This window comes from Lagenorhynchus albirostris, chromosome 13 (genome assembly GCF_949774975.1).
Source record: "Lagenorhynchus albirostris chromosome 13, mLagAlb1.1, whole genome shotgun sequence".
In the NCBI taxonomy this organism is placed as follows: Eukaryota; Metazoa; Chordata; class Mammalia; order Artiodactyla; family Delphinidae; genus Lagenorhynchus; species Lagenorhynchus albirostris.
Genome location: NC_083107.1, coordinates 31,984,892 through 32,129,070, shown reverse-complemented (window position 1 = coordinate 32,129,070; position 144,179 = coordinate 31,984,892). Strand labels below are relative to the sequence as shown.

The window sequence follows — 144,179 nt, the reverse complement described above, 5'->3', positions numbered from 1 at the left end:
TCATACCTTGTCGTCCAGCCACATTGACCTCCTTGTGGATGTCCAGACACTCAGGGCTGGCTCACCTCTGGGTCTTCATCCACAAGGATCTCTTTACTGAGGATGACTGTCCTTCCTTGTTTTCTTCGTAGAACAAATTCGATTGAAGCCTCAGATCCCAGCCCAAAGTATCTTTTCAGGAAGTCATTCTGAGTCTCCCAGTCGGGGTCTGGCATTTTTCTTCTTGGTTCAAGAGCACATTGTGTTTACCTTAATTATGGATAGTAAGTCATTGAAAGCCTGTAGCGATTATGATCCATATACCGCTTAGGTTTTGTGATCACCTTATCCAAAGAGAGACAGCGAGAGGGAGGGATGAGGGAGAGATGGAGGAAGGGAGGAAGGGAGGAAGGAAGGAAGGGAATGCGCCTATTTCATAGGTTATTATTAAGCAGTAAAGAAAATTTTTGTGTAAATAAATTATTTAACCTACATCTTCCATAGATCTCAACCTTTCTTGAGTGTCGATAATTATTAAATTGATAAATATTTAAAAGATGGGTGAGTTAGTGAGATTCTGTTAGTGGCTTTGAGTGGCCCAAAGGAGTATTTACAATGTTCACAGATTATATTCCAAGCCTTGTCTGCTCAGACATCCTTTAAGTAACTTAGTACCATGAAAGCTCCAGGTTGACTGCAGGTAAAGGACAGTCAGCACGGGCTTCCTTGGAGCAAAAGTAGCTCTAGTGCTGACAGAGGGAAGGTTTGACTCATCAGATTTGAGTAGCACAATCTCATTCTTTACTGGTTACTATACTGAAGTTCATCTAAGGATAAGAAAAGGTAGACAGACTTGCATGGAGGCAGATTCTACAATAGCAACACTGACAGGCAACCTGAGGACATTTATCCTTAACATTGTTCAAAAGAGAAGGTTCATTCTTACAAAAACAATCATCGGTACTATCCCTAAGCCTCAGAACTTGAATTCAACTTAAAAAGCAACAGGGCTTTCTTTTCCTTCTTACTTCACTGTTTTTAAACTTTTGATGTTTTAAAAGTTTTAAATAAACTGCTCATTTAAAGTTCACAGAAATTTTTTCTCTGATAGTGAAACTTCAATTCCACCTTTGCAGATTAAAATAACATTACTTGTGTCTGTGATGCCCCCATGGAGAGAGGGTAATAAGCCACATGCACTTGGGGACATTGGAGACTCATTTTGGAAAGTAAGCAAACATTACTCAATGCAAAACTTCCTCAGGCAGACTTATAAGATCTAAAATGAAAAATTAAGTGTTCATGCTCTATAGATTCATCACGACTCTTGGAACAGGAATTAGAAGAGTGTGATGTAGACCAGGGTTTGGCACACATTTCTGTAAAGAATCAGAGAGTCAATATTTTAGGCTTTTCAGGCCATATGATCCCTGTTTCAGCTACTCAGCTCTGCCATTGTAGGCAAAAAGCAGCTACAGACAATATGTAAACAAACGAGTATGGCCGTGCTTTGATGAAACTTTATTTATGGGCACTGAAATTTGAATTTCATGTAATTTTTCCATGTCACAAGATATTCTTCTTTTGATTTTTTTTCTTAATCATTAAAAATCATTCTTAACTCCCAGGACATTCAAAAACAGGCAACGGGCTGGATTTGGGCTGTCAGGCTATATTTTATCCAGCCCTACTCTAGAAAATATAACAAGGCACCTCTGGGCTATTAGGTAGAAACCGAGCTAGGCTGCAGGTAAAGTAAAGGATGAGGATTAGACTGCTCCTTCCCAGGAGTATGGGTACCCTTGGGGAAGCTTACAGGGACTCTCTGGGTAATACTCTGCCAATTCCCAGGAAAGGGATGAGAATACATTCAAATATTTTTACATGCTTGTTATATTTTTCACTTTTCATATCTTGCCTCATTTAAGCCTTAAAATGGCCACATGAGGGCATTTTTATTCCTTTCATCCCCATTTTACAGACATGTAAACTGAGGCCATAAACGGTCGTATAACCTGGCTAAAGTCACACAGCAGCAAGCAGCAGGCATGAGATTCTCACTCAGTCTGCCTAACTGCAGGGTCCGTATGTTCTCTATTCTACTACCCACAGCACAATGTCCCTGAATCCGCCACTACCTTTGGAATTCACCATGTATAACCAGCAAGTGAATGAACGGTGTGGGAGTCACCGACAGTGGCATTCAAGGCCTTCCATACCTGCTTCCTTGACACACATGATCAGGCTTCAATCTTGCTGTCCAACTCCTCTCCCACTCGTCCCTTACATGAACTCTTTGAATCCTGAAGATGTCCTGCCTCTGTGTTTTTGCCAAGGCCATTTCCTATCCAGAAATTCCTGGCCTCCCAGGCCCAGTTCAGATATTACCAGTACCAAGAGCCTTGCCTGGACAGAGCCTGAAAGGGACCCTTTTAACATGTGATTACCTTGTACCTCCCAGCTGCCCTCAAGATTATAGTCATTGATGTTTAGGTCTTATCCACCTGTTATTAGCTCCCTGAGGACAGATAAAGTACCACATGAATCTTTGAACCTTCGTATATATTACATAGGTTGAGTGCTCAGTATTTGCTAAATGAGTGAACAATAAGATTCTTTATCCAAATAAAAAGCTACTGTCATCCTCAGTAAAATAAAGGGTAGATCCTTTAAGATGGACAATGGAGGGATGCTCTCCAACGGGGACGAGTGATTAGGCCACTTGATTTTGTCCCTCACATTGGAAATTCAGCTCTCCCTGGCTATCAGCTCAACACATCAACCCTGGGGCAGAGAAGGAACTTCTGCCTCTTTCACATCCTGTCCCAAGTATGGGCACAACCTTTTCCTGAATTCCCCGTAGTACAGCTGAAATGAGGCAGAAGCATTTAAACAAGAGTTTACTAGAGGCTAGAGGATGACAAAAGGGAAATACACATAAAGAGGGACTAGAAAATGGGATTGTATGAGTAACATATAGTTTACAGTCTGCAGCTGAGTTCAGCCACAGGGAAGCCTGCATGTGGCTGACGCCACCTCACGTCCCCACTCCTGGGAGTGCGTTTAAGTGTCCCTGGATTCTCTGAAATTGAGATTCAGGAAACAGGGTCCCAAAGAGACAAAAGTTTGCTTTGACTCTGGCTATAACTTGCTGTCAAGACTTTCAGGTCTTTTGTTAGAGAAGCTACACTTTATCAGAAAAATAAGTTCCAGGGTGTTAACCTCCTTTAGGTCATAAATCATCTTGATGTGATGCAAAACCTCAAATCTGGGGAGAGGTAAAGGGCAGGAAATCAGAATCTGATACTGGATACAAAAAGAGAAGGGCTGTTTGCTGACTGTGTTGAGAGCAGAAGGTGCAAGTGGTTGAAATTGCAGAGGAAAGGACTTGGGTAGTTATGACAGAGACTTCTTACCAAAAGGATAGTTGGACCAGAGAAAGGCTATGGATATGGGAAAGGCTATGGATATGGGAAAGGTGTTCCAATGGAACTGAGGTCAGTCACCCTCAGAGTGTCCCAGTTTATGATGGTTTGAAAGTAGGGACAGGGCTTCCCTGGTGGCGCAGTGGTTGAGAGTCCGCCTGCCAATGCAGGGGACACGGGTTCATGCCCCAGTCCAGGAAGATCCCACGTGCTGCGGAGCGGCTGGGCCCGTGAGCCATGGCCGTTGAGCCTGTGCGTCCGGAGCCTGTGCTCCACAACGGGAGAGGCCACAACAGTGAGAGGCCTGGGTACCGCAAAAAAAAAAAAAAAAAAAGAAAGTAGGGACAAAGAGGCCAAGGTATAGACTGAGGGACATTTAGATTTCTTTTCAGCACTGGGTGTCTTTAAATCATGGGTTGTGGAATATGGCACTTGAGAACTCAACTTTTAATATAAAATCATGGGCAATTAATATGATTGTATTTTAAGTTTTAAAAATTTTGTACTAAAGTATAGTTGATTTACAATGTTGTGTTAGTTTCAGGTGTACAGCACAGTGATTCAGTTTTATATATGTTATATATATATAATATATATATATTCTTTTTCAGATTCTTTTCCCTTATAGGTTATTACAAAATATTGAGTAGACTTCCCTGTGCTATACAGTAGGTCCTTATTAGTTATCTGTTTTATATATAGCAGTGTGTTTATGTTAATCCCAACCATAAGAAAATACACTGAATGGTGTTAAGTAGAAACATGAAAAAGATGCATAAACTTTAGTGAGTTATTTATAATAGTTCAGAGAAAGAAACATAGAGGGAAGGATAGAGAGAGATACTGGAGAAACTTGTTGTGTGACCATAAGCAAGTCAATTTCTTCTGGGTTTCCCCATCTGTAAAATGGGAAATGTTTCCAGGGCTGAGTAAGGATCAAATGAGATAATAGAGGTGAAAGAGTTTTGAAAAGTAGAAGGCACTCTCCCAAATGGAAGGGATTATGATTAGCTAAATGCATTACAGACCCAGCAGCATCAGGAAGGCTCAACCTCTGGCAAACAGCAGTCCAACAGGTGATTTGAGTAAGGCTGAGGTTACATTTTGATTAACCCATATGAAGCCCTTACATCATCTAATGCAATGTGATACACCCAAACGGAGCGCCTTCAAGCCAAATTGAGCCTCTAGTTTCATGTTGTCATGATTGTGTTTTTCATTAACTTCAGTGACCCTTGCAGTTCCTCATCTAAGGAATGGGGGAGCGGGGGGTGTCTGTAAGGAAGCCCGGGAAAGAAGAGAGAAGTTTGGATGCTAAAGCAAGGCGACATTAACTTTCGCAAAAGAGTAAATTTAAAAAACATAAACAAAACCAATAAGTCAGTTAAGCGAGTGGGTCATTTAGACTTGCCAAAGCATGTAATGAAATAGATAAGAATGAGTTTGGGGGGGTGGTTTTGTTGTTTGTTTTGTCCCCCAAGGGAAGTACCCGGCAGGGTCATGCCTCGTTATTCATTTATCCCAAGGTTGATATCTTTACTCGGTTTTATGTATAAATAAAAGAAATGAAATTCACTTGACCATAGAGAATAAAACTCTTATTAGAAAAGCAAGAGCAGTGGAGAATATTCTTTGAATACTGTTTTTGTAAGTCCATTATTATAGATTTTTTAAAGAAGGAGGGAGACTATTTGCAGAGAAAACACTCACCCAAGACCAAAGCAAAGGAAGAGTCCTGGTTTGGACCTCTTTGGTTGGAAAAGTAGCATTCAGTTCAGCATGACTAACAAGACAGCCAGGCAAATGATTCATCAGGCTCATAACTCAGCAGGTGTATTGCGCGCGCCAGCCAAACAACCATTCGCGGCTCGTCTCAAGCTGTGACCTCCCCTGTGTGGCAAGAACAAGAGAGGAAGATCAGGCCCTCAGGTTTCCTCCTATGGGTGTGTGCACATCATTTCAGTCCATTCCACTCAGAAAATATTTATCAAACACTCCTTCTGTACTCCTAAATGACACTGGTGGTGGCGAGAATGGGAATGGAGGTAAGGAGAGGAGAAGAATATAAAGGAGAAACTATCCCTGCACTCAAGGAATTTATGAACTAATTAGAAAAGTCCATGGAAGCAATTATTGAACTACAAGTTAAGTTATAGTAGTACAAACCCAAAATCCAGGACACAGGATATAGCACTAAATGAAAAGAAACATAAAACTAAGAATACACTCAAAATGAAAATTTGACTCAACGATTTTATATATATGTCTGTGTGTGTACGTGTGTGTACATGTATATATATGCGTATGTGTGTGTGTGTAAGAGTCACATACACACTAACAATAATAATTATAAAATTACATACCCAAATGTAACCCAAACTGGTTATTTCTGCATATGGGTTTATAGGCGATTTTTTTTTCTTATGTATACAATTTTGTACTTTAACTTTCCTGCAGTGAATAGAATTCACTTTTAAAACCAGGAAAATAAATTACTAAAACACACACACACACACACATATATCACATATGGCAAATGTGAACGCTGTGAGAAGAATAAGGAAATGTCCTAGAGGAATTTTGACTGGAAGGGGCAGAAGCCCTGGGAGATGGATGGGTGCTCGTAAGAAGCCCGAGAGGGTCTGATTTTCCACCTGAGACCCACGTGAGGGAAGTGGGCAGTCATCACTGTAAGGCTACATGCAGGAAGAGAGGATACCATGCAGAGTTCTAGATTCAGATGAAAAGGCCAGGACTGCATAAAGTTGAGCTGTTGGTGAGCTTCACCTCAGGACTGTGACTATCGTCAAAATGATTCATTCTGTAGCAGGAGCAAATTGTATGATTTTGACCAGCCTATCAGCCTTCGCTTCACACACCCTCCTAAGGAAGACCCCTGTGGCATGAACCCTGAACCTTCTCTTCGATTGTTTGGGATAAACAGTAGAAAGCACTGAAAAATGGAATGAGCAGAGTCAGGGTAGAGTTTTTGTATTTAGGGGGAAAAATTAGAATTACTAGCTGGAGAGAAGAATTTGATTTAAAAGAGGACAAGTCAGAATGGAGGAGTTAGGAGCTACCTGGGCTGTATTTCAAGGAGTTTTTGATGGAAGTTGAGAGAACAAAAAGGATCATTTTCTTCTTTGAGAGACCTGCTGTCTCCATGGTGATCACAAAGTGTGGCAGAAATAGGAAAAAAAAATGTTTTCCAGTACATTAAGAATGATCTCCCCACTCTGGCGTCTTCTAAGATGGGGGTCAACAAACTTCCTGGAAAGGGACAGATAGTAAATATTTTCAGCTTTTAGAACCACACAGTGTCAGTCACAGCAACTCAACTTTGCCACAAAAAGTGGACATAGATAAAACATAAACAAATATGGCTATGTCTCAATAAAACTTTATTTAAACAAACAAGCAAAAAACTATTTTAAAAAACCCCAGATTTGGCCTGGGAGCCACAGTTTGCCAACCCCTTCTCTTTGAGAGTAGTAACATTTAAACATCTTTCTATTATTTTCCCCTGACATATTGCTCTTTCTTTGACTCTATATTGTGCATAGACAGGGCCATGTGGTATGTTAGTTATATTCAGCAATAAACACAGCAAGTTCTTTCATTGGCAACTTCAGAGGCATTAGAGCTACAGAACAGGACTATCAGAACATTGCATGATTTTGTTTGTTATTTTTGTATGTGATTTCCTACAATCATCAGGAGGGAAAACCTCATGAGGAGAGAGGGCTTATTTTCAGGAGCTGTCTTATTCATTACACCTGCTATAACAGAATACCATAGACCACGTGGCTTATAAACAACAGAAATATATTTCTTCTGGAATCTGGGGAGTTCAAGATCAAGGCACCAGCAGAATGGGTGTCTGGTGAGGGCAGCTTCTTGGTTCATAGACGATCACCTTTTTTCTGTGTCCTCACACGGTGGAGAGGACAAGGGAGCTCTCTGGGGTCTCTCTTTTTTTTTTTTTAATGTGTGCATCTTCATTTATTTTTTTAATAAAGTATAGTTGATTTACAATGTTTCAGGTATACAGAAAAGTGATTCAGTTATAGATAGATGATAGATAGATAGATAGATAGATGATAGATACATAAATAGAATATAGATATCTAGTTATCCCTCCTTGACCCCTTTCTCCTTTGGTAACCATAAATTTGTTTTCTTTGTCTGCAAGTCTGTTTCTGTTTCGTAAATAAGTTCATTTGTATCTTTTTTTAAAAATTCCACATACAAGTGATATGATATTTGTCTTTCTCTGACTTCCTTCACTTAGTAAGATAATCTCTAGGTCCATCCATGTTGCTGCAAATGGCATTATTTCATTCTTTTTTATGGCTGAGTAATAGTTCATTGTGTATATAAATAAATATATATATACACATATATACATCTGGGGTCTCTTTTTATAAGGGTATTAATCTCATTCATGAGGGCTCTGCTCTCATGACCTAATCACCTCCCAAAGTCCCAACCTCCAAATAACATGACATTAGGGATTAGTTTTCAGCATATGAATTCTGAGGGGACACATTCAGTCTATAGCAAGAGCAAAAAGAAAGAGAGGAGCTGGAACACTGTGTCTCCTTAGTCTAACTTGCATGAAGAAGAACCTCAAGGGGCAGAGAAGGCGGTGACAGATAAAAAGAGGAAACTAAAGTGATCTAAAGAAGAAGAGCAAAGGACCTGGAGCAGGCTGGTCTGGCTCAGCATGGAAAAGTCTATGTGGTTTCTTAAAAGAACATCATTCACTCAGTCCATATCTATAAATCACCTCCTATGTGCACAGTACCCAGGCAGTCATGGGAGAACAAGGCAACAGGATATGGATTCTGTCCTTGAGAGGCTAGTCTGAGAGGGAGCAAGGGGAAGAGACTGTCGTGGGTAGGGGGGAAAATTATTCATAGCTGGTGAGGAGTAAGGCTCTATAGAGAAGAAAGTCAATGTCGTTGCTGCTCCTTGACCAGGAAAAGGAGATCTGAATTGCCTGGCATTGCTCTCTTTTGCATCGGCATATATTTCTTGAGCCACTGAACACACGAGAGTTAGGAACGAAAAGCCAGTCTTTGACCAAAGATAGCTTTGCAATTCAAGGGCAAGACGGGCCTGACCTTCCAGACAGCTCATGTGAGATGAGTTTGGATGGGTTGTTCCTACCCATTTACGCACATCTATGGTTGTTCCTACCCATTTACTCAAACATCTATGGTGGCAAGACACCATTATTTCCTCCAAGACAGATGTGCTAACTGGCTAAACAGAAGTTTGCCGTGCATGTTGCTAAGGACCCAGAGAGTTAGAAAAGTCTGCTTGACTAGCTGACATGTTCACTTTTCAGCTTACTTTTGGCATGACTTAGAAACAGGCTGTGATGAGATGACTTCTACACAGGTCAAATCAAGTGTATTATTGGCCAAGGGACTTCCCAAGAAAGTGCTGTTCCCTATCTAAATAAGAGTATCCCCCCTTGTTAACCCTTCAAAGAAAGACACGGCCATGTCTGGCCATTTTGGTTCAGCTTGGTGCCAGGCTCACAGAAGGACCTTTCTGTTTGTGACGAGTGACTATAGCAGAGGACACATGGGCTTTTTCTTCATTTATTTTCCCTCTATTAGGACGCTTTTCCTACACCGTGTGGTCATATTTTGTGCTGCCCAATGTAGACACTGCTGCTGCAGAAAATTCCCAAGGGTCAGAGAATCCTAGAGCTTCTAAAACCAAGGAATATATCTCAGGAGGCTTCTAACATGTGTCCACATAATACTTGTTTCATTTCAAACTTTTCATTTCATACTTGCTGCAGAGTTTAGTGAGATTAGAGAAGAGCAGAACAAAGAACAGCTCTGCACTGGACTGACCTGCTGGGTCATGGCTGAGGCACCATGCTTCCCGACACAGGCACAGATGCCCAGGCAGGGTCTGGCCCAACACTGTGATGTTGCTGTAAACTACGTCTCATTTCCTTCTCTTCCTGGATCCAGTCACCACAAAGACCTATCATTAAGGCAACTTTGTGTTGCCTTGCTTTCTGTGTCCTATCAGCATGGGGATGACGGCCATCTGTAGAACAGAGAAGTTAAGCAGTCGCAATTTCCAGGAGGCTCAGTACTTCCGATTTTAAGGGATGTAGGCTTTAACCTTGTCCTCCTGAAAATATTGGCCTTCACATCCAATTTTTCTTTTCCTCTGTTCTCTGCTTCCCAGTGAGTTCAAACCTCTTGGAGAGAAGAAATGACTTTCAGATCACTCAGCGGGTCAATGGTGGATAGACAACCAATTCATACCCATCATTATACTCCAAGACTCAAGAGCTATTGGGCCAGAACCACTTTTGGTCTCAGATTATGAGCTGCTTTCAATTTTTTATTGAAGTATAGTTGATTTACAATATCATGTTAGTTTCAGGTGTACAGCACAGTGATTCAGTTGTAGATAGACAGATATTCCTTTTCAGATTTTTTTCCCTTATAGGCTATTAAAAAATATTGAGTATAGTTCCCTGTGCTATACAGTAGGTCCTTATTGGTTATTTATTTTATATATAGTAGTGTATATATGTTAATGCCAACCTCCTAATTTATCCCTCCATCCCTTTTCCCCTTTGGTAACTATAAGTTTGTTTTCTAGCTTGTGAGTCTCTCTCTGTTTGGTAAATAAGTTTATTTGTATCTTTTTCTTTAGATTCCACATATAAGCGATATCATATGATATTTGTCTTTCTCTGTTTGACTTACTTCACTTAGTGTGATAATCTCTAGGTCCATCCACGTTGCTGCAAAAAGCATTAATTCATTCTTTTTCTATGGCTGAGTAGTATTCCATTGTATGTATCTATACCACATCTTCTTTATTCATTCAGACTATTAACTCTTATTCCGGTATTTCTCATGCCCCTGACCAGAGCCTCTTTGAAAGAAACAGTGTGGAATTCAATTTTTATACTTTTTGGGTCTTGAGTAGAGAAGCATATGATATCAGCTTCCTCCTGTGTCATGGGTGTCAAGATCTGTTCACAGGAAGCCACAACCATTCAGGTATTTTTATGTTTCTTCCATCCTCCCAACCCCCGTTTCTCTCCCTCCCCATTTGTAAGAGCTCCCCCTACACTTGGTTCAATTATTATTCTCCATTTCCTTGACTCCTCCACCAACCTCCTCAACTCTCTGATGATTTTGTATCCCTTCTCAGTAGGTTTTCTGATTAACCTTCATTCCTCCTCTTTTCTCCAAAGCCTGCTGTCTGGCTGGTAAGGTATTCTCTGTTTTCCATTCAAGGCTAGCTATCTAATGATTCTTCTCTGGCTTTCAGATTGGAATTCTGGGGTCATTTGTCTTTAATAGTAGGGGTAACATGGCGGACCCTTTGTCTGCTGGTGTCCGCAAGGCAAATTGCTTCTGATCCCACTTGGCCTCTCACCTTTCCCCTCTGGCAATGCTAAACTAGCATCTATAGAAATTAAGATTCCTCAGGAAATTAACTCTCCAGTTCATCTTCACCGTAGACAGCCACTATCTCCCTCTTTAACATATAACGTTTATTCATAGAATTATTAAACCTTGAAAAGAAACCATTTAATCTATTCTGCTTGTTTCATAGTAGAGGGAACCAGAGTCCAGATGGTGTAGTGACTTGACCAAAGTCACACGGCCAAGACTATTTAGAGACATTCGAGACGAGAACCTGCTCTCCATCCTCTTCCTGCGTGGTCTTCTCACCCAATTGCCCCCCTCCCCCTTAGTCTTGCCAGTTCCTCTTCCAATAAAATCTCACATCTGGAATATTGACATACTAGTTTTACCCTTTCTAGGACCTTAACATAAAATCAACTAAACTGAATGATCAAATTTTTGATTCAGTAATTAGATAACAGAATAAACCTGACTTCTAGATCTTTCCCTGACATCTGAACACTTCTCACCCTTCCCCTCTTTGACCGACTTACCTTCATCTGAGGCAGTAAATGATGGTGTTTTTGACCAGCATTCTCCCAAGGGTGTTGTCATGAGATGGTTTAGTCAAGAAGGGCCCTGTATCAAACATGTTTGCAAATGCTCATGGCATGTCTGATCCCTGCCTTGGCAATTCGTAATGTGTGTCAAAGCCTCTGGGAATGCTGTAATCAGAAAATTTTCATGACATTGTTTAATTTAATATGTATCAAGCCTCTCTGGTTATGGAACTCTTTAGCTGACAATATACCTACTGAAATCTTGCAGTACACATTTTGGGGAAAAGTAGTTCTAGATTCCATATCTCTGTTTCTGTCTGGATCCCCTACTTTCTCGAACTCTTGGTATCCTTACACTGCCCTACAAAAACATTCCCATCCTGTGGACTATCCTTTTAAGTTCCTACCATGTTAAAGTATTAATAAGGGCTCTCTATGTGCAGGAAATCATTGAGCTTGGAATCTGAAATGGGTTGAATCCCAGCTGAACTGGCCACATGACTTTGAATGAACAGCTTTACTTTCTGTGAGCATTGATTTCTTCACCTGTAACCTCAGCATCGTAATTTCTGTCTTGCTTATATCAGTATTGCTTTAAGGATCGGCAGAAATAATAGACGGGAAAACATGTCATTCACTCTAAAAGGTGGTATAAACGTTAAAAATTATTATGATGGTAATGACAACGATGCTAAACCTCTTTCCTGAAGTTACACATTTACATTAGTGTCAAAAGTTCCCAAAGAGGTTTAAAAACTGGTCATATTGGGTTTAATCTGTCAATTGAGTATAGGGAAATAACAGCTGAAGGATCAAAAGCAGAAATTTGCCAGTTGCAAAAGAGAAGGAGAAGGAAGGTGTAACCCTGGTGGGGAGAAAGGTTAGGGGGAATTTAAAATCATTCTCCGAGGAGGAGACAGAGCTTACATGATTTTCATAAGAGATTTCTCCTGACCTAGGGAAAGGGGTAACTAGTCAGCCAGGAGCTAGTGCCTGGTGGAAACATACATGAAATTGTTGAAGAAGTGGAGGGCTTTGGCTCAAGCAGTAGAGACCCCCTCCTCAGTGACCTGAAGGAAGCCAGAAACCCTAGAAGAACGTGCAAGAAAGTCTTTTCTGAGACATCCCAGAGATTTATCCACTTTGCCCCAGAGGGAAGGAGGCAAATAGGGCTGGATGTCAGTAACGGCAGTTCAACGATTCAGAGCTGAACCAGAGAAATACTAGTTTCTCATAGATAGGTTTATATGAGTGCATCCTTCTCGTCTGCCAGGCCGGTGGCCAGAAAAACATCTGTTACACATTTTAATAGGGGTCTGTGGAACACATCACATGACGCTATAACCCAAAGGAATGATGTAAATGATAGGGAAATTTAGAGATCACAGCTGGCCAGAAACTAAATGTGACATTGGCCCTTTAAGGCTTTGTCCTTCTGACCACTCCAAGTTCCTAATCCTCCTGCCAAGTGGGCTGGAGGCCAAAATATTTCTTAACTTTGCATTTATTTCAGGGTGTTAATCTCATAGGCAACCAACTCCTATTTAATAAACTCAAACTCCTCAGGCCCTCCCCCTCAGGGATGCCTGTGTCTGCTCTCCCAAAGCCTTAGCATACATGTGCCTGCCCCTGTCTTTTCCTGCCTGCCGAGGGTGTTGACACAGCAGTGTCAGGGCATCGTGCAGCTGTCATCAGCCCCATGCCACAGATGGTACCTCAATTATGCATCCTTCCCACAGCGTCTGCCTTGGCCACACGAGCCGCCTACCTGCCTCTGAGTCTCACTTGGGGCTCCAGAGGCCAGGAGGTGAGGCAGAAGAGCTGAACTCCAGATGGACTCAGGAACCTTTAGCTCTAAGACCAATCGCAGAAGGAGTGGGCTTCCCTTGCCCCATCCTCAGCCCTATTTTTAATCACTAACCAAGGAAGGTAATGAGAAAGTACTTGAATTACAAAGATTCCCATTTATTACTCTGGCCGCCCCTCCACAAAGCATCTCTTTTCCCCTTTGGCAAGAACAGATCACTATTGACACTTTTAGAAGGCCCTGGGCCCCTCTCAATTATTGGCCTAATCTCTGCCTGCTCTGAAAGCAGAATTCTTTCCTAACTAGATTTTTTAGAAAGTTAAGAGGCCATTCTTTGCTTTATTCATTGGAATGACTTCGTGAGCTAATGTATTCTCCTGTCAGTACATTTCATGGGTTCAGCAACATCTGCAGGATATGGAAAGAGCAGAAATAAACCAGATGTTTCCAAAAGGTAGCTCCACTAAGCCTTCTTAACATAATTATTGCAATAGCGCATCCACATTTTATGGTACCTCCTCTATCTTTATACGCTGCTAACTTTTCCTGTAGAACTCCAAACCCGTGGACCTGAGTTCCTTCTAAACAGATTTGTAATCTTAAAAAAAAAAAAAAATTGACATATATCCTCCATTAAATCCAAATTTCCTTTATCAAATTTTAGAGGGGAAAAATAGATTAAGGAAATGCAGATATTTATCTCAGCCTTCAACATTTACACTCATTTGGTTAATTACTACTTAATTACACTGTCAAAGGGGAAAATTTTACCACAGACAGACCAGTGCCCACCCTTCAGGGCCTCACTTCTTCCAAGAGGCAGACCTCTGGTCGGAGCCAACTCCTTTCTCCACGAAACATTTGTAATGATTACTTGACAAGAAGTGCAGATACAAAATTGCGCAAAGGAGAGCCATCACTCACCAGAGGCTTTCTCTGAGTTCTCAAGCTAGAGCAACAGTGCCCCCCAAAGCAAGCAGCCAGCAACATCCTGTAAGCTGACACTGGGCTGCCCAAACTTCTATTTTCTGCTTCATAAGCCGAGGAGCTATTTTAAGAGTTGCTGGCCGAAAAGCAGGCTCTATTACAACCAGACGAGCATTCCAACCAAGCTGGGGAGCCTCGGCTGGAAACAGAGAATATTTCCACCTATTTTAACTCAGACGCCAGGAATTCTCTGTGGAGGAGATGGGGTTGGGGAGCAGGAGACACAGTAGAAAATCGGAAAACTTCAGAAGTTTGCCAAACTCGAGGGAACAAAGTATAACTAGATTAATGCATAAATCTTATTAACCGAAATGCAGCTGAATAGAGTCATTTGTCATCAGAGTTTCTCCATCTTTTAACAAATGGCAATATTTTGGGGTCTCATAGTTCTCTGCCAAGTGGAAGACCTCATTAAAGCTGTTGGAAAATAACAGTATTTGAATTAGTTTAATTATGATATGATGAACTATCAACCCAATTTTTTAAAACAATATGCAAGTAGCCTTTTTAAGCCAGAGACTCTGTTTTCCAAAACAGGAAATGAAGCATAACGCCCTTAATTTCTTCATGAGGGCAAAATCCTAGATACCCCGACGCAGTGATACAATGAGCATGAAATGAAACCAACAATCCCCACCCCAGTGACTCCCTTTGTGCATTGACTAGAAGGTCTTTTGGCTCCAAGAATGGAAACTGCATTAAGCCGGAGCCTGACCCAAATTTTCTCTTTCAAGTTCTAAGCCCTGTTTTCTATTTTCCCTTCTATCTTGGAATAGGGTCACTCTATAAAAAATGAAATTTCACATTCCTGAAAGACAATGATGATGTCATATCAGCCTGCTTGGCTTTTATGCTGCTCTTTGGGGGTATTACAAGGGGAAAAAAAAATAATAATGTGGTGTTGGGAAAAGGGAATGAAAGCCAGGAAGCCTGAAAATCGAAGTTTTAAAACCAAACTGTATAATCAACAACACAATCATAAACACCTACAAGAAACAACCCCTTCCACTCCCCTGCAAGAAGCCACAATGAGACCTCCCCCACTATACTCCGACCAAAACAGAATTAAAAGGACTGATAATACCAAGTGTTTGTAAGAATGGGAAGAATTAGAATTCTCATGTATTTTAAGTGGGAACGTAAATTGGTACAACCACTTTGGAAAACAGTTTGATGGTTATCTACTAAATATATAAATCCTAAGATGGAGCAATTCTACTCCCGGGTATATATCCAACCTAAATAAGCATATATGTCTACCAAAAGGCTTGTACAAGTAGGTTCATAGCAGCTTTATTCATAATCACCCCATCCCAAAAGTCCATCATTTGTAAGATAAATTGTGAGATATTCGTTCCATAGAATGTCACATAGAAATATTTTCCAGACCAAAAAAAAAAAAAAAAAAAGAGTGCATACTATGTGATTTCACTTATATTTTGTTCAAAAATAGGCAAAACTAGAAGTGATAGAAGTTATCATAATAGCGGTGGAGGTAATGGCTGGACAGGGCATGAGTGAGCCCTTGGGGTGTGTTGGGATTGTTCTGTATCTTACTATGGGTGTAGTTCCACAGGTATATACATATGTAAAAATTCATGCAGCTGGACAGTTAGTTACTATATATGAACTTTATTTATGGTATACCCCTCAAAATAAAAGCAAAAGGAAAAGCAAGACAAAGAAAAAAAAAGAAAGTAAAGAAAAAAACCCTCCCCGAGTCATCAGTTTCAAACATGTCTCATGTAATGTCACTTCCTACATCAAGCCTTCCTGAGCTTCCTGCTTCTGATGACAATGACTTGCAAACTCTTCACTTGCTTTACCAAGGTCATGCATGTTCTGGGACCAGCCTACCTCGACATCTCTCACCACTTTTGCCCTACTTCCTCTTTCTGACTCCCCTCCAGCCACACTGATATTTTTCTTCTCGAAAACACCAAGCTCTTTTCTGACCTAGGTCCTTGGCATTTACTCTTCATTCTGAGTGGAACATTCTTCTCCCAGAACCCATCCCCAAGACTGCCACCAACTCACCATTCCAATCTCAACGCAAATGCCATCTCCTCTGCTTGACGGCCCTAGTAGCATTCTGCTCTCACCATCCCTCTCTACCCTACTGCCCTACTTATCCTCTTCAGTTTTATATATTGCACTGATTCTCTAAAACTATTCTGTTTGCTTACTTTGTTTATTTCTCTGTCCTCCACAAAAATGCATGCTCTTTGAGACAGTGGTCAAGGTCACTCTCTTAAGGTCACTGCTATATCTCCAAGTGTCTAGGATGGAGCCTGGTATCCAGCGGACGCTCAATGACTATTTACTTAGTGATGCAGAAATGACTCAATAAATGTATAAATCACTGCCCTCGAGAGTTAATGGGCGTGGTAAAATTAATAAGGAGTAGTAGGACTCAGTCAAAAGAGCACTGGATCAAAAGTTTGAAAACTGAGAAGTCTGCAGTAGATGATCACCTGCTTTAACATCTTTACTATTCATCTATCTATATTTAGTTGGGAGACTGGATAGACAGACATGAGAAGGACATAAACAACCCAAAACAGCAAAAAGCCCAAATAGAGACCTCAGAGAGAAAGCCATCAGGTCAGGCTGGTGTGGTCAGGGGGCCCTGCAAAAGCTGTGAGATTTTCACTGGGCCTGGAAAGCTGTTTGGAAGCAATGGAAGTAGATTGAGGGGAACAGAAGGTCCTAAATAGTAAACTTGGGTCAGCAAATATGCAGAGGTGAAAAAACCCAAGGCATCACCAAGGGCTGGAGCAGATGAATATCACTCAAGAAGAGGGTTGGTATTGAAGAGTGGGTCCCCACCAGTGTCCAAATTTCTTCCTCCTCATTTTTGAACACACTCAGCTCTTAGAAGAGGGATTAGCAATTACCAGTGAACCAACCATCTCCCAAAGAGAAGCAGCTTGACTTATATAATGGGTTAGATGAACACTGACCTCCCTTGAAACTGCAGCCTGAAAGGTGATATGAATCAAATATCAGAAATTTGCTTTATTGCCTCTGGAAAGATAGAAATTTAAATGTATTCCCTGTGTGGAAGTGAGAGGTTTGTATACAGAACCACCAACCTGTGGAAATACATTCTTTTATTCATTTGCCCTAATATTTTGCCTGTACTATAGAGCTAATATTATTGTTTATTTTTGAGAGTTAAAATGCTATCTCATTACCTTCAACTGCTATCATCAAGCCAGTCATAAAGTTTTTAAAAATATAATTAATTCTCAAACTATAAACTTTCCAAATAAATACTTTGATAGAGTAGGAATCATTTGATTAAACTGAGCATGTTGTCTAGGAATTGTGAAGTGTGTGTGTGTGTGTGTGTGTGTACAAAGCCAGAATATGATGAATAACACAGTTGCCCAATAATTTATAGGTTAAAAAAAAGTATTTAGAACCTAAATAAGTTCAAACTACTGGAAGTGGGATGCAAGCAGAGATGAAAAGCAAGATCACTGATGCCAACTATTCCTTGTTTGAAAAGAGTCTGGAGTTTGATCTGGAAAAAAGAAAGAAAGACTTGATTCTAGTGTTATTTTTTCAGAACTGATTAATTTCTTCTTACTGCACAGCTGGAAACACATGGAAATAAGTAAGGGTTTCACTGCAGAAGGCTCAGTTGGAAGTAATTTGCCATTGAGCTAGTAAATTGGGAATTTCAGACTCCCAATTCCCGGTCCTCAAGTTGGGGCCCAAGATTGGCAATGGCCACCTTTTGGTTACAGAACCAAACCAAAGAATTCCAGTGGATCATTTCTCTGAGGATTCTCTCCTTGACTCCATATGACTGGCAAAGTTGAGGCTGCTTTCCATAGGACCAATCTATTGGGTTAATCTTTGGTGCCTCCGGAGTCTGGTAGAGATTTTAGAATACTCCCAATGGGTAGGGCTACTGCCATTTACATCTATACATCCTGATAATGCTCAAGGAAGTTGCAACTATCACAGCTCACAGGTGACCACCACAGTACTAGGAAAAACACTAGTATATTCTTATTTAAAGAAGAAGCTCAAGGAAAGGGAAGGGGTAAAGAAATTACTTTTCATTTATATGAAGAGGTAGAAAAACCTCAAACAAACCTCAGACAGATCTGGGTTAAATCCCAGATCCACTACTTACTCGATTCTCCCTTTCAAATTCTGCTTTCACCATTTGTCTCAGACTGTGCCTACATGCTTAGCAATGAAACACTGCTATTCCTAACTTTTACTTAAAGTGATTGTTATGTGCATGTAATGTATGACATCAATTCTCCAATCTTAATCAATAGCTCTGCGATGATGATAAATTGATCTATCCGAAGGTTGCCATTTAAAGGTTTTGCACTACCATTCAATCATTCTGAGCTGTCCAACTCCAGAACTACAGCTACCTATTCAAAGCCAGTTCTCTTTCAGGGTTTTTTGTTTTTTGTTTTTTTGTTTTACTATTAAGCCATCATAGTGTAGCTATCGTTCCCTGAAAACTCTGTGTAAATTCCCAACTCCAGGTCTTTGCTCAGGTCACTCACCCTCACACAATGCTCTCTCCTTCCCTGTGAAAGCAATCTCCTCTGAGTCTGCATTCTTTGATCCATCCTCTTTCTCTTCCATTGGACTTGTTGGTGTCATTTAGGTCCTAGCATATGTTTCTTTTATTGTCAGTTATCTTTGTCCTTAATGGCAGAGACTATGGTTTTATGCTTTTTGATATTTTCATGACTGATGAGATACACCATTCATAACAGGTGTTCAACATATTAATGGCAGCACTGAAAACAAACAAAAAAAATTTGGGACTCAGACAGACCTGGGTCATATCCCAGATTCACTACTTACTAGATTCTCCCTTTCCCTGGCCTCCATATTCAATCATCAAGCCTTTCTCTTCTTCCAAAATGTATATCTAATCTAATTACTTCTCTTGTTACTGCCATTGTCTCTATTCATACCACCATCACCTCTTCCCTCAACCACAGAAATAGGCTCGTGACTAGCCTCCTTGTTTCTATTCTTGCCCCTTACCTTCCATTCTTCATACTATAACAAAATTGCCTTGTTGTTTAAAGGAAACCATACATCCTACTCCCTCGCTGAAACTCTTCAACATTTTCCCACTGTGCTTAGAATCAAGCCCAAATCCCTGACCTTGACCACGGCTTCAAGACCCTGTGTGATCTGACCTCTACCCCAGCATCATCTCACACCTCTCTATCCCTCTCTCACTATATTTCAGTCACACTGGCCCTTGGACAGTTTCAAGAAATGGCTGAGTTCTTACCCACCTTCAGGGCCTTTGCCTGGAAGTTAACTCAACCTGGAATCCTCTTCCTTGATTCTCAACTGGCTGGCTTCTCATCTCCCCGATCTCAGGACAAATGTCCCCTTGTCATTTCAAAACCTTCTTGATCACTCTAACTCATTCCTTATACCTTGTTATCCTCTATTATAGCATCCTATTTATTTCCTGTATGGCACCTACAACTGTCTATAATTCTCCTGTTTATTTGTGTACTTGTCTGTTAACTGCCAACTCACTGAAATGTACAATCCATGAAATCAGGGATCTTTTCTGTTATCCATAGTATCTGTAACCACTAGAATAGTGCCTAATACATAATAGATGCTAAATAAACAGTTTTTCACCCTTATAAACAGTAAATGTTAATTTATGAATGGATTCACAATGCATATACTTCCATTTCTCCTCTCCTTGCCTTTGTCATATGTTTTACTGGTATGTATGTTATACCGTATACTGTGTTATACTGTATTATTATTTTTAAAACAGTCCATTGTCTTTTAAAGAGATTTAGCTAATAAGAAAAAAGAACCTTACATATTTACCTATGTAGCTAATGTTTCTAATGTTTTTCATTATCTTGTATAGATCTATATTCCTGCCTGGTATCATCTCTCTGCTTAAATGATTTTCTTTAACATTTCTTGTAATACAGTTCTCCTGATGATGCATTTTTCCAGTTTTTGTATTTCTGAAAAAGTCTTTATTTTATCTTCATTTTGAAAGCTATTGTCACTGGTTATGCAATTTTTGCTTTTGTTATTTTACAATTTTAAAGACATTGCTCCACTGTCTTCTCTCTTCCATTGTGTCTAATGAGAAATAAGCCATCACCTTGATCTTTGTTCCTCTGTGTGTCTTTTTTTCTGTTTTTAAGATCTTATCTATTGCTAGCTTTGAGCAATTTGATCACAATATGTTTGGTGTGGTTTTCTTTATGTTTCTTATGATTGGAGTTCATTTAATTTCTTGGATCTGTGGATTCACAGCATTCATCAAATTTGGAAACATTTTAGCCATTATTTCTTCAAGGTTTTTTTTTTTTTTTTTGGCTGCATTGGGTCTTCATTGCTGCACGTGGGCTTTCTCTACTTGTGGTGAGCGGGGGCTACTCTTTGTTGCTGTGCGGGGGCTTCTCATTGCGGTGGCTTCTCTTGCTGCGGAGCATGGGCTCTAGGCACGTGGGCTCAGTAGTTGTGGTTCGAGGGCTCTGGAGCGCAGGCTCAGTAGTTGTGCTGCACAGGCTTAGTTGCTCCGCGGCATGTGGGATCTTCTCAGACAAGTGCTTGAACCCATGTCCCCTGAATTGGCAGGTGGATTCTTAACCACTGCTCCACCAGGGAAGTCCCACTTCAAGTATTTTTATGTCTCGTTCCTCTTCCCTTTCAATACCTCCAATAATATGCATGCTAGGCTGATTGCAGTTGTCCCAGAGTTCACTGATGCTCTTTTCATTTTTTCTTGAGCTTTATTTCTCTGTGTTTCCTTTGGGATAGTTTCTATTGCTATGTCTTCAAGTTCACTAATTTTTTCTTTTGTAATATCTAATGTGCTGTTAATCCCATCAAATGTGTTTTTATCTCAGGCATTATATTGTAGTTTTCATCTTTAAAAGTTTGATTTAGGGTTTTTTTTTTCATCTTCCATGTCTCCAGTTAACTTGTTCAATCTTTTTTCTAGCTTCTTGAACATATGAAATATAGTTATAATAACTGCCTTTAATGTCCTGTCTGCTAATTCTACTACTATTGTCAGCTCTAGGTTGATTTTGATTAATCGATTTTCAACCCAGATCAGTTATATATTCCTGTTTCTTTGCATGCCTGGTAATTTTTAATTGGATGCTAAGCATTGTGAATTTTATTTTGTTGGATGTTGGATATTCTTGAATTCCCATAAATATTTTTGAACTTTGTCCTGAGATATTAAGTTATTTGGAAAATTTGGTCTATGGTTGACTTGCTTTTCAGCTTTGCTAGGTAGCCTTAGGTCTAGGGCTATTTGTTTCTCATTACTCTAGCAAAAACCTTCTAAAATTCTACCCAATGACCAAAGAATTGTGAAGTTTTCCAATTTGACTGGTGGAAACAATCACTATTCTTTGCCTTGTATGAATGTCAGGTCCTGTTCTCTCTAATACTTCTGAGTGATTCTTCCAGGGTAATTTCTTCATTCACATGTCCTGATTAGTACTCAACTGAATATTCATTCAGGGAGTCCTCTCTCCTTGAGCCACAGCCTGTAAACTTTCTCAAGACTATAAGCTGTAGCAATTGTAGGGCTCAATTAAGTTTTTCTCATCTCTCAGGGATCTCTGTCCTTTGATGCCTGATGTCCAATGTGTTGATTTTTAATTATTTCAGAGGGAGACCATATCCAGTCTATGTTACTCTATCTTGACTGGAAACAGATGTCCCAGAGTACATGTGAACATTGCCTAATCCTCTCCCTCATAGAGATACTCTCTGGGGAACAGGTCTAAAGTATAATAAAATGGTAACAACAAGTAAAGCATGAAAAAAAATCAGAGAAAGAAGAAAGTACAGTGAAATGCCACACCACAGTTATGCTGGAGTTGGATAGTAGAGAAAAGAGAAGGAAATCGCCTTTACTGATTACTACCTTATTTGGAGTATATGAAACAGGCCATGCTATATGAAATTCTCTTCTCTTTTGGTGGGGAGGAAAAAACCAAGGTAGAGTTAGTAAGGAAAAAGAAAGCCATTCTTCCAACCCATCCCTCCCTCTCACACCACACACACACACACACACACACACAGCCTCTTATCTCATTAAGCGATGTGACCCTCCTCACAAAGGAGGGTCATCAGCAAATACAGTGGCTTGTGAACACATCACGGGATGTGCTCATTATACCACAAAGACAGAGTAGGGACCAAGCAATCACAGGGCAACATAGAAAATTGTTTTATAAGCCGACTTTTACAAATTGATTTCAAAACTGGGGAGCAATTACCATTAAGCAAAATAATTTGCTGCCCCGAAGAGGGTAGGGCAAGGCAGTAGGTCCAAAGATAACCTAAACCATCATTAGAGAAATCCAGTTATTTAGTCAATTTTACTTATTTACAGGACTAAAGATTAATGAGTTCAGATACTCACTCAGACAGTAATTAGGTTTCAAAAACATACTATAACACAATCAATCATGGCTCTTGAACATAATGGCATTAGGGCAGAGCCCTCTTTCAGCTCCAGTTATTAGCAAGTGATTGGTGAACACTGGGTGAAGCTGAGAGGTTACCCCAGGGCCCTGCAATAAAATGAAAGAAGACCCTTAAATAAGAAGAAAGTATATCTTTGATCCTTTGTCCTTCGCTTGGATATTCTGAAATATTGTGCTCAGGATGTGAGGTTTCATAACAGAACTTCAAGGATTGGTGGCATTTAAAAATACAGTTGGTGTTTCACTTGAAATATATCTTTACTTGATAATCTAGCTATTTACAGTCTTTTGAATCTAATCTTTAGGGGTATTAACATTTTCAGATTTTTAAAAAATTTACTTTCTCATGACTTTATGAGTAAAGATAACTCGAGAGTTTTATAAATATACTGGGACCTCATGGCACCAAAGAAAAAGCCAAAAAAATAAAAAAACAAAGAGCTTTAAATGAGGGAGAATTTTTTATTGTCTGCTTCTACTTAGCAAAGAACAGCTTTGCCTTTCATGAGACAGAAATTAGATAAAGGTACAAGTCCTACACTCATGGAATCTAGGATGGAGAATAGACAGGAGAGAAAAGAAAGAGCAGTAATCATTTGGAATAATTTTAGATTTACGGAGAAGTTGCAAAGATAATAGAGAGTTCCTGTATACCTTTCACCTAGCTTCTCCCAGTGTTAACATCTTACATGACCATGATATACTTGCCAAAACTAAGAAATCAACATTCGTACATTACTATTAACTAAACTCCACACTTCATTTGGATTTCACCAGTTTCTCCAATACTGTCCTTTTTTCCGTTCCAGAATTCAATCCAGGATACCATTGTGTATTTAGTCACACCTCCACAATCTTCTGGCTGGTGACACCCACTCAGTCTTTCCTTGTTTCCCATGACCTTGACCATTTTGAGGAATATGTATGTTGTAGAACATTCCTCAGTTTGTCTCATGTTTTCTCATGACCAGACTGGGGTTGTGGATTTTTGGAAAGAATACCACAGAGTTCAAGTACCCTTCTCATTGCATCATATAAGAGGCTCTGTGGACATCAACATGATTTATTACTGCTGATATACACCTTGCTCACTCTGTGAAGATGGGATATGCCAGGTTTCTCCTCTGTAAAGTTACTATTTTTTCCTTCCCATACTCTATTCTTTGGAAGCATGTCATTACATCCAACACCCACTTGAGAAGGAGGGGAATTAAGCTTTATCTCCTAGAGAGCGGGTATCTACTTACAGTATTTGGATTTCTTCTTTACGGAAGATTTGTGCATTCTCTCCCACTTATTTATTTATTCAATCTCTTTCCTCACTTATTTTAAATAAACATGTCCTCCTAGCTGCTTCTCTCTATATATTGGATTTTATGTCAAAATATAACAAGCACATTAGTTCATGCTGTATTGCAAAGACTCACCAGACCTCTTTGGAAGACACATGCTTGTCCTTCAAGAAGCCACTGTGCAGTTTATTAAATTTGTAATTTTATTCTTCAAATGCTTTTCTTGATTTTTTGAATGTAACGTTTATTTTTCTGTGGTTGTTTGTGCAGACTCCATGCATTTCCTTTTAGAATGTTAGGTCTATCTCTGAGGCAGTTAATGTTTTACACAGGTTATGGAATTAATCTAAGACTGTGTAAACTTCTGCTATGTCTCCACAAGTTTCTAAGAACAGCTGAAAAAGAAAAAATATAACATTAGGATCATTCAATTCAGCAGTTGTTTTGTTTCCATAACAGCAAACAAAGGATTTGACTGACTTTCTCTAAACTAATCGTGGTTCTCTGTTTCAATTTGGATCTACAATTCTTTTTACCTTGTGAATGCCCTCCGAAAAAAAATGAAGAACTGACTTCTTTTCCTTTACATAGCTTCTTCTCCACTTAACTCTTCCCCAAGGGGAAAAATCCCTTTAAACCTTTAAATTTAGTCCTGAAATAGACAACCTCAGAAGAGCATAGGGATTTGCATTTTATGTTTGGTTTATCTGAGTCCCAATCAATTGGTTTCCTGAGTGAGCCACACCAAATTCCTTGTGTCCTATGCCAGGCTCCTGTGAGTTACAAGTCCAACCCTGGTTTCTTACCAGCTTTTCCAGGGGAGAGCAACATGAGACCCATGGGTCCTCCTGCATTCCAGCTCCAAGAAAAAGTTCTGTCAACAAGGCATTGATTTCAAATATGGGTAAAGGCACCCCCTTGGTGTGTCATCCTGCAGGAATATTACCAATGCTAACATGTGCTGTAAGCCAGCCTTTCCCTCATTCTGTCAACAATAAGAGCTTAAAGGAGGAACAGGAAAGGGTGCCTCCCTGTAGGATGCCCATCCAGTCCTTGGCCCCCAACTAGATCCGCTGAATATAAAGAGGATGCAGACCCCTTTATTCTCATCCCTGCCCACTGATGCTCCTCCTGTCAAGAACCCCTTCCCTCTTCCCTTCTCAACCTCATTCATCTTTCAAGGCCAAAAATACTGGATCTCCTTTCAAAGTCTTCCATAGCTCATGGATTTCTATTCTTCAGAAGTTCTGAAGTGTTCAAACATATGCCCTTTTTATGATATACTATCTCGCCTTTGCTCTTTCAAATGTGTTTCTTTTCAATCCAATCCAGCTTGTAAGCAATTTGAGGCTTAGGAAAAAAAAAAAAAAAAACTCTTCATGTTTTATCAGTTCTTTCTGCTAGAATGTAAACACCATGAAGAATCTTAAGATGTGTTTACTGCTGCGTTGGTTGCACTTTCCAAAGGACCTAGAAGATAATACAAACTCCATAAATATTTTTGCAGGAGAAAAAAAAAAGAAAGAAAGAATCTTCACAGTGCCTAGTGTATCTCCTGGACCCTATAGCCTATTGATTGTCTGATTATCTCATGCCTATTCTCAAGAGGCTTAAGATCTAGAGTAGCAATAAGAGGACCATCTCATACATTTCCAGTAACCGGTAACTGAAAATATTTTATTTTATGTTTATAGAGCCATTGAAAGCCCTCTCTCTCTCAAAATGCTTTCTTTTTTTTAACATCTTTATTGGGGTATAATTGCTTTACAATGGTGTGTTAGTTTCTGCTTTATAACAAAGTGAATCAGATATACATATACATATGTTCCCATATCTCTTCCCTCTTGCGTCTCCCTCCCTCCCACCCTCCCTATCTCACCCCTCCAGGCGGTCACAAAGCACTGAGCTGATCTCCCTGTGCTATGAGGCTGCTTCCCACTAGCTATCTACCTTACGTTTGGTAGTGTATATATGTCCATGCCTCTCTCTCACTTTGTCACAGCTCACCCTTCCCCCTCCCCATATCCTCAAGTCTGTTCTCTAGTAGGCCTGTGTCTTTACTCCTGTCTCAAAATGCTTTTCTATCTCATTCTCTGAGCAGTTCTGTGATATAGGTTTAGTGACTGATTTCTTAGCATTCTACCCTGGGAGAATAAATTGAACGGCCCTCAATATTTTTGATCCATTGGCACTGACAACACCAAGCATTAGCCACAAAAGGGCTGGTTGAATAAGGAAAGTTAATTTCTGTATATTTTCTTTTTTATTCTCGAAATGTGAAATCATAACAACAACAAAATCAGGAGTCTTTCTCAAGTGAATTTTTGGTTTAAAACACAAACATTTTCTCTACATAAATTTTGTGTCTCTTACCACACACCTTGACTTGTTACCTGTCGGTAAGCAAGTTTTTGTTGAGCATACTTTGTTTGCTGGGTTTTTTTGTTGGAGCCTTGTTCAAGCCTTCACATCTCCAGATGGTCCAAGCATGGTCATTTTGTGAGCATTCAAAATTCTTCATATATTTAAATACGTTTATATATTTATTCTTTTAACGTGACAAAATGATTTTAAAGTGTAATGAAACTTCAAAGATGTGTATTATACATTGCTACAGATACACATGGTTTCTTCTCAAAATGTGTTTCCCTCAGTTAAAAAATGATTACAAAATCTCTCACTCAACCCTTCTATGCAAGTGGAATTTCTGTGGATAAAGAAAACCAAAAAAATTTTTTAATAGTTTATATAAGATTTGATCTGGTTAAAAGTTACATTAAAATTTAGACTCTCAAAGGTAATTTGGTGACAGTTAATTAACCTGTTAGGGTTTTGGCTGTGTGTTTGTACATATATATTTATAAAAATATATACCCATATATATACCATAAATGCTTTACTGCATTTCCTTATTCAAGATTGTGGTTTATCACTTGACTTTCTTGTTTGTCCTTTCTCATTTCTATTTTTAGCTTTCCTTTTTATCCCCCTTACCTCTCTTGTTCCCTTATCCCCCAACCTTACCCCACTCCTATATTCCTGGGATCTAGGACTTGTACCTTTACTGATTTACCTAAACCGCCACTTTAAATACATGTGTATTACATGGGGAGGATCTCCCAACCCTATCCCATCACCACAAACTTATCAGAACAGCCAGCTGAATCTGGGAAGACCAGAGTCAGAGTATGAATATTTCAATGGATAATAGTGGTCAGGTCACCAGGATCAACCTCCTTCCAAAGTTAAGAGGACCAGCTGGCAGGCATGACAAGGGCAGAGGTACAGATCCCTGAACGGAAGCAGAAACTTAACTACGAATCTTCCATGCTCTCATGGTTCTATCTGGGTAGTCCCTGATTCAAAATTCCTCCCTGCTCCCCTTTCCATGCACAAAAAACTCAGATTCCATGGCCAACTATGTTTCCCTTTTTTGTGAAAAAGATTAACCCCTCCACCACACCGGTGGATGCAAAGCCCGTTGACAAAGACAAATTAGTCAGGTGAGAATCCCAGCATTTGGATTTCTCTCTGCTGAGGCCATTGGAAAGCCTTTCCAGACACAGCACTGACCCTTGGGCTGAAACTTATGGTCAGTCCTTCAGGTCATCTATTTGGTGACAACTAAGCCTGGGGCGGGGGGTAGGGGGAGCAGAGGAAGGAGTGTGAGGAGGCGAAGGCCGAACTTTCATCTTCAAGGCGTAAGAGATGAACTTCAGGCCGCCAAATCCAAATCCACAACCTAACTGAGGCTGTGTCCTGGTTTGAGCTATTACTCAATGTTCTATGCTTTCATACTTTAAGAAAAGTTTATTATGACAAGTCAATGACAGCACTTTTAGTAAGTCAATAAATCACAGAAGTATCATATCACAGAGATGACAGCTATGTAAAGCATCGCAGGGAACCTGATATTATTTCAACAAAATAGCAACTAAAGCCTCTTGGCACTTACTGTAATTTGAAGTCAAGGTTTAAAAATATATTATTATTAATATTACTGAATGGGAAATTTTCTTGGATGGGGTACTGAGAAACAAAACAACTCATTGCAAAGTTTTGTGTGAGAGGGAATAAATTATTAAGTGGGGAAGGTTTCCAAAATGCTGCTTCTCATATTGATGTCCTGGTTATATTTTATAATTTGCTAATATTGGGGTGGGGGAGGGGAGAAACCCAAACCAGATGAAAAACAGGATAAAAAGATTGTCGAGAGCTTTCCTTCATGGCCTCTTTCCAAGCATATGGAAAAAAGAGATGTTAATTTTTTAATAAGGTTTGGATCACGGCAGAGTAGAGACTGGGGGCTGACCCAACCCTGTTTTGTTACTTTCAGAGTGGAAACTTCGAAGCAGCTGTCAGAGCTGGGGTGACAGATGTTAGCATGAAGGGTGCAAAGGCAACAACTTACTTCTCCTTCCAAACTGTGAACATTATCCTGTGCCAACATTTTTTCTGTTCTTTGAGAGGAGAGGGCAGTGGAATGGCAGGATTAAGAAAGAATAATAAACCCTGATATTTGGATAGGACTTTCCCATTTCCAAAATTCTTTCATGTATTTTATTTCATTAGTTCCTCAAATCAACTCTCTATAGGAAGCAGTTTGGGCTTGGCCCTAATTCTTTTCACAGAAGGCACAGGGAAATTAAGTAACTTTCCCCAAACTACACAACTGCCCATGGAAAAGGGACAATGCCCAGTCTCCCCACCATCAATTCACTGCTTTTCCCACTGTGCATGTTTATCTTATTTTCCATCTGGTTTGTGTTTCTCTCCCTCCCTTACCCCGATATTAGTAAACAATGAACCATAACCAGAACATCAATAAGAGAAGCCGCATTTGCAACCCCTTCCCTACTTAATACTTCATTCCCTCTTACATTCAACTTTATGACAAGTTGTTTGTTTCCAAGCCTATGCTGGTCTCAGGTCACTATTTCTTTTAACCTCTGTTAACCTGGTAACACTGGGATTCAGTGATGCGGTGGCCATGGTGCCATGAATGCCTAGAGCGAGGGGTGGCCCCTCACATTCCTCCCCAATCCCGGCCTCAGGGTTGGCTCTTTCGCTCCAGTTTTGACCACAGAGGAGGGTGTTTCACATCAGGGAGGGCGTGGTGTCCAGAATGACATCCCAGCAAAGGAGGGCCTGCCTGCCCTTGGCTCCTGGGAGGTACTAAGAAAGTTTTCAGGGAGAGCCCAAGTTCATCTAACAGCCATCAAATTCAGGGAAGCCGCTGGTTTCCCCAACTTTGAAGCAGAGATGCAGAAGGAGGTATAAACGGAACGAGATTTAGCCTATCGGTACACGCTTAGACAAAAACCCCCAATAATCAAAGTAAAGTAAGTCAAGCTGCTGTTCGCCCAAGTTATTCCTCCCTCAAGTTGCTTTTTGTGGCTTCTTTTCCCCTCCACAACTACTCTAGAAAATCATTTCGTGAACATATATAAATCTATTTTAAACACACATCAGTCCAGAGCTGTCATCATCCCAGCCCCAGGAGGTGCTGGCCCTTGAAGCACGGCATTCTCTGTTCTCTAGAGTGTGCCTCCTAAAAACAGTCAGAGTATCCTTTGCTTGATTCCATTTTGTGGACCAGGCTTGGGGAACAACCTGAAATAATTCGGCATATAACTGTCAACAGCCCTGCCAGACAAATCCGTGTCTGAACAGAAATAAACCCAAATTGGCAGAGAGGTGGGAAGCATAGTGATGTGATTTCATCACAGCGTCATCCTCCCAAGAGATCTATAAAGAAGCAGCTCTATCTAGGTGAGGACTAAAGAACCCAGAGAGAAAGAGGCAGCAGGAAGAAGGGACAGAACACCAACGGACACAAGGGGTTAAAAAATAAATGAATCCCAGCAGTCAGTCTGAGGCCAGCACTGAAGCCACCAAGGGACTGGGTCTAGGACACGACGATTCTGGTGCTAGCACCACCCCTGTGCACCAGGATCCATTTTCCTTGTCTGTTTCTCTTTTTGCAGATCCGTGAAATGAAAATGATAACATCGACGTCATAGCTTGTTGATTTCATATGATGGGAGGGCAGGACGTAGCACAGCAGATATGAGAAAATGCTTTGAAGCCACCCGGTGAGTTTTTGCTTCTCCTTCTTAATAGCTCTGTGACTTTGGTTAAGTCTCATCAGCTCTCTCAGGCTCAGACTTCTCAAAAGTGGATAATAATGCCATATTCGTGGGAACAGGGAACAGATTAAATAAGATAATGAACATACAACTACTTAGCATAATGCCTAGCTTAGAGTCAGTGCTCGATAAATGGTTAAAAATACAAGCGCACTCACATATATCCTACATTTGGTCTGAGACCCCAAATAAGATTGAATATGGAGGAGCTTGGAATAATAGAAAATATTCTATTATTTTATAATTTACCATAAAAATTAATGTATGCTATTCTTATTAATATTTACCCTTTAAAAGTCCAGGCACTTTTTTAAGTGTCTTAGTCTTTGAGGATGTCCAATAGTTTTAATGTTATTTGATCAGAGCCGGCGGTATATTTAACAATCGGCCCCGATCTCCTACAGTAGTATTAAATAGTCACACCCTCAACATGGCCTCCTGGTCAACAAAATTCTCTTTCCCACCCCTTGACTTTGGGTTTTGTCATGTGACTTGCCTTGGCTTCTTGGAGTTTTCTAGAACAACTGGAAATTGGCTTGCTAAGCAGGCTTGCTCTCTTTATGTATGGCCGTAAGAAGAGCTTCCTGGAGCTGCAGGTCCCAGGATGACAGGAGACGCATGAAGCAGACCTGAACCCAGATACAAATTAAGCCACACCCAGCCGAGCCTGGACCAGCCAACCAACACACATGTAGGCAAGAAATATTTTTTGTGTGCCACCAGGTTTTGCGGTAGTTTTTTATGGATGGTATTGAGGTGATAGCTGACTAATAAAAACAGCTCATCTTTAGAGGTAAGAAGGGAGATTGCTAGCCCTTCAAGGTGTGTTGGCCCCATCTGAAACTTCTGTGCTGAGTGGCAGGAACAGAAGCCACTGGAGAAACAGGGTCCTCCGACCCCTTCCTGGCTGAGGGGGTGGGGAAAGCTCGGTTATTTTCTAATGATTCTCCCACAACACTCGACCCATCTTCACCAGTCTGCTCTGTGGATCTTGTCTCCACCTTATTCAAAAAGTATAATATCATGGAATCTGAAGAATCAAGGGCTCTGCAAAGCAAATTAAGGCTTCTTAAAAGTAGCTTAGATCCCGTAAAATCTTTAAAAATTGTGAAGCACTATGTTGTACACCTGAAACTTATATAATACTGTAAATCAACTAAATCTCAATTTTTTAAAAAAGTAGCTGGGATATAGTGATAAGAGGGACTGAGAAAATGCAAAAGGCAAAATTGTGAGGATGACAGAATCTGTTTTCAGGTCTCACTCCTACATTTCAGGAACTTAGGATGTCTCCAGATTAGCCAGATCTGCCCAGAAAAGAGTCCAGTATCACGTGTTTAAACCTTGGTTTAAATGTAAATCTGTATTACTCCTCTTAGGGCTATTTTGACACCATCCTATATTTAATTGTGGAATAAAGTGTTTTTCTTGTAAAAAAAAATATCAGGAACTACAATAAGGATGGGAACGTTGTTTACTGGTTTTCCTAGGGAAGGAAAGGGAAAATTTCCACACTATATGTGTGCTACATATAGTCACCTTTGAGAACATGATCCAAGAATTAACAGTAAGAACATAGCATTGCATATACCCAAGGTATACTTTCAAGGTTAATAAATGATTCAGCATCATATTTCAGAGGTGATCATTTTGAGTGTGTAACTGGGACACAGAAAAAAGTGGAAGGGATGGCCATCAAATAAATTTTAAAGTCCCTGTCTTCTAGAACACTCTCTAAGATGTTAGGACAGGTAAATCTATAATCTCTGCATCATATGTTGGGAATTCCAGAAGACTTCAGAGAGTAGAGCTTTCAAAGGAGCGGTGATTCGAAATCTACCAGGCAAGGCTGTTAAATCTAACATCGTAAGTGCAAATCTACTTAACCAGTACTCGGCTCTTCCTTTCAATTGCTTCCTAGGGCCATGTCCTATCACTCTCAAGGCATCACTGGGAGCCAGAGAGAATGAAAAGCACTGCTCTTAAGACATATAAACTGAAAAAGAGACATCAACAGTTAAGTCATTTACCCCACGGTGACCTAGGCGTGGAGCCCAGAGAATAACCCATGTCTGCTGATTTCTTTCCAAAAGCAATGGATGCTCTAATGACTACATAGGAAATCACAACTCAGGAAACCTCTCAGTCAACAATAATCAAGTCAAGACCTAATAACCAGGTATGGACCACAGCCTTGGAGAAATTAGTTCTACCAAACTGTGTGAACATGGACTGGATCAAAGTGATGATATGGCCAGCGTTGTTCCTATCCTCAGAAAGTCTTTGGAATGAAGAACGAATCAATGAATGAGTCAATCACTTCAATCAGCCAATTAATTACAGAAGTTATCTCCATAATATACACCACACCAAAGTATATTTAGTGCCGATTTTTAATTCCAAAGCTGTTCTATAACATCTCTGGAGAAGGATCAGGTCCTAAGGGACCCCACGCGGCTGCCACCAACTGCTTACAATGCCCTGGCTTTGCACATGAGTGGCTGAGTTTGAGGCAATGTTACAGTATTACCACTGTGAGCACTGTAGAAAGTAGCCCTGCATCCACTCACACAAGACCCCAGAAACAGAATCCACTTAAATGAAATACGCCTTTTTGTTTTAATATGAGCTTTGATTCATAAGTTAGAGTGAAAAAGAGCTTAAAGCCTATATTTATACTAGGATAACTCCTCTAGCCCATGAATTGAGGAAAACAAACTAGGTCAACCACTCAAAATTGCCTTCCTTAAAAAAGAAGCACAGGCAGAGGTGGGCGTCAGGCTAGAAAAGTTGTGACACTCTCTATAATGCTGTTGAAAAGTCAAGTCTCTGTGAGTAGAAGAAATATTCTAGAAGTAGAAAGTGAATTTTCATGAAAATATGCACTCCGTAGGGATTTTAACATCTTGGACTTCCCAAGCTGTGCTGGGGAAGTGAAAACTTGTGAGGAGCAAAACATTGGGGAATTTTTATTTGCAGCCATAAGTTAGGCCATATGGTTGGAGAGTGATTTCTTATACGATGGGTAGGCACTTGAAATAACGTGGCTCTTCATTGCAAGAAGAAAGAAGAGACAGGTGGGCTGGATTTCTGTGTCACACTGCGCCTGCGGCAGAGGCAGCAGCAAGTCATCTCAACTCAGAAGAGTCGTAGGTGGCTGAAAAATTAATGCAAGAGTGACAGTGGGATAAAGCAATAGGGTGCAAGGGAGAAGAAAAAAATGGAAAAGCAATGTAAGTGATTCCCGGCCAATAGGCAGTGCCTGGTAATAAATAAACAGGCAGTACATGCAAGGGAGAGGGAGGAGATGAGGGGAGAGGAAGCTGGGGTCCGGAAGATCATTCAAAGGCAAAGAAGGGGCATTTAGGCAAGATATAAAATACAGGTGGAGGAGCTCCTTGACTATTACAGAGGAAAACCAAGGCAGTGGAAAAAATGATAAGACGCGCAAAGGTGCAGAATGAACGCAAGATAAATTATAAAAGAGGGTGAAACAAACAAGACATTTTTAAGTACGTAAGGAACAAGGGGTCAGGGAAATGGCAAGGGAAATTTACTGCCAGAAGAGGCAAAAAAAAAAAAAAATTAAATGAATTCTCTGCCTGAGTGTTCATAGAGAACGGGGCAGATGCCAGAAACGGGCATAAATTTCCAGAAGAAAGAAGAAGAAATAGTTAGGGAAATCAAGATCAATAGTAGAACCAGCCACCAAGAAGTTGCCATGGTCCCAAGCCCCAAAAAACTCCAGGGACAGAAATGGCCTCTAGCCCAGGGCCTGAAGGGAATGGTGGAAGAGAGCTCTGGAAACTTCTCACAGGGCTTTTGCAAAACTAGAAAGGGAATGGCAAGTGCAGTCCGGCGGAGGCGACTTGATAGCAACTGGGGGTGACCCACGATCCATTCTTGGGTGACCATGTGATGAGGCCTAGATGCAGATTGGGAGGTGACACCCAACTCTTTCATGACTGGCATTTTCCCTTTGAAAAGCAGTTGTCAGTAAGTTCTGGTGTCAGTAATAAAATGGCTGGTATTTGGACACTCTCCAAAGGCCAGCTGTTGTCACCCCAGCTTTTAGCTATGGCACCAACAAACTGTTGACTAAGTGATCACAGTGCCTTTTGACCCTTGAGCTCCGGGAAGTCTTCTCTGACGTGCTTCCAGGGAGAAAGATCACCAGAGAAAAGCAAGAGGAAAAAGCAAGGAGTCCCCAGGGAATTCGACTACGGCTGAGGTTGTGTACTAACCTCACTTCTCATTCACATCACATTTTCTATCCCAACTCTCTTCATGTCTCGCTCTTAAATTTCTTTCTTTAATTCACTCTATTGAAAACATCTTTGCAAGCTGCTTTAAATGCTTTTTGAAAATAGCTGAGAATATAAGAAGGCTCAAAGAAAGAAGAGGAGGAAAGAGGAAAGAGACAAAATGGGGGCAGAGAGAGATGAGGGGAAATTGTGAGTTCAATTCTCAGGAGAGACGATGCAGTGAAGAAAAAAAGCATTTTTCTGAATGGGGAAGAAAAATGGGTTGGAAGCAAGAAAAAGATCTAAGAATTCAAGAAATTAGGTAACAAGGTGGGGCTGAAAGAAGAGTATACTAAACTGTAAGGAATGAAGAAACAGTTTGAAGTATAGGGCTAAGTAGGAAACATTCAGGGGAAGGAAGAAAAAGAAATATGATGGGAAGATGGCCTCTGATGGTTCAGAAGGAAAATTTGGAAGCGTAAAACTGGAGAAAAAGAAGTCAATCATTAGAAGATTTACACTTGGCTTTGAAGAGAGTCCTAGGAGACAGTCACTAAGCTGGTGAGAGGGAAAATGAGGTAGGCACAAAACGAAAACAGCGAGCAAGGAGGAAGACAGAAATTAGGGATAATCCATTAGGGATAATTGCAAGAACTATATGCATCCCTGAAGGTGGGTGTCCTGTAATGAACTTTGGCCACAGCATTGAGTCTGTAAATATCAAAAGCTGCTCTCTGGGAAGACACACACACACACACACACACACACACACACACCACACCACGCCACACCATAAGCACATATGCATGCACAACCCACACAATGTGCACACACACACACACACACACACACACACCACACCACGCCACACCATAAGCACATATGCATGCACAACCCACACAATGTGCACACACACACACACACACACACACATTTCCATCAAAATAAACCAATTTTGGCTCGCTTTCAGAAATAAAGATGGGTAATCTAAGAAAGCTGCTAGTGGGAGACACAGATTATTCTAATATTCTAGTTATTTGATTCCATAAAATTTAACATCCACAGTTATAAATTGTACACAGGAATGATTATAATTCTATATACAAATAAATGATAATGGCTTTATTTACTAACTTGATCAAAAATACTTAGCTTAGACTAAGAGCTCACCAGTAAGGAAAATAGTTCATAAATCCTAAGAAGTCAATTATTTGATTTCATAAAATTTCAAGGTGAAGAATGATGGGGTCACTTAGGTCATTTCCCCATTAAAATATGCTCAGTTCCATTATATATGTCAGAATGGTATGCAGAGCTTTTATGTTGATTAAGTCAAATAATAGCCAGACAGTTATGTTTTTCCCCTCTTCTCCATGTGGTCCTGTTCTTTGCACACTGCTCAGTCAGAAATGTCTGTACCTACTGCTTTCTTTTCTAATCTTCAATGTGAAGTAAAGACCAGGAGGTTTTCACTCCTATTTTGTAATTAGGCAACTGGAGTCCACGAATAAGGAACCATGTGAAATTCGAACAAGAAAAGGGTTGCCCCATAACCTAATGAAAAAGGCATCTGTTTACTCTAGCTGATGAAAACAAATTGAGTCTGGAAACAAGGTCCCTAAGATGTCTTCCTTGCCCTCTACTCTTATCCACGCCCCAGGCCACACAAAAGAACACAGGATACTGGCTGAAGATGGGTAACCCATGGCAACATGTAGCCATAGATGCTTGTTTGCTTTTTGGACAGTGAAATTTAAAAATTTTTTATTCACAAGCCAACATTCCAAATCTCTCGGTGAAGACGACCTACACTTTGTGAAAAATCAGAACTTCTGACAATGCTATTCCCTCCGGTCAACTGTATAGGGCTGGCCACTTGAGACTGGACATGGGTCTCCAATTCATCCCAGTCCCCTCACAGGCACACACCCATTTTGTTTGCCCATGTGGCCCCTTGTAGTTTCTTGAGTTTTTGACGTCTGAAGAAAGCATAAAGACCCCCAAACACATCACTCAGTCTTTCAAAATGAGGGTCAGCCTTCCGATCTGCTTCTCTGCGAAGGCAGAGAGCAGAAGACAGGTCAAAACTACCCAGCCATGCCTAGCGCTCCATATATATTTACAAACAACAGTAGAGCTACAGAACTAGATGACAGGGCTTAATTGGCCCCTGCCTCACTCTAAATTACAGAATAAAGTAGACTTCTGGTTTTTGACATTCCTTGACAAATGAGATTAAGAATTACATTATCCTTTTTTATAACTTAACTACTTATGTTCTTCCCGTATTTTATTGTTATTTTTCTTCATTGTAGTATCTTAAACCTGATGTTGATAATCTTGCTAATAATTATAATCGTATTATGAAATATTTACTAATGTCTTCTTTCAAATACTCAATATATATTTTATTATGACTTTACTGAGGATTAAATGGATAAACTAATTTGTTACGATGTTGGCATTTTTCAACATTTACCTTGAAAAATAACACTGGGTCTTTTGAATGTAATGACCTGAAATTTCTAGAAGTAATTTGATGATTTATTTTAATTATTATCAAGTAGAAAGATGATAAACAAGTCTGAAACTCCTTACTTTATTAGGAAGTCTCATTCTGTACCCACAGGGAAAACAACAGATGAAGCATCTGGGCCCTGACCCATGGTAACTTCACTGCCAGCAAGGCAAGCACTGGTTAGAAAAGGTCATACTTTGGAGTCTCGGGATCTATAAGCCAAAAATAGCACAAGGCACTGAGAAATGGCTAGTCTTTTAACTCACAAAGGTGAGATACTGAATTCAGTGTAACCACATGCTTCTCATATAGTACAGATTCTTTTACTCAGAATTAAACACATATTCTTATGCTAGAACGAGTTTTTATAAAAAAAAAAAAAAAGGCTGCAAACCAGAATGGGTCATAACTCCCTTACAAATACAACTTTTCTATCCTACGCTCACCACAAACACACATATCCCAAACTGGGCTGTAGATGAGACAGGCAACGTGATTTACAGGGCTTGGCGCAAAATGAAAATGCCAGACTCCATGTTAAAAAATCATTAAGAATTCAAGATGGTGAATGCAGAGCATTAACTCAAGGGAGGACCCCCTCTGAGCTCAGTGCCTTATACAATTGCCCAAGTCACCTGCCCCTGACACAAGCCCTGGTTGCAAGGAAGAAGTTTTGAAAGTTTTGAAAAAAAGAGTAATTCTTCCTTTCAAAGATATAAAACCATTTAGCCTTTCCTTCTGGATCCGAGGATCCAGGCTTAGGGAAGACCGCATCCATATCTGGGAACAGAGCATGGGGCTACAAAAGAGAATCAACCAACAGTTGGTGAACCTACATGGACCCGTCATCATTGCCCAAACTCTGTTGTTTACATTAGGATTCACTCTTGTCGTTGTACATGCTATGTATCCACCAGTATAATACCATACAGAGTAGTTTCACTGCCCTAAAGAACTACTGTGCTCTACCTAGTCACTCCTCCCTGCCCCCCAACCCTTGTCAACCGCTGATCTTTTTACCATCTCCATAGTTTTACCTTTTCCAGAATATCATACAGTTGGAATCATATAGTATGTGGCCTTTCTGGATTGGCTTCTTTTACTTAGTAATACACATTTTAGGTTTCTCCATGTCTCTTCATGAGTTGATAGCTCATTTCTTTTTAGTGCTGAGTAAATTTCCATGTTTGGATATACCACAGGTTAATTATCCATTCACCCACTGAGGGACATCTTCTTTGCTTCCAAATTTTGGCAATTCTGAATGGAGCTGCTATAAACATCAAAAAAAAAAAAAAAAAAGAGAGAGAGAGAGAGAATCAACCATCCCCCTCCCCAGGTAACTTTCCAGGTGTTGCCTCCACCCTCTCTATCCAAAGGGACACTTTCACTCCCTCCCCAGACCAGGGAAGATTTGCTCAGGCATGAAGACTTTGGACACCCATAGTGGGCAGTGGAATAAGTAACTAAGACTAAATTTCAGTAGGACTGCCTGCACCTTTTTAACCTCAGGGCAGATTTAAGTCCTTTGAGGGAGTTTGAATTAAAAATGTCAAGTTCCTTTCTTTGAGAAGGAGGAAGTCCACTAAAAGGAGGAAGACAGGGGCAGTGAATTCCCCTTTAAAAAAAGTGTGGAATAGCTCTTCTAGAAGGGCTGTTAGCACAGCAAAGCAAAAGAAAGCAGACTCCAAAGTGTCAGCAGGGCAGGGAGGACACGTTAGCTTAGACCCTGAAGGACGCTGCCTTGGTAACAACCAAAACCGTGTGAGAAATTCTAAGAATAAATCCTCGGGCATTTGGTGGGCATAATTTTGGGAAATCAGGCTTTGGCCTAAACAGCTGTGGCATCAGCTGTTGGCAGGGACGTGGAAGGGTTGGTGCCACTTCCCAGTTGTGTCAAAACTGTGTGTTTCGTAGAACATTCTAGTTATTCTTTGGGCTTACTCTGTCACTTTTTAGCTCTGAGAAAATTGTACAACAGGATTTCAGGTGCAGTCAGGTGTCTTCGTGTTGCTGTTTGGGGGTTTGGAGTTGGCAGTGGCCTGGGAATCAAGATGGCTGGACTCTGGTATCAGTGGGCTATGTGACCCTGGGGCAAGGCCCAGCACCTTCAAACACAGCTTCTCAGCCTCATCAGCCAGGAACATGAGGGAACTTCACAAGATCAGGAGGTTGGCTCCCCTTAAGGGCCCTTGGGTGAGGGGGTGAGAGGTGTGGGGTCAGGTCTGGGCTGCACCTCACCCCAGTTCCAATCAGAGCAGTTCCCTTATTTTCTGTTCATTTTATTCCCCCACTAGGGCACAGAGGTGACATGTAGGACATCCCCACCATGTCCAGTTTGGGTCCCACCAGCTCTGACGCCAGTTGCCAGGGTCCCATCCCAGCTGCACCTCTTCCTAACTCTGTGACCTCACGTGTGTTCTTGAACGTCTGTGTCTTGGTTCCTTTGCTTGGAAAATAAAGACAATCACACTACCTACCATTGGAGATTTTGTGAAGACTGAATGAGGTCATACGTGTGAAACCTTTAGTTCACTCCTCAGTTTCTAGTAGGAGCTCAACAAATGTTAACAATTCTGTTTGAACAAAGGATTCCACGTCCAAAGAAAGGCTAAAAAAAACACTGAACCTGATTATCTTTAAAAGTCCCTCTAGGACTAAAGTTCTACGATTTTCCTACCATTTTGCCTCTCATTGCCTTTATCCTTTCACTCCCTTCCTACCAAAACCCTCAGGATGAACCGAAGTCAAACAGGAATCTTCCCCTTGGCCGTGGGCGGTGGTGATGGTGGGGTGAGCAGGAGAAGTGGGCAAGTCCACCAGTTTTCAAGTGTTCCTGGAAATGCTGTTGGAAAGCCCGGGATCATGGAATTTCCCCTGGCCTGTTTTAATGGGTGTAACTGAACCCTCCCTCCTATGAGAGGAATTGTGATGGCCTCTGTCTCTGTACGGGCAAGGCCTAAATCTCTAATTACCTCTGCAGACAATAATACTAACACCAATGGCAAAACCATCACAAAGAAAAAATCTAGGACAAGGCAGAAGCAATGGCTAAGGCCTTGCGGAATCCGTATAATTTATGTCCACTTCATGGCGCCAATTCACAAATGACCTCTCAGCTGGCAGTCACCTTCCCGGGCTTTTGTCTTCCACTTGCTTAGTGAGAAAACAGCCATAGATGACAGGAGTCCAGGATAAATCTGTCAACGCGACTTACAGGACAAAATCTCCCGAGAAAGGCTTGAGGAATCCAGAAAATAAATCTTTGTGTCCCAAACAGTAGCAAGGTTACCCAAGTTTATAACGTCTCCTTTTAACCCCTCAGGTATGGGCCTTATTGACCATAATTATCACCAACCTCAGATGACACCCAGCAGTAACACAAGGGCTGCCCCACACAGGCCTGCTTTCCAGGCAATGGCCTCAAACATGCAGGTTTTAGACAAGGGGTTACGGTTATCTTCTACCTGACAGGTAAGTTGGATGCTTCACATCTTTCAGGACGGGACTGGACATTGAAAATGGAAGTCAGGCATTTAGCACAAGCTGGAAAAGGATTTCAAGAGACTTAGAAGACAAGAGGGCAGCAGGGTCTCGGGCTACAAGATCATAGCAGTTCCTTAGCTGTCACCCAAGCATGCAGACTTGACCAGATACCCACCCCCCAGTGATTCTAAAAGAGGTTTGAGGACACCCAGAAAGGTTCAACCCAGTCTCTTAGAATCCCCTTCAATTTCTTCCTGTGGACATCAAGGATGCTTCCAACAATACCCAAGCTTCAAGAACAGTGAAAGTCAGCAGGAAGACAAGAGCCCCTCAAAAGGCTACAGCAGTTAGACAAGCACAGGAAAGGGTGGACGAGTGTAGGATATTTAAGATTTCTCACTGCCTAGGAAATAAAGTCCCAACTCCTACGCCTGACATTCAAGGCTCTACCCAACATAGCCAGTTTTCTCTTGCCAACTGTGCCGTCATGGCTACCCAGATGCAGCTCCAAAGTTACAGTTGCAGACACCAAGAGGACCTCAGAGTCAGTCCAAGGGGCCACAGATTCTGATACACTAAGGTTGTCTTACCCATATCTGTCCATATATGTATATATATATATATATGAAACTGCTAGAGTTTGTATGAAACCCATATAGTAATGGTTCATTTAGAAATATTACTGAACTTTTGCTTGCCTTTAGTACTGAATGAGCGATTACTTTCCTAGAAGCTTTTTTTTTTTAACACAAAAAAGTCCGCCTTGAGAAGTCGGGTCCTGTGGTCTGCACAGACCCATTTCTTCAGCTAGGCCGTCTCTTCCCTGACATCTTTCTTTCTCCCAGTGCTGTCTGATAAAAATTTAATGCAAGCCACACATGGAATTTTTAACTTTCTAGTAGCCACTTTTTAAAACATGAAACAGGAAAATTGATTTTCATAATATAAGTTAATATATCCAAAATGTTATCATTTCAACATGTGATTAGTATTTTCAAAATTATTAATGAGATATTTTACTTTTTTCATGTTTTTTAATTGAGGTATAGTTCATTTACAACGTTGCGTTAGTTTCAAGTGGACAGCAAAGTGATTCAGTTATACATATACATATATATATTCTTTTTCAGACTCTTTTCCATTATAGGTTATTACAAGATATTGAGTATAGTTCCCTGTGCTACAGAGTAGGTCCTTGTTGTTTACCTTTGCTTCATATTAAGACTTAATCTCGTATGTATTAATCGCGTATGTATTTTATAGTGACAGGATATCTCAGTTTGAGCTAGCCATATTTTTTTTCCAATGTATTTATTTTATTGATAATATACCTAGGTACTACAGTTATAAAATACTGTGCATATTATACAGTATACATTTGTAATAGAAATTTTTAAATGGATAATCTATGATAAAACATTTTAAAATTGTATCTTTTTATTATTAAAGGGACATCATGACGTCCTCAAAAAATACACGCACACTTCTAAGAAGATGTGGCAATCTGCACTGATATGAGCTGCAAGGTAATTATTCCAGGAATACTGTGATATGAGCTAGCCATGTTTTAAGCGCTCTGTAAGCACATACGGCTAGTGGCTACCATATGGATGTGAAATTCTATGCAGTTATACTTCAAGGTCTTGGTTTTTGCTGCTCCCATACCTTCCTACCGTCCACACTCTCCCTTCTACCCTCTCCCTTCCATGCCTCTCTGCCTGTCTGCAACACGGCCATCCGTAATACGTAGCGTATGAACCATTGTATCCTGAGGTCTCCAAGCCGATGGGGTTTTCCCAATCCTCATTTATTCTAGCATTCAAGGTCTATGCCACACACTTACCCCAACAATTCTATCCAACCTGGTCTCATAAATCAACTGCTTCCTAAGTGTGGGTCATGTCTCCCCAAGAAGTTTGAAGCCTATTTGTGGATAGTAAATGTGCCTTTTATCTTTTATCTTCTCCACAGCACTAAGCAGAATGTGGGACACACAGTCCCAATTGGCTCAACTGAATCAATTTCATTTTCTTAGACACTCTGCTCTATGTTACAGGAGAAGTGAGGTTTTTCTTTGCCAATGAAGAAAATATGGCAACAAAAAAAACCCAAAGAGATGTGATACTCTTCCTTCAGGGGCCAATTTTCTCACTTTTGGATGGATGCACTTTGTCATCAAGAATATCTTAAGGGGACTTCCCTGGTGGCGCAGTGGTTAAGAATCCGCCGGCCAATGCAGGGGACACGGGTTCAATTCCTTGTCCGGGAAGAGCCCACATGCTGCAGAGCAACTAAGCCCGTGCGCCACAACTACTGAGCCTGCGCTCTAGAGCCCTCAAGCCACAGCTACTGAAGCCCGTGTGCCTAGAGCCCGTGCTCCGCAACAAGAGAAGCCACCACAGTGAGAAGCCGGCGCACCGCAGCAAAGACCCAACGCAGCTATAAAGAAAAAAAGGGAAAAAAAAAAGAGTATCTTGAGACTTCCCCTGGCCTTCTTTTACACTACCTTGGGCCTCTCATCAGCATTCTCTGACTCCAAATATGTATCACCAGTCTACTTTCAAAATACTTTCCAATGTGTGTTTCCATATGCCTTGTACTGCTTCTCCATTTTAGCCCCATTGAAATAGAGAAGACAGGGGCCACTTTGAGAAAAATGAGCAAATGACAAGAAAAAAAAAAACTCTTTCCCCTTGGAGGTCTGAAGAAGAAAGGGCATGGGGATGGAGAAGTAGGCAGTTATATGTGCCTGTGTCATAGACTTTGAATGTACAGCCATGGAGACCTTGCAGGAGTTAGGGTCTGTGGTGGATGGCCTGGTCCAGGAACGCTTTGAGGACTTGACAGAGACTCACAGTGAACTACAGAAGCGGAAAGAATCAGGACCATGAGCTATGAAACATACCACAAATTCATCAGCTGCAGAATGCCTGGAGGAAGCAGCCAGCTAAACTAGATCTCAGCAGACACGAGTCAGCACTCACCCAAGGAGAATCATGGGGCAACCCCTTCTTCCTGAACCTATGAAGATCTTTCTCCTTTACTCTGACGTTTTAAGAGAGGATGAGGTGTAGGGAGGAATCTGAATAATAACTCAAAGAGATCATTTACCCTAGTGGGCTAAGTTTTGAACCAGCCTACAAATTTGGAAACTATACTTTTTCTGCACATCTCAGCGTAGGCTGAGTCATTCTGTGACCCGGATATGGACGAAGTCATAGAATAGATGAACCTAAGATAACAAAGTATGGAGAGCAGATGATGTGGCTGTGTAGGAGGTGAATGACTTTCAGACAATGTTCATATTCTCTAAAGACTTTGTGGTCACAACATTTACTTTAATGAAACAGCACTGGCCTCGAGCAAAATTCATTTTGGACATCACATTCAAAACAGCGTTCACTGAGGACTCATGCTAATAAAACATGCTTCCAAGGCACCTACAGAAATCTGCTCTCAAGAAGGTTCTAGTGTTTGTCATGCAAACCTTAGTGTAAATTAAATTAATGTGGTACCTCTCCATCATTTGTGGTTTGTTTGTGGCGGTGGTGACTGTTTACATTTCTAAGTCATTCTCGACTATAAAAGCAAACCTTTGATTTCTGCTAGAGCAACTTGCAAGCAATAGTAAACACCTAAGGAGCTATCTAGCTTTTCCTACCAGGTCTTCTTGCCTGAAATTAATTCAACAGATCCTAATGGTACTGATTCTGTTCTAGATCCAGAATTAAATGCTGGAAAGACAGAGATGCCTTTCTGACATCTCTACTTGGAAGCCCCACAAGCATCTCAAATTGAATACATCCTAAGTAGAATCCACCCACCCAAACCAGAGACTAGCAGAGCTGGGTACCCAATGTGCTCAAATTGGAAACCCTGGCGTAATCTAACTCCTCCCTTTTACCGACACCACCCCACAGAAGAACAGAATAGTGCACACACACTGACACACATATCCACATGTGTCCTGTGGAATTAATTTAACAAGGAGGCTATTAGACTCAGGTGGTTAATAATAATAATGCAGGTGCCGCCTATGCAGAATCTAAGCCTGTAAATACCTCAAGGTTACGAAATCAAAACCTATGGATAACCGATCACGAACAACCAAGTAGGCTTTAAGCTGTAGTCAGTCAATCATTTTCTTGTTTTGCATCCACCTTCTCTATAAAAGTCTCTCCCCAGCTCCTGTCAGTGAAGCGCTGCTGTTCACTTCCAGTTTGGTACTGCCTGATTCAAATCAATTTTTGCTCAAATAAACTCCTAAAAAAATGTAATATGCTTCAGTTTATCTTTTGGCAGTACACACACACACACATACAAACACACACACGCGCGTGTCCAAGGAACCATTCCTTTTGGTCCTGTCTCCAAATCAGATCTTGTGTCTGCAGGAGAGTAAAAATAAGTTTCCCTCCACCCTTCTGAGTTCTTGGCCGAGATGCCCAGTAATAAAAGTTTAACAAGATGCAAAGCAATAGAAGTTTGTTAACATGTATACATCACGGATACATGGAAGATACCCAGGAACAATGAATAAACTCCCCAAGATGGTCCAAGCCACCAGCTTAAATATCATCTTGAGCTCAAGACAGACAAAAGAAAGATGTTGTGGCAGAGGGGAAGCCAATTACATGAGAGGCGACCAGGAAAACACAGTAAACAAGGGTGTGGTTGTTATGCAGATTTAAGTGGGATGTGGCCTTCCCCAGGGATGTGTTTCTAGTGCTTTAAAGTCGTTCTCTTCTTGGGACAGAGAGGGAGAGGGCCTTATAAGTGGAGATTTCCTTTATAAGCGGAGATTTTCCTTACAGAAGGGTAACTTCTACTCTGTTTCCCGAGCTTCTCCTGTGACTGCTGGCTCTCAAAAACAATCAGCTCAAAATAATTTGTATGTCAAGAGGCATATTTGGGGTGGCATATTCTGCTCCCCTTCAGATCTGTGCTCTCCTCTCTGTGCCATCTCTCAACTGGACCGCTCAGATAGACTCTCGATGGCTTCTTGGACATCTGCTGCTTCCATGCTAGCTTCCTTCAGTGCATGCCCATCTCAGCACTCAAATGGGCAGTCAGATCATCTCACTTTCCTGCTTAAACCCTTACTGGTTTCCCAGGTCACCTGGAATACTATCCCAACTCCGTCCCTGTCCTCCAAAGCCCTGCATCACCTACCCTGCTTACCTCCCCAGGGACTCTACTCTTTCCACCTCCCCAGCCCTCACCTCTATTGTCTTTCTTCACTACCCTCATGTTCCAGTCATGATGGTTTCAGGAGGTTCTCAGAACAGACCACATCCTTTCTACTTCCGGTCTTTTCCCTTGTTATCCCTTTTGCTTCAAAGGCGCTCCTCCTGTTGCATGACTCGGTCCTTCCCTTCCCACAGGTCTCAGGTTAAATATCATCTCCTCACAAACATCTTCTCTGACCTGCCTAGCTAAGTTTTAAACCATCACTAGCATTCTGTTTATTAAAAGCAAAATCACAGGTTGTAAAGAGTGGATTGAGTTACTGCTGGCATAACATCATAGTTAAGAGCCTGGACTCTGCAGCCAGACTCTCTAGATTCAAATTCTGGCTCTGCCACTTCCAAGCTGTGTGGCCTTGGAAAAGTTACTTAACCTCTCTGTGCTTCCATTCCCTTACCTCTAAAATGTAAAAAATGATAGTACCTGCCTCACAGAGTTGTTAGAGGATCAATGGGTCAATATACATGAAGTACTTCAGAGAATGATGGTCTGTAAGATGCATACTATGTCTATTTTTTTCAAGAAATTTAAAAAATAAAATATGATGATGGCAAGAATCCTGTCTTTCTTTAAGACCTGTTAGCCCAGGGCTTAGCCTCATGCCGAGCACAAAGTAGACATTCAATGAATCCTCGTTAAATACATAAATAAATAAAAGAATGACGAGATGACATGATTTCTATCCCCGAAGCATTTGCAGGAGAGCCCAAGAGGTTGCAAACTTGAACGTGCATATAAATCACCTGAGTATCTTGTTAAAATGTAGACTCTGACGCAGTAGGTCTGGGGGAAGCCTGAGAGTCTGTCTGCATCTCTAAAGCGCCAAGTGGTGCAGATCACAAACCACACTTTGAACATCAAGGTTCTAGCTGACTGTCGGCTGACGTAGGTCTAGAAACTGGCTTCTGAAAACTGGCCTCCAGAAACGCCTTCCTACTGCGATCCGTGTATACCTACCTTAGAGTCACTTCCTCATAAGTCCATCCCAGAGTTAGCACCTTCTGGAAGCATTGATGGAGTCTCAGTGGACACGGCTCGTGATCTCACTCAGGTGCGGGGTCAATGGTCATCTTACCTTTACTTCTGATCACCTGGGAAGGTCTGGAAAAGGTCTCCTTATATATTTTCCCTTTATCATCCACAGGCCATCGATATATTTCATCTGAAAAGACTCTTTTCTCTTTAAGGCTCTCTTTGGGGTCTTACAAGGTGTCGTAAATGTGTTCCCTTTACACCAGCATTTTCTGTAATTTATTCCAGATACTGGTCTTGTGTTATTTAACTCTTAAATGCTTTCAGATTTCAAATATGCTTTATATCAGAACATACAAACTATGTATGGTGGCACTGGCATTTTAAGAACAAGAAGGTTAAAATTTCAAAAGCAACACCCTGATTTCTCGGACACGATGATGGTGTGATTTTTTTTTTTCCGGGGCAGGGAGGTATGGGGCTAGAATGTCTCAGAACTGCTCAATGGTTGCTTCTCAAGGACTGCTTGAGTTTTAAATATTGCCATTGCCTCTACTGTAGTGTGTGCTCCAGAAAGGCAGTCTTGCCCTTTTCCCAACTCCCAAGTGAAATAATCCCGGACGCACTTTTGAAAGTAAGCCTGATCTTCAGGCGACAAGACATTTCACAGAGCCACGGCTGAAGACTGCAACCTCATCGTATATCTTCTTTAAACAATCGCAGCCTGCAATGCCTAATTATCTGCTTCCAAAAGCATTTGGTTAGGCGCACGACACATCTCAGTAATGGAAATGGACTTGAGTCTCCTAGAGCCAGTTCATAAAAGCAATGGAGTCGTTTTAATACTGTCGATTCCCTCTCGGCAGTGCAGTCGAGTAATGTAGCAGAACTGTCTGATGGCCAAGGTAATAATCAGAAGAGATATAACAGACAGACCCATCTACTGGTTGATAGCATAGAATTAGCCCATTTATTCAGCTGGAAGAGTTTGGCTTGAGGGGCCCCTGGTACTGGTTTCGCGTGCCGCTCTCCCCTCCACAGCAACGGTTGGGCTATGCAGGATCAACGTCCAAATCCTTACCTGCTTCCTGGGACCATGACTCCATCTGTCATTCCAGCGAAATCTCGTTCTCTTGCCCACATGTACTCACAGCCTTTATTACTGAGCACCAATTATTTTCATATTTGAGGATGCTAACTCTAGCTAAAAAAGAAAAAAAAGAAGCTGTTAGAATTTCCTTCCTTAGAGATGCTTCAGAACTGACAACCAAGAGTCCAGCTCAGCTAAGCAAGATAATGAGTTTTCCATTGTCAAGTCCTAAAGTCCTATCATGCCACCCTGCACTTTTGGAAGTTAGAAAACTCTGACGTACTGAAGCATCTCTCACTCACTGACCTCTCACGGTCCTTGTTTTATCCCAAACAAACTTCCCTCCGAAACACGATGATTCATCATTGTTCTTACGGCTACTGGTTAATATCCATGTTAATTATTCATAATTCCCTGTCAATAATCATGCCCCCAGGGAACCCACTTCTCCTTGCTTCTATTCCTCTCCCTTAATCTAGAATTGGAAGAGATCAGCTACAACAGGAGGACTATACTGAAGTTTAATGTTTGTCCTGCCCCAGACTGTTAGGCATTAAAGGATAAATAGTGGTACCCTCCCCCTGTGCTCCTGAGTCTCGGGCAGGCTTTAACAACTACACAGGAAGAATCACGATGTCCATACTTCTCTAAAGCAAGCCATCAGATCACCCCCCATGAGGGGAGTTTTAGGTGATTTTTTTCCTCAACAAACATATTTTAAAATGGAGGTCACTGATTTTACAAGGAGAATGAGGACATAGCACACTCATCAGAGAGCCCCAGTTACAGCCCCAGCTCAGCATTTGCAAAGTATATTAGATATTGGTTGACAAAGATCCAAGCTTAAAGCCTGTGCTTTTTGCAAAAGAATGAGCAAATATTCAGACTCAGTATTTGCTATCAATATTGCTTGGAAGTAAGAGGGAGACATCCTTGTTCAGAAGGTACTGGGCTCAGAGAAGGTTCTAGACAAGGTGTCAGGTCATTAATGCTCAACTTCTTATAGCATCACTAGATAGCAGTGCATGGGACAGTCCCTAAAATAAAGAATTACCCTACCCAAAATGTCAGTAGGTTGAGGAATCCTATCCTCTGGGATTATGGGAAGGAAAGAAAAGGATATTCTCACCCCATTCTCCACCTGGGACCGCATTATCAGCTGTTTTACTGGGACCTGGGTCCAAGTGGGACTGGGTGTAGCAACAAAGCCCCGCCTTGGGATTAGAAGATGGGCACTCACCCTGGCCTCTTTGCAATGGTGTGACTTCTGAAAAATCAAAATTCCCAAGTCCTAATATCAAGTATTCTGTCTCTGTTGTCAAATATATCCTAGGCTGGGACTCACAGACACGTTTACCATAACTCAAGCAATACCATAATGCATCTTCCATGTTTGTGAGTGAAAGAGGTGCTATTAATAACTATACTGGGTCAATAGGCATAAATCTGGATTGTCCTGGGCAAACTAGGACATCTGGCCATCCCACCAATAAGAAGAGAGCAGCAGAAACTAGCAAAGGGAAACAACTTTCTCTTGTGTTTATCTGGTATTCTGTCCATTTCAGGAGACTTGCACGGTTCACTAGCTTGTCTGATTATTACATCCACTCCTTTATACAGAAAGTACGAGGATTATTTTTACTCTAATTGAAGGGCAAACAAACTGAAAAACAGACTGGGAAGCTGGGTGCCCACGTGTCCCTGGTCTCCGGATTTCTAGCCCAGTGTCCTACCTTCCGCAGAAGGGTCTGCCCTCCCCCAGCAGCGTGGCGATCTAAAGCAAGGAGTCAGGACGCCATGGTGGCAGATTTGTGGTCCATGCCTATTTCCTTAACGGCTTAACAAGCCTGTTATATGCAACAAGTATTGGCCGCATAAGAGAGCCTGTGACACCATCTTAATACTAACCAGGAGAGAAGCTGGTTAGCATTAAGCACCAAGAGAGCCCTGAGCCAGGACAGACAGCCATATTTTCTTCATTAATGCTCAACTTCCTATAGCATCACTAGATAGCAAACCACATCCATCTTTACGAGCAGTTTAGGGAGAATAAAGGAAGAAAGACACGCATGGGTAATACAGAACATCCTCACGCAGAAAACTGACAAATCGGGTCACCTGATTTAGATCTGCTTTTCTTTCTTTTTTTCTCTGTATTTCATTTTATTTGATTTCATTTTTCCCATGTGGACAATACATTTTTATTTTATTTATTTTTTTAATGTGACTGTTCTTTTCTTTTTTTTCCCCTGGTCTCACTTTATACTTGTTGCAAAGCCTGATCTCTTTGACTCTGATCTAGAGCCATAGATGAGATTTTCCCCCTGCAGTTCAAAGGAACCTAAACCGATTATTCTCTTGATACACCCTCCTGGTACAGAAGTCTCAGTGCTGGACCATATTCTCACTACAGTGGCCACATAAAATGGTCTCACTCCTTTGTTTTAATATAGGGTTACCAGATAAAATACAGGATGGTCAGTTACATTTGAATTTCAGATACATAACAAATAATATTTTAGTATAAGTATGTCCCAAATATTGCAGGGGACAATGTTTTGAAGTATGGTAATTTTCTCCCAATGTAAAGGTGCACTGACTTCCTCCACAAAACTACTGTCCTCTGGCCTGGCATCATTTGAAATATACTATAGTGCAGATGACCACAGACCCACTTAAAATTAGAGACCCTGAATTATGCAGGGCCATTAAAAAGAGGTTTTTCGAAAATATGGAGACCAAAGCTGGTGGTCTTTGGTGTGAAATGGGGAATTTCTACTTTCCACTTGAAGTTGTTAACCAAGTAATCATTAGCACTCTCAGGCTGACCTGAGGCTCAGGATTTCACCTAAGAGAAAAAAATGAGCTGAATGAAGAGACACCATTTGCTGATTTGTGGTTAATGACCAAAGGCACCTCCCAGGGCTGGCCAGAGAGTTTGAAAAAAAATCTAGAAATAAAAAGAGAACAGTCCTGGTTCTGGCTTGGGTGGAAAAAAAAAGAAAAATATCTATCAACAGAGAAATCGTTGGTGATGTATTTGGGTGGGGAGTTAATGTCTGTGGCAAAGGGCAAGCTTCAGGGGAGAGCCCCGTCTCCGCTTGTAGGTGAAGGATGCAGTGAAATAGAGCGGTGGGAGAGGTACCCGGGATGCTTTTTAAATTCTGGGTTACAGGGTTTGCAGGCAAACTGAAGTCTTTTGAAGTTTCCCCTCCTATACCTTGAGCAAATAACTATCTCTCATGTCTAAGGAGAAATATGTATTTGTAAAAGCCTGTAAATGGCTCATCTGGCTTTTCATACTTTTAAGAACACAAACAATATTTTAAATGTTTTAGTAGAATTGAATAAAAACCAGATGGGGCCTTTTTTTTTTTTTTTAAAAAGGTCTGAGCTTTTTACATAGATAACATGTAGCAGTCACCACACCCCTGCAGTGGAGGAGTAGCATGATTTCCAAACAGGGAAAGGGGAGGGCTGACAAATGAGACAAAATTCCATCCTCCTTGTAATTAAATCACCCACAACTCTAACAACGGACTCTTGATCCAGCTCCGTTGTAGAACAACACGGGACCCGTGCTTCACTGATTTTCAAGGAAGTCCCTCCCCTGGCGGCCCCGGCCTCTCCAGGGTGGAGGGGCAGCCGATGGCCAGCCCTGGTCCCACACCACACTGCGCTCCTAGAGGTCTCCCATCTGCCACCACCAGGCCCAGGCCAGCTGAGGCAGTAGGACAGCCTGCTGCGGGTCCAGGGATGTGCTCCTTGCTCACCTGTGTACGTTGGAAACCATCTCTGGCCACAGTCTTTGCTAACTGAAATCAACTCGGAATTGATCAGCCACTTACCTGATCCTGTTTGGAATCAAACTAGCTCCTCTTCTGTCAAATACAACCTGAATTAAAATCAACCCTACCACATGAAACATGACATTTAAACAGAAACGAATCACCGCCCACTCTCTCTCTCCTGCCTGGTTGAAGAACCCAGCTTCTTCAACACCGGTGGACAGCTGTCCCAAAGCAGCACTTCACTACCATTATTTTATGATTCAGCCCCTTCTCTCATTCTGCCAGGGAAGGTTTACCAGCCTGTATGTATGACGGACACTCACATCATGGCAAGGCCCTCATCACCACCTGTGATTAAAGCTGAGAAGCCCCAACGGTACGTCTTTTAACGATGCTCTCCGAATTGTGATATCTGATCTTGGTTGTATGACATGTCAAAGGCGCTTTAATCTGCCCTGGGTTAAGGGCTCACACATCTATGCTGGTGTCTTTCCAGACAAACAGTTGGTGATTTTTCACTCCCTGCTCCAAATATTCATTCTTCTTTCTATTTGCCTCATAACACAGAAATGAAAGAAGCAAAGAGAGTGTGTCCTCTGGAATCAGTTGTAACTATTGCTATTACACAGGTCATTTGGCCCAAATTGAGGCATCCTGCCTAGTTTCTCTATGGCTTGACTTTAAGGCAACAGAAAATGGAAAGAGGAGCTCACAAGAAAACAAAGTGCTCTAGAGACACTTCCCCGGAGAGGTCACCAGTACACCCTCACTACGTCAGGGCCAATTTTTAGCCTATTGTTAACAGGACCAGAGACAGAAACCTCCAATGCCACTTGCTTATTCAAAATGTCCTCCTGTTTTTAGTGTGGGGATGCTTCTCACAGCAGGAGTTGGGGACCAGAAGGTTAAGTGGCAGTTCTCGGCTGCATACCTGCTTGTGTTTTTTAAATAAAATGCATTCAATTGCAGGACTGGCGGTCAGCACACATCCCAATGTTCTATTTAGCAAAGGGAGACGCTATCACCAAGTTCTCCTCTCATCTGATTCCCACAAGCCATGTCACCCCGGGCAGAACAATGAAATCTTCTGACCCTCAATTTCCCCATCTGTCCAATGAGGAGGTTAAACTCCCATGATCTGATTGTTAAAACGTCAAGTTCTGATTTGCGGGGACTCCTGACCCACAATATTGCCTGAAGAACACAGAGTATGCCTCAAGAGTATGTCTCAAGCATGTCCTTTTTTTTCTCAAAGACAGATATTTTTTAAACTATTAACCCCAGTCTATTTGCACTTCAGTTAGGTCCTATGGACATATCATAGTACAGGAATTACTCCAACAAGGAAGAGTGAAATCACCAAGCTAACGATAGTGACTCAACTAATCAGACTGGACACCTGAGCTCCACAGAGAGAAACGTTCGTTGGTATCGTGTGTGTATTGCCCAAGTTCATCTAATAATTCAGACAGAAGGGGGAAAGTGTGAATAATCTGAAATGATATCACTAAGAGTCTGCACTCTCGAGTTGGACTCATGAGAAGCGGTGATAGCAGAAATGGGGGTAACACAAGTGAGAGAATTTGGATGTAAGTACTGCAGGAATTTAGTTTGGGGGAACAGACATAGAAATGTAGGATGACATTAATTCACTTAAAGCCCTCTACTTTCTCTAGATATACAATGTCCAGTAGGGACCTACGTATTCTGAGAAAAAAGAGCAAGGATAATTAAAATCCAAAGCACTATTTTTGCTTTTGCTCTGTTTGAAGTTCTTTTCCACAAGTTGCCCCTGAATCTTAAATTGCATAGACTCATTTTCTGATACTGTGATTTCAAAAGGTGACTTACACAGTCTGAAAATTAGCAGATCTTTTAGAATAAACTGGCTTTCCAGATAAAATGCAAAATAACTATTGTAGTCAAATTATTTGTACGGACTAGAGTTTAGTCTCTGAAATTACAATAGGGTAATTGTACTAAAAGTTGGGGAAGAATAAATTATTTAAATGAGTGAATACCTTAAGCTAATGTTATCAAATTTTACAGTATGCAGTGGACTGAATGTTGGTGTCCCCAAGAATTCATATGCTGGAATTGTGAGGGTATTTGGAGATGGGGCCTTTAAGAGGTATTTAGGTCATGAGAGTGGAGCCTTCATGAATGGGATTAGCGCCCTTATAAGAAGAGGCCAGGCAGCTTGCTAGCTCTCTTTCCACCACGTGAGGATACAACAGATACAATGAGAAGTGGGCAGTCGGTAACCTGGAAGAGACCCTCACCAGAACCCAACCACACTGGCACCCCGATCTCAGATTCCCAGCCTCCAAATCTGAGAAATAAACCTCTGTTGTTTATAAGCCACCCAATCTATGGTATTCTGTGATAGCAGCCTGCACTAAGATAGGGTGTATTTGAGTCTCTTGGCGATCTTTTCAAAATGCAGCTTCTGATTCAGCAGGTCAGGGATAGGCCAGAGGAGGCTGATGTCACTGCTTGTACCCAGAGGAGGCTCATTTCTAGTGAGCTCCCAGAGGAGGCTGATGTCACTGTTTGTACCCAGACCACACTTTAAGTGACCCTAAGTGACCAATTTTCGAAGAATTTCACTGCAGCCATCTACACTCAGATTATTCTAAGGACAATTTGATATTTGAGGATTGGGAAGGGACTCAACTGAATGCTGGGCTTCAGTTTCATCAATAATTATTACAAGAAAACACTGCTATTCTTTCAGCTTTCTTGTTTGGAATCAGGTCCTTAAAGTCTATGGTTGATGGAGATGAGTAAAAGGCAAGGCACATACGTGAAGAAGAGTTTTTATTTCCCTTACCCTTCTTCTTTCCCTCTAGCTTAACTGCACACATAAATTATGACTTGAGGAATCTGCCAGCATTGGACTGGGGACAGCAATGAAACATCAGGCTGCTCTCCTGAGAAATGTGTCTTAGGACCCCTCCCATCAGCCCCTGTGAGAAAAGAACTGAGACAGTCCTATTGGTGAGGACCACAGCCAAATCCCACCTGTGTACTCAGCTTTTTTTTTTTTAATGTTGAGCCTTCTTTTAATTTATTTATTTTTATTTTTGGCTGTGTTGCATCTTCGTTTCTGTACGAGGGCTTTCTCTAGTTGTGGTAAGCGGGGGGCCACTCTTCTCTCGTTGCGGAGCACAGGCTCCAGAGGTGCAGGCTCAGTAGTTGTGGCTCACGGGCCTAGTTGCTCCGTGGCATGTGGGATTCTCCCAGACCAGGGCTCAAACCTGTGTTCCCTGCATTAGCAGGCAGATTCTCAACCACTGTGCCACCAGGGAAGCCCTGTGCACTCAGTTTTTAAAGTCATTGTCTGATTGAAGAAAGGGACCTTGGTTCGTAGGTGACCTGAAGATAAGTGAGATAATATAACTCTTATATTTAAAGACCATTTAATACCACCTTGGTTAATTTCAGGTGTACAGCAAAGCAATTCATTTATATATATATATATTTATATATGTTCTTTTTCAGAGTCTTTTCCATTATATGTTATTATAAGATATTGAATATAGTTCCCTGTGCTATACAGTAGGTTTTTGTTGGTTATCTGTTTTATATATAGTAGTGTGTATCTATTAATCCCAAACTCTTAATTTATCCCTCCCCCACCCCTTTCCCCGTTGGTAACCATAAATTTGTTTTCTTTGTCTGTGAGTCTGTTTCTGTTTTGTAAATAAGTTCATTTGTATCATTTTTAAAGATTCCACATATAGGTGATGTCATATGATATTTGTCATCCTCTGTCTGACTTACTTCACTTAGTATGATAATCTTTTAGGTCCATCCATGTTTCAGCAAAAAGTTTTGAGTACCTACTATGTTCCAGGTGCTTTTCTAGGAGCTGGGAACATAGCAGGAATCAAAAAAGACAGAAATTTTTGACCTGATATTCTAATGAGAGATACGAACCAAAAAACGAGTAAGTACTTAATTTAGAATAAAAGTGAAAAATACTATGGAGACAAATTATTAACAATAGCCAAAGGATAGAAGCAACCTAAGTATCCACTGATGGATGAATGGATGAACAAAATGTGGTATATACGTGAAGTGGAATATTATTCAGCCTCACAAAGGAAGGAAATCCTGGCACATGGTACAACATGGATGAACCTTGAGGCCATTACATTAAGTGAAATAAACCAGTCACAAAAAGACAAATACTGTATGATTCCACACATATGAGGTACCTAGAGTAATCAAATTCATAGAGACAGAAAATAGAAGGGTAGCTGCCAGGGGCTGCTGGGAAGGGGAGAGGGGAGTTATTGTTAAATGGGTATAGAGTTTCAGTTTTGCAAGACAAAGAAGTTGTGGATATTGGCTGCACAACGATATGAATATACTTAACACTACTGAACGGTACACTTAGAAGTTCAGTTAAGTGGCTAAGTGATAAATTCTTTGTTACATGTGTTTTATGTTATGTCTATTTTTTTAATGCTATGGAGAACAATTAAACAGAGAGGTGGGTTAGTTAGGCCCAGGGTGGTTTTAAATAGGGTGGTTAAGAAAGGTCTCATTTAAGGCGATCTTGGTGCAAAGACCTGAAGGAGGTAAGAGATTCGATTCCGTGAGAGAAGAGCCTTCTGGCAGAGAGATGGCAGGAATGACAAGGAGCCCAGGGCTCCCACCCTTTTGTCCCATCACCTTCACCAACTAGATGACTGACTTAGAGCCGCAATCTGCTCCCATCTAGATTGCAGGGCCACTCACTGGTCCTGCTGGGAGACCTGCCAGCGAAGACCTCTCAGGAGCAAGCAAGGATGCCATGAGGAACACCTACACTTTTCTGTTGCTCAGGTAACTCATCATTCCTCTTCAAGCTGTTTAATATTTAAGAGCTGAAGAGGGAGGGCCAGCAGAGTGCTATGCACTCTGTGTACCTAAGTCAGACTTTGATTAACTGGTGGACCAGAGACAAGGAGAGGACAACGGAAGAGACTGAGATCTGCACACAGCTTGGGCCCTGGGCAGAGAGAAGGTTCTAAGAAAAATCTGTTAGTCTAAGACTTAGGGAGTACCTGGGAGACAGGAGGGTCTCGGGGAGAAGGACTGTCCCATTCTGGATGGATCACAGCCCTGCTCCAGCACAGTACAGCCAACAGGGTACAGGGTGACAGGCCTGGCACTGGAGCTTCTAGACGTTCTCAGCAAGGAAAGGTACTCATACATAAGGCAAGGGTGAGGCGCATGGCTTCAGACATCTAAAGGGAAGCGGAGAATCAGAAAGCCATTTGTGACTATACCTGATACATGCCTAGGGACTATTAGAAAGACTACAAGGAGGGCTAAAATCCCATAAAAGGTGGGAGCTACTTATGCTGGGACCTCTTTTATTGGTAAAGGCTGGGAAATTCGGTTTCTTGAAGGAATTCATTTCAGGGTGTTTTGTGTGTGTGCTCAAAGACTAAGATTCCATGATCTGTCTTCAAGTTCTTATCTTCACATACGGCTCAGCCTTATTTTCAGTCCATTTCCTTATCTTGTGTGTGCTTCAATTTCTTCATAAGTAAAATGGGGGCAATGATACCTGTTCTCTTGGCATAGCTACAAGTGTCAAATAAAATAACAGAGAGGGGGACTTCCCTGGTGGCACAGTGGTTAAGAATCTGCCTGCCAATGCAGGGGACACGGGTTCAAGCCCTGGTCCGGGAAGATCTCACATGCCGCGGAGCAACTAAGCCCATGCGCCACAACTACTGAGCCTGCTCTCTAGAGCCTGTGAGCCACAGCTACTGAAGCCCAGGTGCCTAGAGTCCGTGCTCTGCAACAAGAGAAGCCACTGCAATGCAAAGCCCACACACTGCAACAAAGACGTTCGCGGCAACTAGGGAAAGCTCGCGCACAGCAATGAAGACCCAACGCAGCCCAAAATAAGTAAATTTATTTTAAAAAACTAATAATAACAGAGGGAAAACTACTTGGGGTAACTAAACGTCCTAGCTCGATAAACAGTCATGATTATTATTATATTCTTTTCATTGTCATTTTGTTACAGAATTCTTCTTCCCCCTCTCCACCCTGGTGGGGGGGAAAATCTGCCAAGAGTCTGAGCAAAGGAAGGCTGTAAAGTTATGTGTGCAGTTTACTTGTCAGGGACCCGCATGAGGAATTTAAAGCCTTTTGAAACATCTGTTGCATTTCAACACAGTAAGTGCAAATAACAGAGAAATAGTAGCATCTGGGTTAGAAATGAAAGATATCTGCTCCTATTTTAGAAGAGAGAGAGGGAGAAGAGAGAGAGAGGAGAGAAGAAGTAAGATTGTTCTATTTCTTAAGCTACAGACTGAGCACGGGATCCCTAGGAATCTCGCTCACCTGCCGCTCAGGAAGCTGCATGATGAATGGGCCCTGCACATCGCCAGCTGCTCCGGAGTCAGCTCTGGTCCCAGTGCCCCTCGCTGGCTGGGTCAGCACTTTGCTCTGTGGGTGCTGAGAAGTTGACTTTCTCCGTTTTCCGCTCCCTCCCTTGTGCCAGCCTTTGCTCTGGGAAAGAAGGAAGAAATGCTCCATGAAGTTTCATTTGCCTTGAAACAAACAGAAACATCTTGGGAGATACTACAGGCCGTGGTGCCCGCAGAGGGTAAGGGCCTGTGGCCCGCAGAGGGAAAGGGCCTGTGGCCAGGCCAACCCACTGCCTTGAAGAAGCAGAGAAGGCTGATGGGCACACAGAGGAACTGGACCATTCGTGGGGAAGCAAATGCCTTAAAGAAAGAGGATATCTCCTAAGTTTCATAGGTTTTGTGTTCTTCCCCGCTTGAGAATGAGTTTCCTGGAGTTGTTTGGGGCCTGGCCTACAGGAGGTGGGCCCACAAGCAGAGGGCAGGTGGCCAACTCCCCACTTCTGTCCCTAGCCAGCCGTCAGCCCCAAGAACAAGACGTCAGGACAGGCAGCCGTCGTCGCAGGCAGAACTGAGCCTACGGCAGCGAGGCCAGAGACAGATGCTGGTGTTGGTCTGGGAGCTCAACAGCAGGCACTGAGGTCTATCCTGGCCAGTCACAAACTCAGCTCACCCCAGAGTCCTTTTATCAGGCCCCTGTGAGACCTGACGCATCCCTTCCCAACAGGCACAAGGACACCTTAATCATGGTTTTTGCTTCACAAGTTCTGCTTTGAAGCCATGCACTGTGCTGAACTTTTATGGTGGCTCTGGGAGTGGTTTCTGGTTATACTGGGGATGGTTTCTTTATTTTCTAAAGTTATCACTGAATTTCCTTTCGTTTCCTCAAAATAATTATTGACAAATGTGTATAAATGTAAAACTGGGCAAGTGACGGCACTGCCCCTTGAGTCTTCTCTCTCAAATGAAGTCCTCTGCTTTCCTATTCTCTTATTTATGAAATAAGAGAGAAAGAAAGAAAGAGGAAGGAATGAAGGAAGGGAGGAAGGAAGGGAGGAAGGGAAGAAAGGAAGAGAGAAAGAAGGGAGGGAGGGAGGAAAGAAGGAAGGAAGGCAGAGGGAGAGAAAGAGAGAGGAAAAGTGAAGGGGCAGTGAGAATACCTTTTTAAAAAGTCAGTCAACTAAATTCTTCCAATATTTAATGATGCTTTTTCTTCTGTGTAGGGATTGAAGGCTGAATTATGCCAAGGTGTGACAATTAGAAAAATTCTGAGTCAGGGAAAGTTTACCTTAGCCTGATTTTATGCCTCTAATACATGCTTATTCTAAGATCTAAATTTAGAAAGGGGTTGTGAGATATTAGAGAAGAAGTTAGGGAAGCCACAAGACACATTTTTCTTTAAATCATATAAATGGCACTTTTTTTTTTTTTTTTTTTTTGCGGTACGTGGGCCTCTCACTGTTGTGGCCTCTCCCGTTGCAGAGCACAGGCTCCGGACGCGCAGGCTCAGCGGCCATGGCTCACGGGCCCAGCTGCTCCGCGGCATGTGGGATCTTCCCAGACCGGGGCACGAACCCGTGTCCCCTGCATCGGCAGGTGGACTCTCAACCACTGTGCCACCAGGGAAGCCCAACGGCACTTCTTTAACTCACGAAGATGTCCATGTGAAATTCATGGAGGACTTACTAAGTACTACAGCATGGCAGCCACAGGGGTAGGTTTCATGGACTAGAAGAGAGAAGGGTCCACCTGAAAGACTTTGCAGGCCCCCAATCCACCTTCACCATCTTCCTCCTCACCTTCATCCCTCCCCTGGACAAAGGGCAGGAGCCTCCCCCAACCACCCATGTCTCTGTTTCCTCACTTGCTTCCCTACAATCCACTCCCCCTCAAAAGTCAGTGATCTTTGAAACTACGCATCAGAGGACATAACTCTCTTGCTCAAAACCCTCTGATACTGCTGCTGCTCAAGCTAGAAATAAAACCTGCACTCCTGGCCCAGGACCTGGCCAGCTCCCACCTGAGTTCCCACCTCAGCTGCTCCCAGGCTCTCTCCCCTCTCCCCAGGAAGAAAGGTGACCATGGTGCTTTTGGTTTCCTGTTCCCTCAGCAAACCTACCTTCTTCTGTCTTAGAGCAGTACCCTTCAAATGCCTTGGAGATTCTTCTTGTAACTAAAAGTGGGAAAATGATGCTGCTAGCTCCAGGTTTTGTCCACAGGATGAGGATGAATAGTGCAAGAGTCAGTTTCCAAGGAACAATGGTAAGAAAAACTACGAAGTCATATTCTGTTTGCCACCTTCTGAGTTCAGCTCATTGAAAGCACTAAGCATGCACTTGCTGCTTGTGTCTCCCCTTTGCCAGAAAGAAAGCCCCAGGGAGCAGCAAGCTCACCTGTCTCGTATTCTCCCCACCTAGAACCATACCGGGGACATAGTGGATACACCATAAATAGTTGAGTGAGTAAGTGATAGAAAAAAGAAGGACACTCGCCCATTACAACTTTACATACTTATTCACAGCTATTCCACAATTAGGTACAAGAATGAAGGATATAAATTCTAAGTTGGAAACACATTTTCTCTCGCTTAAAAGATGCAGAAACAAAAATGGTGACCTTGTCAAGCCCTCATGAATCTACCAAGACAAGCCCAGCTTCTGGAACATCCTCTGGCTGAGGCATTTGGCGCACCCTAACTGACTACTCAAGGAAATCCTCACTTCAAAAGAAAATGCTTGGGCTTCCCTGGTGGCACAGTGGTTGAGAATCTGCCTGCTAATGCAGGGGACATGGGTTCGAGCCCTGGTCTGGAAGGATCCCACATGCTGTGGAGCAACTAGGCCGGTGAGCCACAACTACTGAGCCTGCGCATCTGGAGCCTGTGCTCCGCAACAAGAGAGGCCGCGATAGTAAGAGGCCGGCGCACCGCGATGAAGAGTGGCCTCCGCTTGCCACAACTAGAGAAAGCCCACGCACAGAAACGAAGACCCAACACAGCAAAAATAAATTAATTAATAAACTGCTGTTGTCATAAATACACAATCCGCCTATGTCATGAGACTCAAAATATTTAGAAAAAAAAAAAAAGAAAATGCTTGACCAATGGCCTTGTCCTCGTTCGAGGTAGTGATTTAGCTTTCTGAGAGGCATCCATTTGCAGGAAGGCCATGTGGCCGAGTGGAAAGAGTTTTTCAGCAGTATCTGCAGTGGTGACTGTTGCTTGGTGACTCAGGAAAAAGCCTTTGGGTCTCAGGATCCATATCTGTCAAACACAGTATGATCTGCCTCAACTTCCCTCTCTAGCATTTCTGGAGACGTTAGATGCCTATCAAACTCTGTGAGCTTGCCTGGGAGAAAAAGAAATGTAGCATAGGTACAAAATGTACATAGCTTTTTTCATGTTCTTATCTGTGTGATTCAGTGAATAGGTGATAGACTCTTATTGCAGCAAGATGTCATCTTCCTCTAGGAACATGATTTGATTATTATTCCCAGCCCACAGAAATCTGAGGTCTGAAAGTCAGTAAATCTGGGAGAGAGACAGAGAGGAGCTTAGTTGAGACTCTGGCCTTGTAGAAACCTAGGAGATAATTCTAGCCAAGAACCAGGTTGAAAATGTGGATTCAGTTTCCTGTCCTTGCTGAGTCAGCTCTCCCTGGTATAGCCTTGTGGTTTTGCTTGATTTGATACAAATTCCCGAAACATCTAATTCATTCCTATTAAAAAGACCATGTAAAGAGAGACTAGAGTGGTGTCCCCGTGGCCCCCACTGGTGACATCATTTGAACCACCTATTCCCTGTGATTATGTGAGATAGCACAGTTGTCTAACACTTAGTCTCCTTCCACAATAAATCTTAAGTAGATGGTTGTGGCATCCCCTGCTCATTGCCCAACTGATAAGTATTCTTTTTTCCTTCATTGTTCACAAAACTCTGATTGTTTTTGAGCAGCAATACGCCCAGCCGCTAGTGAGATGCTCACTTGTGCAGCTTCTTGGAAGTTCAAGATATTGATGCGACGCCGTTCTGGCTAATGGGATGAAAGTCAAAGTCTATTGGGAGCCTCTGGAGCAGGTTTGCTTCTCCTGATGCGAAGGGGCAAATGCTGATGACTCAGTCCTTTTCTTCCCGTCTTGCACAGGAGGATATAGATGTGGTGGCCACCTGGTGACCACCAGAAACAAGCATCAAGACAAGAACCCTGGTATGGAGGGCATAGCACAAAGGTAGAAAGAGTTTGAGTCCCTGATGACGTCCCCGGGCAGCCAGGTCCACACCAGAAAGTACCTGCATCTGATCTTCTTGATATGTGAGAACAAGGAACATCTATTTGTTTATCATTAAAATTAATTCACTCAACAATCATCATCAAAATCACTACTAAGTGATACTATGACCATATTATTTGAGAGTAGAGAAATTGTTCTGTAAATAGAAATAGCATCTTGGATCAGTACAAAGGAAGAGCCCTGAAACATCCCCTGCTTCCAGGGAAAAACATCCCTAAATCATCTCCACCATTTAGTCTCTAGTCTTCTTGGTCTAAATACAGAGATCAGAATTATTCCTTAGAGCCTGAATCCTTGACCCCTACGGCCTCACTTTTTCCCACCAGCCAATTCCCTCAGCTGTCCCACATCCACCCTTTATTATCTTTCCAACCATAAATCACTTTCCAACCATAAATCACAGGTTTACAATTTTCCAAACTCTGCCCATTTCAATTAGTTGCCAGGGTCGCAGACATAACCCGGCAGCCGCGCCCTGTGGGCCGCTAACATCAGAGGCAGCTGGATTCCTGCAGGCTCTATTCCCATGTATGCCATCTTGAGTCCAGGACTAGATAATTTCACTCATCTAGAAAATTAAGGTGAATAAGAGAATAGAAAACTGGAATGGCATATGGTCTAGCTTCCTGAATTTGTGTGATTATCCATTATCAAATAGCAGGCACTGAGTTATTAAGTCTATTGACAGATGCAATGTAATTTTCTTCAAACAGATAACTGATCCTGGAGCTGATAAGGTCTGAATGTGCAGTGCACGCTCCCTCATATCTGGATCATTCCTCACTTTCTTCATTCAGTGCCCTATGTTATCAAATTACCAGTACCAATATATACACAGAAGTAAAGCAACATAGAATGCCTTAAATTTACACTCAGGGCTCTCATTTTCTTACTTAAAATTTTCTGACTCTGAACAGCATTGCTTTCTAGTCTTAGGAGCAACAAAGATAAAAATAAGTAGGAAAATACAACACGAAACATTCAAAATTCTGGGTCTGGGAAAGGTTTGAAATAAATTGCACAGAAATGGGAGAGAAAGGGCTCTGAGCTTAGACCATTTTGAAGATTTCAAAGTTTAGAGTCAACACTGTTGTGATACTGCTAAACGTGCGAAGGGTTTGCCTTTTCCTTTTATAACCACTGGCAAGGATTTTCATGTTCCAGTAATAAATCAGCACTGAAATGTAGCTCAAATTACAAGAGCAAAATAAAATCATTGGGACAATACCTGATACAAACCGACTGGAGAAGATATTTTGGAAACATCTGAAAAACACTGCTCTGCGTACACACAGTAGGCACTTGGAGGACCTGCCGTTTTCAGCATTTGGGAAAAACTTTCTAAGCTTGTGAAACAAATAAACAAAATCCTTCTTGTCTCACAATTTAGCCTCAGGCTGTAATTCAAAACTGTTCTATTTCTGGGCTTCTCTGGTGGCGCAGTGGTTGAGAGTCCGCCTGCCGATGCAGGGGACACAGGTTCGTGCCCTGGTCCGGAAAGATCCCACATGCCGCGGAGTGGCTGGGCCACTGAGCCATGGCCGCTGAGCCTGCACGTCCGGAGCCTGTGCTCCGCAACGGGAGAGGCCACAACAGGGAGAGGCCCGCGTACCGCAAAAAAAACCCCCAAAAAAACCCCCCAAAAAACTGTTCTATTCTTTTTCTGATAGTTCTTCCTGACTAACATGACTTTGTCAATGCTCTGGGTTCCAGAGAGTTAACAACAACAAAAAGAGAGTATCTAGGTGTTTGCTTAACAGATACACACTACTGTGTATAAAATAGATAAACAAGGATGTACTGTATAGCACAGGGAACTATGTTCAATATCTTGTAATAACCTATAATGTAAAAGAATATGAAAAATAATATATATATATATAACTGAATCACTTTGCTGTACACCTGAAACTAATACAACACTGTAAATTAACTGTACTTCAATTTTTAAAAAATGGGTGTATATAGTATACACATTATGATTAAGAACAAATACCGGAGATTACGTGACCCCTTTGTGAGGAAATACGTGTTTTGGGGAGAGGGGGAGTCTAGTTCTTCTTCGTTTGTGAAGATGTAGGTGAGACCCCATGCCTTCACTGTAGACACTGTAGATTGGGGTTCAGTTCTTACTGGAAACCAAAATATTTTAGCAATTCAAACATGTTCCCATTTGTTTGACAATAATTCACTGTGTTCTGAACTCCAAAATAAATCATCAGTTATATCTGACTGTAAGAATATACTCAGATATAAGATCAGATTAGAACCTTATTTAATAAACATAGTGATCGTGATCTTGGGATTTCAGATGTTCAGATTTCATTGCACCTTCAGAAGACACTCCCCAGGTATCCTCTTTGTTTTCCTAGCTACAAGCCTTTGATATTTGTTTGAGGATTTAGTTGAGTTAAGATTTCCCCTTTTCTAAACCTACTAGGGAAACATTCTATTTCTTCCTGGCTGGTCATTTTCAAAGATGAAAGCAGTTAGGCTATTCGTTTTCCCCAATGAGTTGAGTCTTTATTCTGTAGGAGTGGCGTTCCAGAGCACACTTCAGTTCTCAGACTTCTTCGTGAAGTGTTGTTAGTGTAAAATAGCTTTTGAAATGACTTTGCTTGTTTCAGAATTCCTCTTCCCTCTTGAAGGGCCACATTCAGATGTGAGTTCAATGGAAGGAGAAAATAAAAATATTAATTACCCCGAGCTGCCTGAATCCTAACAGCCATGCTGAATGTGTGGGACACTGGTGGAGGCTTCCAAGGAACATCAATATTTATTATGAAGATGTGTGTATTGATTGAGCTGTAAAATGATTCAAAGTAATATATGCCATCCCAATAATTGAACTCCATTCAAAAGAACACCAATGTAGCCACTATGAAAATTGAAAGAGATGATTTTGATTTATTAAATTACTCTATGCAGCCAGAAGATATTGAACAAAGAGGGGAAAAGTTAATATAAAACTATGGTCCTGCTGCCTTGCTGTTAGAAAGAAGGACCAGAGGCATATTGGGCATCATGAGTAAGAGGACTGAAACTGAACAGGGGGACTTCCCTGGTGGCGCAGTGGATAAGAATCTGCCTGCCAATGCAGAGGACATGGGTTCCAGCCCTGGTCCCAGAAGATCCCACATGCAGTGGAGCAACTAAGCCCACGCGCCACAACTACTGAGCCTGCACTCTAGAGCCCGTGAGCCACAACTACTGAGCCCATGTGCTGCAACTACTGAAGCCTGCGCACCTAGAGCCCGTGCTCCGCAACAAGATAAGCCACCGCAATGAGAAGCCCCCCGCTCGCTGCAAGTAGAGAAAGCCCACGTGCAGCCATGAAGACCCAATGCAGCCAAAAATAAAAATTAAATTGAAAGAAAGAAACTGAGCAAGACCCTGTGGGGGTCCAGGGCATGGAAGCCCTTCTGTCCCCCTCCAGCCTCCAGGACCTTCCCTGAGCTCCAAAGGGCAGATTTGAACAGCTGCTAAACAGGGAAGGGAGGGGATACAGAGACAAGAGAGGAGCAGTCAAGAAACAATAGTGCAGCCTTGGGGCAGGTTGTATATGTATCCAGCTCAAGGGATACACATAACAATGCCTTGAAGCCCTTTATAGAATTAAAGCCCAACAAATGGAGGATGCCACCATTCTTCACACCAGGGAAGACCACCTGAGGCCAGACTAAAGGAACCAGAGGAGCTCATCAAGAAGATTACCTGAGACCAGATTAGAGGAGTGCAGGCCCTGCACACACCCTAATCTCACCAGCGAGCCCACCCTTGAACTGTTGCCATAAAACTCCTCAACAAACTCCCCTGGGTTGGGACACATAGTTTTCAAAGGCATGAGTCTGCTCTGTCCACTTTTGCCTGGCAAAGCAATAAAGCTATTCTTTTCTATTTCACCCAAAGCTCTGTCTCGGAGATTCAATTTGGCACCGGTGTACAGAGGCTGATGTTTTGGCATCAGGATCTGGCCACACATTTTTAGAGAATGAGTGTTCTTTTGAGTGAGCATTTGGTGGCCCTGAAGCTGACTGCAAGGCCACACCTTCTCTCTTGAATAGCCTGTCCCCTTCTCATGTCACCTCTCTCACAAGGGAGAGGTCACTCCAAATTTGTTTCTCTCCTCTCTGTAGGTGGATATGGGCATAAGGGTAGGTAACAGGGATGAAATTCACATTTAGGGAAACTTTACATACTCAAAATTATCAATTAGCCAGAATCCCTCCATACACTCTGTTTAAACACAGGACAAAGCCCGTGTATCTCACACACATTCAGGGAGGACATGAGGTCAGTTGGCATGTTTTAAAGGACTTTAACAGTCTATATTGTAGTCAATAAACGCATCTCAGCTTTTTCCATTCTATCTTCAGTTAATAGTGCAAATTCATATTCAGATGAGGAAAGCTGCCTGTGATATTACAGAGATAACTATTATTAAGGAAACATATAATCAACTTCATAATACTATCATTACTAAGATGTGAAAGTAAACAGAAAAGGTTTTCAACACAGATCAAAACAAAGAGATTTTATGAAACGGTCAACCCAAAATGTTAACCTCCCTAACATACCCCCATCTTATTATTTTTGTTAATTGGGGTATATGGGTTGAATGGTGGCCCCCCAAAATATAGATCCACCAGGAACCTGTAAATACAACCTTATTTGGAAAAAAGCGTAGTTGCAGATGTAAATAAGTTAAGGATTTTGAGATGAAATCATCCATCTCGAGGTTACCCAAGTGGACTCAAGGATGCTTATGAGAAGGGAAGAAGAATTTGTAGAGACATGGATGGATCTAGAGACTGTCACAGGGAGTGAAGTAAGTCAGAAAGAGAAAAACAAGTATCGATATTAACGTATATGTGTAGAATCTAGAAAAATGGTACAGGTGAACCTGTTTGCAAGGCAGAAATAGAGACACAGATGTAGAGAACAAATGTATAGATGCTAAGAGGGGAAAGCAGGAGGGGGGTGGGAGGGGTGAATTGGGAGATTGGGATTGACAATATATACACTAATATGTATAAAATAGATAACTAATAGGAATCTGCTGTATAAAAAATAAATAAAATATTTTTTTTAATGAAAAAAAAAAAAAGAAGAGAAGAAGACACAGAGACAGAGAAAAAGGCCACGTGAAGACAGAAGTGGAGCTTGGAAGTATGAGGCCACAAGCTAAGGAGCTCTGGAGCCACCAAAAGCTGGAAGAAGCAAAGAAGCACCTGCCCCTAAAGCCTTCAGAGGGAGCTTGGTCTTGCTGACACCTTGATTTCACATTTCAGTCCCCCAGAACTATGAGAGAATAAAGCCACCACGTTTGTAGTAATTTGCTGTGGCAGCGCTAAGAAACTCATACATGGTGCTTTACTCTATCTGATTAATTGCCGCTCAATAAATGCAAATAAAGTATAATTAAAGATAAAGACTCTTCAATAAGTCATTTAACAAACACATATTAAGTGTTACCATGTGCCAGGCACTGTGTGAGACTCTGCAGATACAGTAAACATTTTAAAAGATATTCCACTACAAGACCCTCATGGACCTTAGAGTGAAATCTGAAAAGGTGTTTTTTCCCCAGTCTTTGGAGAACGAGGGAAAGAAATATCAGAGATTTTAAAGAGAATATTAACTGGGGTGGCTGGATGGAGTTCTTTTGATATAAAAGTTCTGAAGGCAATTTTAATGTACAGAAAAGATAGTGTCACTGAAGAACCGTACAAAGACTTAGAGACATTCAGTTCAAACTCGGAGTTTATCAGTCCCCAAAGATGCAATTGTTTTCTACATTCCCTGTTAATTACGAAGGAAAGAGCAGCAAACCCAGACAAGACCTGAATCCTTTCCCAGGTGACTATCCTAATGAAGCAGATCTTTTCCACCATCACATTCAAAGAATTTGAAAGTAAAAGTGGCTTCGAGTCTTCTGTTGTTTTTCTACATTTTCCAGATGATATTTTGCATTATGATGTGTCATCCCATGTTGTATCAATCACATTACAATGTGTCACTTAATGTAACATGAGGCAATATGATTGACACAATCTACTAGGGCTTGTCACAACATTGCACGTCAACCAGGACATTTTTATGGGTTTTGTAAAGAAAAAAAAATTCAACATATTTCACAGAACATTGCATCCAAGGTACAGGGAGGAGGGGAGAAAAGTCTTCTTTGAAGATTTTTGCAACATTCCCATGGCGGGAACTGATAAACATCTGCTAAGTAAATGGAGTCAAATGTCGTCCTTATACCCATATCAAATGGGTGCGATAAACTATTGCCAGCCTGTCTCAGGTTCATGGTCAGCTCTTACTGCTCCCTGTTCCTGCTTGCTGCATTCAATCCAAGACACCTTATAAGATCACCTTTAAAAGAGGGAACAGGGGCTTCCCTGATGGCGCAGTGGTTGAGAGTCCGCCTGCCGATGCAGGGGACACGGGTTCGTGCCCCGGTCCGGGAAGATCCCACATGCCGCAGAGCGGCTGGGCCCGTGAGCCATGGCCGCTGAGCCTGCACGTCCGGAGCCTGTGCTCCGCAACGGGAGAGGCCACAACAGTTAGTGGCCCGCGTACCGCAAAAAAAAAATAAAAATAAAAGAGGTAACAGAACTATCAAATGGAAGGCTCACGTCTGAGCCAAAGGTAGGCAGGACTTGGGAATGTTCTAGAAGCCATTACCGGTGCACATGTGGCTGCAGGTAACAACACAAAATGACTTAATCAAAAAGGGGGGCGGTTATTATAAGGACATGGGGAATTCTCAAGGAACAGAGGGTAGGATAGAACTAGACCTTGAAAGCACTAGAAGAAATAAATACAAATTCATCAGTATTCTCTTCTCACTCCTGTTTCTGCTTCTCTGTCCCACCTGCTTTCTTTTTGTCATTCTACTGCTGCTCCACCCGTTTGGTAGAATTCACCCCCCATGACAACCAGTTTTACAAATTAGAGTCCCAACCACAAGGGAGATGTTAGTGCATATTTGTTGATTTCCTCTGTGGGATGTAGCTCCCCGCTCCTGACATTATTCCAATTCCCCAGCAGTGCAGTGGGTGAAGGATGGACCTTACCTCCACTCTAGAGGGAAACTCAAATTGGCTTCAGTCAACCAGTGGCTTCCATTTCCATGGCTAGTGATTGGTTCAGGGAAAGACACAGGCCTAAGTAGCTGCAGTTAGAGTGAATCCAGGGAAGATTTGTCTAGAAAGCTAGGACACAGTGTCACTCTTCTCCGTGTCTGAGTGAGAATGTGAGTTTGGGGCTGCTGTAACCTGCGACCGTGAGGGAAGCCAGCTAGAGGGTTGAGCCAACTCGAAGGAAAGGAAGCCAAGACTTGGATGACATCATTTTTGAGTCCTCCATCAAATCACTCCAAGAGTCCAAGTCTCTCCTCGAACAGTTTGGGCAGGTGAGTCAACAAAATACCTTTATGCCTCAGATGGTGTAAGTCAGGTTTTCTATTCCTCAAAACCAAAGGGATACCAGCTTATGTGAAAGACCAACTTACTATCTTCAGGAAAATCTCTAGCCAACCTAGCTTGAGCCAGCCAGTCTAATCAGCACAGCAGGGGTACAGCCATAGTTGCTAGGTGCCAACGCTCATGGGCCAGGTGGGAGAGCAGTTCTCAGAAAAGGCGGTGGGGTGGCATCTTGAACAAAATCTATTACCAGTGAAGATATCCATTTACTGGGTGAGTGAGTCTGGATACGCAGCCCTCTGTGCTTTGGTTCTTTTCATTTTTTAAGCTGGTTCATCGCATCTCTGCACTTTAAATCCTTCCTGATATGCCGATGAGGGATGAATTGGCTACTCGCTCTGAATAGGTTTCATACCTCGCAGATAGGTTCTCATAAGAACAATACATTCAGATGGCCTTTGCCATTTTTCACAACTCTTTTCCTTCTCTCCCTCTGCTGCCGCTGTTTGTGCATGGAGGAAAACAATTTAGATTCTTCAATTTTATGACTCTACATTCCCTCCCCCACCCTCACCCCAAGTTTCTATGGAAATACTCCTCTAAGAACATCCTTTTTCAGGGCTGGTCATGTGGCTCATCCGTGCTGGTGGGAGTGCAAGTGGCTTAGCTTCTCTGGCCTTTCTGGATGAATCTTTGATATGAGGTAACAAGAGAATTAAAACTGCTCATACCCTTTATTGAAAGAACTCCTCTTGGAAGTTAATAGGAAGCAAAAATCAGAGCCATGCATACAGATTTATGTTCACTGTACATACAGAGTTATGTTCATTCAAATGTTTTGCTTTTCTGTTTTATTTTTTAATTGAAATATAGTTGATGTACAATATTATATAAATTACAGGTGAACAATATAGTGATTCACAATTTTTAAAGATTATACTTCATTTATAGTTATTATAAAGTATTGACAATACTCCCTGAGTGTTTTGCTTTCTTCAAATAATGTTTAAAGCCTGGCTCTGTTGCACATTGGATAGCTCATTGGTTTTCTAAAATAATGATTAAAAATTGGAAACAATTGAATGCTAAAAAACACTGACCTTGTTAAATAAAGTATCATTTATCCACGTGACAGGTTTCTATTAAAATGGAAAAATGCATGTGAAACGTAAGTGAAAGAGGCAGTTACCAGAGTGTATATATAACATGACAACCATCAACCCACACACACACACACACACACACTCTAACTGGAAGAAAACTAGTCTTGACTGTGGTTACCTCAAGATTCTCAAAACAGTAGAATTATGAATGGATTTTTTTTTACACACTTTTCCACATTTTCCAAATGAATCCACAGTGAATAGTATCACTTTTATAATTTGGGGGGGTATTAAGAGCTCATCCTATTTTTGTAGATGTGAAATATAGTTTATTCTCTGAATTTCAGTTTTAGAGACAGTAAAACGTGTCGACATAAAACAGTTTTGAGACAATGTCAAGGCTTTGTACCTCAATCATATTGAAGAAAATGTAAGAAAATAACCTGAAAAAAGACAACAAAAACAGACGTTACCCACATAACTAAGGAAAGGTATTTTGTTGTTGGTTTTGTATTTCCTAGTTGAAGAATTTTATTTCTAGCAGAAGAACAAAGTGTTCACTTTAATTTCTACCTTTCAAACGCCTCCAAATCAAAGGTCAGAACAACTTCCTTTCTGCATCACCGTATTGTGGCAGCTATATGATTTATAACTCTGATTATATTTTTGTCTCCTCCAATATGCTAAAGTGAGTGAGGTCAGAGATTCTGCTTTCACTCAGTTTCCTTGTTTTGGTGGCTTGAAGTCAAATTAGTCATATTACTTTAATGCAGTTTTGTTTAGCTTAATTATATACTGAAAGTCTGGCACGCATAATTAATCAATGTATTGCTAGTGACTGTTGAACAACCCGTATCTGTTGGAAATTTTATTATGAAATACCGGATGTTAGGGGAAGGAAGACAGGAACAGATGAGAGAGAAAAACCATGCCATCTCTTCCTCAGACCAGCGCTATCAAAGTGGTCATGTGTGTTGAGAGAAATCAATTTAGTTTTACAGATTTGTCCTCACTTCTGGAAAATCCAAAATATATCTTCCGTTGTTCGTTTTTTTTACATCTTTATTGGAGTATAATTGCTTTACAATGTTGTTAGTTTCTGCTGTATAACAAAGTGAATAAGCTCTATGTATACATATATCCCCATATCCCATCCTACTTGTGTCTCCCTCCCACCCTCCCTATCCCACCCCTCTAGGTCGTTACAAAGCATCAAGCTGATCTCCCTGTGCTATGCGGCTGCTTCCCGCTAGCTGTCTATTTTACATTTGGTAGTGTGTATATGTCCATGCCACTCTCTCACTTCGTCCCAGCTTACCCTTCCCCCTCCCCGTGTTCTCAAGTCCGGTCTCTACACCTGTGTCTTTATTCCTGCCATGCCACTAGCTTCATCAGTACCGTTTTTTTAGATTCCATATATATTCATTAGCATATGGTATTTGTTTTTCTCTTTCTGACTTACTTCACTCTGTATGACAGACTCTACATCCATCCACCTCATTACAAATAACTCAACTTCGCTCCTTTTTATGGCTGAGTAATATTCCATTGTATATATGTGCCACATCTTCTTTATCCATTCATCTGTCAATGGACACTTAGGTTGCTTCCATGTCCAGGCTATTGTAAACAGTGCTGCAATGAACATTGTGGTACATGTATCTTTGTTCTTTCACCTGCCAGGCAAACACATCAAAAAGACCTGCCTCAAATACTTTTACATCACTTTATACGGCTAAAAAGATGCTTTGTTTTGCAGGTCACACAGGAATACTGGGTATAACTGGTGATTATATAATCCAGGGTCTGCCCAAAGCCTTTATCTTTGCCCCAGTATTCAATCATTACTCTTATACCTTCTCCATCATTTCATATGAGAAAGCAGGGGGGAGAAATGGCACCCCAAATTTTTTTCCCAGTAAAGGTCTTTTATTTTTTGTTTCCTTAGACTTCATGGACTTTTTTTTGGTTTTACTTTATTTATTTATTTATTTTTAACATCTTTATTGGAGTATAATTGCTTTACAATTGTCTGTTAGTTTCTGCTTTATAACAAAGTGAATCAGCTATATGTCTACATATATCTCCATATCTCCTCCCTCTTGCATCTCCCTCCCATCCATGGACTTTTAGGAAACTCTATTTTAAGAATGTGTGAAAATTGATTTAAAATTTGTTTCACCATACATTGCCATGAGGAGCTGATAGACATTAGCTTCTAGTGCCTTTTTGAGCACCGCTTTTAATGATAGAGTTCAATTCATCCATCATTTGACTGCCTTTACTGGGAGCCAGCCACTGCGCTGGGCTCTAAGTTTCATTTGATACAAGATGAGGATCGTTGTTTCTATCCTAAAGGAACTTACAGGCAAGTGGTGGAATAGCCAAATAAACCCAGGGCTACATGTAGTGAGATAAGTGCTCTCACCAAGGAGGGGAGGGGGCCATTCAGCCCCCAAGTGGTCCAGGAAGGCTTCCCTGAGGAGGTGGCACGACAGCATTTCAAAAGATAGATACCAGGCAAACGCGAAGTAAATTGCATTAGTGAAAGTGCAGTCCTTTCATCTCCTGGTTCCTCAGTTATTCTAACAACATTATTAACTCCATTCCAGAAATGAGAATCCTAAGTTGCAGAGAGGTTAAATGATGAACAGTGTCGCACACCCAGAGAGTAAAAAGTCTGGCTGCAAAACAGTGTCCTGCAGACCAACTTTTGCCCTTCCCACAGAGGCAAAACAAAGAACCCATCGTTTTGCTAGGGTGTGCAATGCCCACACAAAGGCACTTCCCAGAAAGTGCATTATTTGTAAATAAAGATCTTTATTACCTCCCAGACACAACAAGTAAACTTAAAGAACTGCTTCCTCCAAGCACTTTCCTCAGCCATAACCAATGCAGCACATGTTAAATACCTGGCCCAAGACGATGATAACAGAGAAATTGGGAATCCCAACGTACATGTTCTTTTCATTCCCCTGAAATGCTCATCATTGTATGATGGGCTCCTGGGCACTGACCTGGTTATTTCTCCATTTTGCATAACCCCAACCTTGCACCTACGACGAAGTCCCTTTTCTCTTCTGTTTTCATTGTTATGATCATGGCCACCGTTGAGTGAAAAATAAAATAGCTCTATGCTTACATGTCACTTTATTTTGTTCTGTTCATTAAACAGGAAAGGGAGAAAGAGAGAGAGCAGAACTGAAGGCAGCAAAAAATAATTCTGTTAGGCAAAAGGCAACAAAATTACAGAAATGGTCAGATTCCACAGAAGCCAACCCCAAAACGAAGAAACTGGGATCCGAATATGCTTCTAATAGAACCATTGGCTTTAAGCATTGGCTGTGGCCAGAATGATTCACTGTCCCAAGTCCCGGACACATTTCAGCAACTTCAAGAAATAGAGACAGGAGCCTTAAGTAGGATGCCTGGATTTGGTCACCAGGGAGGTGGTGATTCCCTGTCATTATTGAGCTGGGTTTTGAAGGTGAAAAACCCATCAAAAATGGAGAGCACACAGCAGAATGGGAGGTCCTGATGCTCTCAGCAGCACATAGAGGATGTCTGGAGTCTACTTCTGGGCTCCCCATAAGTCAGAAATAATCCAGTCTCAACCTCATCTGGTCCCACCTTCAAAAAGACTATAGGAAAAAGTAGCAGCATATTAAAACTTTTTAAAAAAAAAATAAAAATTGTGATAGCTGGCAAAGAAAAAAGAGTTTCCAGAGACCAAGAATAACATCTATATTGAGGCAATCGGCTTCCATTCTCTCCCCAATACAAATTTCATCTCATAGCTGTTGTTTGTATCAACTTTACCGTCAAAAAATTTTAAGCAAATATAATTGAGTCGAACTGCACTTTGAACACAATCAGTTAGAAATGAATATGGACAAGATCTCTCAAATATTTGTCTTATTAAACAATTTGTGTTTGGAAAAAAAAAACAAAACAGGAGAGGATTATTTACCAGAAAAGCATTCCCTGTATGTTGGAGAACCACAACGCTGCCATCCAACACTGTTAAACATGAATACACTGCCATGTAAACCAATGAAGAGACACTCTGCCCTATCTTTGTGGTGTCATTCATAGTTCTTGCCCAGTACCCAGACACTGTTTACTTCACTGGATGATGCTGTGTCTTTAGCCAAGACATTTTTACCCTTAACTGATTGGGCATCATTTATAATATGTTGATGTTTTATAATCCCTCTCGTAAGAGTTGAAATGCAATTGAAGATTAGAAAAATGGAATATCATTCACTAGCTCTATCCATCCCAGAATAAACCCACACCTGAATAAAGAAGGAAGTGATCTTACTTACAAAACAGAAGTAGACTCAGACATAGAGGACAAACTTATGGTTACCAAAGGGGAAACGTGCAGGGGAGGGATAAATTAGGAGTTTGGGATTAACATATACACAGTACTATATTTAAAATAGATAAGCTAAACAACAAGGTCCTACTGCATAGCACAGGGAACTATATTCAATATCCTGTGATAAACTATAATGGAAAATAATATTTTAAAAGTATATATGTATGTAAAACTGAATCACTTTGCTGTATAACAGAAATTAATGCAAACTTTTAAATCAACTATACTTCAATAAAATAAATTTTTTAAAAAACTAGATAACCAACAAGGACCTAATGTATAGCTCAGGAAACTATACTCAATATTTTGTAATAATCCATAATGGAAAAGAATCTGAAAAAGAATAAGTTTTTATATATATATATATATTTATATTTATATTTATATATATATATATCTGATTCACTTTGCTGTACACCTGAAACTAACACAACATTGTAAATCAACTCTATTTCAATTAAGAAAGGAAAGAAGGAAGGAGGGAGGGAGGAAGGGAGGGAAGAAAGGAAGGAAGGAAAGAAGGAAGGAAGGAAGGAAGGAAGGAAGGAAGAAAGAAAGAAAAAGAAAGAAAGAAAGAAAGAAAGAGAAAGAAAGAAAGAGAAAGAAAGAAAGAAAGAGACAGAAAGGACAATAGCAGAAAGATATTTGGGGCCATAATGGGAACGGGGGAGGGGCGTGCACACGCATGCCCACGCGTACAAACGCTCCCTCCTTCGTGCATGTGTTAATCCTGACCCCTGGTCCTGGGGAAAGATAAAACACGATCCTCACTCATTTACAGTTAATCTCAAAGGTTAATTTTGTTGCCTCTATGCTGTAAACAAAGAAGAGATTTCTTTCCTGTCACAGGGCCTTTTGCCATCAGCGAAACAGAGAAGAAAGTCAGTGCGTCCTGAGGATTAAGGAGAGGTCGGAAGATCCGAAGGACCTGGTGCTGACAGATCTGCTTATTAAAAAGAGAGCTCTGGTGGCCGGGCTGCCGCTGACGGCCTGACACGGCCGGACTTCAGAGGACCAGCACACAATCAGCGGACTGTGCTGCTCTGAGGACAGCGGGCACGGGGGAGCCTTTTCTAATTTGTCAAAGTTGTATCTAATTCCATAGAACAAAGTTGGCAAAGAGAGATGAGCAGAATCCACAAATTATTGTTCATTCACGGAGCCCGAGATGGAGAGATAGAAGCCCCGCACAGCTAGGGTTTTGTCAAGTAACTCGACCCCTGCCAGGAGGCTTTGGGTAATTCCGCCTTGTGGGCATAACAGTTTCCCTTGTTTTTTGTTTAATAGGATTATTTCTCAGAATATTAAAAAGATAGCATCAACATCTTTCAGTGGCCCCATAAACTATTTCTGGAAATATAAAAAGAATGATTCAGGTGGTTTCGTTACTCCTGATAGGACTTTTGTTCTCTCATAAACTCAGAGGTGAAGAATGTGGTTTGGGGAGGGGTGTGCCTGGAGCAAACAAAACAAAATGTGAAGTTTTCTAGAAAGGTAACATTGTGCAACTTACGTTGCCCGTTGAAACTCTTGCTTGCAAGTTTGGAAAAGGAGGACCTAGAAGTTCAAACTCTGAAAATTTAGGGGCTGTTCAGGGGGAAAACAGAGACGTCTTAGTGTCCTTCTAAGTTTCCGCCATTTTCTGGAATGGTGACCAAAAGAAAACACAGTCTCCTGAAGAAAATATATTGAACAATCAGGAAGTCTCTAAGAAAATACGGCCTTCTTGCCGTAAGGAGCAGTGCATCTGAATAAGAGCAGACACAGATCTGCCAGGAGCTCTGTTGACCCAAGTCTGCCCAGGAACCAGGGTGGTGAAGGCAAATGGTGGCCAGGTCCACCCAAGTCACTGGCTTTTCCATAGCAATACCTGAAGGGCTCTTATAACTCAGTGTTTTATAAGGATAACAAAAGGAAGGGGTGGGAAGAACTAAACTCACACGATGGAATACACCACATACCACCACTAAACAGTTCACCTACACATAAAATACAATTCACAGATGGGTAGAACCAGAGTCTAAGTCAGGTTTAGATACTCATCCCTCCCCAGCAGGTGTTTGATGAAACTCTGCCTGGAGGCTGTCTTGGTCTCCATGAAGCCCCATCTTCATTTGTTGGGCGAGTCTTCATCCCACACCCAGTCTCACTCACACTGGTCACATTTATTTTTACCCAATAGCCAAGACTCTCAGGTCAGACATTTAAAATTCATGAAAATTCACTGCTTGCCTTTTTTGAACTCACTACTGAGGCTTTATGGCTCTAGATAGGTTCTCGCTGCATAGACCCATGAAAGTACAGCCATGTCAGCAAAGGTGACTCTCTTCCAACACTGTGGGCCCAGCTGACTGCTGTTGCAGAATTTTTTCAGCCAAACCCCTTTCCCAACTACGAAGAGACTGACATTCAGGTTCATCCTAGTTTTAGACAAGAAAAAGACAAACCTCTAGATGAAACATACCTGAAAGACAGCTCTTACTTAGAAACCCTTGGCTTTCTCCTGCCTTCCTCCATCAAGCGATCCTTCGGATGCAGAGCCAGAGGTTAAAGGAGAACCTTGCTTATTGCACTCGAGAGGTTAGGCCTTGGGAAAGCAGCCTGGAATAGTGGACAGAACGTGGGATTTTTAATCAAAATCTATTCTAAATCCTGACTAGGGCATTTTCTTCCTATGAGACCTGGAGCATGACTCCAACCCTACCTGAGCCTGTTTCCTCATATAAAATGGAGCTGAAAATAATGCTTCTTCATTTTCAGGGCTGATGTGGAAAATAAATGAGCTAGGATATATGAGGATACCTTGTAGAATATTCTATACATGTTAGCTGCCGTGTTTGCTTGGTTGTTCGGCTTTGTTCTATCATTATTATTAACTGTTTGGGTTCATTAGCAAGTTATGTCCCTAAGAGGTCAGCTTACATCACAGCAAGACCCCTTCCCCATTGCAATTAAATAGCATGTGAAGGTGGGACTTTCACATCCCATTCTTGGAAAACATAAAATAAATGTTTATATAAAAATCAACTTTGCCATTTTGACTGGACTTTTGGTCAAATAAAAAAATGTTTCAAATCAGGTGTGGTGTAGAACTGGTCGTAAGACTTGTTTATAAGAAAAACCACCTGCGTGGTAGTGTTTTGTGGTATTTACTTAGCTCTCTCTCCTCCAGCTTATAAAAGTGTTTTGAGAAAGCTTAAAATATAAGACAAATATCATAAAACTGAAAAATCATTAAAATGAGTAAAAAGACATAAGGAAAATAAAAAGCCAGTCTATGTTAAAGCAAATTTCTGCAGCTAAGCACAAAACTTAGCAGCGGGGTTACTGACAGTCAAAATAAAATGGGAGTGAAGTGGCTTTCCTTTCCGTTAGAAAGCCTCAGAGGGAGAGAGGCATTTCCTAACTCTAATTCCAGAGGAGATTTTTCACAGGAACCTTCCCATGACTGATTTCAAACAACATAATAGTCTCCATAAAAGGTTTTCCAAACATGGTTATCTGCCCTACTGAGAGGGACCCTGAGTTTGGAAACCCAACTTGGAAAAGGAAGTTTGCTATTTGCAATAAACAAACACTATTAACTCTTGATTCATTATATATCTTACTGTAATTTATATTTTCAATAATGATGAACTTATACAAGTTTTACAATGAATTTATTTTGTTCGTTAAAATTAGCTAAGATACATTGAGTTCTCATTATGAGCCAGGCAAATGCTAAGCCCTTTATCTGCAATGTCTCATTTAATGCTCCCCAAAATCCTATGATACAGGGATTATTATTTCACTGATTTTACACAGGAGAAAACTGATACGTACGGAGGTCAAGAATCTTGCCCAAGGTTACACAACATGCAAGTCATCGTGGAGTCTGAACTTGAAGCCATCTCACGGTAATCTGCCAGACCCCTCACCACTGTGCAAACCTACCTCACACACATTCAGATCGTCCTTATGAGGACTTTAACTAACGATCAAATGAATGCAAAAGTGTATTGGATTTGATCGGAAAAGCGAGTTGCCAGTCAACACAGATTCTATATTGTACATTAAGAATTTATTGGAGGTAAGTTTATGGAGAAAGAAAGGGATGTTATTTCTGGTCTGCCAGTGGCTAAGACTGAACAGCTAATCAGGGCACCTTAGGAGAAATGTAAGCACTTCATCTGAAAGTTGGTTCAGAAGTCCCCTGGAGGTCCACTTTGCTTCCCTAGAAAGTCAAGTAGACCTTCTCCCTCATGCTACAAGGTTTCCTTCCAGAGTTAGAGCCCTGTGTTAAATAAGATGTGTGATCTTTGCTTCCTGGTCCTTGCCCACAGTGGGGTCATAGCAGCAAGCTGGCGGGCGTCATTCTGCCTCTCTCCGTGTACGTTGATCACCTCTAGCAAACAAATATGTGATGATTTTAACTGACTCTTAGTCTCAGTTCCCTCACCTAAAAAAATAAAAAATTATTATGGGGCTTCCCTGGGGGCGCAGTGGTTGAGAGTCCACCTGCTGATGCAGGGGACGCGCGTTCGTGCCCCGGTCCGGGAAGATCCCACATGCCGCGGAGCGGCTGGGCCCCTGAGCCATGGCCGCTGAGCCTGCACGCCCAGAGCCTGTGCTCCGCAACGGGAGAGGCCACAACAGTGAGAGGCCCACATACCGAAAAAAAAAAATTATTATGAATGAGAACTAGATCACGGCTCTTTAAAATTCTAAAATTGTATGATTCTATGACCCAGTCTTTTCTCCCCGGCGAATTTAACACAGTTTTACAAATTCCCTTTCCTCAAATCTAAACAAAATACTATTTTTTACAGGAACACTCTAAGGTGGAATACCTCTTTTCTTTTACCTTCTCTCATCGAGACTGATTTTGGCAAAGAGATTAAGTGCAAAGGCTCTGGGTACCACTCACTTACAACTGTGTGTCTTGGCAAGTTATTTACGTGTAATGCCTCAGTTTATTCATCTGTAAAAGGAATATAATAATAAGATCTACTTAATAAGGTTGTTATTAACTTCAGATGAGTTCGTAGCTATAATGTGCTTACAGCCATGTGGATTTGCAACGTAGTAAATGCTCAGTAAATGACAGTCCTTAGCCATCTGACTGGAATTCAACCCTTCCCCCTCTCCTCCCAAGACGTTATGCTTATTGTACACATTTTCCCATCTCCCATTCTCTCGGAGCTGTGACTTAGCCCAACCTGACGCACAGATCATTCCCACCACATCCGCAGCCCACCAAGCCATCTTGGAAGAAAAAAATGTTCTATGAGATTTTTCCAGATATTAGCATTTCAGATGTTTAACTCCTCCGGATTTTTAATTCACCACGTCTCCTCCACACCCTTCACTCGCTACAAATACATTCACTCTTCATATGTCGCATGCACAGCACTTATTTTAGAAGGCACCTACTTGCGGACAGGGCTTGAGGCCAGTAGATTGTTATCCTTTGGGGTAGCCTTTAGTTTTTCTATTCATTTATGAGGACATTAGATAAATCAATATCCCAAAGTGTGAACAAAACCAGAGTATGTTGTCTAGAATGAGAGGGGAAAAATTATAAATTTTATCTGAACAAGGAGCAAAATGTGTGTCTATTATTCCATCATTCAAAGGTACTGTCTTTAAAATGCAAAAGTCATCTTTGACTTTTCTAACTGTCTAACTCCCTGGATCTAATCATGCTAAGTCCTAAGAAACTCTTCCTTCCTAAATCTCTCTCTCAGATGCACTCAGAGCCTGTGCGTCCTCTGACTCTCCCCAGCATCTCTCGCAGTCTGTTTCATATTAAAGTTACTTATGCACGTGCCTGTCTTCCATACTAGATCTTTGGGGCTGGGACGCCCTGGAGCCTGACTTGTCTTTGTATCTCCAGCAGCATCTAGCACACAGTGTCTATACTACCCTGCACTTCCCCCTCCGCACGCACACACACACACACACACACACACACGTGCAAGTGCACACACAGAGCTGGTTCCCTCATCCAAGCATTTTTATTCCTGTTCCTTTCACCCCCAATGCCCTTACCTCCTACCTCCTCTACATGGTGAAACCCTTCTTATCCTTCCGGCCCACTCCTGCTCACACTTTTCCTGCAGGATTCCATTGTCTGTATGACAGCACAGTGAGTATCTCACGCTACCAGACTTTTTCCAGACCCTACTGTCCTCCCTACCCGATTGTAAAGTCCTTGAGGGAGAGAACCATATCTTCTTTGTCCTTCTAGTCCAAACAGCACCTGCTATAGTGCTGTGGACCCTCCAAACTACTTGTGAAATTGAACTAACTTGAATCGTAAGGACCAACTTCAAGAGTAAATGCTCCCTTTAAGCAATTATCCTGAATTTCTCAGGTCTATTGCCAGAAGAGTAGTTAGGACCGTTTGCCTATTTGTATATGTCACCCAATGGCTTGGACACATGAACGCTGAGCTGAGGACAAAGCACGGGCATGAATCAACAGGAAACTCGTTCCAAGAAATCTGACTCCGGTCTGGGTTGCACAGCCCAGTGGCAACATGAGAGAAGAAGGAAAAAGACCAAGCCTAATGCTCATAGAAATTCAAAATCAGAAACGTAAGAAATACCACAAGATGAGCCACAGGTTGGTTTCCAGTAAATCGTCGGCAACTCTGCTGGGAGGAGCCCAAGATGCTGCTCCACGGCAGGACATCAGAGGGGCTCAGATACCCTAAAGAATATGTTCTGTGTCCTCATTAATGACATGGAACCTCCTGGAACACTGGCTTCTCTGCCCCTCAGGTAGCTTCAACCCTCATTTCTGAAACGCCTTCAGGAAGAAGGGCATGACTCATCCCCCAAGAACAGAAGCTGTTCCCCTGGTCTCCAAAACATGATATTCATCTTCCATTTCTCTGTGCACTACAATTTAAAAAATCTGCCCCAGAGACATCTGACAGCTGGACAGCTGATTCTGTAATTCTTTACTCAGATGAAAAGAAAAGGTTGTGTGAAGTCTTCGGGTGGAATTTCCACCCCTTCCCTTTTTATTTTATCGGATTAAAATGGTTTCAGTGTTTTTAGAGAGGGTTCCTCCTAAGAAGATGCAAATTTATACTATCTTTCTGTATTCTTAGGATCACATGCTCTGCTAAAAATCCACACTCCACTTGAGTTACACACACGTTAATTCTTCTTGACCTAGATGGAGCGGAATACTCGCAGCAAATTGAGAATTCAGATCGGCTTGAAAGCCAAGCAAAGAAAGCTAATGGCCTGCATGTCATTCCCACGTACAGAATTCTTGGGGACTTTTTTTTTTTTAATTGTGCCTTCTTTTCAAAAGAAAATATGCTGCTCTTTCATTTCTTATTAGAGTCTAGGAAAGATCAGCTCCTAAAGGGAGAGACACATGTGGAAATCGCTTCCATGATGGCCATTTCCTGAACTGTTTTCAAAAGCCCTTTTTTGGCTTAAAGGGTCCATGGAGCCCTTTTAAGATTTTATACAAAGAAACTGATCAGTTCCATCATGTCATGATGAAGTTAGAGCCCATATTGCTTAGCGGGACAGACCTTACACACAGTAGCTCTCCTTCTCTTAGAGATGGGGTGTAACTGTCTTGGGGGGAAATCGCCTCCCCAAGAGGATTTAAAACGAGGCAGGAAGGGCATGGAGTGAGGACAGAGACCTGAACCTCCCTTACAGTAATTCAAAGATTCGAACAGAATATTGACTCTCTTACTGTGAGCCCTGCTTTGATTCCCACATTCAGGGAAGTCTTTTCGATGAGGGAATGTCTGGTTTTCTCTCCTCTTGTTTAATAAGAGCGAAATACACTTGTATTCCCTGAGGCTGAGGGGCTGAGGACTCAATGCATGGTGGGTCCTGGATTACCAATGTAACTCTCCATTTGACAAAACCCCTCAGACTTTACCCAATCCCAAGACTTTTTTGACCTGATGGCAAATAAATCCCAGATCACTTCTCTGGTAACAGGATATCAAGGACAAACAGAAGTAGCTAAGAGACTTTCCTGCATTCAGAGGCTGGGTCTCCTTACCTACACCTGCCTCCCTGACATGAAGACATTTTATTTTGGTGACTGTCACCAGGTCCCCTTGCTCAGAAGTCAACAGGTTTCAGCGGTTCTGCTTATCTGTAGGGAATTTCCTTCCTGGTTCATGAAAGAAGATGGGAACTTCTGTTTAAAATGGTGATACGGGGGCTTCCCTGGTGGTCCAGTGGTCAAGACTCCGCATTCCCAATGCAGGGGGCATAGGTTTGATCCCTGGTCGGGGAACTAAGATCCTGCATGTCGCACAGTGCGGCCAATAGATAGATAGTAAGTAAATAAATAAATAAAGTGTAAATGGTGAGATGTGCATTAGCCGCTGAAATTTTCAAGACCACGGTCATGAGGTCATGGCCAATTATAACCTTCATGGGTCATACAAGCACTTTTGTCTTCATGGTCCCTTTCTCCATGGACAAAAATATTAAAAATTATATTTTGTAACTGCATTGTTATAAAAATGCATGTATTGCTATTAGATATTAAAACATTTTCTTCTATCTTCAACTTTTTTCTTCTAATTTAATAAAAAGAAAGTAAGATATTTTCAGGGGCCCTTAAAAATATCGTGAAATCTAGGCCCTGTACCTACTGGGTAAGTCGGCTCTGATAGCAAATACTTTTCACCAATTGGATGCTTCTGATTCTCAGATGCCACACCTGGAGGTGGCTGAGTGGGGCCTCAATTTCTTTCAGTGTCAGATGACAGGACTTGGACCTCCTAACCTATGTTATCTCCTTGACTGTCCCCCTATCCCAGTGGAGTAAGTATTATTATTACTATTTTCCACAGACTCAGAGATTTTTAAGTGATTTTCCCAAGTTGCCTCATCTGGTCATTGACAGTGTTTCTTGGGAAAGTGAAGGGAATGAGCGCCAACGATTCCCTGTTACCCTGTATTAGGTGTTTCACACACAATCCACCATTCGATTCCCAAGAGCCGGGAGGTGATCTCTGAATGGCTCATCCGAGCCGGCCAGCTGATGGAGAGCCTGGCCAGGGGTGAGGACATAGGTGTCACTAGGAAATGTTGGGAAAACCTAAGTCCAAAGGATAGAAGCAGGGCTCCAAGCAAGAGACTGAGTCAAGGGCCTCAAGACAGAAATGGAGGGAAATAGGAGCCTGGGGGAAATGGGAAGACTGGTGACCTATAGCTGCAAACAGGCCAGCATGTCCAAGGACCCACTTGTCAGAAATATATGAAGGGGAGGCAAGATCATATCCCTCCCATTTTGCAGCTGTAAAAACTGAAGCACAAGGGGCTTTAGTTGTCTCAGGTCACACAGCTAAGTGGCAGATCTGCATTTGACTCCTGATGCCACGTTCGCTCACAGAGCAGACATCTATAGGGACTCCAAGTCTCCATTCTGAGCGTTGCCAGTGGCCTCCTAAGAAGATATCCCATCTAGCAATCTCACCCCTGGGCATATATCCAGAAAAGACGAAAACTTAAATTCGAAAAGATAACATGCACCCCAATGTTCATAGCAGCACTATTTACAATAGCCAAGACATGGAAGCAACTTAAATGTCCATGGACAGAGGAACGGATAAAGAAGATCTGGTATATATATACTATGGAATACTACTCAGCCATAAAAAAGAATGAAATAATGCCATTTGCAGCAACATGGATGGACCTGGAGATTATCATACTAAGTGAAGTAAGTCAGAGACAGAAAAACAAATATGATATCACTTGCATGTGGAATCTAAAAAAGTGATACAGGGCTTCCCTGGTGGCGCAGTGGTTGAGAGTCCGCCTGCCGATGCAGGGGACACATGTTCGTGCCCCGGTCTGGGAAGATGCCACATGCCGCGGAGCGGCTGGGCCCGTGAGCCATGGCCGCTGAGCCTGCGCATCCGGAGCCTGTGCTCTGCAATGGGAGAGGCCACAACAGTGAGAGGCCCGCGTACCGCAAAAAAAAAAAAAAAAAAAGTGATACAAATGAACTTATTTACAAACAGACCAACAGACATAGAAAACAGACTTCCGATTACTAACAGGGAAAGGTGTGGGGAAGGATAAATTAGGAGTTTGGGATTAACCGATACACACTACTATATATAAAACAGATAAACAAGGACCTCCTGTATAGCACAGGGAACTGTATTCAATATCTTGTAATAACCTATAATGGAAAAAATCAGAAAAAATACATATATCTGAATCACTTTGCTGTACACCTAAAACTAACACAACATTGTAAATACTTCAATTAAAAAAAAACCAGCTGTCCCATTCTTGGGCATTTCCAGCAGGAGTAAAGCCATTGCCTGAAAATGTGCCAGACTGGTCTCCACTAACTTGAATAATTGCGCATATATTCCCAAGACAATACTTGTGAATCAAACTTGTAAAGAAACCCATAACCCTTGCCAGCATTCTATGCTCAATGGATACACAGAAACAATGGAGAAAGGTGTAATTTCCCCTTTACATCTTTTCAAAGAAACACTTGGGAGAAAGTGGAGAGAAAGAGGCAGAGAAACCTGACCATCCAGTCTGCAGTAAAAAGAGAAAAAGGGGCCCTGGGCCCTTTTAGTTATCTATATTTTAGTTATCTATATATTATGTGTTTGATATTTCCCAATCACTGGAAGCCCTCAGGATCCCTGTTTCTGTGGAAGGAGCTAGCTCTAATACTGTCTGGAGGGAAGCTGTCTGAACGAGAGTCCATTTCACCTGCCTCCCTCCAACCAGCTTTTCCGAATCTGAGTGGCCCGCCGCCTGCCTGCAGCCCAAAGGACAAAGCGCTACAGGAGTCGTCATTAGGATGGGCCAGCCAGACATGATGGCCACACAGAGCTGCACCTCAAAAATTAACCCCATAAGGTCTCTTCCACTCCTGCCAACAACCGATTTTAGAAATGAAATACAGTTCACTAGGTTTGTTTCTGAAAACTCTGAATTTCTGTTATAAAATTTAAAATATGCATTTCCCCAAATGCTCTGTGTGCGTGTGTACTTATTCTTTCATACGGTTTTCCTAAGGGTCACTCACATATCTGGCACGACGTTCATTCTAGTTTCGTAAGCACCCAGAATGCATCACCTGATTAATTCAGTCATTTAACTGCAAACCCAAGCAGGGAGAGGCCTTTCATCAATTGTCTACCCACTCTAACTCAGCTTACATGCTAAGTGATCTAGCTTAATCACTCGAGAGCTATGTCACATCTGGAAATACACAAATGCATTTTTCACAAGTCAGCCAAGTCCCTGGAGCCTGGTAAGAACTTTTTAATAGCCAAGAGGAGACACACAGCCGCATTCTCAACTGCTTTCAGGAGAAGAGGTGGGTTCTAGCCTGTGTCAGAGCACTTTTCCTTGCATGATTGCCTGTTGAATACGGTTCGGTTCCCGGAGAAAGCTAGCAGGAGGACAGTGCATGGCCATTACAATGCTAATTATGAGAGCTTGAGAGCACCCTCCTGGTAGACCCCACAAGACTTTGCAAAGTTAATCCTGGCCCAGTCCCTGTTTCCATGCCAAAGAGAACCTAAGTGGTCCTGCAAACCAGACTTTTCAGCTCCCCTGAAATCTGATGTTCATTTACTTAAGTATTTATTATACATCTGCTAGCATATGTAAATCTCAGCTTTGGCACTGAATCACGAATACAGGCTGGGAACACTTAATGCACTAACATCCACGTAAAATAGGAAGGCGTCCACCACCAAGACGATCTCCACAGAATCTTCTCAAGGCAGTTGGCCCACAGATGCTCAGCCTGCTCTGACACTGTGTTTACTTGATGTTCTAGTTGGGATCCAAATTCTAACAGGCCATCCAAAGCTACATTAACTTTTCATAAGGAAAGCTTGTGTGTGTGTGTGTGTGTGTGTGTGTGTGTGTGTGTGTGTGTATGTCTGCACTCGTGAAATTTTGGAGAAGGAGAAGGAACTGAAGTCATAGTTGACAACATCTGAAACCTTGGGTTGTGTCACAGCTGTTCCAACTGGCACTCATTCCCTCAGCAATGAATTCTAGAACATCACATTTTTAAGGAGTCCATTTTCACCGTGCACTCCAGCGTCTTAGCATGCTCTCTTGGAAAGCAAAGTCAATCCTAGGTCACCATTTCAATGTAGTTTCCTTTGTACTAAATCCTACTTTCAAGAAAATTCTTGCCATGGTTCACTGGTGTTTAACCTATCATATAATATCCAGGTTTACTGTGTTAGAAGAAGCAGAACAGTATTAAGCTTTTTCCCACAAGCCTGTGATTGCATTTGACCTAGTAACCTGTATTAGATTAACATTTATTCTACAACCGCACAGCAAGCCCTGCACCTTGGTGAGCTACAGTTTATAGAGGACACTTACCATTTTTACAAGTGGAGCAGGAAAAGGGAATTGAATCTGAGGGAGTAATTCCAGGCAAGTATGTTGCTGCAGCAGTTAAATTGTTTATACGAGGAGTAGGGGAATTACTTCTGACTGACCTCTCTTTTTATCTGCTTAAAAGACAAAGTGCAGGTCTCCATCACTGGGGCAAACTCTGGGGAATGTAGCTTTAAAATGTATAGGAGCCATAGGGCCCCACCAATCCACCAATGAGAAGCAGCTTCAAAGGCAAAACAGATCAGGAATGTAAACAAAATAGAGTCTCTGGGATGAGGATGTTTTAACAGTAGCCAGGGTTCAAATGGTCTCCCATCCCCCCCTCGCAGGCCCTCCAGGTCAGGTGGGACACAAGCGAAACACAAGTTCGGAATGGGAACAGGCTTTCCCATCACAGATATTTTGATGGAATGGCCTCTTGATTTGCCTTGGCCCCAGCTCAGTGTGTGGCAGATTCATTAAGGAACAAGTCAGGCTGAGGGAGGCTGAGAATGGCAACGAGGGATCGGTGGAGGCATCTGTTTGGGACCAAAAAAAAAAAAAAAAAAAGGGCTGAATCCATGAGGAAGCAATTACCAGGAAATAAAAATCAGAACTGTCTAAGCATCCACCCAACATAACAATGGGAGGAGGTCACCCCACATTATACAGTATCGTGTAATGAAATCCAATTTAGTCTTTCAGTGAATGCTGGATTCGCCAACATATCTGAGATGATGGCTGGGGAGTGTCCCTTCTCACGGAGTCCGAGGGAAGCTGTATCTACGTGATGGGCTCCTCCAAGAAAGTCCAGGTGTTCGTTGAAATGAAGCAAGCCACACAGCAATAAAAAAAAAAGAGCAATGTCCTTACACTTGAAAATGACACAGAGTGCTAACGCATCCCTCATTGCATATCCCCTCCTGTGGAAAAAGAGGCGCCGGGAGTACTTCACAATTCCAGCATCTCTTGGTCCACTTAACTTGGTAACTTCATCTCTCAGTTTGCAATGGAACCCTCTAGAAGTTTCTGGGTATTCGTGTATGCTCATTAGAAGTGCCTAACAAAAGAGTTTATTAAACATTGCCTGGCCTCCTCTCCAGACACTGAAACAGAGTCGGCCAGAATGATGCGCCACCTTCTGTACCTTTAACCTCTCCCACAGGGGAGTCTGATGAATGCTCTCAGCTGAGGACCAAAGTTCTAGAACCCAGCGAATGTGAAAAATCTACCAAATGAGGGTCTGTTGAAGAGGCGTCAGTCAGAGCTCGGTCACAACTACTTAGGCCCAGCGGCACAGCCAAAGCTGACCCTGTTCTATTTAGGAATCAGCTCAATTAAAGGCTGATGAAACATTGGCTTCTACACCGCAATCAATAAGTGCAATTCCGCAGCCGTCAATGTCCTGTGGTAACTTGGTTCCGGGGCTGCCCGCCCTCCAAGATTTCCCTTCCCATCATCTGTGAAGGGAGGTGGGTCCTGGAGTCTTCATGCGTAAAGCTGTCACTCCTTGGGCCCCTCTCACCCAGCAATTTGGGGTTTGGCAGGCCTTTTTAAGCTATTTCATTCAGAACAACAGGAAAGTCTTTCTTGAATTCTCAACCAGAAGCATGGATGACTTCCATAACCAGACACCCCAGAAGGGCTTGCTTTGTTGTTTTGTTTTCTTTTCTTTTCTGAGGGGCTAGGAAAGAATAAGGACAGGTAAGGGGGGCTTCGAGGCAGGTGAGAAGGGAGAAATAAACAAGGTGCACCTGGGAATTTTAAAAAGCAGCAATGAATTCTGAGGCTGGGATAAGAATGGAATCTGCCCTCGGGATGCCACCTACAAACAGGCCTGAACACAGAGCGAAAATGGTTCCGCTGAAGCAATGCCTGTCAATAAGATGAGTACTGGAGTGAAAAATCCGTGTGTGCAAGTGCCCTACTTTTAAGCCCCTCTTCTCCCATAGATGAACGGGGAAGATTCCAGACAGCCAAAGGAGACGGCTAAATGTACAGGATGGAATGTGATCCCCATTCCATCCCTCACCTGCCGCTACAAGATCCTTAGCCTTATTCTTCCGCCTGGGGTGTTCAGAGCAAGAGAATGACACAAAAGAAGGTGCTTTTAGGGACAGATAATCCTGCAGCCAATGTGCTAAAGGAGCTTTTACCGAAGTTCACCTTAATCCCAGGTGTTTTAATTCAATAGGTAACCTCACTCCTACTAGTTTACCCTTTGGGGAAAAAATGGGAGAAGGATTGAAAACCCTGAGCATTGCTAGTAGAAATAGAAACTTCCTTGAGCAGACATCTCTATGGTTGTGTCATTTCAAAGTCACCACACAATTGCCTCCTAAGTACACATATGTGCCACAAACAGGCAAAGGTAGGTAAATGTTCACCCCCTTCTGTATTTATACCTGCAAACTCCCACCCAGATATACCCACATTTACACAATTACAGGGTAGATAAGTGATAACGGTAGTAGGGCAAAGAAGTGCAGGGAATCTCAGAATTCAAACCAGAAAAGAAATATCCAGTTCAGAAAAAATGGTCCCAATTCAACCCCTTCATTTTACAGATGAGGAAATTAAACCGAGGAGAAGCAGAAAGTAACTTGCCCAAGGTCACACATCACCTCCTAGTAACTGAGTCTGGGCTGTAACCCCTTCTCCTTTCTCCCTGCCTGGTGTTCTTCCTGCAATACCACACCAACTCCATGAGGAAAAGGGATGGAGAACGTGACTTCAGACGTCTCCCTGTCAGTATCAGGGCAGGTCATAAAGCATCCGGAGCAGCCTCTCTGTATGGTGTGCAGAATGTCAAGTTGTCGGCTGTGTGTAATGTGTCCATTTACCCAGAGTCTCTAGTCTTAATTACCTCTGCAAGATACAATATGGCATCACGCAGTTTTGGAATCTGTATCCTTCATTAACCATTTCCCCATTAACCTTGACTGGAATCACATTCCCCCTCTAGCCGGTAAGATGTGTTCTATTTGTAAGCGTTCCCATTTTCTCTTTGAAACCATTCTCATATTCTTATTTCATTGTAAATGGTCCTTGCAATAAAGTGCCATTGAATGTATTTACTGTTTGCTGCTTAATTTTGTCCTCTTGGAAGGAGATCCATGTCAGCTCCGACATTAGTTAATATACCTTTGAGCACACACTGTGACCTTTCTCCTGATCGTGCCCGACTTCATTCTCAGATCTCATTAGACAGCAGAAATTATCTTTGGAAAGAGCAAAACCAGAAATCGTGCAGGTTTTGCGCTCAGCTATAGAGAAGAATTTGATTTAAATAGCCCCACGATGGCATGCATATAGAAAATAAAAGAGGATGAAACTTCCAGCTAAAATGGCCTGTTCTCTCCACCAGCAGGGCAGTATTACATGCAGTGACCTGGATGTGGAGAGGATTTGAATAATTTTGTGTACCTGACTGTCTTACCTTGTATAGTACAATATGCGAAGCCTTCCATCAATACACACACAAGTTTGTTAGTTGTGAAGCTTGCCTGACCACATCCCAAACCAGGTTTCCATCAGTCAAGGACTTATCAAGAAAGTGATGAAACAAAGTAATGATGCTTTAGGATTTATCAACCCCCTAAAGAGCCCTGAGAAAGTGGGGCAGAGGGAAGGAATTTTTTTTTTTTTTTAATGATTAGAAGAAGAAGGTTAAAGTTTGGAATGGTTGAAGGATAGAGTCAGCTCTTAAGTAAAGGAGATCTGGGTAAGAGCAGAGGTCCTGAGTTATGTGGTTCCCCAAACCCCAGCAGTGGAGACAGGTAACCCTAAAAACAAATAATGAAAACCAAAGACAGAGACATGTTGGGAGAGGAGGGTAAACCAAAGAGAAGTTGACGGAGAGACAGCCTAGCCCCTGGACAGTGACCCTGTGCTAAGGGGAGAGAATAGGGCCAGAGATTTGGCCCAGAGGAAGTAAAATACCCAAGCTCTTCCAAGCTCTATCAACCTTCCAGGTTTCCGCTCTGACTCACTCAGTTCCTCCCACCACAGACTCTGCTACCGTTCTATAGTGACTTTGATGTAGGTGATTCTTCTAAGACTCTGGCCTCTTGGTCCCTTGACCTCTGGTTGCTAAGGACAATTTTCCTCTTTCCACCCCAGCCAACCACTCCCGCGCTCACACCCTGAACTGGTGATTCTCAACACTGCCACACATCTGAATTATTGGAGACAATTTTTTAAAATTACAATTCCTAGGTCCCACAGCTGTAGTCAGAATCTCTGGAGGGGAAGCCAGTCATTAGTATTTTTACTAGCTCCCCTGGCAATGTTGATATAGAGCCAGGGCTGAGAACCAATGACACGGCTATTGTTATTATCAATAACTGCATCAATTACAAATTTTCTATTTTAAGCACTCACTCTACTCTCTGAGACTGGTCCCCAATTTTCAGCTCCCTTATGCCACCTCCAAAATCCTTTGACCCCACTGGGACTTCCCAACAACAGACTCCACCATCTTTGCAGTATATCCACCCTGCTTATGCCCACATTTCTCTCTTTCCTCAGCTTAGAGTCCTTTTTCCATCATCATCTCTCTCTCTTTTTTTTTTTTTTTTTTTTTTGCTGTACGCAGGCCTCTCACTGTTGTGGCCTCTCCCGTTTTGGAGCACAGGCTCTGGACGCGCAGGCTCAGCGGCTATGGCTCACGGGCCCAGCCGCTCCGCGGCACATGGGATCTTCCCGGACCGGGGCACGAACCCGTGTCCCCTGCATCGGCAGGCGGACTCTCAACCACTGCGTCACCAGGGAAGCCCATCATCTCTCTCTTGCTCATACTCACGAATACCCTGCTCTTTCTCCTCTGTGAAGCCTGCCTGACCACACTGCAAACCAGGTTTGCATCAGTCAGGGACTTACCAAGAAAGTAATAAAAGAGGGAGCGTATGAAGAGAGTTTAGTAAACGTATTGTTTCTAAAGATGTAGGCAGATAAAGGGAAAACAATAAAGAGTGAGGAAGCATGACAAATCTAACATCAGTGGGAAGCAGTTACCAACCCTACCCTTGAAAGAATAAGAAGAGGGAGTGATTTCCAGGACCTGAAAAGAACCCCAGCCATGAGAGGGCTGCCCCAGAGGAGCTGGGGCCTTCATAGAGGGATGTAGCCAGGCCTACCACGGGCCACTGGGGAGAGAGTAGAGAAGTGACACAAGCACCTCACTGCCTCCTGCCAGCCAGTCTCATTTTGTGCCTGCTGCCATTGGCCAAACCCAATCCGGAGACCAAGGAATCCAGTGAGTTCTTCCTGAACAGCAGCCTCCCAGAACACCAAGCCAAATGAAAAAGGATGGAGAATGGGTCCAAACAGCCAAATGGACAATGCCCAGCACATGGCTAAGTTCACCTTTCTGCTTACATCTCCCTGGCATCCAGGCATAGCTGGAAAAATTACACAGTCACATTGACCAGTCTCACCTAAGACTAAGATGGCAGATGTCAAGCAGGCCCACAGCACTGCCCAGTAGCCCTTCTATGTTAGCTAGTAAGTTCACGTTCTTACCACCCTGGAGGACATGAGTCCCTTCCCCTCCTTATACCCACCTCACTGTCTTCACCTGATGTTTTACTAACAAAACAGAACCAACCAGAAAAGAAATAATTCATTTTCCCACCAAATCTACCACCCCTTCCACATCTGTTCTCATCTTCTCTACCTTCCCTCCCGTCCCAATGATGACCTGTCCCTCCTCCTGGCCGAGGCCAACCTCCCCACTTATATGCAGAATCCATCCTCTTGACTACTCAGAAATTTTGCTTCTGGAAATTAGCTACCTTCTCTCTCTCCTGCATCATAAAACAAAACAAAATAATCCTTAAAAAAGCCCTTGCGTACACCCCCAGCCCCACTAGTCACCTTGTAATCCCATGACTGTGCTGAGCACACTAATTATGTATCTACTCTCCCATCATCTTGGGGAGCTCTTTCTCAAGATACCTGCATGGCTCACCCCTTCCCCTCATTCAGGTCTCTACTCATATGTAACTCAACCGCCCGACCACCCAACTAACACAGACTCTCTGCTCCCACCCTGCCCTTCTCATCCTGTTAGCCTGATTAAGTTCTCTTTATAGCAATTATCACTATGTGAAAATACTCCGTGTGTTTAGTTATGTTTTCATTTTTCGTAGCTCCCACTAGAATCTATTTTTTAATGTTTTTTTTTGAAGTATAGTTGATTTACAATGTTGTGTTAGTTTCAGGTGTACAGCAAAATGATTCAGATATAGATAGATATAGATATATAGATGTAGAGACTTCCCTGGTGGTCCAGCGGTAAAGAATCCGCCTTCCAACGCAGGGGGATGCAGGTTCGATTCCTGGTTGGGGAACTAAGATCCCACATGCCACAGGACAACTAAGCCACGACTACTGAGCCCACAACTACTGAGCGTGCCACAGCTACAGAGCCCGCACTCCTCAACTAGAGAGCCCAAGTGCCACAAACGGAGAGCCCATGCTCTCTGGAGCCTGCTCCACAACTAGAGAGAGAAAAAACCCGCATGCCACAACTAGAAAGAAGCCCATGCGCCACAACGAAAGATCCCAGATGCCACAACAATGCTGCCACATGCGGCAACTAAGACCCGATGCAGCCAAAAACAAATAAATATTTTTAAAAATATAGATCTAGATATAGATATATAGATTCATACATATATATTCTATTTCAGATTATTTTCCATTATAGGTTATTATAAGATATTGAATAGAATTCCCCGTGCTATACAGTGGGAGCATGTTATTTACCTATTTTATATATAGTAGGGTGCATCTGTCAATCCCAAATTCCTAATTTATACCTCCCTGCTTCCCCTTTGGTAACCAGAAGTTTGTTTTCTATGTCTGTGAGTCTATTTATTTCTGTTTTGTAAATAAGTTCATTTGTATCACTTTTTTAGATTCCACATGCAAGTGATATCATATGATATTTGTCTTTCTCTGTCTGACTTACTTCACTTAGTATGATAAATCTCTGGGTTCATCCATGTTGTTGCAAATGGGACTATTTCATTCTTTTTTACGGCTGAGTATTATTCCATTGTACACATGTACCACATCTTCTTTATCCACTCATCTGTTGATGGACATTTAGGTTGCTTCCATGTCTTGGCTTTTGTAAATAGTGCTGCTATGAACACTGGGGTGCATGTATCTTTTCGAATTAGAGTTTTCGTCTTTTCCAGATATATGCCTAGGAGTGGGATTGCTGGATCATATGATATCTCTATTTTTAGTTTTTCAATGAACCACCATACTGTTCTTCACAGTGGCTGCACCAATTTACATTCCCACCAACAGTGTAGGAGGGTTCATTTTTATCCACACCCTCTCCAGCATTTATTATTCATAGACTTTTTGATGATGGCCATTCTGACTGGTGTGAGGTGATACCTCATTATAGTTTTGAATCTCATGTCTCTAATAATTAGCCATGTTAATTAAGCATCTTTTCATGTGCCTGTTGTCCATCTATATGTCTTCTTTGGAGAAATATCTATTTAGGTCTTCTGCCCATTTTTTGACTGAGTTTTCTCTTTTTTTGATACTGAGTTATATGAGCTATTTGTATATTTTGGAAATTAATCCCATGTCAATCAATAAATAAGTTCCATGAAGATCTTGTAGGTCTTGGTTACTACTATATCTCTAGTACCTGAGATAGTATCTGATATATGATAGACTTTTGATGGGAGCTGAGAAGGAAAAAGGAAAGGAGGGAGGAAAGATAAGAGGACTCAAGCACAGAGGCGAGTTGGTGAGACTATCTGCTTGCTGCTCCTGCAGAAACCAGGCTCCCAAGGTGAAATGGCTCAGGTCTCAGTAGCTTAGGGATGGGTCTTTTTACCCTAGTGATGGGTGTAAGAAAATATAGGGAAATGGATGTGTATAGTGAAGATTCCAAAGTCCTATGTTTGATCCTGTTTATAGCACTTCTTTTTTAAATCTATTTTTATTTTATTTTATATGTATTTTTTATTGAAATATAGTTGATTCACAATATTGTGTTAGTTTCAGGTGTATGGCACAGTGATTCAGATATATGTGTATATATTCTTTTTCAGATTCTTTTCCCTTATAGGTTATTACAAAATATTGAGTAGAGTTCCCTGTGCTATACTGTATGTCCTTGTTGGTTATCTGTTTTATATATAGTAGCTGCTACTAGCACTTCTTAACTGTATCACTTTGGACAAGGTCACTTTACCTCTCTGTGCTTCTATTTCTTTATCTGTAAATGAAGAAGGATCAAGGGAGGGAATAAATGCTGCAATGTTTCTGTGAATTTTAAAGCATTATGTAATTGCTTCTTCCAAACTATAGGATCCCGTTGACAGTTTAAATTTTTCAACTCTGGCATTTTCCTCGTATTTTCAAATTAAACTGTTTCCTTGAAAACTATATGGCCAAGGCCACCACCCATCATATAGGAAAATCACCCAGTAGAGTCTCAGTATTTAACATATTATTTAATCTCTTCTTTCTGAATTATGAGCATTTTGATTCTGATGGTCTAGCAGAAGTGTAAAAACTATATTTTTTAGCCCCAAATCTTATACAGATAAACAAAGAGATAAAAACATACATAGAGTAAGGCACTATGGTGGGACTGCCTAGTGGGGCATGGAGTTTAGGTTACAGAATCCTTGTTTTCCAACAGCTCCCAGAACTCTAAGGAATCCTGGGGCTCTCAGGACATGGTTTGAAATCCTCTGGTCTACACATTATCCATTCGGGTGCTTTGAACTCTAGGTCAGCCCTTTACAACCTGGTATTTTCAAGGAGATGCAGAGGTCAGTGGAAACTGGAATTTCCCATATCTTAGAAAAATAAATACTAATAAAGGGAGTATCAAAGTGCCAACCATTAGACCGGGGGCTGCCAGGCTTTCGCCTCTGGACACTATGCTGCTCAGGCTCAGCCATTTACCCCTGTAATAGAAATGTGTTTGCTGAACCCCAACTAGTAGCATATGATTTCATAGTTCATTAAACACCTTACAGTTAGTTGTACTCCAATATTCATTCTTCCATTATTTTTCAAAACAATAGAACCCAATATTTTTATCTAGATACATGACATAAAAGAGAGACTGTATTTCCAGCCTCCCTTGCAGCTATGCATGGCCATATAACCAAATTCTGGACCAGAGAACGTGAGTGGAAGTGATTTAATGTCCAGGCTGCGGTCTTCAATGATGATCACCCTCTTCCCTCTTTCTTCCACCTGCTTACCTGGATCATGGAGGTAGGGAGACATTTGGGATCATTCATATAAGGGCAACACCCTAAAGATGGAGGAAAACAAATAGGAGTTAGGTCTTTGGACAACCTTGTAGAACAGAGCTCTACAACAGCCCTGGACCTCCTGCTTCCAGACTATTATATAAAAGAAAAATAAAGTCTGTCTTATGTAAGTCCCTTTTGTTTAGGATCTCTATTTTATGTAGGTGAATGTTTATCCTAATTAATACAATAACCAAGGTCAGAATCGGGAGAGCATCACCTCAATCCAATGAGTCCTCCAGCCAAAAAAAATTCAGTCCTGAGATCAGTCACCCAGTGGGTAATTGTAGGCCTGAGGCAACCCCTGGGAGCTACCACCCTCTAGCATTCAAAATCTAACCCCTGCTTCTCACAATGCAGGTGCAGACAAATGTGCAACCCAGCTCCCCTCTGTTCTATCTCTGCATGTTCTGCAGGGCCTGTGGAGGCTGTCCACTTCCAGAGCCAGTGGTCATGGCCAGGTCACAGTGCCCTACACTTGGGGAGGACCTTGGAATATGCTAAGCTCTGGTGAGAGAGACTTCTAAAGGTAGCAGCTGAAACAAACCAGGGTCCCTGTTTCTAACTATGCACAGCCCCTCTGCCAGCAAAAGGAGGGCTGTATCACTCCCCATTGCCGAGCTTACCCACCCACCCCCAGCCCCAGCTCCGGGTCCCACTCCTCCAATACATCCTATCAGATCCTGCCTCCAGAAGAGATTTGTTTCAGACAGGAGGTGACCAGGGTAATACAATACATTTTCATGAAATTTTAGCAAGTTTCAAAATAATTATGGCCTGTGAAAAGAATAGTTTTAAAAATCTTTGTAGCATTCTTTGTTAACTTCTTATGTACCACGTGGTTTCCCAGGATTGTCCATTTGTACGTCTGAAATCTCAACCAGATGCCATACCTTAGAAGGATGGAAGGTGGAATGAAGCCCCCAAGCTGAACACAGAGACTGGTGACCAGCCACCTTTCACTGCCTTGACTCACCCCTCTCTGCATCCTGCTCACTCCTACCTATACCTTGTTCACCTTGGAAGATTACAGGGTGTTAGAACTACAGGGAATCTTGGAGGTCATCTGATCTAGTGGTTTTCCTTGCAGGAAAGTTACTCTTGATACAAATTTAATCTCGTGTGGAATATTAACGTTTAAGACAAAAGCAGAAATTCACTAGAATATATTTATTTCATGAGTTCAAATATGGTATACATATATGGTATATACACCTTTTATATATATAATGTAAAGTATATCTCTGACAACTCTGATGATTGATTTGATGAATGTAAAAATTTAGAATAACCACAATCATATTGTCCTTAGCATCTGATTTTTATTTTATTTTGGTTCAGTTGCACAACACTTAGAGAATACTGATTCATCTGGCTAAGTAGTTGCAAGTGGTAATAGGTTTTGTACTGTTTTGTTTTAAATCAACTTGCCTTACAGCTTGGGTTTCTGCTCAACTAAATTCATCCAGAAGCTTACAGGAAAAGTAGTAGGAAATATCTGTTTCAAAGTTGAATTGTTAGTAACACCTAATAAATTCTTGAGTTTCTAATGGTAAAGTCAGAAAGGAAGCATTCATTGTAGTTCTAATGTGATGTCTTCAAGATGCGAGAGAGTCAGTAGTGAGTGCACAAACAAGGCTTAAGCCATGGGGAGAACCAATGCAAATAAGCTTGAGCTGGCCCTTAACAGAGCAGGTGCAAATGTACTGTGGTCATGAATGCACTTGTGCAATTTTATGTCAGTGGAGACATGCAGCGGTCATGTCAGAATTTAAGAGAGACAAACAGACAGACCAGTGCAGAATATCAACATCCCTCACCAAATATGTACATCCACAGGCAAGGTTTTATTCTGATGTTCATTCCAGATAAGTTAACCTAGCAGCGTATTTTTATATGCTGATGTTCTTAGATAAATTAAAATGTGAAATAAAACACATCTGAATGTGTGTTATTTTACTGCAGTGTTTTAAAACAGTTAAAATGTATTCTACAGGGGAAGTTCAAACGAAAAGTTTGCAGAGCTACTAAAACCCTTCCATGGAACCCTGGTCTGAAAACCACTTATGAGGCCCACATAAGTATTCTAAGTCCAAACAGGTAAATTTCGTTCCCTGAGTCATTGTGGCAGGTTCAAGACTAAGGCCTGGGTCTCTGACTCCCATTCTAGTGCTCTTTCCACTAGACTGCTCTATGCCCATCACATCTCCCATCCAAGGGCATGTTCCAGACATGAGATCTAAATCCTGGTGGCCCAATGCAGGAAACCCATTTAGATGGGTGTGTGCCCAGGAATGCCTAACTACGACTATGAACTCTAAGGCTTTTACATTCTCTAAAATTGGGGAAATTATAAACCCAAAATGTATGGCTTGGAATTGGGCCTTCTCTTCATTCATGAGGTGCTGGACATGAGATGAGTAGGGTGAGACCACATAGCTCAGGGCACGTGTTTTTTAGTCCATGGTTTCCTATGTTAGAATTTGATTTCCAAGCCAGTTGGTGAAGGTTATGGTACTTTCCGTAAGGCACTGTATTCGTTTCCTAGGCCTGCCATAACAAAGTATTGAATACCACAGACTGGATGGCTTAAACGATAGAAATTTACTTTCTCACAGTTCTGGAGGCTGGAAGTCCCAGATCAAGGTGTGTGCAGGCGTGGTTTCTTCTGAGGCCTCTCTCATTGTCTTGCAGATGGCCGCCTTCTCCCTCTGTCCTCACATGGTCTTTCCTCTTTGCATGTCTATCTCCTAATCTCTTCCTATAAGGACACCAATTATATTGAACTAGGACCTACCCATATGGCCTCAGTTTTCCTTAATTACATCTTTAAAAGTCCCATCTCCAAATACAGTCACATTCTGCGGTATGGGGACTTAGGGCTTCAACACGTGAATTTGAGGGGATACAATTCAGCCCATAACAGCCATAATGGTCAGTTGGGGTTGTCAAGTTCCATTAAGGGGATCAGAGTATGAGGACCAAGAGGGAAAAATCTGCCAGAGATCTGATCTCTCAATATTCCTCCTTTACCTCAATCTGGGCACGATCTTAGATGCTCCAAAGGAAAGGCTGAAACTGCATTCAAACACCTCCTTAGTTTCTATTTCCGTGCAGATTCAGAGACACACAGATTTGAAAATCTCGGGATATATTTTTGGTACTTTTACTTTCCTAATTTAGCACTCTAGACTAAAATATTAAAAAAAAAGAAAGGGTTGAAGATTAAGAAGGGGAGATTTCGGAGATTTCTAAACATGCAGAATACCTGCAGCTTGGGGAGTGTGGTAATCCATATAAGCTTTACAATCTATGAAAATTTAGTCTTCTAAACTCAGTTTGGATGAACAAAACCTAATTTTGTCATTAAACAAAGGGCTTTTATAAGTGAATAAAAAGGACAAAGGATCCCATTATTAAAATAGACAGAGGGCAATAACAGGTGTATATATAAAAAGAAATATGAATGGCTAATTTATACATAAATGGTGTTCAAGATCACTCGTTAATGAAATGCAAATGAGATTAAAATAAGATTCCATTTTCTACCCATCACTGACAGAAAAATTAAAATGTTTGATAATATGCAGGATTGGAGAAGGTATGAGAAAGTACACACTGTTGATAGATACATAATTTGGTAGGGAAATTTTGCAGCATTTTTAATCCAGAATCAGCAGAAAAACTTCTGACATTTTCTGCATCAAAGAAAAGGTTTGTGTCCGAACTGCTAAGATGTGCCTGGCCAGGGCTCCAGAATCATCTATCATTCAAAACCTGTCTCCCCTCACAAGTTTGGTCTTGACAGTTGACCATAAAAGAGAACTGTTGTGGCTGAGTATATTTATTTATAACATACTTCCTCCAACTTTTAGATGCTTTTAGTGCCAAGTCAATAAAAAGAATCTTAGCTCTCCTGCACTCATCCATAACCAAGTCTGGCATTTCTTCCTTTAAAATTCCTCCAGGACGAACCATCCCCATGCCCACTGCCCCATTCCCACTGATTCACAGTGGTCCATTTTACACCAAGCTCTACTCTCCACCAATGTAGCTGCCACTAACTCCCCTCTCTACCTGCTGAACCTCAGGTTATTTCCTGCTTAAGAACTTTCAATGGTTACCCATTACCTATTTCATCTCTTTCAGAAATTCTCAAGGGATTCGATTCAGTGATATGAGCCCTCCAAATATTATTTCCTATCATTTCTTTCAATAAATCTTCCAATCTAATTAGTCATATCTCCTCTTTATCCAAAACTCATGCTCCTCTTCATTTCTATGCCTTTGATCCCATGGTTACCCCCACCTGTAATTTCTTCTCTCCTGCCTTCCTAAATGCTATTTCTCTTCCAATGCCTAAAAATGAGTTGTTTGATTTTACTGAGTATTATTTAGTGTTTTTATGATCCATGATTTCCCATGGCAAAGACCACAAAGTCTTCCATTCAATCAAACATTCACTAAATTTTTCTCTCACTTGGACACCTGTGATATACTAAACGTTCTGATAGAAACTTGTGATACAGAGATCAACTCAGTGCAACCCAGCCAGACAAAGTGGAAGGAAGGCCCTCCAGGCAGGAGGAACAACACAAAGGCACGCAGCTATGGGTGTGGCTTATGCAGAAAATAACATCTGATGAAGGTTCATGGTCGAGTGGGTCAGAGGGAGATGACTCCATTTTTACTTGGAGTCTGTACATGTTCTTCAAGTTGCTACAACAGGCATAATGGCACACGTCAGAGGAAAAGGCTTTAATTAAAGTGTGAGGTCCCAGGATTAGGCACTCAGAAGATTGCTCCAGCTCCATCTTTCTGTGGTTTCAGTTGAGAAGGGTACTTAACATTTCCTTCAATCATTAATGTGGCTCTAAGATTTAATTTTTTTTTTTTTTTTTTTTTTTTTGCGGAACGCGGGCCTCTCACTGTTGTGGCCTCTCCTGTTGCGGAGCACAGGCTCCGGACGCGCAGGCTCAGCGGCCATGGCTCACGGGCCCAGCCGCTCCACGGCATGTGGGATCTTCCCGGACCGGGACACGAACCCGTGTCCCCTGCATCAGCAGGCGGACTCTCGACCACTGCGCCACCAGGGAAGCCCTGAGATTTAATTTTTTTTAAAAAAAAATCAGGAGTTATTTATATGAAGGGTAAGACTCTAGCGAGGCAGGACCAATCACGAGCTGGGACTGAGGATGGGGAAGGCAGGGGAGGTCTGGGAGGCAGAGTCAGCAGTGACCCAAGCACCAGCTGAGGTGTGCTCTCACCTTGGGAAAGAAGCCAGGCAGATGTGGGACAGAGGTTTTATTCTGTGTGGTGCCTTCCTTCAGGAGGTTTCAAAGCTTTATGCAGGCACTATTGACTGTGTAATTTGCTAATTCCTATGCCCCTGCCCTGAAGCAGGCCCCCAAAGTGTCAGTCCAACCTGCTGTGGCCTCTGGTCCAGGGCTTAAAAGATGCAGAAAGGGATAAGATTAAGTGTCACGGGGTCTGATCCATTCCACCCAGATGTGTAGAAATGTAATTTACATTTCTACATACATCTTTGCCCTCCAGGGCCAAGAAAATTCCAACTCTGCCTTCCCAAAAGCTAGGCCTTCAATGCCCCAAATATGACAGTTTATAAAGTAATCACCATGCTTCTTTTTTTTTTCTCATTCTATCTGTTTTGCCTTTAAATTTAGGCTCTATGACCTCAAAACTATCAGTTCCATCTTCCTCTCCTTTTAGCTGGTCTTGATCATTTTTTCCTGTCTTAACTGTTAAAAATCATATTTTCAGGGTCACTGAAAGGCTCGGTAATATATTTCAACCAAATAATTCATAGAAATATCTGTCAAGCAGCTCGAATTTTCAACAACCCAAACTAACTCAAATTTACATTTTAGGAGAACATTAAACTACTAGAGAAAATGTCCTCTCTACACTGAGTTTTTCAGATGTTTTCTAAGGCCATGCATCCAAGGCGATCTGCAAATCTAGACTAGTCCCTTCTTTCATTGGAGATCTTCTCCTCAACAGCGAACGCCATTAATAACGCTTCTCACTGGGATAAAAATGAACATCTTTTCCACTATGACACAAATCTCTGAAACTAGAAATATTCAAACCTCAATAACAACAAAAGATTTCCCAACTTCGTATTTCCTTTTTTTTCTATTGTTGTTCCCGGTAGTAAAACAAAACCACCACACAAACAAAAAACACTGGGATCATTTGACTACATTTGTTTTCTTCCTGAAACCATTCTTCCAGAGACATATGTGTTCCCGTTGTCACTGTCCTTTTTCCTGACTGCAGCCTGGTGTCTGGATAAATAATGACAAAACAGGAGCTAGAGAAATGGCAGAGCATCTGCTCAACATGGTCTAAGCCCTCGTCAGCTCTGCCTGATTGGCCTTGGATGGAGTGGGGGACTCAATCCCTACCTCATTTCAGTTTTTAGTGAAATTCTTTGGATAAGGACAAAAAAATCAAGTGAAACAGCAGACTGGAGACAGGCTACAGCAGGAATGGAGCATTCCCATACTAGAGCATATTTACGTTCTAGGGAGAAAAGAGACCCAAGACAACATAAATTCAGAAATCCATGAGCCCTGGGAATAAATCTCACGGTCCTTGGCCTCTTCGCTGTCTTTGAGTCAGTAGTAGCTGCAACCTGCAAAACGTCTCTTAAAGCTGCACCGAATCCAGCTCTCCTGAGGTTTGGGGCTCACAGTTTACTCTTGGAGGAATCAAAGACCTTTAGATGGTTAAGGTGAAATAGATGATCGCCGCCCTCCAGCTCTGTGGGGTAGCCAAGCACCCTGCTCTGAACTTTATTAAAGCATTCATCACACCATTGTAATTAATGTTTACATCTCTCTCTCCCACTGGACTGTGAGCTCCCCAAGGGCAGGAATCATTTCTCATCCATCTGTCTATTCACAGTGCCTAGCTCTGTTCCTGACACAAAGAAGACTCCCTACAAATGTTTGCTGGTGGATGGATGGATGGATGGACGGATGGAAGGAAGGATACATGGATAGTTGAAGGAAGTGGTCCTGGAGTTAAAAAAAAAAAAAAAAAACCCTGAAACAAACATACAAGAACAACAAACAGACAAAAAATCCTATCCCCTATCTTTGCTTGTAAAAGGAAATCCTTGCACTATGCTAAAATCTGTATTGAAGGACATTTTCTTGGGTAGCTTTTTCAAATACTATTCAAATAATGTCACTCCAAATCTTTCTGCTTTCTCTTTGGAGGAAAATTACTTTGATTAATTGTCCAACATGTTCCAAATATTTCCAAACAAGATTCTGGGTGATCAGCGATGATTGGAAAGGCAGAAATCATTTTCCCCTTCAGTGTCAGGATGGACAACTGCATCCAGCAAACATGACCCCATAACAGGAAGAAGGAGGCAGCAAAGTGAATGGGGGAGAGGACAATCTTGGGGGTTTAGCTGGTTAGTCTCTGTGCCAGTTACCACCATCCCACCCCTGGCATCTTGACTCAAGGGAGTTCCCCAGGCTCTATCAACTCTGATCTGCCTCCCCCACCCAGTAATTTATACAAACAACTCTTTACCCAATGAGAATAAAGCTGTAGGAAAGTCTAAGCACCTTTAAAAATCATATGGCAATCCTGCTTTAAACCAAGGATAATGATTTAACCTAAAGTAGAGCCAGAAGTTATTGCTGGTTACTACTAGTTTCATCCCTAGTGGACACTTTTTCCTGTATCCCCTTTTCTTTCCTAAGTATCTACCTCTTCGTTTCCCTTCAACCCATCTACTTCGTTCCTTCCCCCATGACCTATACTTCAGCCCCGTCATTGGAACCTACAATCCCCATAGACCTTATTTAACCCCACTAATGGCCCTGAGAACTAAAAAGAGTTCTGACCTTTGGTCTAGGCACATAAATATTCATTGCTATTTATTTCCACTGCACTTTTCTAAAGGGTTTCTCATGTTTCACTGTAGCCAGATATATTCCATGAATCCCAAAAAACCCAAGAGACATGAACCCAGATGGGCCCAAATATCAATACAGCTCCCCAAACCCTCCCAAAGCCTACGTTCATCACCTCCCAACCCTTGCACAGGGACCCTCAGGTACCATAATTTAGAGGGAAAATGTGGTTCCTATTAAAGAGAACTGTTGTCTCATATTGTGGAAAGTTGTTTTTCCTTCTTCTTTTTTTCCCAATTTCTAATTAAATATGCACTTTTGTGGGGAAAAAAAAAAAGGCCCTTTCCATGTGAGGAGAGAAGAAGAACACGGTGGCATTATTAGCCTACCTGTGAGCTCACCCATCATCTGCATGGCCTCATGGCTAATGGGAAGGGGACAGGGGACATGGGAGGTCTCATTGTGCTTTATTAGAAACACATCTGTGCAAACGGCAAGTTGGGAACATGTCTTCTATCTCCTCCGCTGGGAAAATAGAAAAGGAACTCCCCATGCTCTCATTTAAGTTTCATGTATAGCTTAGAATATTATGGATCTTTTGATAACTAAAGTATAGAAAATGGAATCTGAAGAGACAGCCTGGACTTATAGGAGGCTGTTATTTTTATGATTGCTGAGTGTTATCTATTCAAATTTCCAGTGAATAAGGTTTCCATCACAGCATCAAGGGTGACAGTCAGCTTCTGTCTCGGGCCATTTTGTGTTTCCCCTCTGGAGTCTGATTTGTAATGAAACAACCAATAATACAGGCAGATAGAAGGGAAAAAATTGAGAGGGGAGGGAAGGGGAATATCTTAATGTATTCTAACGTTTCTAAACTAAATAAAGTTCCAAACTACCCAGGAAACCTTTTCAACCGCTCCATGAAATCAGACTCCTTCTGCACTAAAGCCAGTTCAACACCACTTAGCATTTAATTGTTCTCTAAGTGCTTGGCATCTGGGTGCCTTATCTTCCCAACCACACGGAAGGCTCACTCAGGATGGAGACCATGTTTACATTTCCAGCAGAGAGCTTGTGCGACCCAGCACAAGGTCAAGGCATGTCTGTTGATTGATGGCAAAGTGTGCCTCTTTTGACTTCACTTAGTAAAACAAGATTGGCCAGAAATGATCACAGCAATGTATCTTATATTCAAGATCAAATTCCAGTGCTCATACTAAATAAGAAGTTTAATGAGAAAGTGCATATTGGAAGACCACAAGGGAATATGACCATCAGAAAACTAGGTTTTTGAATAGATGGTATAGTCCCTTCGAGTTCTTATATTTTTGTGCGTACTGTCAACATTTGAGAATTTAATATTGTTCAGAGTTGTCATGTTATTTCATTTATGTTTTGCCAGATTATAACTTGATCCCCAACTTTAAAGCCATACTTTGGAATAAATGCATTTGGGATGATTTTGGAACAGGACCAAGAATGCTGGAATTATATGCAAACAAATCAGAAGAATAACCAGAGGAGTTTTGAGTCACTGGCCTTTCCTTCTGATTCAGCTTTAACCGTTAGTGAGAACACGGTGGGGCATTTAGACCCCAAGACCCATAGGCGGCCGCATAGAGTGGATGTAAAAGGACAGCTCAGTGGCTAGAAAAGCTGCCCATTTATAGCACCTTTACCTCCTCACACCACACCTAGCAGAGACTTAGTGGAGACCTACATGCAAATTTAGGGACAGACCCAAGGAAGAGCCAGGTAGGAAGCAGAGTCTAAGTTTTACAGCACAAAGACTAATACCTCTGGAGAGACTGAGAAGAAATCAAGTTGAAATCAAAAAATTAATGATTGCTAGTGGTTACAGCAAGCCAAGGGTCTGAAACCAAAGGAGCAGGAAGATACTGTATTAGCTTGCTAGGGCTGCTGTAACAAAGCACTACAAACTGTGTGGCTAATACAACAGAAATGTATTGCCTCACAGTTCTGGAGGCTGAAGGTCAAGGGGAAGTCTGAGACCAGGGTTGGCTCCTTCTGAGGGCTGAGAGACAGAATCCGGTTTGTGCCCCTTTCCTAGCTTCTGGTGGTTTGCCGGCGAGCTTTGATGTTCCTCGGCTTATAGAAACATCATTCTGATCTCTGCATCCATCTGTGCATGACGGTCTTCCTAGGCATCTGTCATCCCTGTGTCCAGATTTCCCCCTTTTATAAGGATATCAGTTGGATTGAGTTACGGCTCACCTGAGGACGTCATTTTAATTTGATTATGTCAGTAAAGATCTCATCTCTAAATAAGGTCACATTCGGAGGTCCTGGAGTTAGGACTACAACTTATATTTTGGCGGGGAATGGGGAATGAAGATACAGTTCAACTCATAACCGACAGAAATTAAAAAGCAAGGATCAGTGGTCAGGAGGACATTGGTCTAGAGCCCAGGAGCTCTGGTAGAAAAACGTCAGAACCAATAATAATTGAAACGCTGGTCTGGAACTACGCAAGAGTTCCTTAAATGTTCTTCCTGTCTTCAGTCTCTCCCCCTTTCCATCTACCTTCAGTAATGCTGCCAGGTTTCTTACTGCACATAGAGATGATCGTGGCCACCCCTACACTCAGAGCCACCCATGGCTATCCACCGTTGCTCTTAAAGTATAGAATGTAAGTCGATTTGAAGGGCGAACTCTCCTCATTTGGCACCTTAGGAAGTTCAGGCCCAGAAAGAACAAAAGACTTGGCCAGTCTCTCATTTGCCAAACGAGGGATCACTCAAATCTCAACTCCTGCCCCTAGGCTGCCCTGCTCCTTGAGCCCTAATTAAAATGAAACTCTAACTCAGATTGGTCAAACTCACACAGCGAAATCAAGTAATCACAGAGCAGACTATGTCTCCTCTTTAGTCCAGAAATATTCCCTAAACTGGAGCTAGGCAATGTGGAACAAGCAAAGCCGCAGCAGCCAGAAATCCTGTTCCTGGCCTCAGGAAGAACTATACCAACTCTACGTTGGTAGTTACATTTCCCTCTGGGCAACTGCCTCCAGCGGGGGCTTCCCAGGATGGACAAGAGCAGGTGAGACACAGATGGGCAGGAGGGGGGAATGACACAGTCATGTCAACAGGACATCCCTGTTGGGCCCTAAGTGAAAATCCTCACCAAGAGAATCACCACCCTTTGGATGGGGCCAAATGGTACACATCTTACACCAAGAACCAAGGCAAGGCTAATGCCATTCATGTTTCTGCCCTGGCCTCCCCAGAGCATTTATCTCAGTGTCCCACACTCAGGGAGGAGGGTCTTGATCAAATGCTGCTTGGTTTTCTTCCTTGGCCCCCTCACCTCTCCTTTCACACTTACTTTCTTTCTCTGTCTTTGCCTCCACCTGCCATAGTTCTTGAACCAAATATCAGGACACTCAGTCTGCTTAGCATTATTTCTGATGAGTTGATTCATTCCCACCAAAAGTCTCACTCAAGTGGAGGTTTTCATCACACTTAATTAACATAATTAGTGGCTTGACCTTGATGACCAGAAAAGAGAAAAACAGTCAGAAGCTGAGGAGAAGTCTGGTTTCAAGGATGGATGCCATTTTCCTGTATGTACAAGAAGTCTCCTGAACCCGAAGTACAGCCTTAAAATGTAGACAATGCCCTAGCTGGACCAGTCAAGAGTAAACTCCAGGACAGCTGCCAGCGCCTACCCTGCTTTAGGGTGAAATCCAGCCAAAGGTCCATAAATGCATCTGTTTTCAATTCACATGCACCATGAAGGGGAAGGCATCACGGAAGACAAAGCCGACTCCGTCCCGCTGGCTGCACTCCGACGCGGTCCCCATTCGGAGGCCGATAATTAGGCTGGCTAAATCTTTTAATCTCAAAATTGGAAAACATGACTTTGCATGGCTCTGTAAATGTTAATGACCAATAAAACCAGCTGTAGCACCACATTTGGTTCAGTTTATTAATGTGCTATTTTAGATGAGCTGAAGTAAAAAGAGATTCCATTATCCAACTCGAGACGCCTCCCCTGTGTGCAGCCCCTTAGACAGTGCTTTCACCCTCCCAGAAACCCAGATTCTCAAGCTGCCCTTTGCCTTTTAGGGCTAAGTTTTGTTGTTGTTTCATTTTGGTTTGGTTCGGTTTGGTTTGGCTGGTTGGTTTTGGGCTGTGTGCGTGTGTGTGCATGTGTGTGTGTGTGTGTGTGTGTGTGTGTGTGTGTGTGTGTGTGTGTGTGTGTGTGTGTGTGTGTGTGTGTGTGTGTGTGTGTGTGTGTGTGTGTGTGTGTGTGTGGCATCATTTTGGCCAAGAAGCAATTAAGTAAAGATGAACAGTCCTTAGGGGCCAAGATAACTGCAACTCATCTCCAACGCCCGCAATCATCGCTTCCCAGAACTCAGACAGACATCTTCCTCTACTGCTCGCTCAAAGAGCTACATTTTTCAATCATGAAGATCAATCCTGTACTAGTGGGCTTGACCCACGGCAGAAACAAACAACTGTCCCACTAACAGACATCCAGGGACTGCACATTTAAAAACCCAGTCAATGGTTGCCTCAGCAAACGCTTAGGAAGCACTTACTCTGTCAAGCACGGGGTACAGAGCAATTCAATGAAGTAAGAACAATCCATTTGTGCTTTCATTCAGCAACTACCTGAAGCCCTAGTATATGCCAAGCACGGCTCCAGATGCTGGAGATACGGAGCAGAACAAGTCAGACCGCCTTCTGCCCCCACGGAGCTTATTTTGAGTCAGTGAGACAGACAGACCACAGATAAACACTTAATAGAATGTTAGGTAGCAGGAGGTGCCGTGGAAAACATAATAAAGCCAGATGAGAAGGCAGACAGCAAAGGGATTGCTACCGTAGATGGGAAAACTGAGAAACAGACTAGAGTAAGCCATGTTCTTGCAGAGGGAAAACGTACAAGAGGCAAGGGGGGTGAGCGTTGTCAGCAAATGACAACAGGGCCATATTGATAAGAGTTTGAGAGAGAAGAGTTTTATGATCTGATTTATACTATAAAAGAACCACTTGGCTGCTGGCTGGAAAAAGGACCACTGGAATTCAAGAGGGGAGTGGGAGAAGGGACAGGATAGAAGCAGGCAGACCGATTAAGAAGCTACCACGATCATCTCTAGACAAGAGACACGACGGCGGCTTAGCCAAGGTTGGAAGTGAGGGAGGGGGTCCTAAATGGCTGGATTCAGGATACCTTCTCATCAATGGGATCTGATGGTGGCTTTGAAGTAGGAATTTTTTAAAAAAAGAGATGAGGGTGATTTCAGGTTTAGCAATGATAGAGGGACTTTTAGTTCATAAGACACTTACTTTCACATATATTATCTCATTTAAGATTCACAAGGACCTTGCTTCTCAAAGTGTGACAAGCAGACGAGCATCATCAACATCGCCTGGGAGCCTGTTAGAAATACAGAACCTCAGGCTCACTTCAGATGTAGAGTAATCCAAACACACGTTAAAATTTGAAAAGCACTGATCTGAGTGGCGGAAATGATGGTGATGATGGAGGCGTTGAGGAGGCAGACGATGAAGCAGGCTCCTAGAGATCAAATAATTTACTAAAGACACACAGGATTGTAGGATTATGACTGCAAGCCCTGTGCTCTTCCCATCACTCCATGTTTTTGAGAAGTAATTCCTTCCCTCGGAGGAATTCACATGCACTGGGAATGGGGGTGTGAACGTGGCAGGGCTTACAGCCTATCAGGGAACCAGAACCCACAGTAGGTAACAATTATTGTCTGAAACATCATAGTTTCATTGGAGGTCACAGTTTAGGGATCACAGGACAGGCTTCAGAGAGGAGACTGAATCATCTTGGTCGTAAAAGTGAGTAGAATTTAGATAAGGAAGAGAGCAGAGATTGTGTGTGTGTGTGTGTGTGTGTGTGTGTGTGTGTGTGTAGGGGGGAGTCACCGTGAAGAGGAGAGCCACTTGAACACAGAGCAGAGCTCCTCCTGACACTGAAAAATCACCCTCCGCATCACATTCTGCCTACCAGACATATTGATCCTGAACTAATCAAGCAGAAAGAGTCACTGGAGAAAAAATAACAGGCTTACAAAAATAACTCCCCCTCACATGATTACTGCTCCAGGAAGAGTGAGCTCTGCCCAGCTGATGGCAAATTTGCCAAAGGGCACGGTGGCCACGCAGGGCAGGAGGGAGGGGCGAGGGTGTAGGAGGGCGAGCACCCACCGGAGAGAACCGGGTGCCTGCGCTGTTTGGTTTTAACCTGTATCCACTGTGCGTCTCCAGTGTAACATCTGGGCTCAGTGCAGACCTGATTTAATAATGTATTGGGAGTTGGCATTTGTTGCAATCCCGCAGCAGCAGTACATAGTGTCAGGGAAGATGTGTACCAGACCTATGCTGCCCCCTTTTTCTACTTAGAAAGGCACATTAATATTTAATAGAAGAAAAATAATTCTTGTAGATTTGAAAGCAAAATCCGTGAAAAGGCACATTTAAAAAGCTGGGGGAAATGGGTCTGTTTCAGGAACGCTGGATTCTCCGCCTAAATGAAAGAAAGCTGGTGATTTATGCCCACAGAGGCAACCTAGGCAAATTTCGCCCACCTGCTTCCTCCTGCATTTTGGTTCTATGGCTATAAACATCCCCTAACTTCCCACCCAGGCCTTGTGTTTCTGCCTCCTTAGTCTAGTGCTGGAAATTCACCAGCAAAGGCAGGACCTGATGATCAGAGTATCGGACGGGGAGTTGGGGTGGAGCTGAGACTTCCTGTGTCATAAACATTTCTTAGGACAATTTTGGAGCCTGGGCTTAGGGGCTCCATTTCTGTTAACTACAGAACAGGTGTAAGAAAGCAGTTTTCTTGGGGTCCCTTAAGAAAGAACTGTATACAGTGGTACTGATCTGGGTAGGAAACAACATAACTCCATCCAGGGCAGCTGAGAGAGAGAGAAGACAAGGCTCAGACCATTCTCATCCTCCTTTGGGTAGCTTTCTTCCTGAGGATTCCTGGTGGCCAGTGCCCTCTTGCTGTGCTTTCAACCTGCCCTTGACATTGTGACAGCCCTTAGAAAGCAGATCTATGCCTAGGGCTTTCCCATCCTCCCTGCTCTTGTCAAAACTTACCAGTTTTATATCTTCTCACTGCAAGAGCCTGCTCTTGGCATCTCAGACTGACAGTTGTCAACCGATCCATCCTGTGTGTTCATCAGCTTATTGGTGTCACATCCAAGGAAGCACATTGGTACTTTACCAAGAGTCCTTTAGAAGTCAGGCCTTACTTTTAAAGACTGGCCCTACGTATATCTGGACAAAAATATAATTCAAAAAGATACATGCACCCCTATGTTCATAGCAACACCATTCACAATAGCCAGGACATGGAAACAACCTAAATGTCCACCAACAGATGAATGGATAAAGAAGATGTGGTACATATACAGTGGAATATTACTCAGCAATAAAGAAAGAACAAAATAATGCCATTTGCAGCAACATGGATGGACCTAGAGATTATCGTACTAAGTGAAGTCAGAAAGAGAAAGACAAATACCATATGATATCACTTACATGTGGAATCTAGAAAAATGATACAAATGAACTCACCTATGAAACAGAAACAGACTCACAGACATAGAGAACAGACATGTGGTTGCCAAGGGGGAGGGGGGTGGGAGAGGGAAGGATTGGGAGTTTGGGATTAGCAGACGCAAACTATTCTATATAGAATGGATAAACAACGAGTTCCCACTGTATAGTACAGGGAACTATTATGCAATATCCTGTGATAAACCATAATGGAAAAGAATATAAAAAAAAGAATATATATATATATATATATATATATATATGGATTGGAATCACTCTGCTGTACAGCAGAAATTAACACAACATTATAAATCAACTATAAGTCAATTAAAAAATATTAAAAAAAAAAAAAAGACTGGCCCTAAAAGGGTGACTTGCGGGTGCAGTAGCACGTTGGCAGGGGCACGTGTCAGAGCTTTTGTGTCCCTTAAATTACACCATGTAGAGGGGCCTGGCCCTGCTTCCTTGAAGCATGCCCTATAATACGCTGAGGTGAATTTCAACCAAGGACCCCCCACCCAATCACTTCTCATTTCACATTAGCCAGCAGGGTGGGTTCTGGTCCCTCTGCCACACCAGTGTCTCTTCTCTCTGCATCCTATAAATTACTTCCAACAGAACTTCCACTTCTACATCTTGGGCCTTAACACCCCTCAGCCCATGACATGTGCCAACTTGATTTGATGATGAGAGGACAAGGGAATTTTGGAAGCAGACAGGTGGGCCTGTCCTGTCCCTTTGAGACAGCGAGGAAATCCCCCAAGCAGAGGGCAAAAACAGCCCCATGGGCACGGGCAATGTAATGGTTAGTCCTTTCCCAAGCCCATAGGGGTAATTCCCAAGCCACATCGCAGGTTTTCGTTTAGCCCAAATTTGCCTCATTTCTTCTAAAATCATTACCACCATGATTTAATGTTCAGGGCTGAGACCAACACATCTTCTCCTCTCTCCCTTTCTTACCACGGGCTGCCCTCCCCTGAGGATGTAATGGAGACTGGCAGGCCAGTGCCATTTAATAAATGCAAAGCATTTACAGGGCAAATATGTGATGACATTTTTTCCATGTTAAAGTAATTTTTGTGAGGAAGGGACCTTGGACTTTTTTTTCCTATGAATAGTCCCATTATAAGCTGCACCTGACCAAGAATCATTTTAGAATTGTTCTTCCCTGAGCTTTCTACTTAGCAAATATTTCCTGTTGCTAAATCACCCTAAGCTACATTTTATGTCACTGTGAATTTGCTCAGAATAACTTCTATCCACTTCCTTGGATTCTACTTGGAGAGGTCCCTCAGCAAAGATTTTGGCTGTTGAAGAGATTTTTGTTGTTTGTTGATGTTGATGTTGTTGTTTTAAATCTAGCATGACTTGGGGAGGTAGGGTAGGGTTTAGAAAAAGAAGGAAAAGTCAGAATCCCTAGGAGGTTTGGCCACTGAAGCAAAACTTATTTAAAATTTGCTTATTTTCTTAAAACCAACAGGAAAGAAAGAACTGTGCTCAGAGGGTGGGCTGTTCTCCAGCTAGAGGCTCAGTGGAACAATTAGCAGAGAGACTGGGTCAGCTCAGCCTGTCTCTGCCTCCAAGAAAAATACTCAGGAGAAAGCTCCTCCTTCTCTAGGGGGTTATATCAGCAGGTAACCACGGACAGAAACAGAGTATTAATTATCCCTTCCTGTGTTTTATATCTTCCTATTTAACAACCATTGGAAAGCCAGACATTGATAAAAATGACAGGGAATATTCTTAGTCAATTAAATCGCCACAATGTCAGGCCTAATATCTGTTCTATGAACCCCGCAGAAATATGTGGCATTAATATTTAATAAAAAAAAATAGCCCTGGTTTGGACTCAACAGCCATTTCACGCTGTCCTCCCAGGACAATCACTTCAGATCTTATAACCTTACAGAATTTAAATACATATGGCTCTCCCCAGCCGTCCTTCTCCTCAGCATTCAGAGGGATGCTCAGAGGAAGCTTTGCTTCTTCTCTTACTGGACCACACACCTTCCGATCCTACTGCGTTCCCCATCAGTTTCTGCTCAATGAAGGCAGCTGTCACAGGACTGACCTTGGACCACACTCACCTAAATGGAAATACATCACACGAGGAGATAGCAAGCTCTGTATTCTAGAGCTCAGCCCCACCAGCTGCCCCTTGTCCCCGTGGGCCCCAGTGCTCAGTTGTCTCCCTCTATGAAAGGCTGAGTTCACCAGGGTATCTCTTCAGCTGCCATTTTCTTCTCTATCCAAGCCAACAGGAAGTGGCCTCCAAATGGTTCCAATGTACCTGGGCACCTGTCACCAATGTGCTTTCCCTGTTCTAGGGAATCTCCATTGCCATTTCCCTTCAGTATCTATAGTACCTTAAGTGGGATCCTAAGAAAATCCCATTGTGTAGACTCTTACCCCTCTCCTTCAACACTGCTATCACCTTTTCCTTTTTTCTTTCTTACCTGGAATTTTATATACAGTGGGTGACCATAGTGTCAGCCCCATGTTACTCATGGCAGCCCTAGGATTTTCAGATGAAAAACCCCACTTCCCAGAATGAGTACAAGTATCCACCTTTTTCCCAACAGGCCTGTAGGGAAATCACTTTCTCCAGAAACTGTAGTTTTTTTCTCCCTTTCCAGTCAATCCTGTTTCCTAGAAGCTCCTCCATAGACTCAACCCAAGTTTAGGAGAGTGGGATGGAAATCGTCAAGGCCATCCTTTTGGAACAAAAACAAAGCTTCTTTACACAAAGCCTGCCTGGGCATTGAGAAGGAGGGGCACGGTCCACACCTGGCTGGAGGTTAGAGCAGCTGAGGAGGTGGAAACAACGCTACCCTAGGTTCAGATCTCGCGAGAGGATTTGTGGTCATGGCCTAAGTCTCGCTCCTCCTCCCTCCGGGGTTCTCAGCAACTGAGCCAATCTACTCAAGGATCGTAAGTGAAAGGGGATGCCAAGGCATTCGTTTTATTAATATCCAAACAAATGCTGAATCAGCCCCAAAGACTGAGTTGCCTGATAAAGCTTGTGGGGAGAGCCAGCTTCCTTCTCCAACTTCAAATCTAGTCCTTGGGACCTGTCTGTAAGAACAGTCTAGAGAACCTATCTTAACACATGGCCCAGTAGTAGGCAGAGATGCCAAAGTCTAGAGTGAACATCTTGTTTAGTCTGATGATCACGTGGAGACAGGAAGTTCGTGTACCCACCGGCTCTGGACACAGGCAGAGGCACCAGGCCACACTGAGCAATGACCTTTCATATAGCCCCGTGGATGGCAGCCTCTCAGCAACCCAATTAACGACCTCAACCCTCGGGGAGGAGAAAATGGAGTGGGGGAAATCCAAAGTGTTCACTCAAACTCCCTGTTTATACACAATGGGGAAGAAGTCTCTTTATGAGGAATGTGAGGGGGAGAAGAGCCCTACTTGGATATGATTTAAAGAAAGACAGATAGCTGGTGGGAAGCAGCCGCATAGCACAGGGAGATCAGCTCGGTGCTTTGTGACCACCTAGAGGGGTGGGATAGGGAGGGTGGGAGGGAGACGCAAGAGGGAGGAGATATGGGGATATATGTATATGTATAGCTGATTCACTTTGTTATACAGCAGAAACTAACACACCATCGTAAAGCAATTATACTCCAATAAAGATGTTAAATAAATAATAAAAATAAAAGAATACTGTAAACAAACAAAAAAAAAAGAAAGACAGGCCCCAGAATTCCCGGGGTCGATTAAGCCTTGGTTAGAAGGAGAGAGGCTCTCCAAGTCTTGGTATGACACTGGGGGAACAGTCCCAAGGAGAAGGAACCAGTTTCTGTACAATCTAAGAAAATTCTGGATCCATAATCCACTTTACTTGAAAGAGAGCGGGGGTGCTGAGAGAAGCCACACCCTAGAATGGACCTGCCCCCAACCCTGCCTCCTTCTGCTAGCCCTCTGCTAGTGAGGAAGCATCAGGCAAAGGAGAGGATCACGGGAATCCTTCATCTTCATTCCAAGAGTGGTGACAACACTTGGGAAGTACGATGAAAGCCTAATTCTAGCCACAGTTCAGGAAGATTCTAAGGATGGAGATAGCACCCCAGAAAACAGAATAAACTCTTTCCTTTCACACAAAAATCAAAAAACAGGCCCTGGGATAAAAGGATAAAATGTATTCTGAGCTTATATAGTACATGTGATTACAACTCACTTTATTATACTGTACAGATAAATGAAAATTAGCCAAACAAATGTCAAGTGCAGAAGAGCGTTTGCTTCAGTTACTTGAATTTTGACAAATAACTTTTCAGAGTCATCATTTATAAGTGGCATCTTTCTGCAGTGATAGCACGGTACTATATGGAAAACAAAGCATCAGTGGAAATAAAGATTATTTGAGAGTCTTAAACCCCTGACAGTCGACTACTCCAATGTTGACATCTCATGCATCCTTTTGTCTTGTCCCATAAAATGGGGAGTAACTAGATTTAAGAGGATTTTGCTCTCTCCCTCATATTTCAACACAACAATAGAAAATCCATCCCAAATTATCCCAGAAAGTCAAGTAGGTACAGAGCTGCCAACACAAGGGCTTGGCATCTTAATGTAGGTCTGGCACCATTTTGTAGCAGATGAGTTTCTGAAGTTAATATCAGAATCAGCTTTGTCAAGTTCCATTTTCCCATTGTCGTAAAGTATTTAACACCAATAATGCTTTACGTTAGTTTCAGTTTTTATTTTCCATAGGGTCCTAAATCCCCAGCCTCAACTTCTCCAGCCACAGCCTCTCCCAACCAAGGAGTTAAGGATCCTTAGACACTCATAATAGCTGACAGCATTGAGTATTCACTGGGTCTGAGTCATTTCACCTCATTCATTTAATACCCTGTCTGATGAAGGCACAGGTATTGTTCCCATTTTGCAGATGAGGAAAGACAAGTAGCAGGAAAAGATGCCTGCCTGATATCACAACAGCAAGCAATACTAGAGTCAGGAATAGAACGCAGAGGCCCCCCTCCATCACAGGACATGTGCTCCAGCCTAAAGCATCACACGATCCTGTGTCCATCAACACCTGCAGAGGAGTCATGCTGCTGTGCCCCAGGTAATCCTCAGCTCAGCCTACAGAGGCTTTCAAGTCTCAACAATCAGGTTTGATTTGCTCGGAAAGTATACTCAGGGCTCAGCAGGACCTGGGAGAAACTTGAAAGGGACTCAAAAGGTATCCCTTTTACAAAGGATAAAAAAAATCAAAGGGAAAAACGTTAGCAGCGACTCAGCTCTATTTTTTCACTCCTTGAAGAGAAACTAACGGCTGTCCATAAAAAGGTTCCACGTCACAGGTGAAGACAAGACTGAACAGGAAGAAAGCAGTTTCTCCTGCAGTCATGCCAATGCAATATGCACCTCCCAGAACTCCTTGCTAGTGACAAAAGAGAATGAGCTAGTTTCCATGTGGTTGGTTGTCTACCCCAGCATCAATATGGTAACTCCTCACATTTGCATAGCATTTTGCCCTTTCAAAGCAGCTTCACGTTTCATCTCTACAGCCTTCCTTTTAAATGTACAGCAGGAACATTCAACCCATCTTACAGATGAGAGAATGCAAAGTTAAGATGTTGATTTGCTCAAGGTCCCCTCTCAGGGAAGATTATGACAGGATGTAAGAAGTCTCTGGGGCTTCCCTGGTGGCACAGTGGTTGAGAGTCCGCCTGCTGATGCAGGGGACACGGGTTCGTGCCCCGCTCCGGGAAGATCCCACATGCCGTGGAGCGGCTGCGCCCGTGAGCCATGGCCGCTGAGCCTGCGCGTCCGGAGCCTGCGCGTCCGGAGCCTGTGCTCCACAACGGGAGAGGCCACAACAGTGAGAGGCCCGTGTACCGCGAAAAAAAAGAAAAAAAAAAGAAGTCTCTGAAAAAAAGGTAAAAGAATTTTCTCTTTCCTAACTTTTCCCATGACTCCTTTCTTGGTATCAAGGACTACTTTAGGCAAATGTTAAAAGAGAGTTTATTGTTGATAAAAAGTTTCTTTCTGACATCTTCCATTTCTTTATACCTTTACTAGTGTCCCTCTCCTCTGGCCTCAAGATGCCCTCAGCCGCCATGCAGGAATCTGCCCAGGTCTGTTTGACTCTGACAGTGTTCCACGATCCAAAGTTCTCTCGCTGCCTTCCCATCAATCAAAATAATAAGTTCTTCAGAGACAAGGGAGCCAAGCTAGTTTTTCAGAGGAAAGGAACCTAAAAGAATTAGTTCACAGTAAGGCATGGATGTTTGTTAGCCTCTAACATTTTCAAAAGTTGTGGCATTTTTTAGAAGATGAAATTGGTTAGCCCTCCTGAATCTCCATTGCTCAACTAACTGAAATTCTCTACAGTAAAATGAAGAGACTCAGGCAATAAGCTGACCCTCCTGGGTAAATGGCTACCTCATACAGGGTAAACTTACTAGAAGTCTAAACTAGGAACTGATCATAGGAAACATCGAGCCTCTCTCATGAGTTCTTCTTTTTCCTCCCCATTTCTGGACTTAGATATGTTAAAAGCTCGAAATTACAACCCCCATGTGTAAGGCCAACTGGCCCGAGGCAGGGGAACACAATCAGATTCACAGGTTGCATCAGACCGAAACTCTCCGGACCACCCAGTTCCAGAAACTGACCTGGAGACTTTCCGGACCACCCAGTTCCAGGAACTGACCTGGGGACTTTGAACCCGGCCCAGCCTTCCCGCCTTTCGAGGGGCGGGACTAACGGTCCCCCAGGATACCCGAAAAGACCACCAAATAAGGAATACCCTGCGCCCTCCCAGATTCGCCACACCCCTTTCCCTTCTTCCCCTATAAAATCTTGCCCGACCCTCGCCCGGGTGCGACTTCTCTGGCCCCCTTCTCTCGGACCAGTGAACCTCGCCCGGGAGCGTTCCCTAATAAAGCTCACTTGAAGCTTTCCTCTGTTTCGCGGTGCCGTTTGTTAAGATCCGACCTTACACCATGAGGGTAGCGCCATAGCGTTCATTGGTGAAGGCCAGGACCCACAAAGGATGACTTATGGACACCAGTTTCAGAGTTTACAAACCAGAGACTGCTCTCCTTGGGAACTCCTTGGGACAGAGTAAAGAACTCCTTGGGACAGAGTAAAGTTACTGACAAAACTGGAAAATGTCAAGTATAGATTATCATAGTGATAGCTAAATGTCTCCCAAAAAATGGAGAGAAAAAATATATATATAGTATATGCATTTCTGTACTTCAATAAGGAGAAAATAGACACCTAAAACATTTTCTAAATAATACCCTTGATTATTAAATAATTCTTATTTCTAAACAGGCTGTCTATATTTTTCAATCTTACACTTTCAGAGAATTTCCATCTCAACTAGTCTACCAAAGACTAATGCAGCTGACCAGGAGATTAGCTGCTAAAACAAAAGCTGGATCATTTATAAGGTTAATACTATGCAGATAGATATGTTTTTTTCCTCCAAGGCTCAGAAACCACCTTAGGATGATAGAATAAGAAAACAAAATGAAAGAAAACAGACTGACCCACCCAGATAGACTGATAAGAAAAGTAACTAAGCCAGGGGAGTAGCAATTACCGCTTCCATTTATTTAATGACACCATATGCCATGTGTTGAACATGTATATCTCATCAAATCATCCCAATATTTCATAATAAGTATTATGTCCACTTTACAACAAATAAACAGGGACTCAGTCAGGGTAAGTCATCTGCCCAAGGTTATATGATGACCTCAAGATTAGAATCCAGGTTTGTCTGATTCCAAAAGCCCAAATTCAAATATTGTACTAATTAGAAGTCCATAAACTCTTAGTTCTTTGGACATATTCTCAAAGGTCCAAAATAATGATCCATGAAAATTTTGTAATTTTGTTCTCTTTTACTAGAAAGACGATAGGCTTTTGGGCACGCCTAACTCAGAAGAGCTTGGGCTGGCACTCTGGACAAACCCACTGCAAGCAGATTCACTGGGTGGATCCTGAATTCCTGTGAACCGCTTAAAAATGCTGATTAGCAAGAAACAGTAGCAAATACACAACAAATACTCTGTCTTAATTCAAACAATAATTGGATTAGATATCCACTTAATGCAGGTTTAACTAACAATGCAGTACTAACCTTTCCCTCTAATGAATGAGACAGCTAATAGAATGAGTACTGAAATAGGCATTTGAGGTAATAGAATGAGTATTGAAATAGGCATTTGAGGATTGCCTCCAGGCAGAGTTTGGGCTAAGAGAAAAGTCCAATTATCCTGAGCTAGCAAAGAAGGGCCTGAAGTTTTTAAAGCAATTTTCTACAGCATTCCTATGCAACCAGGCTTTCTCTGCATAAAAGTCATTTTAGTCAACACAGAGCAACAAATAATACGTAAAATTGAACTTGACATTGTATTTCTTAACTACTAAGGATAATGCACATGCTTTTATTTCAACACAAATGTTATCAATTACAAAATGAATTGATTTAGCCTTTCTATATGATTTTTAATTTGGGGGGCGGAGAGTGTTAGATTTACATAAAAGCTATAAGCATAAGAATTTTTCCTTAACTTTATGTATGTACTTACCTAAAACAATTATTAAATAAAATGGTCCAAGAGGCTTTTTCTTTTTTCCTTTGAGAAGTGCTCTGTACATTCTCAAGTTTGGGAAACACAGGTGTCATATTCTCCTCAACTATATTCAAAAAGAGAAAGGGAAGTATTTATTACTCAGTGTTGGGGAGGAAGAAATTTTCCTCTACTCTTCTAGATTCTTCTGGCTGGTCCAAGAATTAAACTGACATGAGAGAGATTAACAGGAGAAAATCAAACAGAAGTTTAATAACATGTCTCCATGGGAGAGACCAGGAAAACCGATTAACTCACCAAAATGGCTGAAGCCATCAGCTTAAATACCATCTTCAGTTAAAGACAAAAGAGGATGTTGGGGGTAGTGGATTGGGACTTCAAAGGGGAGGGAGGCAGCTGACTTGGAGATGGAAAAGCAAATGTTTGGTAAACAAATGTTCTCTGGGCCATGCAGAGACGACGGACACGGAGAAGAATTTTAACAGACTTTGCTAGGTTCTTCCCTGTCTACACAAGTAGTTCAAACTCTACCGATCTCTGATGAAGCCTCCCGTTCTGAAACAGATCCTCTATCTACATTTTTTAGGCAGGCTGGGGGAAAGTCAAGGTTTCTTCCTCTTTTGGGTCTTGATTTTTTTCAGCTCGAAATATTCCACATGCCAAAGAGATATTTTGGTGTGGGAAGTTTTGCTCCCCTACATCAGGATAGACTAGGTTCTACCATACTGGCAAATAAATCCTGAAACCTCTATGGTTAACACGGCAGTGATTATTTCTCACTCATATCCCTATTTGAGGCAAGTGAGGCCGTTCTCCTTATTTCTCTTCCCACAGTGACTCAGGGAATCACGGTTTCCCTGGGTCCACCTGGCCACCTCCTCTGCTGCCACCCCACCCCTTCCTCCGCTTGGGGAGAGGGAGAACACGAGAAAGTTCCCACCAGCACAAAATTGTCCCCGACAAGAAGCGACACCAATCGCTTGTGCTCATCTCTCACTAGACTAGATGGAACCATTCATATGGTTTCCCATCAAAGAAGGGAAGCACGGGGAATATTTGGGAAGCACGAACTACCTCTGCCAGGACAAAGAATCAGAGATGAAGAGAAAAGAAGGCTGAAACTGTAATATGGATTCTTTGTTAAATCATATTTCATTTATGAAGTTTGATTTATTCATCCTGCCAGCGCATACCTGGTGTATAAAAAGTACTTTACTGAATGTTAGTTGAGGGTGTAGAGATTAATCAAACAGAAATAAACTGAAAGTTACATCTAGTAACTCCGATGTAAGAATTGGTGAAGACAAAATTGTTCCTTTAATTTTCAAATCCATTGCTCCCCTGCCTTGGTCCAAGCTTCTGTTCCATGGAAAGGACTTCTCTGAGGTAAGGAAGAACTAAGAAAAAGGTGAACTCAGATGGATTAGAGTTACATGAAGTAAAGTCTATCTCATGGCTGTTCAACCAAAAACTTATGTAAAATTGCCTAATTATTCAAAGTTCAGTGGAAATTTAGAAGAAACAGGAAGTTCTTGAAAAGGACTACTCAGGTAAGGAGCTTTGGGTTCTGGACCCCTATAACCACCATCACATACCAAACCAGGTGGGTGATCCCATTCCCACTGGGCATTATCTCTAATTTCACAGAAAATTGCCCTTTCAAAGCAGCTTCTGTGAAATAGAGATAATGCCTCCTTGCCTTCCCCGCCTGCAGGTGGGCAGTGGGCTGTGGTGTTGCAGGGAGAGACCATGGGAGCCGATGATACGGTTTGACCTGATACTAATTATCCTTTACCGGGCTGCTAGCATGCTTCCTCCCTTCGCCTGACTGTCTCACATGGTCAGATCAGAGGCAAAGTTCGAAGGAAGACAACATCGCCCTATCCTCCCCAGCATCCCTTTTCCGTGTCCTTCTTCCTAGTGGACCCTCTTGCCTCTCTCCTGAAGGCACACAACACTGCCATTACTCTCCAAATTTCCTTTTAGCAAATCCTATTTTCAGGAGGGAGTTGATAAATAATACATGTTCTTACTAAACAGGGTGAGACAGATATGAATAAGTGTTTACTAAGCATCTACTATGTGCCAGATAACACACTGGGTGCTGACTTATAATGATGAGTAAGATATATCTCTGATATATAACAGTTATATATCCCTGATATATAACAATCTCATGACAGTGTTATGAAATTATCAAAAAGTAAAAGTGCTGCTTTTTCAGGTGAAAATGTAGAAGGGTACCCATAGGAGACTATATAACCTCATCACAGGGATGGGGATATGATGGGTGAGTACAAACAGAGTAAGAACGTATTTCTGGAAAAATTTATATTCCAACAGAAGCAAATTCTTAGAATAAATTTCTAATCATGAAATTTCAGGAATCTGACAATCAAGATAAAGTGGAATCTGAAGAGACAGAGATGGTCTTCCTAGAAAATGCTAAGTCAGTGAAGGACCTGCAAACCACCTTTTCTAGAATCACCTGGGAAGCTTGTTATACTGCTAGGCTCAGTCCTACAGTTAACAAATCAAAATCTCAGAGAGACGGAACTCTATAGGCAATGTCTGTATCAACTGAAATTTGAGGACCAATGCCTAAAATCATGTTATGTGAGCTACAGCCTACTCTTCAGAATAGACCAGAGGTGACTAAACCTACCTGTTCACTGAAATAATTTAGTTTTGTTTGGGTTGTTTGTTTGTTTTTAGATATTGACTCCTGGTTTCCATCCTTATGGCTGTTGATTTTACTCATCTGGTATTGGGCATTTGTTTTTTTCAAAAGCTCCCCATCAAGTGATTTTAATGTGAAACAATTATGTTCTCAATTCATTAAGAAAGTCTCTGCTTTCAGAATCAACTCTCATTTCTGTAGTAATTTGCATGAACCAATTAACAGTGTTACAGCATCCATCTTCAACACGTAACTGTGTGAATCCAACTCTGAAGCAGTAAAATCAGCTAAAATCCACTCAAAGAAAAAACAATTAGTAAATTCACAGGTTGTGGATTTTTAATTAGCTTTATCTTCACAGGTCTATTAATTTCAGCAGGAACTATAGCTGATATTTACTTTTTAAAGAATATCTTCCAAAACATAAACAATGAACACAGGCATTTGTTTCTGTACCTTCCCCAAAACCAAACTAAAAATATAGTAAAGGAATAATTCACAGGGAAAAAGAGAAAGGGAGAAGAAAGTAGTGGGTAAAAGATGCCAAAAAATATTTTTGGAAAATGTTAAGAGCATGGATAAATTAACTGAGAAATCAGAGTACCAAGTGCCCATGGATGGAGAAGAAAGAGAAGTATCATCACGCAGTAACTCAGAGACATTTAGTTATGTGTCCACTTTACATACAGAAGACAGACTGTGTCAAATAATAAAGGCAAAAACAGAATTTCTAAGAGAGAGAAGAGAGAAGAAGGAAAAAATATACTGCAGACTGTCTAGGAACAGTGAATCTTGTTTGCACATTTTGGGGGTAAACTGATAGCTGGCAACTAGAAAAGAGGTAAAGTAGGATCAGACCCACTAAATTACTAAATTTAGTCACTTAGATTTTGTATCCTAGGGTGATTAGGATATTAAAGAAAACAACTACAGTTGGTAGGAGCTCTTCAGAAATTCCTGAGCGTTAGCTTTGTTACTGACTGTCTCTGATGGATGCCTCAAACATAGCTCTACCACCTTAGTTAGATTAGATCTGCCTCATTCTCCTCCTTCTAATTTCCCAGAAGTAAGTCAATTGACTCTGCAGAGCTAAGAAAGGAAAGGAAGAGTCTTGACTCTGAACAAAACAGGTACCAAACTTATAGGTGCAATTACACTCCCAGATCCTCCCCCCCAGCCTCTGTATCCAGGGAACCATCCCTCTCCATTCTCTGAAAACTTTTCCCAGACTCTAGACTCAAAGACGTAAGTGAAGTCCCTTCCATCACTCTCTGGTAAGAATGCTAGCAATCGGTCCCACACCACCACCTCCTCTCGAAGAAGATTGATGGATTCTCCTCTAGAGAAACTTACCCATAAATAAAACCAATACATACTGGCAACTGGCATCCCTCTAACAAAATGATCAGGTCTACCTGATCATTCTATGGTGAAAACCACTAGCTGACAAAAAAAAAAAAAAAGGGAGAAAGAAAGACACCAAACATCCAATCAACTCGGTACTAACTCACTTAAATATGACTAGACACCAAAACACCATGTTGACTTGAAACAAATAGGCTGCCAGATGAAATATCAGTAGAGAATTGCAATTCAGGGTCTGCAACCTGGCAAGCCATGCGCAAGTCCCCTAACAGCAATGGAAGGAGACCGCTTTTATAGACAAGAGAAGGAAGTGAGGAGGGCTATAGTAAACATAGAGTTCATGCCTTTTCATTGGCTGAGTCTTTGCCAGGAAAGAAGCCGTCTTTCTTCCTCCCGTTGGGTTCTGCTTTTGTGGAAGGGTGTGAAAGCGCCCCCTGTTAGTCTCCCAACTCTATTTAACTGAGGTTTCTGTTTATTAATTTTTTATATTAATATGCTTAAGAAAAGTCTCTAAAATGAAAAACAGAATAAAAATGAACAAACCGAATAACAGGAACAATATAAGGGGCAGGAGAAAACTGAAAACGAGGACTATAATTGATATCCCCAGAGAAATGGGTTATGTTGCATCCCTATGTAAAACAAGAAGCTATAAAAAGGAACAATCAGAGAATAAACACAAGCACTTAAAAATAAAAAATAATAGCAGAAAAAATTTTAATCCAGTAAGAGTGGTGGAAGATACATTTGAAGAATCTCAGAAAGTAGGAAAAAAAGGTGGAAAATGGAAGCGGAAAGCCAAGAAAATTAGACAATTGGGTCAGGATTCCTAACAGTAAAATAACAGAAGCAACAGAAGGAGAGAACAGAGAAAATGAGAGGAAGAAATTATTAAATAAATAACAAAGGGAAAATTACCAGACCAAAAGATCATGAATTTCTGTATGGAAAGAGCCCAGTGAGTGTTTAAAATAGGTGAAAATAGACCCACATTAAATCACATCATCATGAACTAACATTAAGGACAAGAAAAGATAGTAAAATATTTCCTGGGCAATAGCAGGGGAGGGGGAATTAGGACCGAGCATGGCAGTAGATTTTCCAGTCATGATACTAGAAGTAGACACAATAAAGCATTTCTGAGGGAAAACGATTGCAGATACTTGCAAGCAAGCAAAATGTACCAGTTATCAATTTATTGCCTCTCAGCTCCAAACCCACCCTTCTTTGCCCTACTTTGCAATAATGGAGATGAACCCTGAAACACTTTTCCTTCAACACCCACTCAGGCTTCATCAATAAAGGGTGCTAGAGAGACATTGCCAGGTAACAAATGAAGGGGCTTCTCTTGTGCCCAGTGTGCACTGTCTTCGTTCGATGACAAAGCTTCCAGGAGCATGCAGAAGACCCACTGTCACTTGCCCTGCAGCAAATCTTCTCAGCATCCCAATGGACAGCATCCCAATGGATACCAACTGCAGCCCATGGCACCCCGTAAGCTTTTCTGCCACCAGAAGCCAAGCCACAGTCTCTCCAGTGAGCTCTGAATCTCAGCCTTGGGGAAGGGGGTACCCTTCCCAGTTTGTTCCTCCTTTGGGTGCTCTCCTTCAGCCCTAGAGGGAGTAGCTACTCCCTACATTTGCTCTTCCTACATTCTTTAGCGTCCTCTCTTACCCTTTACTTATTAATCATTCCCACTATTAAACTTGCCCAGTTTGAATTACTGATGTGGTTTTGGTCTCCAGACTAGACCCAGGCTGATAACATAGTCTCAACTATTTCCTTTCATGCATCCTTTCTTAGGAAGTGTCTAGAAGATACAGGCCACGAAAACCAGACAAAATCACAAAAGAAAAAGAGAGCAGATTCAGGAAGCAGAGGTTCCAACACAGGAGAAAAGTCAAGGGAATTCTCAGGACGAGGCCTAGGGAGCCACCAGCCTGGAGTGTAGCAGAAAGACAGAACACCTGAGGATTTAAGTCTCCAGGGAAGGAAAAATGGAACTGATACATCACCTGATATGTTTGAAATAAGTATTAATTCCAGGAAACTGTACACTTCATGGTTTAGTGGTATAGACTGTTTACATGGTCAAAATAACGTAAATGTTACTGTGATATACAATGTTGATTTATAATTTTTATTTATTTTAAATTTGAGTTAAATAAATTAAAAATAAAATATTAAAGTAAAATTAAATAAATAAAAGTGTTTTAAATTCTATATAAATTTGTGTTTGTGATATTGTGATTTATAATAAGAAATATATATTTGGTCTTCATTTCCATTTCTGGCACAGAGCTCCTAAAACCATAGGAATGTCCTAAGTGAAGAAAAGGATTGAAAAAGGTATGTTGTTGTGTTAATGTGGTGGCTTTGGAAAGCCCTGGGTAACTTAAGGATGAGGGCTGGCTGCCCGAGGAACCAACCTTGTGATTAGAGGGTTGCAACTTTCAGTCCCACCCCCTGAGCTCCAGGGAGAGAAAAGGGGCTGGAGATTGTGTTCAATCACCACTGGCCAATGATTTAATCAATCACGCTCACATAATGTAGCCTCCATATAAACCCAAAAGGATAGGTTCCAAGAGCTTCTGAGTTGGTGAACACATGGCGGTTCTGGGAGATGGCATGGAAGCTCCGTGTCCCTTCCCCATACCTTCTCTATGCATCTCTTCTATCTGTCTGTTCCTGGGTTCTGTCCTTTTCTAATAAATTTGTAATCTAGTGAGTAAATGTTTCTCTGAGTTCTGTCAGCCACTCTAGCAAATTAATTGAACCCAGGAAGGGGGTCATGGGAACCTCTGATTTACAGGCAGTTGCTCAGCAGCACAAGTAACAACCTGGACTCACGACTGGTTTCTGAAGTGTTGGGTGTTGGGGGAGGGAGGGAAGCAGTCTTCTAAGACTGAGCCCTTAACTTGTGGAATCTGACACTATCTCCAGTACACAGTCAGAACTGAGTTGAATTGTAGGACATCCAGCTGGTGGTGAAGACTTGCTTGGTAATATAGGGAAGTCCCCACATACCCACTGGAATTGAAGTCAGGATTTTTGTATTTATATATGAATTTTGATTTATAATAAAAGGTACTGGTGGGAGAGGAAGTGTGAGCATGTGTGAGTGTGTGTGAAAGGGCAGAGGGGCTGTGAGAGACCTAAATCCCTACCTAGTAAGAAGTCAACAGGTAATGTCTACATTTGGGAAATCAAAACTAGCACATGAAATATCATTTACAAATATGGTAATAAATACCAGCAGTGACAGCTAAAACAGTTGAAAGCAGTTTCCTCTGGGAAACCTGACTTGATGATAGGCCTAGAGGGGGGATCTGCTGCTCTTTATCATAAGTCTTGTATGACTACTTGATTTTTAAAACTATGTACATGCTTTGCTTTGATTTAAAAACAGGAGAGATTGAAGCATATCTCTAAATCTTGACAGTGGCTACTTTGAGATGAAGGGATGATTTTTTTCCTATGGGCATTCTGTATTCCTCAAGTATGTATTATTTTTGTAATTAGAAAATGATCAGTATATGTTAATATTTTAAAATCTTTTAACCAAATAAAGGTAAAACATGACCATGCATGCCCGGTACATGTGTGTGCATGCATGTGTGCATACATATATGTGCACATATACAGATGTATATGTACACATATGTTTATTTGTCATATGTGTACATATTTGTCAAATACTTTAGCTTTCTCTCTCATGTGTCCAAATGTTCATTAAAACAAATTTTAAGCTTGGGGATATTTGCCCAAAGAAGTCCATTTTCTTTGCATGTTTCTCCTGGCCTTCCAAGATGTGTGCAAAGGGGGAGTGTCAGAAGCAAGTTCCCCTCCTGGAGGTGACGCCCTGCCCCTCACTCCGGCTCAACTCACAACTGCCCTAGCAGTGGCCAACTGTGAATTCTCTCCTCTCTCCCCGTCATCTCATTAAGACAGGTACTTCAAAGACTCCCTGGTGCCTAAATAGGTGGGTCAGGAGGGAACAACTGGAAATCAAAAGCTTTGAAATGAGGCCCTTAAGTGTCCTATTCAAAGGTGCTTAGAACAAGGTTGATAGATACATACATGCATACGTACATACATGGATAATAGAAACATAGATAACTATAGATACATACATATATACATAGATAATAGAGAGATATGTAGATAATTGCAGATAGATGGATTGATAGATAGATAGATACAGAGATATGCCCACCTCTGCCTGAGAATTGATCCTATAGGTGTTTTCCACATGATTTGGCTTCTCTTTTTCAAGTGTCTGGCTCTACGTGAGAGGTACCGATCATCTTACTGAGGTCATAAGCAGCCTTCCCGGAGGTGGCTGGAGGGTGTCAGTGGTTTGGAACTGGTCTCAACAATCATCATTTCCCAAAGCAGTCACCCCCCCCCACCCCACTCCCCGGTCCTGAGGAGAAAAGTGCCATGCTCATCACCCACCATGCAACGTGCTGTCTGGACTGGCAACTGGCCATACAAGGATTTCTTCCAATACGGATCAGAACAGAGCACGGAGAAGTCAGGGAGATGGTCGCTGCTTTTGCAGGGCCACTGAAAGCTCAACATAAATCACTGTAGTGTGCTGTTCAGGTACATGCTCGGGGCTGCCTTCAGTGAACCCCAGCACCTGCTTTCATCAGCTGAACAATCTCAGCTGCTTTAAGTCCAGTTTCCCCATTTGTCAAACTTGCCAGTGGAATTGTTTCAGGATTGAAAGAGTAAATGTACCTGAAGTGTCTAATTAATGCCTGACAGGTCAAACATGTTCCACAGGTGTTTGATACATACACCATACATACACCACATACACCACAAACAGGTGTTTGCTATAATTGGTGATTATCTTTTATATACTCTATTTAGCTGCCAGAGTTGTCACAGCATCTACAGGAGCTCTGCGTGAGAGACCTGAGAGGTCAGCAATGAAGGTATCATTACCATCTCCATTTTACAGATGAAGAGACCAAGGCTCATACGAGTGAGCGAGTTGCTTGGTTTTCCACACAGTGAAGCCAGAATTTTCCCCCAGAGCATCTAAATCCACTGCTACACCTTTTCCTGAGCCTGAAGAAGCACGTGCACTCCAGCTCAACATATCATGATATTGCTATCAAAATCTTGTACTGGTCTATAGTGAAATTAAAATCACCAAGGATCCTTCCATTGCCCAGGATCTGAGCTGCTGACAGCCTGAGAGCTGGGATTATGGCCCAAAGGCAGACAAACTGGAGTTAGGTCCAACTCTGACAATGTACGGAGCCTTGGGAAAGTGATTTACCCTCTCTGGGCTTTGGGCTCCTAATCTGCAAATGAAGGGAGTTAGACTAGAAATCCGTAGAGATTGCTAGGAGCTTTATCAGCTCTGAAATGTACGATTCTTTACCCTGTTTTTCCTCTGTTAAACAACTTGGTCTTTGAATGACAGAGATGCCAGAAAAGATACCTCATCAAACCCAGACAACTCCTGCACCCTTTACCAGGCAGTATACTGGAGAGTGGTGAGCTAGTAACTAGATAGGATCAATGGTATCCTGGGAAAGCACTGTGGATGCAAATTCAGAAAGCCAAATCCCAACAGCAAGAGAGCATCTCTCTAAACCTGAAGAGTTTTCCCATTCGCTCTCAGAGGGTCTGAAAGTGACTGAGGGATCCATCCAATGCTCTCATTTAATAGATCAGAGGACTGAGACAATGGGAAGTTCAATGCCTCACCCCAGATGACACAGTTAATTAGCAACAGGGATGTGACTCTGATGCCCAGGGCTCCAGGCTCCTCGCCCACGTTCATTGCACTGTGCTGTGCTTTATTCTCCAGGTTTAGAAAATCCACATTAATGGTTCAGATGTATCCCCGCCAGGAGACAAGCCGCGTAGGGATCAAAGCACATCTGCGAAACTAATGACAGTCTAATTCACTATTGGCAGAAACGTGAGAGATTTGGGGAGAAAATTGCAACAGACTGTTACAGACTGTTCTGCAGCACATTGTTGAAAACAGAAAAACACCTCTTAGATCACAAAGCATCATTGAGAGGGGGAGCCAACATTCCCTGCTCACTTCACATCCAGTTCCTTTGGATGGCTGGTGGACCCCCAGACCAGCATGTTCCAAATGCACATCTGCTTCCAGGCTGGAGAAACGATAGCCAGGGCTCCACTGCACTCATCATAAATTTATTTTTTCAAAAGCAGAGTTAAGAGCTTAACTGGATAAACTACAAAAATCAAGTGAGCATGATGCAATCAATCTCTTCATGTTCCAAAACACAGCCATGGTCCCTGACATCTAGATAGCTATCTTTCCAGACTTCTCCCCGCTTTGCCAGCTGTCATCTGAGTTTAAACTCACTTCCTGCAAAGGAAGAACACAGCAGGATTCTTACTTCGTTGACTGAACAAGTTTTTACTGACCACTTTGCAGATGCCAGAGATGATGCTAAATCATCTCAGGGGCTCATTCTATTGCCATTCTAGCAATAGTTTCTGGACTCATTTACCAAGACCACCCTAAAGACCTACTGACCAACTTGAAACAGAATTCAGGTGTAGTGTTCAACAGCCCCAAGCCCCGACCCAAAGCCCTTTCCCCTTTCTGGTGACAAAACTTTATTCTCAAGGGTCCTTAAAGACCACGTGATACATATTTTTTTAAAACGTCATCATTATCTGAAAAGGTTGTATTAACAGTTGTACACAACACACACATATGTATATAATATGTATATATGAATCAATTAAAATCTCAATTTTAGGTACTTTCTTTCCTTATAAATAAATATATAAAATAAATTATAAATAAATTTAACTTTATTATGAAAATTTCAAACCCACACAAAAGCAGACAAAATAGTATAATGAAATTCCATGTACTTGTCACCCAGATTCAACAGTTATCCACATTTTCCCTTGTTGCCTCTTCTATATGTCCACTTACAAAATAATAATAATAATATATATATATTACATTTCTTAATGATGCCCTAATCTAGGGTAACCATTCATTTCCATTTACCTGGGACAGTCACAGATTACATTCCTGTGTGTCATCTAATAGCTATTAATAAATTCCAGAGCCCCTTTATTTTCAGAAGTGACCTGGATTGGGTAAATTCTGTGATCACCTTACCTGTAGGCAACATTACTAGTTTGAGACACTTAAGAAAATGGCTGTACCTTAAACTATTTGTTATTCCTCGGTGCCAGCCGGCTCTTCCAAGCCCTTCCCTATACCTATAGAGTGGAAAGCTTGGGAACTACAATTCACAGATTTCCTTGCTAAACCCCACCACTGAGAGAACTTGACGTGAGATTTGGAGGCAAAAGAGAAAGAAAAGCATTACTCTCCAGCTTCGGCAGGCAAATAGGAATTGGAAGAGAGCGGATGACAGATGTGGATTTTGCCCGTGCGTTCAATGCCACAGGCAGCCGAGATAATAAGGGGCAGCTCCCGCCAAATCCCTAACTTCTGATTTCTTGACAGTGGCCTGACCTTTGTTCCCAGAGTCCAATCAGTATAGAGGCCACCGATTCCTCACATGAAACTTCTTCCCTCTCGAAATGTCTAGAGTGGATTCCGTCTTCCTGACTAAATGCTGGCTGAAACAGTGAAAGAGGGAATCCTTGCTCTAAGTATTGTCTCAGGAGCTCCGAACCGTACTGGGTGCTGATCACCATCCTGCACCCCAGCCTCAGCCCCTACAGCCATGCCAACAGCTGATAACTGGCCACAACCCCACGCTGTTTTCATTTCCACGTCTTTTCTCAGGCTCACCTGTAATTCCTTCTTTGCCTTAGCCCACTGCCCTTGGCTAACTTCTACTACTTGTACAAGAAACCAGGCAGTTCCTTCTCAAGAAAGTTCTCTGAACCCTCACCTGGTTGTGTGTCCTGCTTCTGTGCCCCCACAGCAATCCAAAGTCTCTATCCCCGGATTCATCACTGTGTGTTTATGTTTGAGATGTCTGCTTACATATCCTCACAAATGTATGCATTTAGTGTGTGTGTGTGTGTGTGTCCTCCTTGAGTGTAAAAACCTGGTTCTGGGGACTTCCCTGGAGGTCCAGTGGTTAAGATTCTGTACTTCCACTGCAGGGGGCGTGGATTTGATCCCAGGTCCCGGAACTAAGATCCCACATGCCGTGCAGTGCAGCCAAAAAACAAACAAACAAACAAAAACCTGGTTCTGTATCCCCAGTGCCTAAAGGAGTTTGATCAATAGCAGACACTCATAAAATACCTGGGAAATAAATAAATGAATGAGTAGTTTCTTACCAGCGTCAGCAGCTTGAGAACAAAGAATTCTGTACCTAGAGAGGAGAACGTCCCCTCAGCATTGAACTCCATGCCCAGGTCTCCGTAGAATTACACTGCCCAATAATGTATGTGGTGGTACTACCCCCTCAGGCTCTTTTAAGTTTAATTAATTACTTTAAATTAAATAAAATTTAAAATTCAGTTTCCCAATCACACTGGCCACATTTCAAGTGTTCAGTAGTCATCCATGGCTAATGGCTACCATATTGGATGGCACAGATAGAGGACACTTCCATCATTACAGAAAGTTCAGTGGGACAGTGCTCGTCTCTAGAACTAGTGGAACAAGAGAACCGTCCTAAGAGACAAAGCTGGTAAAAGTCTTCTCATCTGGATACACTTGGAGATGACACATTTTTACAGGCTGACTCAGGGACAAAATGACCAGCCAGAATACTCAGAGACAAGCTAGCAGTAAGGATGTGGGCTCTGTGAGGGGATGAGAATCCCTACCCTAGCCAACATTTATTGGGCAGCTGGTGTTATAGAAGCCACTTCGATACGTGCTTGACACATACCTTATTGAAGAAAAATAACTTTATGAGTAAGTACAGATTCACTATTCGTATCTACAGTTCCAAAATCCAAAAGCCCTGAAAACTATCTGGTTTTGTCATAAGTTTGCCACAAACTCACTTGGCAATAAAATCTGACCTGAATTCTAACTGCTGTAAGTCTATTCCTGATCTTTATTTAATGTCAATAGTCACGTGTGTTGCCCCAGATATATTAATAGGTTACAGGATACCACACAGATTTTGCCCTTGCTGGGGGGTTTACTGTAAAATACGGCATATGCACTAGTGTACTTTTCTAAGATATGAAAGAATCTGAATTCTAAAAGACATCTCGCTAGCCCCAAAGGTTTCAGATAAGCTTTTGTGGACCTGTCTTTTTATTTTCCTATTTTACAAATGAGAACACAAAACTTGGAGAGGTTAAAATCATAGAGACAGTAAGTCGGCAGCAGAGATTTATTTAACTTACACAGTCTATGCCCAAAGGCCAACCCCTAATATTGCCTCCCTGAGCTGTTGTTGAAATAGCAAATTCATAGCTAGCCTCTGCTACAAACATATAGCAGAGGCCAAGCCACAGAACCTGCAATTAGAGTTAAAAAACTACATGTTCCGGAGGGTTCCTCAGGACCCTAACCAACCCCATAGCCACAATCACAACTGAAGGCATTAGGATCACCATTGCTTAATACATAAGAGAGGCAATGTGTATTTCAAAGGAAACTAACTCCTGATTTGAAGTTCTCCAATAAATTACAGTAATTAACATCTTCGGGACCCAGCTATTTAATTCAAAATACCTCAGCACAGGGGGTCCTCAACAAGAGAGAAACAATGAAAACAAAATCACTATCTCAAGAAGCGTAGCTTCCTTAATCACAGCAGAGAGCAAAAGCTCTCTCTTGCTAAGAGAGGCCAACTCCGTTTCCTTTTTCACAGCCCTGCTGAGAAAGAGAATGCCTGGAAAACCCTCGAAGCCTGCAGAGGCTTGGCAGTCGTCTTCCAGAGGGCAGCCTCCGGGGCACATCAAATCCCAGGCATGGAACCAGTGTCAGGGCTCCCAGGCAGAGCAATGGAAGAAGTGTCCAGGCATCCTTGGGTTTTGTTAAGAAATCATTCCAGAACAGGAGAAGAGCACCAGTTACTTTAGCAATATTTTGCAGCATGGATAACTCTCTATCTGAATTGTTTAATTAGTTAATGAGGTTGGGGAGCAGTTCTTCTTAGGGATCATTAGTTAAGATTTAACACATGAGACTACAGTAAATTCTCATTTGTAAGAGTCAGCAGATTTCCTTCTCTTTGATGGCCAATCAGAAGCCACCGCAGTGAGATGATGACACCCTCTCCGAAACCCTCACTTGGGGCCATCATAAGGGGTTTTAATGCATGGAACTGAGAAGGGGCCGGTAAGGTCTGATCTAGCTGGGGCTTAAACTCCTCTCTCACTCCTTTTATTTTGGCTTCTGATGATGAATATAGAGTAGGCTGGTGCCCCTGACACCTATCACAGTAAAAGCATTAGCGAAGTTTGTTCATCTACACCCGTTTTATGCTCTTGTGGCTCGAACAAGGAGAAGACTGCCTGATCCCCACTCAACCAGGGATTGGCACCCTAAGTCCAAGTAAAGCGCTCCTGCCTCCCTCCATCTGGAAAGTTCTTTACCCCCAAAACCACAGTGAAAACTCACACATCACTCGTGCACATGCCCTTGAGTCCTTCGTGTAGGGAAATGACTTTAAAAGATTCTATCAGTTGATACTTCAGGAAGCCATTAGTTCCAGATAAACACAAAATCTCTATTCCATGCAGCAAGTTCAGATGCAGGCATGCAGATAATTAACTCCAGGGAAAGATACTACATCCCTCACCTGTAAAGGACTATGGGTCCACAGAACTCAGTTCTGCATATTTCTGTGGGAGAGGTCGTTCAGAGAGCTGCCACTGTTAGCGATCCTGCCCGGGGTCAGCCAGAGTGAGAGCCTCAGGACAGAAACCCAAAGTCCCAATGACGAACTCATGCCTGACCAGGATGTTTTATTCCAGCCGAGGCAGAAATAACAAAAACAACCCAAACAAAAGGACACACGCTTCCAGACAAGAACAAGCCTTTCTTTTGTACAGAGTTGTTGAGTTTCCTGCCCCATACTGCTGTCAGAAAGGAACAGAGAAGAGACTTAGAAGATGCATCTGGTTTAAAGAGCTTGGATGGCTCCCGTTCCTACTCACCATCCTTCCTGGCCACACCCACAGGCCAAGACTGTTAGGCTCCTCTGAGCTAAAAACCAAAGGTTTAGAAACATAAATCCCGTGGTGTTCACTATGACGATTTTCAAATGATGGTGTGTAAAAGGTGCTAGGGTAGGAATTGGAATCCATGAGGGATCATGGCAAATCTTTGAAGGTCTCTAGGCCTCATGTCCCTCATCATATGTACATTATGTCTGATGCAGAGCATCAACTCTGAATCACACATCTGAGCTACATTTCTCAGGCTCAAATCTTGACATTACTACTTTTTTTAAATTGTTTTTTTAATTTTTTGGGGCTATTTATTTATTGTAACATCTTTACTGGACTATAATTACTTTACAGTGTTGTGTTAGTTTCTGCTGTATAACAAAGTGAATCAGCTATATGTATACATATATCCCCATATCCCCTCCCTCTTGCATCTCCCTCCTACCCTCCCTATCCCACCCCTCTAGGTGGTAACAAAGCACCGAGCTGATCTCCCTGTGCTATGCGGCTGCTTCCCAGTAGCTATCGATTTTACATTTGGTAGTGTATATATGTCCATGCCACTCTCTCACTTCGTCCTAGCTTACCCTTCCCCCTCCCTGTGTCCTCAAGTCCATTCTCTACATCTGCGTCTTTATTCCTGTCCTGCCCCTAGGTTATTCAGAACCATTTTTTTTTGATTCCATATATATGTGTTAGCACACAGTATTTGTTTTTCTCTTTCTGACTCACTTCACTCTGTATGACAGACTCTAGGTCCATCCACCTCACTACAAATAACTCAATTTCGTTTCTTTTTATGGCTGAGTAATATTCCATTGTATATATGCGCCACATCTTCTTTATCCATTCATCTGTCAATGGACACTTATGTTGCTTCCATGTCTTGGCTATTGTAAGTAGTGATGCAATGAACATTGTGGTACATGACTCTTTTTGACATTACTACTTACTTTGCAGCCTTGGACTTAGGACAGCACCCAATTCATAGTTCCTGCTATATATGTGTTACTATTATTGTTATGGGTAACTTGGGAATGAAAATATTGGTCCTTCCTATACCATAGAGAAGTAATAAGGGACAAACGAGATGACTTTTGAAAAACATTTAAAAAGAGTAGGAAAATTACTGCATAAGAAAATTCCCTACTATAGTTTCTATAACATTCTACTAATGTGGTATTTCATTGCTTCTAAGACGCATTTTTTTTAACATTTTAACATCTCTGAAGTTAGATGCATCTTACAATTGACATAATTAATTTGGCAATCTTTTATTTCTAATGATACATAAAATAATGATGTCTTATAATTAATGGTATCTTCTAGTCAATGAAATAAGATAGTACGTTTTCAATAAATGCAACTCTGTTATTTCTGGATTCAGACCTCCAATCCTGCTGACCACAACGATTTAATTTATTCTTCAGATGGCTTCTTTTTTTATGTCAAGCTAATTTGGTCTCAGAGTACTGAACACTGAGGTAGAAGGACTGGGGTTCAATCTCAACAATCAGAACAAACACAGGGGTAGGGAGTGGGGGCATTTGATAAAATGAACCCAAAAAATCTCACCTAAAGAAAAACATATGAAAGAAAGCCAGGACATTTATGAAGATCAGTCCTAAAATAAATTCAGATATGCATTATGGGATAAAAATGTCATTTCAAATCCATGGGGAAAGAATAAACTTACTGATCAATAAATTGGCTGAAGACAAAAAGGCAGCTACTGGAAGGGGGAGAGAGGAAGTACAGTCAAAGATCCACCGTACTCCTTACAACAAATTCCAACTGCATTTACATGTGAAAATAAACCATAAATTATTTCAACATCAAATACTTCCTACAGACCTACTATGGACAAAGTACTGTAGAGGACAAAAAAAAAATCCCTCCTCTTATAACACATTCCAATGCGTGGAGAATAATAAGTGCTGTGAAAACAAAGAAAGGCAGAGGAGACAATGACAGGCATTTACTAATTTATTCACAAGCCCTTCTACGGTACACAAATGCACTAGAAGAAAACATTTTTCAAAATAACCTTGAAGCACCATAGACATCCCTAAATATGACAGAAACACGCAGACACCATAAAGGAAAGCACTAATAAAGTCAATTTTGTTTATATTTTTAAATTTCCGAATTGGGAAAAAAATATATAGACAAATGGCAACAGGGCGGGGATGGGGGTAGGAATTGCAAAGTTAAGGAGAAAGGGCGCAATTTTCAAAATCCAGTTTAAGAAAGGAGAAGCAGGATTCCAGCTCTGCCACCAGCTAATTTTGTGAGTTTGGATAAATCGCAGTCCCCCTCCTCCCCACACCGCCGACTCTAAATCCCCGCCCCAAGACTAAGATCCTCTTCTGCACTAGCTCGTACACAGGGTCCTTCCAAGGCTAATACTGTGCAACTGCCTGCAAATCTCCAGGTCTGAAAAAAGAGAAAAGTAACAAGGTGCAAGTAAAGAAAATGAAATTTCACAGACATACACCATGGATTACCAGATAGGTCGTTTTGTTTGAATTCCTAAGCAATTACTCTGCAGAAGTACAAAATGAGACTCCTTATTTGTAACTTAAAATTCTTAGAGAAGCATTATGGGTGAAAAGTCATTCATGTGATTCCAACACAGAATCACATTATGAGCCAGTTCACGACCAGCGGTGTAAACCGTCTCCCTCCGTTTAGGGAGAGAAATAAAGGGTCATTCAGGGGCTACCTTCCCAAGAGTGAAAATTATATTCCAGTAAATCTGGAAGGAGGGCGGCATGTCCACTGAGTGAACCCAACACCTACAAAAACCACAGAGGAAGTGAACGTGGATGGCGGTTTTCGTCTGGAGCGGTGGGGAGGTGAGGTCCCGGTAGGGTCGCTGTGCACAGCCGGTCCCGCATCTTCCCACGAGCTTGATTCACAGTTAAGCAACTCCAGGACCTGAACAAGGAAGGGGATGGGCCCCAGCTGGCTTCTCATAGTTCTAATCTCCAATGCTCTGCTTAATCCCGACTATGTCACTTTTTACTCCTGGGCTTATCTGCAAATCCCAGACTGTTAGCAGCATCTCTCCTCCAACTGCTCCCAGCCTTTCTAACCCATGACGTCATCCCCACGGCCCCGGGCGGCTCCCTGAAGCTGCTCCCCTACCCTAGCGACCCCACAGTTCCAGAACAGTGGCAGGCACATCGATAAAACACAGCCGTGCTGTGATTCGGGTTTCATTAAGCTTTTGAGGAAATCTTTCGCCGTGGACAGTTAGAAAAGGAAACAGAGCAAGGAAATAAAACAGCAGCTCATTAAAGCTTCAGCAGAACCCAGGGCTGAACTCTACTCACTTGGAAAGTGTTGCTTAGGGGTCTGGGGAAGTCTGCAGGATCTGTGGGAAAGGAGCGCTTCTCTTGTGAGCAGGAAATGGCAGTGGCGTTTAGATGAAGGGCAAGGGGTCACATCCAGGCACTAGGATGTGAAAGTAGGACAGTACGAAATTGTTCTAAGGATGTAAGTCCCTTACCTCACAACTTCCAAACCCCAGGGACCGCCTGGCTCACCTGAGACTGCTTGACCATCCCAAGACTCTTACCCGGCAGGCCTTCCCCTTTCTCCAAGAGATTCTTCCTTGAAAGAAGATACACTTTGGGGAAATAGCTTTTTACACATACATGTATTGAGTCTACTTCTCACCAGGTGTCATGCTCCATGCTCTGGTGTACATTGCCCTGTTCCACGGGGATCCAGTTGAGGTCAGAAGGAGGGGGTCTGCTGAGACCTTACGAGAGCCTGTAGAGAAGCCTCTGAGATGAGGTCCGTTTTACAAGCTGAGGCTTGGAGCAAATGAAGGAACCCAGATGCCTTCAGTGGAGGAGCTTATTAAAGTGCAGACCCTGGTTCCGCAGGTCTGTGCTGGGGCTTCAGATTCTTCATTTCTAATAAGCTTCTGGACCACTCTTCAGGCAGCCGGGCCCCAGGGCCTGGAGGAAGAGATGCCATCTCCACAGGTCACCACAGCCCTGGCCTTGGTGGGAAAGGGATGTAGCTGCCGGAGATGATCAGAGCTGTCAAAGGATCCTCAGACTGAGAACACTCAGCCCCCTACTTTTTCCCAGTCCAATCCCCTAAAGAGATATTTCTTTTTTAATAAACCCAGTGATTAACAACTAGCTTGTTAGTTAAAGGCCTGAGGGACACAGAGGGAGGCTTTTGCTCTCCTACTCAGTTCATTAACTGGAGTAACAACCAATTTCAAGGTGATTATTGCTATTATAAGCTCTGATCAATTTTTTAAACATGTTTCCAGGTTTTGAACCGAAAGTGGGAATATCAGAGCAAGGAGAGCAGCTGTGTTGAGAATTAGTCATATCCCCAGATTAATATCTGATCTCTCCATCAAAGGGAACACAGGACACATTTAGTTAGGGTTCTAATTGTACCTCCAATAAACCTCCATCAGAGTGAAATATGAGCGCCCATAACTTTTAGTTTCAACTTCCTATACATAATCCATCTGACTGGATGGTCTCGAGCAAAGGCAGTTAAAGCAATTTGTTTCACTTATATAAAGGAATAAATCAGTGCTTAATTATGTGAGGTTTATTATTAACAGTGCTGGCAATCTGACCATATGCCATGACTTCATCTTTTTACGTCAAGAAAAAATATGAGAATATACTGATTGCTTTTATGCGCCTCTCCAGAGTGGCACATGGGGAGGAGGGTGGCATGCAACATGACCCAATGAGGAAAAGAAGGGGCTGGGAGCCCGCTGCTCTGAGCACCCAGAGGGGGGCCTGGGATGCATGCAGAATGGTGAGTGAACAGTTGCCATGGAGCAGAAGCAGGAGCAGGGAAACTTCACACCATCCTAAGTACCGCTTCCCATCATGAGAACAAGCCCCTCAAATCTCTTTCTATAGGACCTGGATGTCTTTCCTAAACCAGCGTCCAATCGCCAGCATGCAGCAGAGGAGAGGAACACGGATTTGTTGTCCGAGATGTGTGTCCAAATCTCTACTCCAGCTCTTACTAACCGTGTGACTTGAATAAGTGATATAACCCCTCTGATGTCCTGTTTCCCTAGCTGAAAAACTGGGATATCGGTGCCTCCTGTGCAGGGTTATATGAGGATTAGACATAATGGATGGATAACACCTGGTCTATATTAAGTGCACAGAATAAGGTGACTATTACTATGAGAATTCCTCTGCTGTGGATAAACTGGAGACTGAGAGTTAATCATATCCACATCCTGTTGTCCTTGGTGAACTGGTGACACCAGTGACAATATTTCAAATTGTGCTTTTAACACTCTTGCCTTTCATGTCAACTTCCAGGATCCGGGGCCAATTTCTCCACCTCTTTAGATTGCTGTGTATCCCATAGCAAATTGGTGAACCTCTCTGAGGTCTACGTATATTAGAGGTGAACCAGTTCATTTCCTTGTCTACAAACACAGGATGTTGAGAGGCTCTGAATGTATAGAGAAAGGGTGCTAAAGCCTTTGGAATCAGAACTGGAAGTGTGCGGGCTTATGCAGGAAAGACCTCACACCGGCTTGCTCAGGAGCTCCTACTGTGGCCCACAGACAGTTGCCCAGTTACTGTACTTTCTTCCTTCTTCCTCAGTACAAGAATCCAGTTGCAGATCTTAAGCTAAAATATGCCCTTGCAAGTGGGAGTGGCCAATGATATGCAGATGGACACGGTTGAAGGGGAGCCCCAGAAAACCTCCCTGAGGGAGGGACACACAGCTGGCATCTCCCCCTTTTGCCCTTCACTCCCCATCTAGGTGTGGAAAAGATGAAAACTGCAATCCAGAAGCTATATTGGACCATGAGGCAGCCCTGCAGACGAAAGCCATGTGCTAAGGATGGAGGAACAGGAAGATGGAAAGACCTGGGACTCTGATGACACCATGGGGTCACCGTATTAGCATAGACTGCTTGTCTCTTCGTCTATTACACATGAGAGAAAAAACTCATAACTTGTATAAGCTAGTGTTGTTTCCAATCTATGTTACTAATAGCCAAATGCAATTCATTTTTGCATTTTTGTGCATGTTCTAAACAGACTTTCCTCACTCCCAAAGGACCCTGGAAGAACAGTGTTCCAGATCTGTGCTGGAAATGCAAAGAGCTGCGCATTTTCCAACCCAAAGTTCTTAATAACCCAGTTTGTTTCTCACAGATGGCTGTAAATGTGGATGTTCCTTCCAAAGAGAAGGATTTTTTAATTTCATATTACTCTAGATTGTCATAAACACCCCAAAGGCACACCTTCCTCAAGATTTCTAGCTTAATTGGCTCCACGTTCTGAAGCTTATTAAGTCACCAGTCACTGGCTCTGCTTTTCATCCCTCACCAAGGCAGCCTGAAACTCTCTACCAGACACTGCAGCAAAATAAAACATTCTTGAAAACATTAAGGGCTGATGAACCGGTTTGGATTTTCTCCAATCCTCTAGACTTTCTCTCCTCCTGATAGATCTAAAGCAAAGGCCAGTCACTTTGAAATGAAGGCATTTGATTTGAGGCCATCACACATTGATTTATCTAGCAGAAGGGGCTTGCATTTTTCAACCAAGAGCAAAGAGTTTCCATACTGCTCTACGACCCCTTGGTGTAGGGCAATGGGTCTTGGCAACACAATTGAATATACTGCCCCATTTCTCACTCCCGTGGAGAGGGAACAGAGATGGCCTGACTTGAAAAAATAGCTATTCAGCACTGGAGAAATATATAAATCCAAAGAAATCCAAATCCTAGTTAGTTTCCTTCACCATACCGCACTTTAGGAAACTAAAGTAGAGAGAGAGAGAAATAAAGACAGAATCCATCTGAACTTTAATGAGTCATTCAATACCCGTCCACGAACATTTCCATGTTGTCTTAAATTTGCTTATGTTATATTGCTGATATAGTATATCAGCAATATAATCCATGGATATAACATGGATTGACTGACACTTAACAGGTAGAAATTGACTGTTCAGCAAACTTCAAGAGGGCGAACAGGCTGGTTCCCTATTTTTGTCCTGGTGTTATTTAAAATCTTTATAAAGTTATAAAAGAATAACTTTTTTAACATAGGCAAATGCAATAATAGCTGGGTCCAATTGTTCATATCTAGAAAAGTAGACATAAAATTTACGATACCTTTATTTGATTAGAGAAAATGGTTCATCTGAACACAGACTGGTATATAACAAAGAAAAGTGCAAAGGGATACAAACACAAAATAAAGACACTGCTAGAAAAACACGTGGCTGGAGAAAGAGGCAAAGGAGACCATTAGCTGCTCTGAATTCCCCAGTGATAATACAAGACTGTATTAAATGGACTACCAGCTGGCTACTAATTCTTTCCCCAACCAAGGTAACAGGTAAACATTCTGTTTGATATCTAGAGCACACTCTGAAAGCTCCAGGTTCTGAATTTAGGGGTCAGTGATCCAGAATTCCACTTCCTACCTCTAGACGACCAAAAGGTGATTAGTGGGACCAATAGACCCCTAGCAAGAAGATCCCAGTCCCACCTTCCACAGTCTCTGGCCGGAATTTAACAAGGCATGAATTTACACAGCAAAGTAGATTTTTTCATTAAGTAGTTAATTAAACTCCTTTGAAAAATTGATCAACAGAGCTGATAAATTCAACCCAGATTAGAGCCTTAACTAATAAAAACAGTAGCCTTCAGCTCAAAAATACCAAACAACAAAAATCTTACAATGCCTACCTCCTCACGTACATTCACACACACACACACACACACACACACACACACACACACACACACACACACACACACACACACACACACCATTTGGGCTATCAAATGCGTACAAACTGCTACTCAGCACGAAGGCCCATCCTAATGACTACAGATCTGTCCCTTCTCTGTCCCCTCTCCTGGGACTGGGCACCCCCATAGACTCTCACCTACCCCCTCCATAGCCCAAAGACACACACACACACATATTAATTACCCAACTCTAGTCCTAAATTTCCTCTATGTGATTAAATAGGTTGGAGGGGGACTTACAACCTGAAAATGTGACTATAAGAGAAGCCAGATCTCAGTCTAATATGCACTGGAAGGCATGGAGAGTCTGGGCCACCTCTGCTTCTGGGGGTTGATCCACTTCTGGGTCAAATTAACATCTTCTCCACTTTTTTACACTCATGTGTTCAGTTAATTAATAGCTCCTTGCCTTTACCTGGAAATCTCAAAGTAGAATTTCCTCTATGTGCGTCTTCGTGCTCCTTAGAAAGTATTAGGTTTCCCAAAACTATAATCATAT

The 144,179-nt window shown here is 42.1% G+C and overlaps 1 long non-coding RNA gene across 1 annotated transcript; it reads right to left on the bottom strand.

The window, feature by feature from the left end:
* Positions 1–47,564: 47,564 nt before the first annotated feature.
* LOC132531430 (uncharacterized) lies at positions 47,565–96,707 on the bottom strand. The gene is made up of 3 exons (XR_009544102.1): positions 96,655–96,707; positions 57,803–57,970; positions 47,565–47,771 (listed from the first exon to the last, which is right to left on the bottom strand). It is a non-coding gene; the product is annotated as an uncharacterized LOC132531430 (long non-coding RNA).
* Positions 96,708–144,179: the final 47,472 nt, after the last annotated feature.